This window comes from Molossus molossus, unplaced genomic scaffold (genome assembly GCF_014108415.1).
Source record: "Molossus molossus isolate mMolMol1 unplaced genomic scaffold, mMolMol1.p scaffold_m16_p_13, whole genome shotgun sequence".
Taxonomy (NCBI): Eukaryota; Metazoa; Chordata; class Mammalia; order Chiroptera; family Molossidae; genus Molossus; species Molossus molossus.
Window position 1 is genome coordinate 11,889,068 of NW_023425348.1, and position 140,952 is coordinate 12,030,019.

The 140,952-nt window shown below is 53.0% G+C and overlaps 2 protein-coding genes across 3 annotated transcripts; one reads left to right on the forward strand and one right to left on the reverse strand.

Moving 5' to 3' along the window:
* The first annotated feature begins 9,160 nt into the window (after positions 1–9,160).
* PHLDB1 (pleckstrin homology like domain family B member 1) lies at positions 9,161–50,193 on the forward strand. 2 transcript variants are annotated; one of them, XM_036260043.1, is made up of 21 exons: positions 9,161–9,220; positions 9,874–9,997; positions 11,417–11,587; positions 18,419–18,544; positions 20,409–21,736; positions 24,609–24,884; positions 25,355–25,495; positions 25,571–25,708; positions 28,531–28,686; positions 33,733–33,843; positions 33,956–34,045; positions 36,732–36,872; positions 38,148–38,288; positions 38,425–38,527; positions 39,677–39,974; positions 40,088–40,178; positions 42,439–42,579; positions 45,611–45,727; positions 45,960–46,062; positions 48,991–49,076; positions 49,925–50,193. In XM_036260043.1, the coding sequence occupies exons 1-21, from the start codon at positions 9,161–9,163 to the stop codon at positions 50,063–50,065; spliced, it is 4,083 nt and encodes a 1,360-aa protein (XP_036115936.1). In that variant the 3' UTR covers positions 50,066–50,193. The 2 variants fall into 2 exon arrangements, with proteins under 2 accessions (XP_036115936.1, XP_036115937.1); XM_036260044.1 differs by lacking the exon at positions 36,732–36,872.
* Positions 50,194–51,429: 1,236 nt separating this feature from the next.
* On the reverse strand, positions 51,430–68,494 carry TREH (trehalase). Its single transcript, XM_036258637.1, has 15 exons — positions 68,377–68,494; positions 56,429–56,529; positions 56,192–56,336; positions 56,027–56,114; positions 54,773–54,873; positions 54,570–54,662; positions 54,339–54,455; positions 54,114–54,236; positions 53,839–53,888; positions 53,547–53,741; positions 52,891–53,108; positions 52,541–52,652; positions 52,104–52,216; positions 51,845–51,898; positions 51,430–51,637 (listed from the first exon to the last, which is right to left on the reverse strand). Exons 1-15 carry the CDS (start codon positions 68,454–68,456, stop codon positions 51,497–51,499), a joined length of 1,731 nt encoding a protein of 576 aa, XP_036114530.1. The 5' UTR covers positions 68,457–68,494; the 3' UTR covers positions 51,430–51,496.
* Between the last annotated feature and the right edge of the window lie 72,458 nt (positions 68,495–140,952).

Sequence of the window (140,952 nt, forward strand, 5' to 3'; positions counted from 1 at the left end):
GCATCTTGTAGGGCTCACTGGAAGAAGGTAGGAGAAAAAGTCCCCACCCTCAAGGTTGTCACGTCCAACCAGAAGCAGTGGCTGTACCGACTTAGAAAGTCTCCTTCCCCCGGCAGACAAGTGCTAACTAACTACTGGTGCTCAGTGTGGCGTCAGTGAGGGTGAGGAACAGAGCTCACGGCTTGTAGGCTCAGGGTTCTCAACCTGTGGGTCGCGACCCCTTTGGGGGTCGAACGAGCCTTTCACGGGGGTCGCCTAAGACATAGCAGTAGCAAAGTTACAGGTAAGAAGTAGCAACGAAATTCTATGGTTGGGGGTCACCACAACATGAGCAGTATTAAAGGGTCGGGGCATCAGCAAGGTTGAGAACCACTGCTCCAGAGGAAAGCAAAAACTCAGAATTACACGTCTTTAAATGTGTCTTTTTTTAAACTGATTTTTTAGAGAGAGAGGAAGGGAGAAACAGCGATCGATGCTGCCTCCTGCACGTCCCACATGGGATCGAGCCTGCCACCCAGGCATGTGCCCTGACCTGGAATTGAACCGGGGCCTCAGTCCACGGGATGACGCTCCGTCCACGGAGCCACGGCAGCCGGGCAGCCTTGCACTTCTCACTGCAACTGTCCTCCCTCGGTGTCCTCTTGCTCGGGTGGGTCCCTCTTGCTCATCTTCGCAGCTGCAGAATTTCTTTTAACCCGGAATGTCCACAAGTCGATTGCTGTGCGTCGCTCTCACCCAAGGGCAGACGTGTCTGCAAGTGTCAATCCCGTTTTCCCTGGGGTAGTGATGTGCAGGCCTTGAGCAACGGCCACCTTTTTAAAAATTACTGTTGGTTTTGAGACACATTGATTTGTTCCACTTACCTGTGCATTCATTGGTTGATTCTGTATGTGCCCTGACCGGGGATCAAACCCGCAGCCCTGGCACATTGGACGACACTCCAACCGAGGCCCTGACCAGGGCACGGCTACCTTTCTACATGAAGCTGTCGCCCCCTCTTTTAAACATAAGAGGCACACCCTGGCCGGTTTGGCTCAGCGGGTAGAGCATCGGCCTGTGGAGCGGAGAGACCCCGGTTCGGTTCCCGCTAAGGGTGCTTATCTCGGTTGCAGTTTGTCCCCGGCCCTGGTTGGTCATCCTGGTCGTGCGGGTGGCAGCCACTCGATGTGTCCCTTTCACTCGATGTTTCTCTCTCTCTCCCTCCCACTCTATCTGAACAAAAAATGGAAAAATGCCCTCGGGTGAGGATTAAAAAAAGAAGAAAAAAATAAACATAGGAGGCAGTTTCAGAATCAGAAAGCTTTTAAAATCTTGGGTTACTGCTCACTCCCCTTGCCCCCCTGGAAAGGAGCAGTGCTTTGCCTTGCTGTTTACAAGGGGCCAAGTGGTCATGTAGGGCTCAGCCAGTTCTGGAAAGGCGCACTCTGTGATAAGGCTGATTACCAGAGGAGCTGTTTGCAAAAGGCGTCACAGATTCGGGGCAATGAGAGAGATGCGAATAGGTCTTGTTTCTCCTCCTGCCCAAGTGAATGCTTGTGAGGAAGGTCCTGAGACACAGAGGTAGACAGGACCGGTTTCCCATCCTACCCAAATTTCCCACTCAGCTTGGATGCATCTGCGCCTTGGGAGGACCTGTGGGTTGTGCAATTCCGAAGACAAGCTGAGGAGAGTTTCTGCTCCTTTGCAGCCGGTGGAAAGGTTTGACCTTGTCCCCAAGCCGAATGCAGCGTGGAGTCGCCTGGCGTCCTCACTGCCACCACACCTCCACAGGTGATGCCCAAGTCCAGGGTCCTCAGGGGCAGAAAAGAGTTCTTTGCTAGGGTCTGCATCTGCAGGAATTACCTGCCGTAATGAAGTCATCACCGTTTAGGGGCTGGAAGGAGTACGGTTTAAGAGGAGGGACAGAGGTGGGCAGTGTGCCCAGGCACAGGGGGAGGGGCGTGGAAATCCAAGGCTGACCTTCATAGCCAAGTGCCTAAACAAAACCCACTCTTCCTTCCACACCCAGCCTCTGCCTTCTCCCCCTGCTTCCACTTCGGAAAGTCTGAAGCAGGCTTGGGAAGCTGTTTTCTGGTTTTTCCCTCTTCCTCCCCCTTTCCTGAGCTCCCAGCTGCTCGACCTCTTGCATAACTGAGAGCCCCAGTTTTCTGATGCACTCCAGATGTGCAGAAGGGTGGGTGGGGGTGCACCGTGAGGGCAGCAGGTCTGCAGTCCCCCGAGTGCTCCGAGTGTGGGAACACAGGGCCTTGACACAGCACAGCCTTTAACGCGGGGTCAGCTGGGCCCTGGGCGGGGAGGACAGAAAGCTGAGTGCCTTTTCAAGGCCCCGCCTCAGCATCAGTTGCCTCTATGGCAGGCTTGATCACTCCCTGAAATTCCTCTCGACCAAGGCTGTAAAGAAGAGCTGGAAGTTGTGAGTTCAGTGGAAAGTCTCCGAGGTACCCCAGCCGGAGCCCCTCCCCTCCGATGCTGGGTCTTGGCACGTAGGGTACACACAGTGTTGGTTTTTCTCTCTCTTTTACCAGAATAGTCTGAAAATTACTGTTGTGATCTGCCTCGTGAAAGGTAGCCAGAGTCAAAACACTTAGAGGTCCAAACAGTATGAAGAGAGGAAGAATAAGCCCCCCCCCCCCCCATATCCTAGGGCTGCATTCAGCTTGGGGGGAAAGTCAAACCTTTTCATCAGTGGCAAAGGAGCAGAAGCTCGGGAATTGCACCGACTGCTGGAGCTGATCTGTTAACTACAGGTAACTGCAAAGACCCTCCTTCTCCCCCGTCCTGTCCATTGCCTGGCGCGGGTGAGCTCCGGCCTCCAGCACGCGGGGCCCCTGCTCATGCTGGTCCTGTCAGTAAGTGACCACAGATTCCTGCACTCCAGCTCCTTCTGTTCCTGGGTCAGGCAGAGAGTGCACAGACTACACTGAATCTGAACAAGATTTGTCCGTCCCAAAGAGGACAAGTTTGGGACAAGTTATCTTCTGCTCTCCACCTCGCTGGGATCGACCAGCCTTGGGGGCTTTCTGCTCCCCGCTCCTGCAGAAGCCTCAGGAGTCCCTCCAGGGCACATTAGGGAGGTTCAGTCTAGCTGAGCTCAGCTCCCCAGGGCCTCCCCAGTCGGTCTCCTGGGGCAGAGCTGGCTGTGCAAGGTAGGGATCCACTGTCAGTGTTGGATTTCCAGGTGAGGCTGAGCTGAAGAACGACTTCAACAGGCTGTTTCTAGGCTACTCTTGGGTCTTCAGTCCCCGCTTTTCCTCCTGATTAATCCCCTGCTCCCACAGAAAGCGAAACTTTTCTAGCATGGTGCGCTCAACTGTGTCTGTCGCTTGCCCCCTAACTGTGATCCGGCCGGTTGCGGTGGGGGGGCGCCCCAGGAGTCTCTTGAGTTTGACAATTTGCGCGGCTCTTGAACGCGCTTCTTATCCCCTCTTAGAAAACTCCGCGGAGCCTGGGGTGCAGGTTCGTCCACACCGTCTCCAGCTCTCCGCGGTGGGCTTGGAAGAGGGCGAGGAGACGGGGTGCGGGCCGCCCTGGGCAGCCGGCGAAGGTTCTGGAGGGGGTGTCGAAGGGCTGAGCCGAGGCTCACTGGAGCCAATGGAGATCCAGGCCTCCGAGGTGGGTGGAGGGGGGAACTGAGAGAGAGACTGTCAAAAACACCCACTCAGAGGAGCCTGGAGCTGGGCGGAGTGGTCTCGGAGTCGGGGGGAGAGGGCGAGGAGGGGTGTGCGCGGTGGAGAGCCCAGCTGCAGGGGAACAAAGCGGCCGCTGTGCAGGCGCGGGGTGGGGGTGCTGCTGTGGGAAAGGGGGGTGGGCCTTGGGCTCCAGCCCCACAAGGGCGTCTTCTCCGCTGGCCTTGCCGACCGGACGCGGGACGGGGGCCGGGGGCGGGGACTGGCCCGGAGGGGGGCGGGACCGCTCCTTCTCCACCTCCTCAGCGGGCCGGGGAAGCAACAGCGTCCTGAGCCCGAGGCCGCGGCGGCCCAGCCAGACCAGGCCGGTGCGCCCTCTCCCCGAGGTAAGCACGCTCGCGCCCCACCACTGCGGCCCGTCGGCTGCGGGCTGGGGCTGGATGGGGGGTTCCCGGGGCCTGGCGAGGGCCCTCAGATGAGCTGGGGAGCCCGGAAGGAACCGGGGGGAGGAAGGGTGCCCCAGGTGAGTGCGCGGGGGCGCAAGGGGCTTTGTGGGGAGTGGGTCCCCGCGCCCCTGGAGCCGCGTGCGTTTGCCCTCCCACGCCGCCGCCAGAGGGAGCCCTCGCGCTCCCCCCGGGGACGCCGAGCCCACCCCGCGGGGCTCCTGCGGGCACCCGGACCGACTGCCCGACGCCCCCGAGGTCCCTTCTGCCTGCGCCCCACAGCCACCCCTCTCTGGGTGATGGCAGGACTGAGCCCTACACCGGGAAGGGGGGTCCCCTGGGGCCTCTCCAGTCCCGGGCCGGGCGCCCAGATGGACCAGGAGGGGATGTGGAGTGGGGCTCCGAGGCTGGGGTACCCGGGAGCACTGGTGGGTGTATTCCGGAGCTGGGAGGCACTTCTGGGACCCCCAAAGCCGCCTCGGAGGCCCCGGGGCTTCGGCGCCCAGAGGCCGGACGGGGCGCCGGGAGAGGGAGTCCCGGCCCCTGGCCCCGCCCGCCGTCCGGATTCGAGCCCCTGCGGAGTTCCCTGGGGCGCGGCCTGAGCCAGGTCGCCGGGTTTCTCCGGGGTGGGGACGCGGGGCGGCGGGGGCGCCTGGCTGGGAGGGGGCGCTTCCGCCGGGGCCGGAGCGGGGCTCGGCCGGCCGGACCCCGGGCGCCGGGGCGGGGCTGCATTCTGGACCCGTTAGCTCAGCGGTGCCGGACGCTCCGGAGGCTGACTCACCCGCGGTCACACACAAACACAGCTTCCCACCACGTCAGACGGGTGCCCACGCGCAGACGCGCCCCGCCCGCGGCACCCACGCACACGCCGCAGGTCGGGTCGGCCCTGACACCTCGGAGCCCTCACCCACACGCACCCGCAGCCTGCGCGGAGCACCTGCAGCACCCGCCTCGGTTCCCGCTCCCACGCGCACCCGCAGCGCAGCCCCTCCCACGCGTGCCCCTCCCACGCGCAGCGCCCCTCCCACGCGCAGCGCCCCTCTCGCAGCTGCCCCGCGGGGAGCGGGCGGTGTCTGTCGGGCCGTCGTTTCTTCCGAGGCGCAAACAAGCGGCTCCTTCTCCCGGCTCCGCCAAAGAAAGGCTGCTTGTCCCGGCAGGGCGGGCGGGGCGCCGGCCAACACTGCGGCCTTGTCCCACCTGGCCGCCCGGCCCGCCGTGGGAGAGGGCGCTCCTCCCGCCCGCCTCCGCCACGGAGCAAAACTCGAACCCCAGCTGCGCCGGCGCCTCTCTCCTGGCGCGGGGACCCCCGGGCACCCCCAGTCTTCCTCTCCCTCGAGTCCCATGGCCCGCCCCGCACCCCCTCGCTGCCCTCGGTGCCTCCTGCCGCTTCCCGGGTCCTCGAGGACCCCTCGGTGCTCAGTCCCCATCTCCTCCCTCTCCCCATGTCCCACCGCTCTGCCCCCTTCCTTCCCAGCCCTCGTTTGTCCTCATCCCTCGGTGTCCCTCTTCCATCCCCCCCAGACCCCCTCTTCCCCCGCCGCCCCGGCCCTCCGCAGACCGCTCCTCCTCCCCACCCGCTCCGGCCCCGGCCCTGGGCTCCCAGCCTCAGTTTCCCTCTTTTCCTGACCCCTTCCTCTGTCGGGGCCTTTCCTGGGGGGATGTGCGCTGGGGAGGCGAAGACGGCGGCGGCCAAGAGGCCCCGCTCTCCCCGCAGGTCTGGGCCACCGCTGGGCAGAGCCCACTGGGCGGACCCGGGCCGCAGGTGAGGCTGGGCGGACCCGGGCCGCAGGTGAGGCTGGGCGGACCCCGGGCCGCAGGTGAGGCTGGGCGGACCCCGGGCCGCAGGTGAGGCTGGGCGGACCCCGGGCCGCAGGTGAGGCTGGGCCGACCCCGGGCCGCAGGTGAGGCTGGGCGGCCCGCGGTGGCCCGGGCTGGCCGTGTGCGGAGCCTGGACCTTAAGGACCTGTTGGTCCCAGCCTCTTGGTCCCTTCCCGGGCCTCCTTCAACCCTCGTTCGGTGCCGAGGCTCCCGAGCCGCGACTCTGGACGCCCCACTCGGCGGACGGCGGGGACCCGGCGGGGCTGCTGATTCCGCGGGGCAGGAAGGAGTGGCCAGGCCGGAACGGGGCCACCCGCTGGCGCCCCGGCCTCGCCCCACGCGGGTCACTTGCAGACACCCCGACCTCTGTCTTCCTGCGCGAGGAGGCGCCTGGGCACCTGCGCCCGCGGCGTGGGAGGGCTGCGGGGGGCGGGACGGGCACCTCGCTCCGCCTCAGCTGGCCCCCCAGGGGCTGTTCTTGGCTGCGGGCGGGCGGGGCAAGGCCCGCAGGCGGTCGGGGTGGGTACATACAGCCCCGGTAGGGGCAGCCCAGCCCCGCGGAGCGGCTGTGCCAGCCTGGCCGGCGGTGGGGTCCGGGGACAGGGCGCCCCCAGGTGGCGACTCCTAACCCCTTTGTCAAAGCACCGCCGGACCTCGCCTTGGTCCTGGTGTCTCCGCCTCACCAGGTTAGGTTTCCGAACCGGGCCACAGCCGGGCCACAGCCTCGCACCTCCCAATCTGCACGTCTTTTCTTGTCTTTCTTCTCGGATCCTACACCTGTCCCCCCTCTCCTTTCTCCCTGTCCCCTTCTCCTCCGCGCTAACCGCTCGTTCCCCTCAACCTCCTCTCTGTACAGTCCTCGTCTCTGGAAGCCGTTTGGTGTAGACACATGAGCACACCCACAGCTGCCTCGCAGCTGGTAGTGACACGTTTGACAGATCACGAAACTGCGGCCCACGTGGTGCAGTGCCATGTCCAAGGTCAAGTGATATCACTTGCTCAAGTGATAACTTTTACATGTGTATGTTTATAGTGCTGTGCATGGCACAATGTGTATTTAGCAGAAAACCTGAATCTCCCATCATGTTTTATGCTAACGGGTTCCTTGAAGTATCACGTGTGTACCATAAGATCCACTTAATTTAAGTGTACTTACAGAGTTGTGCCACCATCATCACAATCTAGTTTAGAACAGGCCTGTCAGTCAAACGATTTCTTGTGCCCATTTATTTGTCACTCTCCACTCCAGGCAAAAGCACTAAATCCATACAATCTTTTTTCCCCCCTTTATTGATTTTAGAGAGACAGGAAGAGAGAGGGAGAGAGAGATAGAAACATCGATGAGAGAGAACATCGATTGGCTGCCCCCTGCACGACCCCCACTGGGGATCAGGCCCACAACCTGGGCATGTGCTCTGATGGGGAATCGAACCGGTGCAGGGTCGACGCTCAGCCATGGAGCCGCACTGGCTGGGCTAAGCTCCCCATTCTCAACCCACTGTCTGCTGTCTCCCCTCCCTCAGAGAACGCTGAGGGATTTCCCTGAGTCGCAAGAAGCAGCACAGCAGTCTGTCCCTGGAAAATCTTTCCTGTCGCCAGGTCTCCTGGGCAGATACCATGCCAGCTTGGGCCTTGGCATAGTTACAATGGCCTGTGCCTACCGCTTTCCCAGCAGACTCAGCTGGGCCCCGGCACTGTTCTGGCCCGGCCCCTATTCGGCCAGCTTGGGCGCCCATGGTGAGCGAGGTGACGCAGCACAAACCTGGGAGGGTGGACGCTGGGGGAGTCGAATCGGTAACTATGGGCGGCCCTGGGCCTCACTGCCGGGCTCAGACCCTCCCTGGAATGCCAGCTCCTGCCCGGCTTCCTATCCCCATCGCCTGGTAGGTGGCTGGAAAGAAAGTGGAGGGAAATCCTGCCTTCAGCCACACTCTTGGCTTTCCCCAGTACGTTTCACCGGCACGTAAGTTCTCACCTTAGCAAGTGGCTCGAGGGATGGCCATGTAGGGACACGTCAGTATGCAGAAGTCCTTTTTCATGTTTCTCAGGTGCCAAACATGTGGGCCAGAGCGAAAGAGGGGCGAGGAGGGGTTCAGGCTCTGGGATCTATTTTACCCGTGGGTCTAAGGACCCAGGCTTCCTTCAGCACCCAGTCAAGTGTTAAGATCCCAACTGTCTTATGTTCCCAGTATTAGTCACCCTGAGGGTTTTTCTGATCGTGTGTGGGCGAGATTGCTTTCTGGAGAAGACAGGATGTAGGAGTTGAGACATAGACACGGAAGAAATGGCTGAGCTTTTCTTATGTCTCCTTTAAGGAAAGATAGAGGTCCTGGCTGGGCAGCTCAGTTGGTTAGAGCGCCGTCCTGATAGGCCAAGGTTTCGGGTTGGATCCCTGGTCAGGGCACATGCAGGGATCAACCAAAGAATGTGTAAATGAGAGAACAAATCTCTCCCTCTCTCCCTTTGTCTCTCTCTCTCTCTCTCAAATCAATAAATACAATTTTTTCCCCTTTATTGATTTTAGAGAGAGAGGAAGTGAGAGGGAGAGAGAGATAAAAACGTCGATGAGAGAGAACATCGATTGGCCGCCTCCTGCACGCCCCCCACTGGGGATCGGGCCCACAACCTGGGCACGTGCCCTGACCGGGAATCGAACCAGCGACCTCTTGGTGCAGGGTCGACGCTCAACCACTGAGCCACATCGGCTGGACTCAATAAATACAATTTAAAAAAAGAAAATATCTTACTGAGCACCTGGGAAAAGAGACCCGAGCAGGAGAAAGGGAGGGAGCTCCTGTCTCAGCCCTGCTGTCCACCTGCTCGCCCTCTGGTGACGGGTGTCTGTGTCCTTGCAGTGGGGTTTGTTGGATTCACCTTCTGTCCCTGAGGGAGATTTCCCCGCCTTGCTTACAGTTGTCTCCAGATGTCTGAGGGTCTCAGCTGCCATGTCCTGGGCGCTGGGTGTCAGGGGCAAGATGCACAGAAACCCGGGTTGGGCCCCGTAGGGCTCTCTGTGGTCACGGCGGCAAGGCCAGGACTGGGGTGCTGTGCTGCTCCTTCTGCGGCTGAAGATGTGGTCCCGCCTTCTCCAGAAAGCTCCTGAGCCACCTCAGCTTTCCCTCAGCGGAAGCAGGAAACTGGCAGGGCCGCGTGAATGATGCCCGCTGCTGCCCTGCCCTGAGCGCCCTGCCACAGAGCCCGCTCCTTCCCCTTTCCTGCCTGGCCCCTCACCTGCCTCCGGCCGTGTTCCCAGCAGCTCGAGACACCGGGACCATGGACACGCGCAGCAGGAACCTGGCAGGCCCTGGGTGCAAGCCCCACGCAGTGGTGCAGGTGAGTTGGGTTGGGTCCCTGGGGCAAGGGCGCTTCTGGTGAGGACGGGTTCGGCGCCTCGGTCACCCATGGCCCAGCCCAGGAGTAAGAGCAGTTCCTCTCTGCTCTTCCCAGGTCCCAAGCCTGTTGGCAGCCAAGTCTCTATCTGAATCGGGTTAACTGGTTTACCCAGAAAATACCCTTCGGAAATCAGGGAGGGTTTTCAGATGGCCCCTCGGGTGTATGTCTCTCCTTGATCCCGCCTCTGCCCTCTCGTGATTTAGTCCAGCAGAGACAGCACTGGGCAAGCGGACCGCTGCAGACACGGCCACGGCCACGTCTTGCTGGGCCCTCCTCTCCAGCACCCCTTCCTCTCACCCGGGGCCTCCCATCTCCCCTTACTTTCTCCTTGTTCCTGTCTTAATAGACAAAAGGGGCAGTTAAGCCAGGACCTGAGATAAATCTGGTGGGACGAGCTAGTGGCCTAGATTCGGATCTCATTACACTTCAGTGGAATAATACTCTGTGCAAGAGTCCGTGCTGAGCCTCAGGACACCCTCGGAGCCCTTCGGAGCCGGCAGGGGCTGGAGGGGTGCCGGAGTGGCTGTGACCAGGTGGGAGGTGCTGGCCTGGGGTCTGCCGTGATGCTCACCTCCCACCCTCCCTGACTGCAGCAAGGACCTCTGGACCTGATCGAGACCGGCAAAGGGCTCAAGGTGCAGACAGACAAGCCCCACCTGGTGAGCCTGGGAAGTGGGCGACTGAGCACGGCTATCACCCTTCTGCCGCTGGAGGAGGGTGAGTCAAGGGCACCCGCCTGCCACCCTCCGTCTGCAGCCATCCCCGCCCTGAGGTGCAGGCCTGTACTGGGCCCTTCTGAGATCCGCTGGCGGGTGTCCTCCCCCACGTGGGGGGCGGGGCCGCCTCACCTCACCAGTGCACTTCCCTCCTCTCTGTACAGATGGCTTTTCCTCTTTGGTTGACTCTCTGGCTCCAGGGCTAGGGTTAAAGGTCAGCTAAGAAACAAGGAGAGAGGCGCTGAAGCAGGAGAGGAGGTCGCTCTTAGCAGCAGCATGGCCGAGAAGAGGGGGTGCCGCCGAGGGTGATGCCTGGGGCGGCGAAGGGACCCTGGAGAAGGGAGAGGTGGAAGTGGCCGGCAGCCCTGCCACGTTGCTGCTTCCGCTCTCTGCTCTCCTGGCCCACTTGTTGCCTAGGCGACACTGCATTCCCCGCATTCTGCAGATACCAGGCCCGGGGCTCTGCCAGGGAGGGTCTGCGGTGCAGGGCCTGAGGGGCGCTGCTGCAGGGGGGTGAGGGGGGCCAGGGGGCGGAGGCTGCAGGTGGCAGAGAAGGAGAAAAGGGGGGAGCGTGAGGACGGAGGCAGCGGCCTTAGGGAGGGAGAATTGGAGGGACTGAGGGGAGGTGGCTCAGTGGCTGAGCGTGACCCTGCACCAAGAGGTCGCAGGTTCGATTCCCTGTCAGGGCACATGGCCAGGTTGTGGGCCCGATCCCCAGTAGGGGGCGTGCAGGAGGCGGCCAGTCGATGTTCTCTCTCATCGATGTTTCTGTCTCTCTCTTTCCCTCTCTCTCTAAAATCAATAAAGAAAAAAAAAAAGGAGGCCTGGTTGGTTTGGCTCAGTGGTTAGAGCGTCAGCCTGCGGACCAGAGAGTCCTGGGTTCGGTTCCCACTAGGGGCACGTACCAAAAAAAAAAATTTTTTTTGCCCTGGCCGGTTTGGCTCAGTGGTTAGAGCGCCCGCCTGCGGTCCGGAGAGACCCGGGTTCGGTTCCCGCTAAGGGCATGTACCTCGGTTGCAGTTTGTCCCCGGCCCTGGTTGGTCATGCGGGTGGCAGCCACTCGATGTGTCCCTTTCACATCGATGTTTCTCTCTCTCTCTCTTCCTCTCTCTCCCTCCCACTCTGTCTGTACAAAAAATGGAAAAATGTCCTCGGGTGAGGATAAAAAAAAAAAGGAAGTCCCCCTTCTCTACCCTGGACCTACAGTGCCCTCTGCCCCTTCCCACTTTGGTCAGTTTTCTCTGCCCCAGCGGACCCTCCACACCCACGATTTCCACCAGGCTCAGGGCCCAGGGTGGCCGGTGCTGGGCAGGGACCGTCGCTGGAGCAGGAGGTGGAGATGCCCTCAGGGTGCTCCTTGCCTTTTCCTGCCTCCTCCGGCGGGACAAACCCGCTGACTCAGTTTCCCTCCTGTCTTAAGGGAGGACTGTGATTGGCTCTGCGGCCAAGGACATCGCGCTGCAGGGCCCCGGCCTGGCTCCGGAGCACTGCTACATCGAGAACCTGCGGGGCACCCTCACCCTCTACCCCTGCGGCAATGCCTGCGCTGTGGACGGGCTCCCTGTCCGGCGGCCCACCCGGCTCACTCAGGGTAAGGCTGGGGCCTCGGGACAGAGGGAGCCCTGGGGAAACGCTGGAGGAGAGGTGCAGGGCCCACCAGCTGCGGTGGTTGCCAGGGTAACGGCCTCCGCGGCCACACTGGAGGCAGGGTGTGCCAGCGCATGATGTGCGTGCAGAACACGCCAACCCCCGGGCATCCAGACTGGTCTTCACCCCGCTTTTCTTCTCTGAGCACCTTCCTCTGCCTCCCGACAACACCGGGAGGACAGATCCCGGCTCTGCTGTTGAAGGGCATGGGGAGCGGTGCGGAGATAGCAGTGGGCAGCGGTCAGGACGACGGCTTGAACCTTGGCGCCAGGGGCAGCTGTGGTCTGACAAGCCGCAGAGGTGGGGAGGGGAGGACTGGGCCGGCGAAAGCTGAGGCCATGTCTACTCTTTTTTTTTTTTTTTTTTTTTAAAGTTATTTATTTATTTTTGCTTTTTTTTTTTTAAATCCTCATCCGAGGACATTTTTCCATTTTTTGTACAGAGTGGGAGGGAGAGAGAGGAAGAGAGAGGGAAACATCGATGTGAAAGGGACACATCGAGTGGCTGCCACCCGCACGACCAACCAGGGCCGGGGACAAACTGCAACCGAGGTACATGCCCTTAGCGGGAACCGAACCCGGGTCTCTCCAGACCGCAGGCGGACGCTCTAACCGCTGAGCCAAACCAGCCAGGGCGCCATGTCTACTCTTATTAAGAACCTTGCCCTGGCCAGTTTGGCTCAGCGGTCAGAGCGTCAGCCTGTGGTCCGGAGAGACCTGGGTTCGGTTCCCGCTCAGGGCACGTACCTCGGTCGCAGTTTGTCCCCGGCCCTGGTTGGGTCGTGCGGGTGGCAGCCACTCGATGTGTCCCTTTCACGTCAATGTTTCTCTCTCTCCCTCCCACTCTATCTGAACAAAAAATGTCCTCGGGTGAGGATTGAAAAAGAAAAGAAACTGTTGACAGTAGCTTTGGGGTCATGAATATGCTCAGCACCCCGTTTCCCAAAGCAATAGGAGTTCTGTCCTGTAAGGTAGCTCTGAAAACTGGGCCCCGGTTACTATGGTGACCAGGCAGGTGAGGATGGGGCTGGCCCAGGTGTGTTCACCCTGGGCATCAGAGAGAAGAGCCGATGTGGGTGGGGGTAGAGGTAGGGTTGGCTCTGAGCTGGAGGACTGGTGTCCCGGAACCATTTCTGGGGACTCCTTCCTCTGACTAGCTGGGAAACCCCATCATTTTCCTCCTCCTGCTCCCACCCCTTCGGGTCTGCTTAGATGCGCCTCCCTTCACAGCTCAGGAGGCCCAGCTCTGCCCTCCTTTCTTCGGCCCTCAGGAGTGTGCATGGGGGGCTTCGAGGTCTCTGGCTGGATGGCAGGCGGATTCTCATAGACTGGGTGGGACTTTGGCTGTGATGCCACCTGGTAGCTGGTAGCCTTCTTCCGTCTCAAAGAGAGCCCTTCCCAAGACCAGGAGAGGCCGGGCCGGGCTGAAAGGCTAGAGAAAGCCCAGCCCGGACCCCAGCCCATGTCCCGCAGTTCGTGGGAAAGGGCAGCTCCCCTGAGCTGTGAGCAGGGTGGAGGAGCTGATGCCCTCTGGCCTCTCCTCAGCAGTGTTCCCCGCGAGGGAGGGCCTGGGCCCAGATGGGATTCTTAGGCATTTCCTGTGACCCCCATGACCCCCAATTCTTCTCTAGCCAAAAGCCTACCCTGCCAATTATGTGCCCTCCCACTGTCTCCTGACCCCAGACCCCCTTCCCTTTCTCTCCCTCCCGTCCCTCGTCCCTATAGCCTTCTTGTCTAGGCGCGCCCCCTGTCCCCGGAGCTTGGCAGCCAGGCCGGGGGTAGGCAGGGGCCCAAAGGAGCGAGTGTTCTTCTCCCCGCACTCCCTCCCCTGGGCTCCAGGAGCTGAGGGGTTCCTTGTCTCATCTCTGGAGCAAGGCCGCAAGCCCAGCCCCGCCTGGCCCCACTCCGGACATTCTTGGGAGTGCGTTTCCCTGGAAACTGGGTGGCCCGTGGGTGTATGGGCTGTCTCCCTGCGACTGTGTAACTGGAGTGTGTTTATGTATCTCCGGATGTGTTTGTGACTCTGGGCGTGTGTATCTCTGTGTTTGTGTCTTTCCTTGTGTTTATAGATCAGAGAGTCCAAGTGGGGGGCAGGAGTGAACTCAGGACAGATGGCACCAACGTGTCCGTGTGTATATTGCTGTATGTATGTGAGAACTCACTGGCCACATGCCAGCCTGGGCGTATGCAAAGAGGGTCCTTTTCCCTGCCCTGCCTCCCTGATCCAGCCTTGTGGAAGGGACCTCATCTTTGAAACACAGAGGGCTCCCTTAGAAATAACAGGGAGCCCGCTCGGGCTGGGCGAGGCCTTGGCTGCGTCATCCTGGGCACGATGCCCAGCCATAGGCAACTTAGAGTGACACACAACTTGATTGGCAGAGATGGCAGTGCCAGGCTCTTCCAGCAGGAGTATGCCTGGGCTAGGGGCGGGGGGGGAGGGGCAGAAGCAGACGCCAACCTTTAGCTGGAGCTGTGGACAAGGGGAGCCTGAAGGGAGGAACCAGCTCCACTGCACGGCCATACCCAGCCGTTGGCATGTCCCACACAGGGCTGGAGTGGGCAGAGGAGGAACCTCAGGCTGGGTCTGGGCTGCCCTACCCTGGGACACAGGGCCAGGCCACATGAAAGATCTGGGAGGAGACCCAGTAGGGGGGGACCCAGAAAGCCACACACTCAGGGCCCAGGCTGTCTAGACAGTGGGTCCCCATCCACTCCCAGCCCTTGTCTCCTGTCTCCTTCACTCCCGAAGCCCCTCGTGGGTGGGCTGTGTGAGGGCCAGCACGGCAGGTTCTCCGGACATGGGGAGCCGGATTCCTGGTTATCCAGCTGCGCCCCTCTGGGACCCAGGGCACCCAGCCTTTTCCCCTCCACCCAGTTGTCAGTTCCTGCTTCCGTAGGCTGGCAGAGAAATGTCCACCTGTCCTCTAGGGACCGCTAGAGATCTGGACTCATGACCCTGGAAGGAAGAGGAGAAAAAGTAAAGGCTCCCAGCTCCCCTCTGGAGCCTGCCTGCCTCCTGTTTCCCCCGAGGGCGACCTGTCTGTCTGGGTCTGTGCCGCTGGCCACCGGTTTCCAGACCGATGACTCACTTTTCCTGAGTAGGTTTTTTTAAAAGGCTTCCCCTGTTTTGCATCTGACCCTATATGGTCCTTCCCTTTCCCTTCAGAGGGGCAGAGGACAGGTGCACGGTGGGTGTGTGGTGGCTGTGTGTGCGAGCCTGTGAGTGGTCTGACCGTGCGGGTGGGTGACCAGCAAGGGCAGGGACACGGCTGGAGGACCTCTGAGGGGGTTGCTTTGGATTTTGGGGTCTCCAGGGACTGAGTGAGTGTGTAACCAAGGGGGCTGGTGCCCTGGATCGTGGGAGACCGATGTGTGAGAGAGAGACAGGGCATGTTTGCTGGAGCGTGAGTGGTCCGTGTGCACAGCTCACAGGTGGTGTGTCACTGGGCACTTGTTGCCGTGAATCAGCCAGGAGGCGTGTGGGCTGTGTGAGCCTGAGCGTGTCAGGTGTGTCTGAGGAAAGTGTCCCTTCAGGTTCTGCTGTCCAGCGCCAGGCCCTGGACCAAGCGGAACCCTGGCCCAGGCTGGGTGGTAGGTGCTGGCCCGGGCCAACCTCAGCCGCCCCAGGGGCTGCAGCGGCCTGTTTCCCAGATGGGAAGGGTACTCCAGGGGTGCCAGGACCCCGGGTGGTTGTGGGTGGGCGGGGCTAGGGAAGTGGGCTGGCTTAGGAGGGGCAGGGCCTGGGTGTGTGGGCAGCAGGGGCCTCAGAAGGAGGGGATAGGAGCTGGGCTCAGGGCTGCTCACACTGCAGAGCACGGCCTCGCCTGAACTCCAGCCGGGAGGGAGGGGGCACCGTGCAGACGGAGGGCCGGAGGGGGCCCAGTGCGTAACGGGAGCCCCGGGAGCCCGGTCTCCGCCCCCTGACACGTGCGCCCGCGGCTCGGCGCAACCTGCTGCTGCCCGGGCCAGGCTCCCCAGCCGGTGCACAGGTCGGAGGGTGCCCGGACCAGGCAGGCAGGGCGGGGCTGGCCCCATCCAGGCGTCCGGCGCCTACCCAGAGGGCTCGCAGCGAGACCCCACTCTCGGGGCTTGCCTCCTGGCTCTCTCCCCTCGGGCCGGGCCCGGTTGGCCGCTCAGCTTTCCCAGGGTCACCCCCGACCTTGCCCTCACCCCGCTTCTGCTCCGGCCCCGGAATCCCTCCCGCATCCTCCCGCCCCGCCTCTCCATCCTGCTCCCCTCTCCTCTCCTCCATCACTTCCTCTTCCCTCCTCCGCTCCTTTGTCCCTCCCCCTGGCTCCCTGCCCCCACGCTGGTGGCCGGTCGCCCCTCCCGGCTTGGTGGCGGCTCCGCGCTGCGCCGCCCTGCGCCCCGAGCGCCCCGAGCGCGGCGGGAGGGGCCCCACGGCCGGGGCGCGGGGACCTGGAGCTTCGAGCTGGGGCCGCGTCCGGAGGTCCCGGTGCGCGGTGAGTCCAGCCCGAGCCGTGCAGCCCCGGCCGGAGAGCTCGCCCCGGGAGGGCCCGCGTGGGAGACGGGGAAGGGGCCTGGGCCTCTGGGAGCCGGCGGCTGTGAACCTCCGTTAGGCGTGAGCCTGCCGTTCCGAGTGGGAGTCTGGGCTCGGCCACTGCTGGGGGGCGACTCCAGCTCCCCAACCCGGCGCAGCGGGACAGCCGTGTGCAGTGGGAGGGTTGGGGGCAGGGGCTGCGCTGTGGCTAAGAGGGGTCTCTGATGGAGCCCCGGCCCTCCTTCCTCCCTCCCTCAGCCTCCCTCCGCCAGCCCTTCTATTTACGTGGCCAGCAGGGCAGTGCCCGTGGCAGTGGGTGTGAGAGTGTGTGCGCGTGTGGTTTCCCCTCTGCAGCTCCCGGAGAGACAGGGTCCGCCCTCTCCTTCGCCCTGTTTTATTTTCTCTCCAGATGTACAGCTCTCCCGCCCGAGCGCATGCACTGGGCCCCCAGCCCCTTGGTGGGGGCACTGACCACAACTTTGCCTGCATGAGAAGGGTTCTTGGCTTCCCCGAGTGGGCTGACCTTTGGGGGAGGTGGGGCAGGAGTGGGCAGAGAGGAGCTTTCTTCCCAGAAATAGGCTGCCCGAGCCCCCAGCGGCCTGGGACTAAAGTTGGGGCGATTCCTGGGGCCCCTGAGTGCAAATAGAAAGTTAATTTGGGCAGGGGCTGGGCTGCTCTTAGACCTACTGCCCTCCTGCCCACTCTATTAATACAGACCCAGCTCTGCCGCCTGGCATCCCTATTTATAGTCCAGCGGCTGCATGGCACACCCCCTGTGTGGAGGAGGGTGAGGGCAGAGGAGGGGGCAAGGCTGAGGGCCTCTAGGTGCCCACCTCCTCCTTGGTGGGGCCTGGCACGGGGGGGCGAGCACCCTAGGACTGAGTGGGCCTGTGTGGACCCTGGGGCCTGGCTGACGAGGAGGAAGCCTGGCAGGGCTCTTTCTGAAACAGCTGTGGTTGTAATTTGGGGAGTGGATACTTGGCTATTATTTATTCTGGTGATGATTCCTCGGGGGTCAGCTCCTCTGACTGGCAGCTTGGCAAGGAAGGCTCTCCCTCTCCTAACCGCCCATTCGCCTTCAGGGCCTTGGTGCCCGCCTGCCGAGGGGGGCCTGTGGGTGTGCCGAAGAGGGGGGTGGCTCTGTCCACTGTGGTTATCTGCTCTGCCCTTTCGGTCTGCTAGGTCTCCCCACCCCCATGGCAATGCCCTGGGTTCCAGCAACAGGCTTCTCAGTGGGGGGACGCGAAGGTACCCTTGTGGCCTGGGATGCCCCATGCCCTTGTGGCCTGCACTGTCTCAGCGTCCAGGAATGTAGATTTCCCTGCCAGTCTTAGCTCAGACTGGCATGAAGCTTGGGGTGCCAAGTGGCACCAGATTGGGTAGATAGGCAGCGGGGACCAGGGCCAGGGGCGTGAACAAATGGAAGTGTGGGTGGTAGGGAGCACCAGGTCGCTGGCTCCCCCAAACACAGCTTCTCTTGCAGGAGCGCTCTGGCACCTGTGTGGCCAGGAGGAGGAGCCCTGTCAGCCAGGCTGAGGCACCTGTGGGCACACCTACCGTGCGCACACTCCGGTGCCCCTGGCTACGTTGTCTGGCTCCCGCAGGCCCTCCCCTTTCCGTGCATCCGCACTTCCTGGGCAGGACTGGGCTTGTGTCTATTGCCTGGGAATGTGCTTGGCTGAGGCTGGGCCATTGGCCTGGGCCTGGCTCCGTTCCAGGGGAGCAGGAGGATATCAGGCCAGAGGGTGCGTTGTCGGAGAGACAGGAGGCGGCCACTCCCACTGCTGGAGTCGGGAGGCACTCTGGTCCCCCAGGGGCATCACAGTTTCACCCTGTCTCCCGGCTCAGAGTTGTTTGTGATCCTGGAAGTTGCTGCCTCTCAGACTCCCCTTCCACCCGAGGGGCATGGGTCCTCGCGGGGCCGGGGGCAAGGGCGTGTGCTCTCCCGGGGCACTCTGGCAGGCACGGTCTTATCTGCAGGGTCAGTGCTACTGCCCTTGTTTCTCTAAAGGGGAAACCGGACTCGGGGCGGGTGGTGGCCTCACCTGGAAAGAGAGTTAGGACTAGGACTTGGGTCTGGAGACTCACACCAGTGCTCTGTCCACTCGCTCTGCGCTCTTGTCCTCGGTGCCTTTCTCAGCACAGGTGGGGCAGGCGTGGGTGGTGTGGACGGTGTGAGTGCAGGTGGGGCGGCTCTGGGGCCGGGGTGAGCCTGCTGGCGGGGTGCAGTTGCTTTAGCCCTGCCCGTCGTGCCAAGCGTTTTCTCTCCCCGAAGGCTGCATGTTGTGCCTGGGTCAGTCCACCTTCCTCCGCTTTAATCACCCGGCTGAAGCCAAGTGGATGAAAAGCATGATTCCGGCAGGGGGCCGGGCCCCGGGGCCCCCCTACAGTCCGAGCCCAGGTAGGTGCCCAGTTGGGGCAGGAGGGTGGGTTGGTAGTACCCCCGGAGAGTCCTCTTCCTCGCCCACTCCTGCCACACGTGTAGTGTCCGGACAAGGCATCACCCACGGTCTGGGCCCGCTGCCCCCTGCCAGGGCATTCGGGCACTGGGAGAAGTCCAAGGAGTGCCTGGACCTGGGAGAGCGTGAGCCCGAGAGATGGAGGCTCTGCCGGCCTGCATCCCGCTGCCCTGGAAGAGGTCACCTAGTGTCTGGGACCCTGACCCTCCTTGTCACCACCGGGGAGTCTTGCTGTCGCCGGTGGCCTGAGCGGGCAGAAGGCAGCACTAGGCTGATCATGTAGGCTCTGGTGGGTCCCACCTGCTGCTGGTCCCGTCCACCCCGGGCCATGCTCTGCCAGTTGATGACTCATTGGAACAGCTGCAGTTTGTGTGAATTATTGATCCCCAGAGGACGGTGGGTGACTGTCCCGAGGAACCAGCACCGCTCCCCTCAGTCCAGCTGCCTGGGGGTTGGGGTGCAGGCCAGAAGCTGCCAGTGGGCCCGCCATCCCGACTTCACACGGGCTGTGGGATGGCAGGTGTCAGCATGGTGTGGGGACAGGGGGGACAGTACACCAGGTACACCCAGTGGGGTGACGTCAGGGGCTTAAATGGGTAGTCTGGGCATCTGAAGAAAGACGGGTGGTCACTGGGATGACCAGTGTCCATGGTGACCCCTCTGACTGTGGTCCTACACAGTCTTTATAATTTTGGACCCAAACTCTGTTTATTTTTCCTATTCCCACCTGAGGACATTTTTGCATTTATCTTCAGATAGAGCGAGAGAGAGAAACATCCATGTGAGAGAGACACATCGACTGGCTGCCACCCACACGACCCCAACCGGGGCCGGGGACAAACCGCAACTGAGGTACGTGCCTTTAGCGGGAACCAAACCCGGGTCTCTTGTCCGTGGGCCGATGCTCTAACCGCTGAGCCGAACCAGCCAGGGCCCAAATCAGCCTTGTAAAGATTTTCTGTCTCCTCCACCCCCAGACTTTTTCAGCCCCTTGGGGGCTCAGATGCCTGGGCTCCCGGTCCACTCCCTGGTTGGTTTTACCCTGCCCATCCTGGCCTTGCCAGGCCCGTCCCTCAGCTGTCTGGGGCAGTGGTTCCAGCTACTCCGGCTGGCTCACCAGGGCTGGGGCGGGCACAGGTGGGGCAGGCTCTCCCTGGAGTGGCCTGGCGGGCTCCTCGGGGCACTGAACTGCACCTGGTTGCTGGTCAGCCTGGCTTCCAGGAACAAGTGGGCAGTGCCAGGCCCCTCCCTGCCCTCTGATTGGACAACGTGGTGCAGCCCCGCCCTCCTTTAGCCTGGGAGGCTGTGTGTGTTTTCTCCTGGTCTTGGCTGCTTTGCTGGTAGCCCCTGTCCTGCTAGACTGGGGCCCCTCCTGGACCGTGCGTCAGCTCCATAGTGTGCCCCCTGCCCTTCTGCAGAATGTCCACCTGCCTTCCCGAGGAGAGATTTAGGAGGTTGGGGAAACCAAGGCAGGGAGGAGCCTAGTCTTGGGGTGAGCAGGCAACTACCAGGCCTGGAGTGCCTGGCGTTCTAGCTAACTCTGTCCTAAGTCAGAAGGTCAGAGCCAGAAGGTTCCTACCCATCCTCTTCCTTACAGAAGGGGAAACTGAGGACAAGTGACGTGGGTAAGGGTGCACAGCAGGTTAGCGGCCCTGCTGGCACTGGACCCCAGATCTCCTGGCTTCTCTGGGGTCCTTGCAACCCAGCTCTGCTGGGAAGAGGCGGGGTTCCTCTGCTCTGGCGCCCCCGAACCTCCCCAGAGTCACAGCCCAGGACCTGAGGCATCTTTGCGTCTCCCTTGAGCAGAATCAGAAAGTCTGGTGAACGGGAACCACACCCCACAGCCTGCGGCCCAGGGACCCTCGGCCTACGCCAGCCACAGTTCCCTGGTGAGCTCTATCGAGAAGGACTTGCAGGAGATCATGGACTCCCTGGTGCTAGAGGAGCCCGGTGCGGCTGTTAGGAAGCCGGCCGCCGCCTCCCCCCTGTCGCCCGTGGCTAACGGGGGTCGGTACCTGCTGTCCCCCCCCACCAGCCCCGGTGCCATGTCCGTGGGCTCCAGCTACGAGAACACCTCTCCCGCCTTCTCTCCGCTCTCCTCGCCAGCCAGCAGCGGGAGCTGTGCCAGCCACTCACCTAGCGGCCAGGAGCCGGCACCTTCTGTACCGCCCCTGGTGCCCGCTCGTTCCTCCAGTTACCATCTGGCCCTGCAGCCCCCACAGCCCCGGCCTGCTGGTGCCCGTGCCTCCGAGAGCCCCCGGCTGGGCAGGAAGTCGGGGCACGAGAGGCCGCCCAGCCCCGGCCTCCGGGGCCTGCTGACGGACAGCCCGGCACCTACGGTGCTGGCAGAGGCCGGCAGAACCGCTGACAGCCCCTGGCTGGGCGGGCAGCTGCCTGTGGTGGCCATCAGCCTGAGTGAATACCCAGCCTCCAGTGCCCACGGCCAACCCCCCAGCATTCCTGGCAGCCCCAAGTTCCAGCAGCCTCCGGTCCCCGCTCCCCGAAACAAGATCGGCACACTTCAGGACCGCCCTCCCAGCCCGTTCCGGGAGCTGACCCCCGGCCCCTCACGCCAGCTGGTGGGCCGAACATTTTCAGACGGGCCGGCCGGCCGCACGCTGCAGCCTTCGGAGAGCCCCCGCCCGAGCCGGCGGGGCCTGGACAGCATGCGGGAACTGCCTCCTCTGAGCCCGTCTCTGTCCAGACGGGCTCTGTCCCCCATGCCCTCCCGGACCACCCCGGACCCCAAGCTAACCAGGGACGTGGCAGAGAGCCCCCGGCCCCGGCGCTGGGCAGCCCACGGGGCTTCCCCAGAGGACTTCTCCTTGACCCTGGGGACTCGAGGCCGGAGGACGCGGAGCCCCTCGCCCACACTCGGGGAGTCCCTCGCACCCCGCAAGGGCAGCTTCAGCGGCAGGCTGAGTCCAGCCTACAGTCTGGGCTCTTTGACTGGGGCCCTGCCCCGACAGAGCCCCCGGGCCCAGAGGAAGCTCTCCAGCGGGGACTTGCAAGTGCCTGTCCCCCGAGAGCGGAAAAACAGCATCACGGAGATCAGCGACAACGAGGACGACCTCCTGGAGTACCACCGGCGGCAGCACCAAGAGCGGCTGCGGGAGCAGGAGATGGAGAGGCTGGTGAGCGGGGGCCGGGGGGCTGCGGACCCCTGCGGGCTCTGGCAGCATGTGGCCGGCCAGCTGGCAGATGGGGGCCCGCGGCCGGGGCCTGGGCTTCTCAGGCTCGTCCAGGAGGCTCCGTGGGGACCAGTACCTCAGGGTTCGGGTGTCTAGGCGAAGAACTGGCTCCGAAGTTTCTGAGACTTTCTTTTATTTATTTATTTATTTATTTACTTATTATTATTATTTTTTTTATTTTTATTTATTTTTTTTATCCTCACCCGAGGACATTTTTCCATTTTTTGTTCAGATAGAGCGGGAGGGAGATAGAGGAAGAGAGAGAGAGAGAGAGAAACATCGATGTGAAAGGGACACATCGAGTGGCTGCCACCCGCACGACCAACCAGGGCCGGGGACAAACTGCAACCGAGGTACGTGCCCTTAGCGGGAACCGAACCCGGGTCTCTCCGGACCGCCGCAGGCCAACACTCCAACCGCTGAGCCAAACCAGCCAGGGCTATTATTATTATTTTTTAATCCTCACCCGAGGGCATTTTTCCAATTTTTGCACAGATAGAGTGGGAGGGAGAGAGAGGGAGAGAGAGAGAGAAACATCGATGTGAAGGGACACATCGAGTGGTTGCCACCTGCACGACCAACCAGGGCCGGGGACAAACTGCAACCGAGGTACGTGCCCTTAGCGGGAACCGAACCCGGGTCTCTCCGGACCGCCGCAGGCCAACACTCCAACCGCTGAGCCAAACCGGCCAGGGCTATTATTATTATTTTTTAATCCTCACCCGAGGGCATTTTTCCAATTTTTGCACAGATAGAGTGGGAGGGAGAGAGAGGGAGAGAGAGAGAGAAACATCGATGTGAAGGGACACATCGAGTGGCTGCCACCTGCACGACCAACCAGGGCCGGGGACAAACTGCAACCGAGGTACATGCCCTTAGTGGGAACCGAACCCGGGTCTCTCCGGACCGCAGGCCGATGCTCTAACCGCTGAGCCCAACCGGCCAGGGCTCTGAGGCTTTATTTTAAATCCGCGCTAATTTTGCACGAACACAGCTTTTGTTGTAACGTCTGCACGTCCGCGTTCGTCCCTAACACACCGAGCACGAGGGAAACACACCACATCTGCGGGGAGGCCTCGCACCTCGGGCTGAGCAGGCTCCGCGAGGGCCAGGCTGAGGCCCGGAAAGCAGACGTGTTTCCTGGGTCGCGGCACGTGGCTGAGCTGGGATTGGAACTCGAGTGCCCGTCTTCCCAAGTCCCGTTCTTTAGAGAAGCCCCTGGTCCCTCTCTATCGCTTCCCTCCGGCATCTGCAGACGGGTGGAGCTGCCCCCTGGCCCAGGCGGGGTCATCGGGACTGGTGGGCAGGGAAGAGGAAGGGGGCAGGGTGGGCAGCCCGGGCCTGATCTGGGCCCGCCTGTGTGACTGACTGTGTTGGCTGCATCTGGGGTCACGTGTGCCTGGGCAGCTGTCCTGGGGAGAGCATCTCCGCTGGTGTGGGTTGGGGTTGCCCCATGGCGCAGGGAACGCGGGGGGCTCTGGCTGGTGTGTGCGTACGTATGCGAATTCCGCCTTCTCTCTTGTGAGCACGTGGGATGGGGGGTCCAGGTGGGGACAGGGCCCTGAGATCGGTTTGAGGAGAATCAGAATGGAGGAGGTTTGTCCGGAGACCCCTTCAGAAGGGGTCGGGGCAGCCTTGGGTGAGGTGAGGGTGTCCGGCAGTATGTGTGTGTCGGGTGGGGAGAGATGAGGCAGCACCCCATCTTTCCTGCCTAGATGAGAGCATAGCCCACTCTGGGGGTGCATCCTGGACAGGGGCGGGGAGTCTGGCCCAGGCAGAGGGTGGCCCGGCCTCCTCACCAGCCCTGGCCTGCCCCACCTGCCACTTTAAATGTTGGAGGCTGCCTGCCCGCCCCTCCCACCTCCGCCAGGCTGCTTATCTGGGTACAGAGGTGCTCAGGCAGTTCCTGCTTTTTTTTCCCTTTTTTTTTCTTTTGCCATGGAACTGGGCGAGCAACGGCAGGAAAGCTGGGTAAGTGTCTAGGGGGTCACGGCTCAACTGCACACGGTGACAGACGCCTGAGAGCTAAGCGTGAGAAGGGGGGCACAGACCCGAAGTGTGATTATACCTTCCTTCCTTTGGATCCGAGGCCCTGGGAGGAACTCGGTGGGCTGTGTGTGGGGAGGGGCGGATGAGGAGTCAGGGCCTTGGGCACTCCGTGGCCCGGGCGTCCACGCAGCCCGCCCTGCTGGGGAGGAGCTGGGTGGCCTGCGCGCGGCTGCGAGTGGAGGTGGACCTGAGGAGGGCGGCGTCCCGGTCCCTGGCCGCGTCCCGGTGTGAACCTTGTGCGTGCCCCCGGCCGAGCGGGGCTGTGTTTATCCGTGAGCGTGCCTCGGTGTGCACTTGTGCGAGTCGGGGCGAGGGCTTGTGTTCTCCTGCCCGTTACGGCAGGCCCAGGGCGCACGCTCTGCCTTCCTCCGTCAGCGCTGGTCCGCGGGGTGCCTGTGTCCCCCGTCGTGGATCTTTGTGTATCCGTGCCAGCGCGCACAGCTGAGTGTCTGTGCGTCTCGCGGCCCTTAGTCTGCTTGCCCGAGTGTTCCCACGCGTGTCTGGGTGAGTCCCGCCCGGGACGGAGAGAAGGGGAAGCAGGAAGGGAGACAGAGCAGCTGGCCATGTGGCCAGGTGCCGCCGCCTGGTTTCTCCTGAGCACCCTCGTTCCCTCTGCCTCTTCACACCTTAGGTCGGGGTGGGGGGCGCTCTCCTGACTTGATCTGAGCCTCAAGCCCCCAGAATCCTAGATCCTCTCCTGACAAGACACTGGCTCCGGCCCTCCCAGCGTCCTGCCTCCTCCCTCACGCTCGGTCCGCTCTCCCAGGAACGGCAGCGCCTGGAGACCATCCTGAACCTGTGTGCGGAGTACAGCCGGGCAGACGGGGGCCCGGAGGCCGGGGAGCTGCCCAGCATCGGGGAGGCCGCTGCCGCGCTGGCAGGCCGCAGGCCCTCACGAGGCCTTTCGGGCGCCATCGGGGCCCCTGGGCGGAGCAGCCAGGAGCCTGGAGGCGCCCCCCAGCGCCTGTGGGAGAGTGTGGACCGCTCGGACGAGGAGAATCTCAAGGAGGAGTGCAGCAGCACGGAGAGCACCCAGCAGGAGGTGGGCTGGAGCTGGGCCGGGGGCTGAGTGAGGGGCTGCGACGGGGGCTGGGACGATTGGGATGAGGGCTGGGACCAGGGCTGAGTGAGGGGCTGGGCCGGGCCTGCTGGGCACAGAGCAGGCAGGCATGTGTGAGGGATGCCAGGGCCCAGTGAGGGCGAAGTCACCGAAGGGTTCGGTTTGGGAAGGATCAGGGGTGAGAAGGGTAGAAATGAGGAGAGGGAGGTGCTAATGAGTTAGCCAGGCTGTAAATATGCTTTATGACCTGCCTTTCCTTGGGCCCCACCCAGGCCTGGCACTCGGGTACATTTCTGTTCCATTTAAAGGAGTCCATATGCTCCTCATGGGGGTGGGGTGCGTCCTGTCTCAGCCCGGTGGCCCCATCCCGGTGCCCTGAGGAGTGGGGATCCGTCCTCTCACTCACGTCCTGGAGGCTGTAGCGCCCCCAGCTGATGGCTCCCCGCCCCCAGCACGAAGATGCACCTGGCGCCAAGCTGCAGGGAGAGGTGCTGGCCCTGGAGGAGGAGCGGGCTCAGGTGCTGGGGCGTGTGGAGCAGCTCAAGGTGCGTGTGAAGGAGCTGGAGCAGCAGCTGCAGGAGTCAGCCCGAGAGGTGAGCCCGAGGACCGGCCCCAGGCGGAGGAGGCCCGGGGCGGGCTGGCCTTGACGCGGCCGGTGTTGCCCCCAGGCTGAGATGGAGCGGGCGCTGCTGCAGGGCGAGAGGGAGGCAGAGCAGGCCCTGCTGCAGAAGGAGCAGAAGGCAGCCGAGCAGCTGCAGGAGAAACTGGTGACCTTGGAGACGGGCATCCAAAAGGAGAGGGACAAGGTAACCCATACCTGGCCTGGCTGGTGCTGGGGACCAGTGGCCTGGGAGAGGAGGAGAAGGTCTTCTCTGGGGGCCCTCACCCCTTGCCTCACCATCTAACCTGCAGACCAGGTGGTCTCCGTGTGGCTTCAGGGGTAGGGGCCTGTCCTCTGGGGAAGGTACCAGCTCGGAGGTCACCTCGGACCGGGCTGGTGTCTGGGTCTCCTCTGTCTGGGCCTCTGTGCTATTCTGGGTGCCTGGGTGCCTGCCATTCTGGGCCCTTCTAGGAAGTACCAACACCGCTTCTTGGGCCGTGAGCGCAGCCGAGGGACTGTTGCTGGGGAGCGGTTCAGGTTTGGGCCCCTCCGTCTGGACAGTGTCTTCCTCCAAGCGGGCCTCAGATGCTCAGGAGGTGCCTTTGGGAGATAGTCCCCAGGTCTCTACGTCCCCTGAGCCTTTAGGATCTCAGCCTCCCATCCCAGATGGTCCCAGCGCCTGCCCCTGCCCCTTCCAGATATCATGCCAGCCTGCAGGGGCCTCTCCATCCCACAGGGGCCGTGCCAGCCACACCCAGGATGCCCTGCAACGTGCCCAAAGCTCTGGAGTGGAGAGGGGCCATCTATTTTTGGACTTGACAGTATTTTTCCAAGAATTAATTCTCCATTTTTTGGAGAGCATCTTCCTCCTTCCCCTCGATTTGGAAACTCTTAAAAATCATGTGACACTTCGCCCTTTTTTGAGCTTTGGCTCTGGCCCCCAAAACCACACTCCCAAATTCTGTGCCAGATTAACTCCATGCTTACCAAACAGACCTGCACTAACGCCCCCGCCCCACTGTCCCACACACTGCCCTGGGCTGTCGCATGCCCTGACCGTCAGTGCCCCCGGGCAGAATGAGCCGCTTTTGCACTAACTCCACCGGCTTTGGGCCTCTCCACTCTAATGCCGCTGCCTTCCGTCTTGTTGTGGGGCCCCAGGGTTTTGAGCAGAAAGGAGTGGGCCAGGGGCACAGCTCAGACTCCGCACTGGCAGGATGGGTACGAGGTTGGGGGAATGCTTGGAGGAGGCCCTTCTCAGCCTGAAGAGCTCCTCCCGTTTGGAAAAGTCTGGGCGCTGCTTCCACAGACTGTTGGAGGGAGAGGCCTCTTGCCCTCCAGCCATTGCCCCCTGCCTCCCGAGCAGAGGGGTAGGAGGCTTGTGGAGGGCTGGGGCAGGGACTCGCCTTCCCCTTGGGCTTTTCCAAGTTCAGACAGCGCAAGAGAGGGTGGGAATAGGCAGCCTCTTCCCATCTGCAGCCCGTCACCCAGAACACGGAGTATTAGGGTAGTGTACCCCAGGACTGAACTGGCCATGTCCTCTCCAGGGATGGGGAGGCGTGTAGGAGGGGTGGGGGCGGGGTTCAGCCTAGGTCTTCCTCCCAGGGGGCTCATTTCAGAAGGAACCTGCTAACCGAATTCCTCACGTTCCCGGTGTTGCCGGGCAGCCTGGACTTTGCCTGCTCTCTGGGCCGTCATTTGAGGCGGTGGTCTCACTCCGCTGCCCCTCCCCCCGCCCCGGGCCCAGGGCCCCGCTCTGGCTTTGGGACCAGTAGTCACCATTTCTTCTCTGCCTGTCCTTAGGGTGGGTGACTCACCAGCTCCCCCCTCCCTTTCCTGGCCTCAGAGGTGTCATCTCGCCCCAGACAGAGCCACCCACCTCCTCTCTGTACCCACTCCCGGGGCACCTGTTACCATGGCAACGCCTGGAGTAATTGCAGCCCTCATCCTTCTGAGGCTCAGCCCGCTGTGCCCGCCGCACCCCCAGCCTGGGCAGGAGGGAGGGAGGCCAAGGGGTTGGGCTGGGGTCCCCTCCGCTGCATCGCTGTGGCTTTAAGTCCTCCGCTCCTGATTCACCCTGACCCCCGGATTTAACCCTCACCATCTACCCTTTCCCCCAGGGTTAAATTTTGGTCTCTGGGCAGCGGAAGAGGGAGGTCAGGAGCTAGAGGCTCCCATTGGGCTTTGACTGGTTTGAAGGGAAAGCAGAGGGCCTCTTCTCAGGACCTGCATCAATGTTTCTGGTTTGAGGGGCTACAAGAGACCAACATTTCTGCCTGGGCTCCTCCCCTCCGCCCTGGCTCACCACCCCTGCACGTCCGGCCCTGTCCTAACCTCAGCTCCTGTCTCCCCCACTCTCCTCCTCCTCCCTCCTCACTTCCCCTTTCTGTTCTTTCCTCCTTCTTCTCTGGTTGTTCTTTTATTACTTGTCTTTTTTCTCTTCCCCCGACCCCCACTCCTGCTCCCCGTTCTCTGCCCGCCCGCCCTGCCCTCCCATCGCCCGAACTGCCGCCGGAGTTGAGGAGTGTGTGTTCTGTTTCTCCCCTGTGCCCGCCCCTCGCCCTCCCGCCGCCCAGGAGAGGGCAGAGCTGGCCGCGGGACGGAGGCGCCTGGAGGCCCGCCAGGCGCTCTACGCCAAGCTCCAGATGCGGCTCGATAACTGCCCCGAGTCAGTGCGGGAACAGTTACAGGAGCAGCTGAGAAGGGTCAGTTTCACCAGCCCCCCTTCCCCGGCCCTGAGGGCCACCTGCCCAGAAGAGAGGAGAGCGTGGGACAGGACCACCTGGGCCCTGCAGTACCTGCCAGGACACCAGGGTCGGTGCTTTGGTTTGGAGGGGACGGAACGATGGGGGGATCTCGTCTCCGTTCTGCTGCTCCAGGCAGAGGAAAGGGGGTCGGATGGGGGCAGGTCCCTTCCCCAGTCTCCCCGGGTCCAGCCCCCCAAACGCACACCTCTGTGGCCTGGCCTTCCAGGCCTAGGGTGGCACTTCGAGCACCACCCGACCCCCGTTGTCACTGTCGTTCAAGGAGGCAGAGGCCCTGGAGACAGAGACAAGGCTCTTTGAGGACCTGGAGTTCCAGCAGCTGGAGCAGCAGAGCCGCGTGGAGGAGGAGCGCGAGCTGGCCAGCCAGGGGCTGCTCCTGAGCCAGGCGGAGCTGCTCCGCAGCATCAGCAAGAGGAAGGTGTGCCCCGCCCCTCCCCGCTGCCCCGCCCCACCCTTCTGCCCCGCCCCTCCCTGCTGCGCCGCCCCACCCTTCTGCCCCGCCCCTCCCTGCTGCCCCGCCCCTCCCTGCTGCTCCTCCCCTCCCTGCTGCTCCGCCCCTCTCCTGCTGCTCCGTCCCCTCTCCTGCCCCGCCCCCTCCCCTGCTGTCCCGCCCCTCCCTGCTGCTCCGCCCCTCTCCTGCTGCTCCGTCCCCTCTCCTGCCCCGCCCCCTCTCCTGCTGCCCCGCCCCTTCCCTGCTGCCCCGCCCCCTCTCCGGCTGCTCCGCCCCTCCCTGCTGCCCCGCCCCCTCCCCTGCTGCCCCGCCCCTCCCTGCTGCCCCGCCCCTCCCTGCTGCTCCGCCCCTCCCTGCTGCTCCGCCCCTCTCCTGCTGCTCCGTCCCCTCTCCTGCCCCGCCCCCTCCCCTGCTGTCCCGCCCCTCCCTGCTGCTCCGCCCCTCCCTGCTGCCCCGCCCCTCCCTGCTGCTCCGCCCCTCCCTGCTGCTCCGCCCCTCTCCTGCTGCTCCGTCCCCTCTCCTGCCCCGCCCCCTCCCCTGCTGTCCCGCCCCTCCCTGCTGCCCCGCCCCTCCCTGCTGTCCCGCCCCTCCCTGCTGCTCCGCCCCTCTCCTGCTGCTCCGTCCCCTCTCCTGCCCCGCCCCTCCCCTGCTGTCCCGCCCCTCCCTGCTGCTCCGCCCCTCTCCTGCTGCTCCGTCCCTCTCCTGCTGTTCCGTCCCCTCTCCTGCCCCGCCCCCTCCCCTGCTGCTCCGCCCCTCCCTGCTGCCCCGCCCCCTCTCCTGCTGCCCCGCCCCTTCCCTGCTGCCCCGCCCCCTCCCCTGCTGCTCCGCCCCTCCCTGCTGCCCCGTCCCCTCTCCTGCTGCCCCGCCCCTTCCCTGCTGCCCCGCCCCCTCTCCGGCTGCCCCGCCCCCTCCCCTGCTGCCCCGCCCCTCCATGCTGCCCGCCCACACGGGGCTGGTGCGGTTGGAGGCCAGTGACCTGGGTTTGAGTCCGAGTTGACCTCACCTTCCTGAGCCTCAGTTTCCTCATCACACACAGCAGTGAGGCCATGGTGGGAATAAACCCAGATGATGTGAAGTCAGTGTGGGACATGGGCACAGGGAGCGCTGGGGAGCAGCCGCTGGTCAAGCCCTGCCTCCGAGGGCGTCTTCGAGGGGAGCGGCCGGCTGGGCGCGGAGGGCGGAGGGCGGAGGGCGAGGGGTCTGAGCCGCAGGCTTGCCCTGCGCTTGGAGGGCTCGCGGGCGGAAGCGCTGGGACACGCACAGACCTGAGGTCTGGGTGGTCGAGCCAGCCGGGGGTCCTGGACGGGGCACCACGTTGTCCCAGCCCTGGCTCCGCGGAGCCGCACAGCAAGGGGACTGGCCCTGGCACCTGGCTTGTCCCCAGCTCCTGCGATGGCTTCTGATCTCACGGAGCAGCGGGGGTGGTGGCGCAGGAGTGTGTGTGCGGAGGGAGAGGGCAGCCCTGGGGGGAGGGCTGTGGGGGGGACAGTGGGGCGCGGCTCACAGGCCTGTGCGGCTGGAGTGCGTGGGTGGGAGGTGGCGCCAGTGAGATCAGGGGTGTTGTCCTAACGCGGTGGGTTGGGGGCTTGAGAGCTAGCCTAGGTTCGGTGGTAAGTGGGGAGCCCTCGGCTCTCCCCGAGTTCAGATCCCTGTCTGCTCTGCCTTACAAATGCGCCCACTGCAGACGGAGGCGGGAAGAAGCTGGCAATTCCCAAGCACTTGGGGGTGGTCAGGAAGTTCCTTGTGTCGTCCCCCGCCCACCTTACATTAGGATGGTCTCCTAAGCCCAGCACTCTTTCCCCATTTTATTTGTTTATTCTTATTAGTATTATTTTGAATCCTCACCGGAGCATGTTTTTCCATTGCTTTTCAGACAGAGTGGGAGGGAGGGAGAGAGAGAGAAACATCCATGTGAGAGACACATGACGGGTTGCCTTCCGCTGACCCCAACCTGACTGGGATTGAACAGAAACTGAGGCACATGCCCTTGACCAGAATCGAACCTGAGACTCTGGTCCTCAGACCATCGCTCCAGCCGCTGAGCCAAACTGGCCAGGGCTCCTACCCCATTTTATATACAGTAGGTTTGCAGTTGTTAATGTGGAAAATGATACCATAATTAAGAAATAACACAAGAATAAACTGTCTCACGACTTTGTACGGGTTCTGTGAACCCACTTCCGCCCAGAAACCAGGCTTCAGAGAAGCACCAGAATTGCCCCAAACCTCCCAGCTTATAAGCTGCAGGGTCAGAACTGGAAGCCAGGCCTGCCTGGCCCCGGAGCCCCCGTTACTTCTACGCTTGACTGCCCTGGGGCTGGGGGCTGGGGGCTGGCACTTGTCTGGCATGGTTCTCTTCCGTCTGGAGGGATGCACCAGGGAGCCTTGGATCAGCCAGCCCCATCACCGCCGGGCATTTGGGAGTCGTCAGTACTGGACTCCTGGTCCCTCCTACCCACGCCCACCCAGGCCGCTAGGAAACTGGAGCTCAGCCACTGGGACCCAGGGCCATGTTCTGTTTCATGCTTCTCCTTGTGAGCCTTGTTCAGCTTCATTCTCGGCTCCCAGCGTCCTCTCTGTCCTGGTCCCCATGCTTTCCTGTCCTCTCTAGTCTGGTTCAGAGCATGGCTTCGGAGCCCAACAGACCTGGTTCTAACCCTCGCTCTACCTCTTACTCGCTAAGACACTTGACCTCCTAACTACGTCCGTGTTCTTGTCAGTGAAGCGGGCACAAAGGCACCTCCACGAGGGCTAAAGGAGGTTACAAGTGCGAAGCATTTAGCAGGGTTTGGGGCCCTGGGTCAGCCCAGGTTCTCGGACGACTGGAAACAGCAGACCTTGCTGTGCGGATTGCCACCTCCTCTGCTTTGGTCTTTTCTTGGGCTGACCCCAGATTTAGGTGTTTCTCCTTCCCATGTCTTGTTCTTCAGGGTGGTGGTTTAAGGCCCCCTCTTTCAGGAAGCCCTCCTGGGGTTACCCCAGCCCCTGTCCTTTTCTCTCATTTATTATTATTATTATTTTAAAATATTTTTTCTTGCCCTGGCCAATATGGCTTAGCGGTAAGAGTATCACCCGTGGACTAAAGAGTCCCAGGTTCGCTTCTGGCCAAGGGCACGTACCTCACTTGTGTTTTGTCCCCGGCCCTGGTTGGGGTTGTGCGGGTGCAAACAATTGATGTGCCTCTCTCACATCGATGTTTCTCTCTCTCTCTTCCTCCCTCTCTCCCTCCCGCTCTATCTAAAAATTAATGTAAAAAATATCCTTGGGTGAAGATTAAAAAACTATATATATTTTTTCTTTATTGATTTTAGAGCGAGAGGAAGGGAGAAAGAGAGAAAGAAACACTGATGAGAAAGAATGTTGATTGGCCGCCTCCTGCACGCCCCCCACTGGGGATCGGGCCCACAACCTGGGCATGTGCCCTGACCAGGAATCAAACCGGCGACCTCTTGGTGCAGGGTCAATGCTCAACCACTGAGCCATACTGGCCAGGCTCACTTGTTATCTTATTTTTTTTGCACATGATGGTCGAGCCAGGCACTGTGCTAAGCCCCACTGGGGATATGGAGAGAGAAAAGGCACCGTCCCTGCCCTTGGATCTGACAGCCTGGGTGGGGGATGGGGGTGGAAGCATCACTCACAAGTAGCAGTGATACAAGGCAAGTGGGGAACAGACTAATCTGAGCTCAGAAGGAGGAGCAAAGCTATTGGATGGCGATCGAGGAAGATGTTAGAGAAAAAGCGGCCTTTGAACTGGGCTTGGAGGGTGAGTGAGCTCTTGATGGGTGAAGAAGACAGGGATGGCTCTCCTGGGCCAAAGGAACAGTTTAAAAAAGGCCTGAGACCCTGGCTGGTTTTACTCAGCGGTTAGAGCGTCGGCCTGTGGTCCAGACAGACCCGGGTTCGGTTCCAGCTAAGGGCATGTACCTCGGTTGCAGTTTGTCCCCGGCTGGTTGGTCGTGCGGGTGGCAGCCACTCGATGTGTCCCTTTCACATCGATGTTTCTCTCTCTCTCTCTCTCTCTCTCTCTCTCTCTCTCTCTCTTCCTCTCTCTCCCTCCCGCTCTATCTGAACAAAAAATGTAAAAATGGCCTCGAGTGAGGATAAAAAATAAAAAAAATTTTAAAAAAGGTCTGAGGCCCGGCCGGTGTGACTCAGTGGTTGAGCATCGACCCCTGCACCAAGAGGTCACCAGTTCAATTCCGGGTCAGGGCACATGCCCAGGGTCTGATCCCCCGTGGGGGGCATGCAGGAGGCGGCCAATCGATGTTCTCTCTCATTGATGTTTCTGTGTGTCCTTCTCCCTTTCTCTCTCGCCCTCCCTAAAATCAATAATAATAATAAAAAAGAGAAAACGATATTAAAAAAAAAAAAGGCCTGAGAATGTACAACTTCACAGCTGAGTGTACAGCAGCCGAGCTGAGAACACGCGGGCTCAGGGTGGGAGGGGGGCTGAAAAGTGGAGACCCCGTTCCGGGGGCCCTCGAACGCCGGCTTAGGAGTTTCTGCTTCATCCCAGGAGTGCTGCGGAGTCCCGGGAGGGTTTCAGGAGAGGAGTGATCTAGCCTGGCCCTTTTAGGAAGGTATCTGAGGCAGTGTGGGACGATCGGAGAGCTGGGAGCCGGAAACAGGAGGCTGGGGACGGCCGGGCTGGGGAAGCAGGGCCTGGGTGGGGTGGTGGCAGAGGAGGTGCGTGGGGCGCGGGGCAGGTGGAACTGCTCCGTGTCTCCAGGACGCTGGACATGTTGGCTAAGGAGTGCAGGGAAGGGAGTTTTGAGAGCGGGTTCTGGCTGGTGTACCTGGTGGCACAGGGGTCACTGGTCAAGGGAGTGGGAGGGCTGGGAAGGAGCTACCTGTAGAAGCCTGTTTTCCTGGGGTGAGTTGGGGCCAAGAGAAGAGCTGGTTGATCCCCTTCACTCAAGCGCAGGGTCTCTGGGCAGGAGAGACAGCTAAGCCTCACCTTGGGCTCAGCCCTGCCTCCCCCGGGACTGAAGGACACCCCATCTCTTCCAGGAGCGCCTGGTGGTCCTGGACAGTCAGGCGGGGCAGATTCGGGCCCAGGCCGTGCAGGAGTCAGAGCGCCTGGCCCGAGACAAGAACTCCTCCCTGCAGCTGCTGCAGAAGGTAGCTCTCTGGGCGTGGGGGTGCTGGGTGGGGGTGCAGGATCCCCCCATCACGCCTCCTCTCTTGCTGTCCCCCCACTTTTTTCTGAGCCTCTGCCACTTTGGGTTTGCAGGAGAAGGAGAAACTGACTGTGCTGGAGAGAAGATACCACTCACTCACGGGGGGCAGGCCGTTCCCAAAGACCACGTCGACTCTCAAAGAGGTAACGTGGGCGGTCAGTCCGGCCTCAGGCCCGCGGTCTCCCTGGGAGGTTCTGGAGCAACGTGTGGTGTGGTTCCTCCACCCCATGGCTGTGACTCAGCATGGGGCATTTCTCAAACCACAGAGATGTGATTTACACTGCTCCTGAGGTCTGGGATTTGACCCTCAGTGGCTCCCAGCTGCTGCTTTGTAGTTACCTTGCTGGCTCCCAGGAGCCCACTGATCTTACCATTTTGGGGGGCGGAATACATCGTGAGGAGGACGGGCTATTCCGAGGTTTGGAAAAGGTCGGGGCTGAGCAGACTCACCTTCGGGGGAGCCCAGGATCCAGGGTCCTGATCTCGGAGCCCCTGGGCTCTGGACGAGAACTAGGCTCTTGGTCCGGATGTGGGCATCGAGACCCCCGAAGCCAGTCTTTCCTGAGTCTGCGAGCCTGGTGTGAGGTCTAGCGAGGACCTGTCCCGTTTCCTGAGCTCCTTCCTCACTGCGAGTGCAGTTTAGAGCGGGGCCGGGGGCTGGGCTGAGTGCCCGGGAGGCCCCTCACCACCCACCCTCTCTGGAGGCTGAGCTGCCCACCTTGGAGGAGCTGGGGACTGCGGCTCTGGGCCCGGTCCCAGGGTCATCTCGGGCTGGCGCCTGCTCTGTCCCCTTCTGCTTTCCCTCAGCTCTGCCCCAAAGCGCAAGAGGTGATCACAGCTCACTTCCTGCTCAGCCCAGGCCAGGGCCTGCCTGCTGAGCCCCCCCCCCCCCCCCCCCCCCCCCCCCCCCGCAGCTTCTCCCCGAGGGTGTGGCCATAGTTCTTTGTCCAGAGTTTGCGAGTTTGACTGAGCACCTGGCTGCCGGAGGTGCCTGGGCAGCCCGTAAAAGACCAGAGCATCAGTTCGCATATTAATGTGCATGTATTCTGCATGCCATTTGTCAGTTCTCACAGACGCTGGTCCCTCCTGTGCATTTTCGTCTTCTGTGACCCCTGGAGGACAGTCAGCCCCTGGAGCTGGGCTGGAATGGGCTCCCCTGGATAGAGCAGGCTCGGGGTCCTGGGCTTTGATCCCCATGCAGTGCGGATGCCTGCTGTGCCCCAACACCTAGATAAGCTCAGGGCTCTAAGGACATGCTCAGGGAAGGACAGCGCCAGCCCTCCCAACCCACGAGCTAAGGTGTGAGCATCTTTCCGAGTCCCGGCCCTTGGGCACTGGGTCCGTTTTGTGTTCAGCTGCTTCCTGCCAAGGAGTCTCTTGCTCAGGCCCTAGAGGTGTCTTCACCCCCACTTCCAGCCCTAACAGAGGGGGTGCAAAGGGACCCTTGAGAGTGGTGTGACTGACGTTCGATGCTGCCTGTGTGTGCCCCTGCCGGAGGTGCCCAAGTTGCTGGAGACAGAAGAGTTCTCTGGGCGCTGGGTCCTGGTCCTTGGCGGGTTCTCGGAAGGTCACCCCTAGGCTTCTTCATCTGTCCCGGACCAGGGAAAACCCAGGGATGGCCCTCAGTGTCTGCTCGGGGCAAGGCCTGGATGCCAAGGCCAGCAGCATCAGAAGCGGAGGGCAGGAGGAGCCTGGTCCGCCTGCCCCTTTCTGCGCCCGCTCCCCCCACAGCCATCTGTGGTTACAGTGGGCGTCGAGCCCCCCACCCTGCTCGAGATTTTGTGTGGAATGGAGTGAGGCTCTAAGGCATGACGTATGGGTGTTTGGTACCTGGTTGACACCTGCTAGCCTCTTCTCTGCCCCCTCTTCCCCTCCCACTGGCACCCTAGGAGCCTGAGCTGGGCAGAGGTTCTCTAGCTGTGCTGCCTCCCCCAGCGTGCTCACCCAGGCCCTGCCTGTCGGTGAGGGCCAGCCACTGAGTGAGCCCACCTGTCCCCGAGGACGTCTGGTGGATGCCCCGATTGTCCCTCGGGCCGGGGTTGGGGAACAGTAGGGTTTGTCTGCCACGGCGGAGGAGAAGGGCAACTGGCATAGGGAGTCGGGAGTGGTTTCCTCTCCCCCCAGGGCTCCGGAGCCCTCTGACAGCCCGAGGCTTCTGCCCTGGCACAGGGGCACTGTGCCCAGGGGACTGGCGTCCGGCTGTGCAAGCCTCCTGCAGTGCTTCCTGCACCCGCACACGGGCAGGCCCATCTCCTGGTCCCAGTCCCATTAACCTCTCGTGTTCCTGCTATGTCCTGGCCTTTCCCCACGCCCGTGATGCTGGAGCCGCTAAGGCAGTGTGGGGCACCTTGCCCATGCCCACAGCCCCTGTGCCAGGCCCGCCGCTCTGGGCCGCTGCCTCCTAGGACCTGGCACCCGCCACCTGCCTCCTCTGCTGCCCTCCCCCCTCACTTCTATCGCACCTTCACCCGAGGTGGGTGGTCCGTGTTCCTCCACCCTGCCCACTACCCACCGGTGTGGCTCTGTCTCCACGTGATTCCCTCTGGGGCCCTGGCTGGCTGGCGTCGTGTTGGCATAGCACACGTTGATGTTCTGGGAGTTGTGCCCTGCCTGTTGCTCTCTGCTCTCGGCACATTCATGACGACTGTTTTCTCTTCCTTCTCTTCGTGCTCTGTCTCACCTTCTTCCTGCCTGCTTCCCTCACCTTCCTGTCTCTGAGAATGGGCCTTGAACCTTCCCTTTCTCCCCCCACCCCCCTCCGCTCCTTCCCCTCGTCTCCCCTCCCTCCTCGCCCTCTTGTGCCCTGTCCCCGCCCCACGCTCTCTCCAGATGGAGAAGCTGCTGTCCCCCGCAGCAGACTTAGAGCAGTGGTACCAGGAGCTGATGGCCGGGCTGGGGACGGGCCCCACTGCAGCCTCCCCTCGCTCCTCCCCCCCGCCTCTGCCCACCAAAGCTTTTCGTCAGCTGCAGGTAACCCCCTTCTTCACTGCCCGTCCCTCTGCATCCCTGCTCCTCTGCTCTGGGCACCTCCTGCCACACAGGCCGCCCAGATGGTGGGGTGGGGTCAGGGCAGCTTGGGGCCTCCGGACCCTGAGGTGGCAGTGAGGGTTTCCTCGTGGGCAACATCCTGGCATTTTGTACATCACGCGAGCCCAAAGGTGACAGGATTGACTGTCACGGAAGGGGGTTTGGGAGCAGTGGTCAGGCGGGGGTCCGCTTGGTGCCCGGAGGCTTTGCTCTGTCCCCGGCAGCCCACAGCTTCTCCCTCCATCGGGGCTGGTGGCCAGCAGACCTGGGTGCCCTGGGGAGCTGCCAGCACTGACTCCTGGTTTTCCCAGGGGCGACCTTTGGAGGCAGGACAGAGGGTGACACAGATTTGAAGTGATAACCCTGAGGATGTGCCCGAGTGTCCTCAGAGTGTCCGTGGAGGGCCCGGGTTCACCGTGCCGGTGCGGAGTCTTTGGGTGTCCTCGCCCCTGGTTCTCATGGACCAGCATGACGCCTGAGACCACACGGTTCGGATTCAGTCCGGAGGGAAGTCACCGCCCCTCTAGGACTGACCTGAGCTCGAATTCCACGTCTCCTTGGGAGGAGCTGGCTCATGCCACCGGGGCACCCTCCTCTGTGCCCAGCTGGCTAGAGATTTTTACGTGTTTTGATTCATTTAGTCCCCACAGGCCTTTGGGGTAGATACTGTTAATATTTAACAGATCAAACACTGGGGCTCAGAGAAGATAAGTAATCTCCCCAAAGTCGCACCCCTAGGAAGTAGCAGCGCCTATGCTGGGGGTCAGGGTTTTGACTCCAATGACCCCATTCACCAAGCGTTAAGGCCGTGAGTGAGCTCGGCCGTTGCTTAGCCTCGCCATCCCCACTCCTTTCGTAGGTAAAGCATCCGAGGCCCAGGGTGGGCAGTGCATAGCCCAGGATCACACAGCACGGTAGTGGCAGAGCGGGGACCAGAGGGAAACCAACCACCAGCTGGTCCTCCGCACAGCTCTGCCCGCCAGTGTTAACTCCTCGAGTGAATCCATCCACACGGTTCTTTCTGAGATGCAGGGTTGGACCAGGGTGGGTCCACAGAACAGCCTGAGGCTCGGCCGCTGCCGTAACTTCTGCCCGCTGGGCTGGCCCCGGCGGCTGACGGCTGTTGTCAGCGAGGGCCCTGGACCACAGCCAGCCTAGGCGCATGGGCGTGGGAACAGCGGGAGCTGGAGGTCACCAGGCCGCTTCTCTTCCCTGCAGGTGTACCGCTCCAAGATGGATGGGGAAGCCACCAGCCCTCTTCCCCGCACCTGCAGCGGCCCCCTTCCCTCTTCCTCGGGCTCCTCCTCCTCCTCCTCCCAGCTCAGTGTGGCTACCTTGGGCCGTAGCCCTTCCCCGAAGGTGTGAGGACAGGGGTGGCTGTGTGCCTGGCAGGGGGTGGGTGGTCCGGTGATGAGACGCCGATACATATGGGGAGAAGCCAACGCCACCTGTGGGGGGTCTTCTGAGCCTAAGGTCTCAATGTTCTGCCCTCCAGAGCGCCCTGCTCGCCCAGAACGGCACCAGCAGCCTCCCTCGCAACCTGGCAGCCACGCTGCAGGACATCGAGAGCAAACGCCAGCTGGCCCTGCAGCAGAAGGGTGAGTGGGACGCCCCGCCCACCTGCCCTGGCCCCGCCCCTGACTGTCCGGGCCCGCCCACCTGATGTCCTGGCCCCGCCCACCTGATGTCCTGGCCCCGCCCACCTGTCCTGGCCCCGCCCACCCGCTGTCCTGGGCCAGATGTCTGCCCCCCATCCCTGCCCCTCTCCCAGGATGGTTTCTGTAGGCAACAACACAAAGGTTTGGATTAGATGCCTAAGGGGAGCTTCCTGGACATTTATCAAAGGGCAGGGACTGTAGGATAGGGGCGGGGGCTCTTTCCTGGAGAGCCCAGAACATAAGGGAAGTGGTTTCCAACCTGAGTAGGGCTCTGCATTGCCTGGGCTGGAGGCAGGGCATGGACCTGACCTGCAGACATGGCTCCCTAAGGTATTGGCTCTGGGGACCCAGAAGTCCTTGTCGCTTGAGTGCATTTTGGTTGTTTAGAAAGCCCATGTCTGTGCCTCTCTCTCCTCTCGCCCCTCTGTGTCTCTCTGCCCTACCCTCCGCTCGGGGTCCCCCACAGCAGGCGAGTCGCTTCCTGCCGAGCCCCTCCCAACCGACGACCCAGCAGGTAGAGCGCAGGTCATGGAGGACGTTCCTTTGGCCGGCAGCCTCTGCCCAGGCATCTGCATGATGTACTCTGTCCAGGCCCCCACTGCCCGTAGGCAGGCCCCCAGGCTGAGCTGGGTTGGGGTGTTCGGCTGCCTCGCTCCTCGAACTGAGCTGTCTCCTGCCTCAGTGCTCTGCCTGGTGTCCCCTCCCTGCTCTTGCCTGTGCATTGCACCTGGGTGCTCACGGGCTCCCTCTGTCTCCTCCTCCTCCCTTCCCGAGCAGCAGGGTGGGTGCATGTGTCCCCACCTGAGACCTGGGTTGTGAGGCGTCATGCACCTGGGCAGGCTTAGTGCCCTGTGTGGGCTCAGGGTGCAGCAGGAGCGCCCAAGCCAGACTGCAGCTGTGGCCGGACGGTGACAGACGCTTCGGCAGGGCCGCTGGGCCTGCAGCTGCGGGGGCTTCAGAGGCGCTCATGGGGCCGATGTGGGCGCCCTATGCTAACCTCTCCCTGCTCGCTCCCTCCCTCCGTGATGCTGCAGCGCCCCCCACGGCCTCGGGTGGGTGGCCCCTGTAACTCCCCCTGTCCCCCCGCAGGGCAGCAGGTGATTGAGGAGCAGCGGCGGAGACTGGCCGAGCTGAAGCAGAAAGCAGCCGCCGAGGCTCAGTGCCAGTGGGACGCCCTGCACTGGGCCTCGCCCTTCCTGGCAGGCCCCGCGGGCTTCCCCCTGCTGGTGCACCACTCCATCCTGCACCACCTGCCGGCGGGGGCGGGGCGGGAGCGCGGGGACGAGGCGGAGCACGCCTACGACACCCTGAGCCTGGAGAGCTCCGACAGCATGGAGACCAGCATCTCCGCCGGGGGGCACTCGGCCTGCTCCCCCGACATGTCCAGGTGCCTGCCCCCGCCCCGCTGGTGCCGTGTCTGTGCCCCTCGGGCTGTGCCCGGCGCCCCCGCCGCGTGCCCTCCGCTCCCTGGTGCACCCACTCCGCCCCTTCCGTCCCCAGCGCCGGCGGCCTGGACGTGGGGAAGATCGAGGAGATGGAGAAGATGCTGAAGGAGGCCCACGCGGAGAAGAGCCGGCTGATGGAGTCGAGGGTGAGGCGGGTCTGACCACAGAGCCCGAGGCGGTCGCCCCCGGCGGTGCCCTCTGCCTGTCCCCCGTCTCCCGCATTATCCTTGCACATCCCTTGGGGAGAGGGTGTAGGGAGGCCCGGTGACATCCATGCTCCACAGCTGGTGGGGAAAGAGGAGCAACATAGTAGCCATTGTCCAGCCATGGACGTCCTGTATGGGAACGTCTAGTCTTTTTTTTTAATCCTCACCCGAAGACATTTTTGCGTTAATCTTCAGATAGAACGAGAGGGAGAGAGGGAGGAAGAGAGAGAGAGAAACACCGATGTGAGAGGGACACATCAAGTGGTCGCCACCCACACGACCTCAACCAGGGCCGGGGACAAACGGCAACCGAAGTACGTGCCCTTAGTGGGAACCGAACCCGGGACTCTCTGGTCTGTGGGCTGACGCTCTAACCACTGAGCCAAACTGGCCAGGGCTACAGTCATTATTTTTATTCCTCACCTGAGGATACTTTTCTATTTATCATCAGATAGAGTGGGAGGGAGGGGGAGAGAGAGAGAGAAACATCGATGTGACAGAGCCACATTGACTGGTTGCCTCCCGCACGACCCGACCAGAGCTGGGGACGAACTGTAACCGAGGTACGTGCCCTTGGCTGAAATCAAACCCAAGACTCATTGGTCTGCAGGCCGACGCTCTAACCACTGAGCAAAACCGGCCAGGGCAGAACTTCTAGTCTGTGTGTGTTTACGTCTAGTCTGTGTGTGTTTATTTCTGCAGATGTTTTGGCCATCGTGGGAATTTTGATCCTTGTCTACACGAGTGGCCGGTCGTTCCTCTTGGGGGGGATGGTTGGGAAAAGCAGCAACTGAGGGTGTAGGAATAGGGACAGGAGAGAAGGCAGGTGGCCAAGCCAGAGAAAAGGTGTTGGCTGGGGGACCTTGGGGAGCAGCGGGGGCAGAGAGAAGTCACGTCTCCTTCAAGTTGGCTTGGCGCCGGGACACACCAAAGAGGGACCAGTGGTTTATCCTGAACACAGAAACCCAGGCCTGGGAAGGAGGTTAGGTACAGGCTTGGTTAAAGCTGCCCTGTCCCCACCGTCGGGGCACTCTGCGTGTCCTGAGGTGGCAGTGGACCCCGGGGACAGGAGGCAGCAGCTGGACCAGCCAGAAGAGACAGCCTTTCAGCCTTATGTTGGAGGAGGGCACATTCACAAGCGTCTCTAGGCAAATGGAGAGAAAGGAAGTTTTGCTAAGTTTTAAGCTGGGAAGAAATGGCAGGTGGGTTCATGGAACACAGGTCATTTTCATGCCCTGGCCGTGGCTCAGTGGTCAGAGTGCTGGCCCGTGGACCGAAGGGTTGCAGCTTCAATTCCCACTCAAGGGCATGTACCTGGGTTGCAGGTTCGATCCCTGGCCCCAGTCAGGGTGCCTGCAGGAGGCACCATGGAGGTTTCTCTCCCTCCCTCACTCCCTCCCTCCCTCCGTTCTACTCTCTCTAAAAAAAAAAAAAAAAAATCAATGGAAAAAATATCCTCAGGTGAGGATTAACAACAACAAAAAGGGCAATGCTCTGTATTTAATGATTTGTTTTAATGACTTTTAAAATCTTTTAATAATGGCTTTCATAAGTTCATTTCCCCCCCGTAAAATCTGAAGTTTCAGTACAGCTGTTTCTGAAACTGAAATTAGGTTGGGTAGGGAAATGTACCCACGTCTCTGGTGCCAGGTCTGAACCCCTGTGAGAGCCCTAGGGACACACACCCAGACACAACACGCTAATTTGGAGTTTCAAAGGGCCTTCGTGATTAGGGGAGGGCCACCGACTATATTTGCAGTCAAAAGTGTTGCTCAGGGAACCCATGTTTTAGGACTTCAGGTAAAAGCAACAAGAGCGCCGCTGACTGAGGGCTTCCTTCCTGCTGGAGTCAGTGATGGGCACTCACATGAAGATGGCGTTAACTTTTACTGGGACCGCAGGAGTAGGCACTCTGGGCCCCATTTTACAGACGAGGCAACTGAGGCTTAGGGAGTTTCACTGATGTCGTCAGAGTCCCACAGTCCACACTGGTGGCCAAGCAGGCTGGGAAGCCAGGGCACCCTCCCCTGAAACGTGTACCCCTACCAGCGGGGCCTCTGGAGGGGTGGTGTGGAGGAGGGGGCCTCCTCAGGCAGGCTGCAATCCGAGGGGTGCTCCCCGCGGCTCTGCCCTGTCTGGGAGGGGGAGCCGGGTCGGAGGGGGCAGCGGAGACACTGACCCTGGCTCTGGTCGGGAGCAGGAGGTCGAGCTCCGGCGCCAAGCCCTGGAGGAGGAGCGGCGCAGGCGGGAGCAGGTGGAGCGGAGGCTGCAGAGCGAGAGCGCCAGGAGGCAGCAGCTGGTGGAGAAGGAGGTCAAGATGCGGGAGAAGCAGTTCTCCCAGGTGCGTGGCTGGGGGGGCGGTGACTGGGAGAGGGTGGCTGTGGAGGGGTAGGGACGGTCCGTCCGGCACCTCTGCCGGGCTGTGCGAGCTGTTCTCCTGCAGAAGATTGTCACTGACGCAGCACGAGCAGAGATCAGCCTGGGACTCCTTCAGCCCCAAGGAGCAGACCCACTGGGGCTTGTTCCAGCCTCTGTGTGTGTGTGTGTGTGTGTGTGTGTGTGCATGTGTGTATATGTGTATGAGCTTGTATGTGAGTGTATGTTTATGTGTATTTGTGCACGTGCGTGTTGTGTGTCAGTGTGCCATGCGTGTGAGCTTGTATGTGCATGAATGTGTGCATGCATGTGTATGGGTATATATCGTGTGTATGAGCTTCTGTACATGTGTGCATGTATGTGTTGCATGTCAGCATATGTCGTGTGTATGTTTGCATGCACACACATGCAGTGTGCATGTGTATATGTGCATGCATGTATGCACGTGTATGAGTGTGTATGTATGCAAGTGTTGTGTGTATATGTATGTGTATGTGAGTCTGCATGTGTATATGTGAGTGTATATGTGTGCATGTGTGGACTGTGTATGTGTGTATGCATATTGTGCATGTGTGTATACATGTGAGTGTGTGCATGAGAGAGCATGTGTATGTATGTGTGTATGTGTGTGTTGTGTGTATGTGTATGCCTGTACATGTGTGTGTATATGTGGGTGTATGAGTTTTTATGTGTGTAGTGTGTGTGTGTGTGTGTGCAGATGGGCACGTAGCTGTGTGTGTGTTGTATGTGTGTGAGTATACATGTGTATATGTATGTGTATGCATGTGTGTATGTGAGTGTGTGTGTTGTGTGTATGTGTGAGTCTGTATATGTGAGTGTGCATATGTGTGTACATGTGTGTGTTGTGTCTGTGTGTGTGATGAGAGTGGGTGGGTTGTTGGGACATGACAGGCACCCTGCTGATCTCTGCGGTCAGAGAAGATGGTCTGCAGCGGACTCAGAGACGGGAGCTGAGAGTCAAGCACCAGAGCGGCTCCCTTGGCCTCTCCCAGGGGTCTGTGCTGCGCCCCCGCCCCGCTTCCCCAGTGACCTCCTGTCCCTGGTGCCCCGTGGCTGTGGTGGCCCTCACTCCACCTGGCCTCTGGGTCCAGGCCCCCCCCCAGCAGGTGACCTGGCTATGACTGTTGGTTCACACGTCCAGGAGAGCTTTGCACTACTTTCTCCCTGGTCCAGGACTTCACCCTTGCACACAAACCAACCCTGGGTTTCCCCTTACTCAGGACACTTGCACAGAACATTTAAAGGTAGAAGGAGCCCTGGCCGGTTTGGCTCAGCAGTAGCGCATTGGCCTGCGGTCCAGAGAGACCCAGGTTCGGTTCCCGCTAAGGGCATGTACCTCAGTTTCAGTTTGTCCCCGGCCCTGGTTGGTCGTGAGGGTGGCAGCCGCTCGATGTGTCCCTTTCACGTCGATGTTTCTCTCTCTCTCTCTTCCTCTCTCTCCCTCCCGCTCTATCTGAACAAAACATGGAAAAATGTCCTCGGGTGAGGATAAAGAAATGCCTCAGCTTAAAAACTTTTGCCCTGGCCAGTTTGGCTCAGCAGTTAGAGCGTCCGCCTGCGGTCCCGAGAGACCCGGGTTTGGTTCCCGCTAAGGGCATGTACCTCGGTTGCAGTTTGTCCCCGGCCCTGGTTGGTCGTGCGGGTGGCAGCCACTCGATGTGTCCCTTTCACATCGATGTTTCCCTCTCTCTCTCTCTCTTCCTCTCTCTCCCTCCCACTCTGTACAAAAAAAAAAACAAAACAGAGTGGGAGGGAGGGAGAGAGAAAGAAACATCCAAGTGAAAGGGACACATCAAGTGGCTGCCACCTGCACGACCAACCAGGGCCGGGGACAAACTGCAACCAAGGTACGTGCCCTTAGTGGGAACCGAACCCGGGCCTCTCAGGACCGCAGGCCGATGCTCTAACCGCTGCCAGGGCTGCATTTTGATTTAAAAAAAAAAAAAAAATCTGTGTGCCCTGGTGGGTTTGGCTCAGTGGTTGGAGTGTCGGCCTGAGGATAGAAGAGTCATGGGTTCGATTCCCAGTCAAGGGCACGTACCTGGGTTTCAGGTGTGATTCCTGACCCCGGTCAGGGTCACGTGGGAGGCAACCAATCGATGTGTCTCTCTCACATTGATGTTCCTCTCCCTTTCTTTCTCTCCCTCCTACCACTCTCTCTCACAATCAATGGGAACATATCCTTGGGTGAGGAATAGTAATAATAATAACAACAACAACAACAACAACAACTTGTGATGTTTTCTTTTCATTCTCATGTTCTTCCCAGAAAGGAAGAGTAGGAAAAACTGCAGCTGACTGAGGATCTTAGTTAGTACTAGCGTTGTGCGGTGGAGTGGACCTTAGTGACCACACAGTTCAAAGCCCTGTTGTACAGATGAGGACACTGAGACCCAGGGAGGGGAAGTCAGAGGCCAGGTTTCTTTCTCTTTCTGTTTTTATCCTCACCCGAGGACATTTTTCCACTTTTGTTCAGATAGAGTGGGAGGGAGAGAGAGGAAGAGAGAGAGAAACATCGACGTGAAAGGGACACATCGAGTGGCCACTTCCCGCACGACCCAACCAGGGCCGGGGACAAACTGCAACCGAAGTCCGTGCCCTTGGCTGGAATCGAACCCGCAACTCATTGGTCTGCGGGCCGACGCTCTAACTGCTGAGCCACACGGGCCAGGGCGAGGCCAGATTTCTCACTGGACTTTTCTTCCCGGAGCCTGTTCACATCTGGCCGCCTGCTTCATTCCGTTCAGCCCGGGAGGGACAGGAGGGGCAAGGTCACAAAGTGTGGCTGTGCTTGGCCATAGGTGGGGTCACTCAGCAGCGTGCCCAGCTCTACACGCGCCCCGTGAACCTGGGGTGACAGCCTTGGGGCGGGGAGGGAGTGAGGGCCGCCGGTTGGGTTCAGGACTTAAGCCAAGGGGCAGGGACAGAGAAGGGTGGGGAAGAGCGGAGACTGCAGACCCATCCTCTGCTCCCAGGCACGACCCTTGACCCGATACCTGCCCATCCGGAAGGAGGACTTCGACCTGAAGACACACATCGAGTCATCGGGCCACGGGGTCGACACCTGCCTCCACGTGGTGCTCAGCAGCAAGGTAGAGCGTGCGTGGCCTGGGCGCCGGGGCCGTGGCTAGAGGCCCCTCCGTGGCCTCAGTTCCTGCCCTAACGCCAGCGGTCTCTCTCAGGACTGGTCTGGCTTAGAGAGATGTCGGGGCCAGCTCCCCACGAACATAGACACAAGTGATGGCCCGGGGGCTGGGGCTCAGGGGGAGGGGAGAAGCGTTTCAGGCTGTGCTTCTGGGTCCTTTCTTACTCCTGCTCCCCCAGGTCTGCCGCGGCTACTTGGTCAAGATGGGCGGCAAGATTAAGTCTTGGAGGAAGCGCTGGTTCGTCTTCGACCGGCTCAAGCGCACCCTTTCCTATTACGTGGGTGAGTTCCCACAACTCCGCTGGCCCGAGCCCTGCGCTCTGTCCGGACGGCCGGCTACCTGGACGGGGCGAGCTTCCCAGTGGGGCGGGGCTCGGCCGGAAGATGTGCGGCACGTACCTGGCGCGCCTCCACGCCTGTGTCCATCCATTTATGTATCAGCAACTGCTCAGCATCCGAGACGGTGCAGCACCGTTCTGGGTGCCAGTGGTGAGCAAGGCGGCCGCGGCGCTGTCCCTTGGAGCTTGTCAGGGAGGTGGACACAGAGCAGAGCCCTAAAGCATGACGGGTGTGCCACAGGGGCACCCAGATACGGTGGCTGCGCGGAGTCCGTGGACCCCCCTTTGGGCAGGTTCCCTCCAGGACCCCAAGACAAGCAGTGCCAGGGGCTCAGGATGACCGTGGGGCCAGACCCACCGGCCCCCTTGCCCCCTGGGCTCACCCCAGCCCGTGTCCAGCTTAGTTTTCCTGGAAGGTCCTCGGACCCGGCACCTGGGGTGCTGCCTCGTGCCCCAGCGGAGGCGCGGGCGGGGAACACACCGCCCTGAGACCCCTGCAGCTCCGGCCTCCACTTTCCCACCTCCCGCCGCCGGCTGTGGGCTCTGCTTCCGAGCGAGCCTTCGGGAACGTGTCGCCGCATGGCAGTGGGCATCGACGTCAGACGCCTCAGCTGGGCTTGTCCACAGGCTCGCAGTGCGCTGTCCGCCCGTCTCCCCCCCCCACCCAGAGCTGGGGGCCGGCAGTCCTGTGTGGGGCCCGGGAGGAAAGGCCTGGAGTCTGACGCCGGAGACACCCAGTGGGGCGCCCTGCCTCCCCTTCAACCTGTCCCTCGTCAAGCGCCCGCCCCCGCCTCTAGGAAGTTCCCCCGACCACACACAGGGGCAGGAGAGGCAGAGGCGGGGGAGGGGCCGTGTTTTACCTGGGCTGGGTCGAGGGGACAGGCCTGGGAGAAGAGCTCCCTGCTGGGCAGGCTGAGGTTGAAGTGCCCCGGGGACAGGGACGGGTTAGGATGGGCGGACCCGCGGCAGATGCTGAGAGTGGGCGCTGCCTCTGTTGGAGTGACGGTGATAACGGCACCCACAGGGCAGGTCGCGCCTGTTGAACACTGACCGGACGCTGTGCGGAGCACTCTGCGCGGGTCCATCTCATTTCCTCTCCGTGATCGTCTTTGAGGGAAGCACTGTGTTCGTTTCTAAGATTTTTTTTCTTTTTCTTTTTCTTTTTTTTTTTTATCCTCACCCGAGGACATTTTCCCATTTTTTTGTTCAGATAGAGCGGGAGGGAGAGATAGGAAGAGAGAGAGAGAGGGAAACGTCGACGCTCAACCACTGAGCCACACTGGCTGGGCCAGAACACAGGTTAAGGGAACAGGAGCAGCTCAGCCTGGCCACACAGAACGTGGGGCTGGTGCAGGGAGGGTGGGACCAGGCAGGGACGTGGCGGCACCAGCCTGTGAACAGCCCGGGCCAAGCCAAGGAGGCTGCGGGTTCCCTGGGGCGCCAGCAGAGGCTGCTGAGCGGAGGTGGCAGGATCAGATGGCTTTAGGGGGCTCACCGGGCTCAGGCAGTGAGTCTAAGGGGCAGAGAGTGGGGCGGGCACCTTAGGAGGCTGGAGCAGTGGCCCAGGGTCGGTGACTTGGAATGACACAGAAGCAGGGGACGTACTGCCAGCGTCCCCATCTGAGCGCAGTGGCTGGTTGTCTCTGTCCTTCCTTCATGTCGCGGGCTCGCTGTCCAGGGTGTCAGCTGGAGGGCCTGGGCAGTGTGGGCTCCAGCGAGGGGGCCCTGCTGTCCCGACAGGGCCGGCTTGTCCCGCCTCCCCTCCCTGCTGTCCGCCTGCTCGGGGCCTCCCTGCTCCAGGTGCCGACACTCTTTTTTTTTTTAATCCTCACCTGAGGACATTTCTCCGTTTTTGTTCAGAAAGATTAGGAGGGAGAGAGAGGAAGAGAGAGAGAAAGAGAAACATCAAGGTGAAAGGGACACATCGAGTGGCTGCCTCCCGCACGACCCAACCAGAGCCAGGGACGAATGGCAACTGAGGTCCGTGCCCTTGACCAGAATTGAACCCGTGACTCATTGGTCCGCAGGCTGATGCTCTAACCGCTGAGCCAAACCGGCCAGGGCAGACACTCCCATTTTTAATGTCCGAGTTGAACGGGTGAATGCATTCATATAGCTCAAAGTCAAAACACATAAAAGGTTCAAACGGGGTGTGCGCCCGCCCACTATGGGTGACCGCTTTCACTGAGCTCCGTGTGTCCTGGTGTCCGTTAGGGGAGGAGAAACCAGCGCCACCGTGTTCCCACCCTTGTCTCACCCAGAGGGCAACGCTTCCCTCCTCCTCTTGAAAATGCATCTTGGAGATCTCTCCACATCGCACATGTCCGCGTACACATGTATATCGGGATCGATGTCACCGATGTATTTCTGAACCTGTATGTCAGGTGTTTCTACACTGTTCTGTGTGCCAGCCGTCCAGTCCCCACCTGGTGCCCGAGGAAATCGTCTGGTCTCCACTGGAGGCCACGGTTGTGTCCAGTCTTGTGGTTCCGAGCACTGCCGCCGCGCGTGGGATCTGCCTTTCTGCACGCGGACACGGCACATTTCCCCGAGTGTCCTCGTTGGCTCAAGGGCCACGCCGCTGTCCGGTTTAGGTAGATACGGCCGAGTCTACCCCAAAGCCGGCTGCACCGCCACTGGCCTCCGTCCGATTCTGCACAGACTTGGCCAGCCGTCCTGTGTGTTTGCATCTTTGTGACGCCCTGACAGGGAGAAGGGGTGTCTCCGCGGAGTTCTGACTTGTGTTCTCGGATTTGCAGTGAGCCTGGGCACCGATGCCCGGCTCTGTCCTGGGGTCCCGGGAATCCTCCCATTGCCCAGATGGGGGCGCTCCATGTCGGCCTCCTCAGCCGGTCCCTCCTTTCCCTTGCAGACAAGCACGAGACGAAGTTGAAGGGGGTGATCTACTTCCAGGCCATCGAGGAGGTGTACTACGACCACCTGCGCAGTGCGGCCAAGGTGAGTGTGGGGGTGGAGGGGGTGAGGTGGGGGGGTGGGGGGGGGCTGGGCTCTGGAGCGAAGGTCTCCAGCTTCTTGTCTCAGCCCCACCCCCTTGCTCCCCTTGTAAACTCTCTCCGCTCTCTCTCCCCTTCCCGGAAGTTTATCAGCTTCACCATGGTGACCAAGGCACCCTCCCTATACAGTCACCAGTACTATTGCGTAGTACTGTACCCCACTGGCCTCTGACCTTTGCTCTCCCTGAGCCCCTCTCTCCTCAGGCCTGGGGAAGAGGACGGGGGTGGCTGGGAGCAGGAAGCCCCATGTCTCCCTCTCCTGAGACGCCAGCAGGGTGTCTCCCTGTGCAATGCAGAAGGGGTGGCGGAAGGGGAGTGGGGGCCCTTGGAGACAGAGTCGGCAGAGGACTGGTGCACAGGAGATGTTTGAGGCTGGTCCTCAGCCTCCCTCTGCTATCCTCCCTCCCTGACCTCTGCTCCTGCTGGTCCTGGGGCCCAGCACCCCCTTGTAGCTCTCTCCGTCCACCCCTCTTTGGCAGAGAGAACTCGTCTTCACAGCAACAACCCCTTGTGTCTGATTTCTTTGGATATTCTTTTGTGCCCGGGGGTGCCCAGGGCAGTGCCCCCACCTGGCAGAATATGACCCTGCCAGGGTCCAGGGCCTGCCAGGTGTGAGGAGAACGTCCCAGCCTGTGGCCCAGACTGGTGGGAACGAGGTTCCGGCCATTTAGGACAGCCCTGAGCTGCAGGTCATCTTGGAGGCAGGGAGGGGAAGGGCAGACGGGCGCAGGGCGGTCAGGAGACCGCTTCTGCCCCTCGGGGTCGCGCCTCTTAGCCTCGTTGTCCCTGCAGAGCCCGAACCCGGCGCTCACCTTCTGCGTGAAGACCCATGACCGGCTGTACTACATGGTGGCCCCGTCTGCGGAGGCCATGCGTATCTGGATGGACGTCATCGTCACCGGCGCTGAGGGCTACACGCAGTTCATGAACTGACCGCCGCGGGCCTCCCGGACCCTCAGGCTGGCCCCGGCACCCATGCCTGGCCACCTGCTGCTCTGCTCACCGGAGAGGGGCCCACCCTGGGCCCCAGGCCTCCCCGGGGGGCTTTTGTATAAGGACTTTGCAGTGTTGTGTGAGGAGCTCAATCTGGGAGGAGCTCGGGTCTCCTCAAGAACCAGCCAGGAGATCATAGGTGGGGAGGGGGCTTTGCAGCCTCCTGGGAGCCCAGAACTTGCAATAACCCTTCAGGGTCCAGTGACGGTACCAGAATCTGCCAAAGATCCCCTCTCGCCTCAGCCCCTTGCCGGGGCCGCGGGGGCTGAGCAGAGCCGCACCCCGAGGGGCGACGGCTCAGGCAGTGGCTGAAACCCTGCCCTGGCCCGTTGTCTCCTGCCTTTATGTTTTATTACTTCGCTCAAGGGCCAGAGGCCTCCCATTTGGTCCTGGGGGTCTCAGTCCCATCCCCTTTTCGCAGACCCGACACCACGGTCACCATAGTAACTGCTTCATCGCATCCATTACATACTAATTGCCGTGGCTCCGTGGCTCGGCCGCCGCGAAAGCCATGGTCCATCTGAAGGCACATGCCACCATCTCTCCAGTCCGAGCCCTCGGGCATCTCATGGGAAAAGGGACCGGACACCTCCCTGCCCCCAGCCTGTCTCCAGGCCCTGATGCAGCCTGCTGGCCCCCGGCCGGCCGGCTCCCTTCCACTTGTGCCCGGGGGTGCGCAGGGCAGTGCCCCCACCTGGCAGAACATGACCCTTCCACTTGTGCCTTGCCTAGAGCCAGAAGGGACGAAGCCAGGGTACCACCCAGAGGGGCAGCGCGGATGATCGCAAAGCCAGGGGGGCCTTCCTCGGGCTTCTGTACGGGCTGAGCTGCTGACAGAGGGCTGCTCCCCGAGAACACCCGGCGTCCCGCGGCCCGCCAGCCGCCGACGGTGATGGAGATGAGAGGGGAGGACCGGCCTCGGCAGTCTGGCCACAGTCCTCCTCGCCTTAACACTAAGCCCGCCTCCCCGCCCCCTCCCAGCCTGGGCCGTGGGTGCTGGGCCCAGGCCGGGCGGTTTGCAGTATTTGTAAGCATCTCAGCAGAACAATAAAGCCTTTGGAGTGTGTTTCCGGGAGACCGACTTGTGTGGGGCACTGGGCTGAGGCACATGACACAGGAGGGCTGGTCTTCCCCACAGCGTAGGATTTCCACCTTCTGGAATGTTCCGGGAGGGACCCAGGGCCCAGCCCAGGACCTCCAGGTCCCTACCCTGCCCCCGCCACTGTGGCTGAGGACAGGCAGGAGGCCTGAGGGCATGGGGTCTCCAGGGACAGAGACAAGAGGCAGGGGCAGGAGGACTCGCGCGCGCAGGTTTAATGAGGCGGGAGCTGGAGCCAGAGGAGGGACGGAGGCCAGAGGGCAGCGAGGCCGTCACTGCGGCAGGAGGCTAAGCAGGAGGGCAGCTGCCAGGCACTGGAACTCCAGGACAGCTGTCGGGGCTCCCGAGCGCAGCCGGTCGCCGTAGCGGTCCAGGAGCATCAGGACCACGCCGTTGGTCCAGCCAAACCCCTCCTGGAGAGAGACATGGCCAGTGGGCAAGACCTCTGGGGGAGGCCCCAAGTCTTTGTAGCATGTGTGGGGTCTCTACCCAGAGGCCACCGCCCTGCCCGGCTCCTCCCCGTGGACACACACACCAGGGAGAGCTGAGGCCTAGAGGGGAGGGTCATGGTCAGCTGTGGGGACAGAACCCACACTCCCTGAGGGAGTTGGCCCACTCACCTGGACTTCATACTCCCCTCCACCACCTGGCTGTCCGCCGTTGCTGATGTCATACTGGGGGCAGAGGACAAGCTCTCAGGTCAGCACTAGACCCAGCCCCCTGACCAGCCCTCTGGGGGGGCAGGCAGTGGGAGCCCCTTAGGGAGAAGCCGCTCCAGTCGGTCTCAGCCCTGCAGTGCCGGGGACAGCCACTGGGTGCCGCCACTGCCCTGGGCCTGTCGGGCGGGGCAGGCCTGGGCCGGGCTCAGGGCCGGCTCACCTTCTCGTACATGGCCGACTCTCGGGAGTAGACAGCAAAGGTGGTCTGGATCCAGTTCTGCGCCAGCTGGAAAGCCACTTCCTGGGCCCTTGGTGCCGGGGACTTGGCGAGGCCTAGACCCCGCCCCGAGGCAGGACCCTGAGTCTCCAGCGCCCCCATCCCCGGAGGAGCAGAGGCCTGAGCCTGACTTGTCCAGGAGGGAAGGAGGCCCGGCCCTGTGACCTCCTTCCTGGAACCACAGGGGCCTGCTGTGATCCAGGGCCTGCCTGGGTTTGGGGGCCGGGGGCCGGCGCCCTGACAGGTGGCGGAGGTGAATGTGTGCTCAGTGGGGGCTGAGAAAGGCCCCCATCCTTTGTTCACAGCCCCCCAGCACTAGGGAGGCCCACCCTCTGCATCCTCGGGGGAGGCCCTGGGATGTGCCCACCCCTGCCTCCTACCTCTGATGACCAGGTCCTGTAGGGGGGCCCAGGCGTTGGGGAGGTCCCACTGCTGGCCCGTCTTCCGGAGGGAGGTGGGGATCCCGTATTGGTAGGTCAGGATCTGGCTGTCCTGGAATGTTCCAGAATCACTGTGAGTGCGGGTGGGGGCTGGGCGGGGAGCCAGGAGGCTGGACCCTCCTAAAGCCACAAGTCCCTTCCTGGGCTCACAGCTGCCCCCTGGTGGCTGCAGGGGAGCCGCAGGCTGAGGCACCAGAGTGGCTGCCAGCCCCTTGCAGAGAACACTGCTCAGTGTGGGGGAGCAGTGGGGCTCCCCGGATAACAGGGTACCAGCGGCTCTGCTGCCCTACCTCCAGGTAGCTCAGAGCCTTGTCCACGACGCTGGGGTCGGAGAAGCAGCCGGCCCAGAGAGGAGCGAGGTTGGACGGGTAAAACTCCAGGTTCTTCTTTCCGTTTTCAAGGTCGTAGTCAAACCAGGCACCTTTCTCCTCATCCCAAAGGACGGCCGTCAGGGCAGCCAAGCGCTGGTCCCGCAAACGTCTGTACTTTCTGGCTTGGGAGTCGTTCCCTGGGGTGACACTGCCTTTAGGCTGAGCACCAGGGCCCCTGCCCTTGGGCCCCATGCAGGCCAGAGCGACCTGGAGCCCATCACGGGGGCCTCTGGGACCTGGACTTCCCTGAGCAAATGGCCTGTACTGTCCTCGTTCCCTGGGCTCATCCTTGGGAGGGCCCTGCCGAGTGGATTCCTGAGCTCTGAGGCCCCAAGGAGGAGGGAGGGGAGTCTGGATGTGGGGACTGGGGTCTTTCACAGGCCCCAGACAGCCTCCCAGGAAGAAAGGAGGGGTGGAGAGGAGAGTGGGCTCTGTCTGAACCCCTGCCCTGGCTGCCTAGGGCGAGGGAAGGAGCTGAGCCTGGGCCTTCCCCCGAGGTCCACCTCCAGCTCCACGGCCGAGGCCGAGGCAGGGACCCCACCTGGACAGGCACACCCTCCTCCCCTCCAGCTCACCCAGCCTGGCATAGAAGTTGCTCAGCAGCTCTTCTGCCTGGCACAGGAAAGCATTGAGGTCGACAGGCACAAGTTTGCTGGTCCGGATGCTGCTGAGCAGGTCAGGGTCTGGGCCTCCAACGAGCCAGCGTGATGAGAAGTCCCAGCCAGACTCGGCCCCTGCCTTGAGCTCAGCCCACAAGGCCTCCGGGTCCCCTGTGAGGAGGCGCCAGGCAGACAGAGGACCAGGGCCTGACCCGGCTGCAGGCCCCCAGCCCCCCCGCCCCCCCCCCCCCCCCGGGCTGCTCCTCACCTTCTGGCAGGGAGCCCGCCAGCTCGGCATCTTTGCTGTAGGACTCTGGTCTGGCAGGAGGAGAGTGGGCAGCCTGGCACTAGCGCTCTGAGCCTCTGTGCCAAGCTGGAGGTGCAGCCAGGCTGACCAGCAAACCCTGAGCCCCGCTACCCTGGCTTGCCCATGGGTACAGTCTCCCCCCTGAGAGGAGGGCTTCATCCACTGGCCCTCCCGCCCAGGGCCTGGGGACCCTCAAACAAGAGTGAAGAGGTGAGAGGTTCCCCCCACGCCCTCACCTGGGTCCCCCGTAAGGGACATGATAGCGATTCAGGACGTAGCTCCTTTCCCCCAGGAGCACAGAGATGCTTCTGTTCTCGGCCCAGAAGTCCAGTTCCGAGGCCAGGACCCCCACGCTGTCCCTGGGGCAGAGCCAGGCACCGCCTCAGCCAGGACCCTCCCACGCCCACCCTGGGAGGTCCGAGGTGTGGGCAGCCTGCAGGCAGCACGGGAGGGGTGCCCACCGGAGGAAGGCGGTGTCGTTGGTGTAAGCCACATAGCGGTCCATCATGAGGGTCAGGAGCGGGGGCTGGCTGCGCTGCAGGTAGTACACGCGGGCCCCGTTGGGGACGTGCCCATAGCTGCCAAGAGGGAGGCCCGCTGATGTGCCCGGCCCCACCGCCAGGGCCAGGCAGACCCAGCTCCTGCCCGGGGCCCTGCTGGGCTGCACCCGCCTTCAGGGCCCGGCTCCTTACACTCGCACCAGGTCCAGGAAGTTCTGCAGCATGCCCTTCACCGTCTGGGGCATCTCCGACAGGAGCAGGCCCTCCATCACCCAGTAGGAGTCCCTGGGGGAGGGCGGCTCAGTGGTCCCAGCCAGGCATCCCCCACCCGCCCCTGCCCTGCCCCCACGCTCCGGGCCCCCGCCCCTCCCGTCCTGCGGCCCCTGGCGGCCCACCAGTAGTAGAACTCGAGAAAGCGCCCGCCGGGCACCACGAAGGGGTGTTGTGAGTAGATCAGGGAGGACCGTTCAGGGTGCTGGAGGAACTCTGGCTTCACCTGGGGCCAGAAGAAAGGGCACAGGAGGCTGGATCCCAGCCCCGTTCCCACACTCTGGTCCTGGGAGGGGCTGGGAGGGGCCGGGAGGGGTATGAGAGGGGTAGGGAGGGGCTGTGAGGGGCGGGAGGAGCGGGAGGGTCCGGGAGGGGCAGACCCTGGCAGCTGTGGGCTCTGGAGCCAGGCAGCTGGGCTGGGGTCCTGCTCTGCTGCTCAGCCCTGCGCCTCAGTCAAGGGCGGGCTGCTGGGGCCTCGCCTGCTGCCCCGGGGCGGCCTCTGGAGCCTGCTGTGCGGGGGGTGGAGGAGCCGCCACTCAGCCCCGGGCCGCAGGTGCTCACCGAGCAGTGCAGTGTTAGCGCCCAGGTGGGGGACCCTTCCCCACGCCCCGGGCACCCCGAATCTGCTACCCCCACCCAGCCAGGCGCAGAGACTGGGGCCCCTGGCCCAGGCCCTTCCCGGGGGTGGATGTGGGTGACCGTGGCCGGGGAGAGCAAGGCAGAACGTGGGGGGTCCCGCTGTGTGTCCGGGTCAGGTGTTTTCTCGGCTCCTTCCCTGCTGGTTCGGGGAGTGAGTGTGGTTCCGTGGCACAGAGGTTTGAGGGGAGCAGTGGATGAAGCGGGGTTCCCGGGGGCCGCTGAGGAAGCAGGGCACAGCAGCAAGGGAGCCCGAGCACCCCTCAGCCGTGGGGACAGGGCCTGGGGCTGGGCGGGTGGACAGGTGCCTCGGGCAGACCAGCCTCAGACAGAGGAGCCAGGGCCCTGAGCCTGGCTGGGCCGGTCGCGGCTGGGCCAAGTCAGCAGCAGCCTGGTCACTCCTGAGCAGAGGCCGGGCCTGAGGAGCGGGGGGGAGTCCAGCGGGAGGGTGACCAGTCACCACGCAGTGTGAGGGACAGGGCTGGGCCGCCTGGAGGTGGCCGGACAGGCCTGGCTTGCCTGGGGGAGGCTGGGAGGGCTTCAGGGAGGAGGTGAGGAGTCAGGAGATGTTCCCCGGCTCCCTCTCAGACCCTGTTTCTAGAGAGCCTCTGTGCAAAGACCCGGGGACTGGAGGCCGTGTTCTCGGGAAATGCATCCCAATCGGTGCCCAAGGGGGAGGGCGAACGCCCGGCTGGCACATTCCTCTCAGCTCCGTCGCCTGGGCCCAACCTGAGCACCTTTACCTTCTTTCCCAGCTTCTTCCAGAGCTGGTGCAGCTGCTCTGCCCACACACGCAGCTTGGGGTCCGAGATCTTCTGCAGAAACCGGGGGCTGGAAAGACACGGGTCTCACGGGGCTCAGGCGGCTGCCCTGTCTCAGAGCCCTCCCCCGTCCGTCCAGGGCTGCACCTGTCTTTCCAGTCCTCGGGCGTCCAGGGCTGCAGCTCCTGCCCCACGGCCCGGAAGTGTTCCTGGAGGAACGCCTGCAGCTGCCGCCGGGGGATGCTGTGGTTGTGGGTGCTGGCCAGCTCGTGGAAGTGCTGCAGCACCTGACCTGAGGGCCAGGCCGCGGGAGGGATCCCCATGAGCCCCGCGAGCCCCTCCCTGGTCAGAGGCAGGAGAAGGTGGGGACCCCCGGTGCCTCACCTGGAGCTGAGGTCAGCGACATGTCCACGAACTGCTTGTCGTCCGGGTAGAGCTTGGCCATTTGAACTTGGTGCAGAAGCTCCCCGTGGCAGTAAATCTGGCTGCAGAGAGGATTGGGGATGAGCAGGTCAGGCCACACCATTAGGGAAGAAGAAAGACTAGCCAGAGTCTGGGGCCTGTTCCCTGGACTGGACAAGCGTCGTGTGTGGGTGCGCATGTGTGGTGGTGGTTTATGGGTGGTGGTGACGCGCAGGGCTGAGAGAAGTAGGTGGGTCTTAGTGCAGTAAAGACCAAAGCAATTTCCTTATTCCTTGTTGATCTGAAACAGTGTAGCATACTCGGTGGACAAAATGAGATTATCCCTTTAGTCAGTGACACATTAGAATAGGATGGACCAATTGTGTGTACGGTTGCAGGGTGCTTGGGTGATGTCGAAGAATCCCGCTGGGAAAGTGGCAGTGCCCCAGGGGTTCCTTCTTACTTCGAAACGCTTCCCACGGGAACGTGCGACTTGGGGGATGCAAGGAGGCATAAAGAACAGACCGCCCCGTTTCCTGCAGGGCTGAGACTTTGGACGAATCTGAGAAGCCACCAGGAGGTGCCCAGTGAACAGCTCTCCACGGACCAACAAAAAGCTACTCAGTTTGCCAATGGCACTTCCAAAGTGGACAGACAGCACCTTGCTTCAAGGCTACTTCATTCTGACCGAGGGAAGCTTTGGCGAACGTAAGAGTAAGTCAGCTCAGTGGGCGGAATGACGTGCTATTTCCTTTGCAGTGATGGAAGAATTGAATGATGAAAGCCCCTATGTCTGGGTTTTTGTTTTTATTTATTATTATTTTTTTCTTTATTGATTTTAGAGAGAAAGGAAGGGAGAGAGAGAGATAGAAACATCGATCAGCTGCCTCCTGCACGCCCCCCACTGGGGATGTGGCTGACGTCCTGGGCATGTGGCCTGACCAGGAATTGAACTGGGACCTCTCAGTCCACGGGACACTGCTCAATCCACTGAGCCACAGCAGCTGGGCTAGGTTCCTGATTTTTTTTTTTTTATCCTCACCCGAGGGCATTTTTCCATTTTTTGTTCAGATAGAGTGGGAGGGAGAGAGAGGAACAGAGAGAGAGAGAAGCATCGACGTGAAAGGAACACATCGAGTGGCTGCCACCTGCACGACCGACCAGGGCCGGGGACAAACTGCAACCGAGGTATGTGCCCTTAGCGGGAACCGAACCCGGGTCTTTCAGGACCGTAGGCCGACGCTCTAACCGCTGAGCCAAACCGGCCAGGGCTAGGTTCCTGATTTTAATAGTCAAAAGACAGCAGTGGCGTGGTCTATGTACATGTATGTACTTGTGTGTACAAATGCACACGCCCCTGTTCTTGTGGACAGAAAGCTGTTAAACAGAACAGAAAAACAAGTTCATTATAGGATTAAGGTGGGAATCGTCCTATGGAACACCCGAATCTCCTGGGCACAACCGTGTCCCGAGATGAGGAAGGCGATGAAAGGCCTTATGGCATCTTCCAAATAAATTGCATCGAGGTGTAACTACCTCTTACCTAACCCCAGAGGGGACCTACCACTTCTGGATATAAGACGTGAAACCTAACTGCACACAGGCCTCGGTCCACAGGGGCACGTGTGTTGGGTGGGACAACATTGCTCATGAGACAGAACAAACCGAATTTGCTTTTAATGGAGGAGGCCTTCAGAGGACGTCTGGTTAGTAACCAGAATAAGCAGACTGGAAGGAGCTGTCTTCCAGGAGAAAAGCAAAAGATGGGAGTCAGCCTGCGCCAGGCCAAGGCCCAATTAATGACGGATGATGCTAGGGCCAGCGCTGGGGGAGGTCCGCACCCTCACCAAAGGGCCTCTTGACATCTCAGTGCCGACTGAGGCCAGAGTAGCGGTGGGCAGTGGCCTTCCATCCCGGCTGCTGAGGCTCCAAGAGCTGCTCCCGCGGGAATATTATGGGCCATGAACCTACGTCAGTCCTCCTGGCACTTGAGTTGTACGTGGAGGACGCCCCTGCTCTGAGAACCGGTCCGAAGAAGACGTGCCACCACGTGCAATGAGCAGGGACAGGGACGATCCTGATCACCACCTGTGCCCTCCCGCAGGAAGGAGGTGGGCCCAGCTGTGCCAGAGCACACAGTGGAAATCAGTCCTCAGCACCAGCTGCCAAGTACCAGCGGTTTGACTTCCAGCTGGCTTGGAACCCAGAAGTGACAACTACAAACCACGGCCTCTTTTTTTTTTATCCTCACCCGAGGACATTTTTCCATTTTTTGCACAGATAGAGTGGGAGGGAGAGAGAGGAAGAGAAAGAGAGAGAGAGAGAAACATCGACGCGAAAGAGGCACATCGAGTGGCCGCCATCTGCACGACCGACCAGGGCCGGGGACAAACTGCAACCGAGGTACATGCCCTTAGCGGGAACTGAACCCGGGTCTCTCTGGACCGCAGGCCAATGCTCTAACTGCTGAGCCAAACCGGCCAGGGCAACCACGGCCTCTTGAACGGGGCCTGTCCATAAGGATAATGGTGTATGGGTGTGGGTAACCCCTTGGTCTTTGGCTATGGCTCCCTTAAATGAAACCAATCATACCTGTTTGAGCATCGACATTTGGTTGGTGTAGTCTTTATAGAACAAAGCAAGAGTTGCTTTATCAACATGAATATACCTAACCTTCAGAGCTGGTGTAGGGCGGGAACCGGAGCCTTTTAACGCAAATTCCCGATACATTTGATCATCAGTATTAATATTATAATCGTGCCCTGGCCTGTTTGGCTCAGTGGTTGGAGCGTTGGCCTGCGGACCAGAGAGTCCCGAGTTCGGTTCCCGCTAAGGGCATGTACCTCGGTTGCAGTTTGTCCCCGTCCCTGGTTGGGTCGTGTGGGTGGCAACCACTCGATGTGTCCCTTTCACGTAGATGTTTCTCTCTCTCTCTCTCTCCCTTCCACTCTATCTGAACAAAAACCAAAAAAATGTTCTCGGGTGAGGATAAAAAATAAATCAAAAAAAAAAAAATATGTATGTTATAATCACCCTGGTCAAGATAGCAACAGTGTTAAATGTGGTACTCAAATCCTCCCACAACCACATCAAAACTACAACAAAACTGCAGAACAACCATCATTCAGAACTGCCTCAAATCTGGCTGACCAGAAGGCCTACAACTAAGGATATGTAGAAGAAGACACATCGAGACTGATAGGAGGAATAGAGAAGCAGAACAGGCTGGTCCCACACCAGACTCCCCCAGCCCAGGAGGGACATCTCAGCTGTGGGGACCCCTGAGGAGCAAGGTGTCCCAGCCCCACACCAGACTCCCCCAGCCCAGGAGGGACATCTCAGCTGTGGGGACCCCTGAGGAGCAAGGTGTCCCGGCCCCACACCAGACTCCCCCAGCCCAGGAGGGACATCTCAGCTGTGGGAACCCCTGTGGAGCAAGGTGTCCTGGCCCCACACCAGACTCCCCCAGCCCAGGATTTCATTGCAGGAAGAGAAGTCCCCATAACTCCTGGCTGTGAAAACCAGCTCAGGTTGTGGCTGGGTGAGATGGAGGCTTCTGGAGACCCAAGCAGTTCTTAAAGGGCCCACACACGACTCACTCGGACTCATTCATTCTGAGTTTCAGCACTGGGACACCAGAGACATGCAGGAGAAGATGAGTTGTCTGGCATCAAGGCAAGAGCCGGAGGGACAGGTTTCTCCCAGACAGCAGTGCTGACAGAGGCCATTGATCCTTTGCTGAGCCTCCCCCCCCAGAGCAGGCGAGCACCATAAGTGAAGCTTCATCCACCCGGCTCACACTGTCCGCCTCGCCCTGGTGATTCCCTGAGACCCCTCACCACCCAACTTTGGGGCCCACCAACACACATCATAGTTACAATGCCAAAGGTTAAATACAAAGAGAGAATCATAAAAGCGGCAAGAGAAAAGCAGTTAGTTACTTACAAGGGAGCTCCCATAAGACTGTCAGTTGATTTCTCAACAAAAACTTTGCAGCCAGAAGGGAGTGGTGAGAAATATTCAAAGTGATGAAAAGCAAGGACCTGCAACCAAGATTACTGTACCCAGCAAAGCTATCATTTAGAATTGGACGGATAAAGAGCTTCTCAGACAAGAAAAAGCTAAAGGAGTTCATCACCACCAAACCAGTATTATGTGGAATGTTGAAGGGTCTTCTTTAAGAAGAAGAATAGAGATAAAAATGTGAATAATAAAATGGCAATAAGTACATATCTATCAACAAATTACTTTAAATGCAAATAGATTAAATGTGCCAATCAAAAGACACATGATGGCTGAATGGATAAGAAAACAAGACCCATATATATTCCCGCCTACAAGAGACTAATTTCAGTTGGAAAGACACACACAGACTGAAAATAAAGGGATGGAAAGAGACACTTTATGAAAATGGAAACAAACAAACAAAATCTGGGTAGCAATACCTACAGCAGAAAAAGCAGACTTAAAAAACGAAATACAATGAACAAGCCGAACAGAAACAGACTCATGGACACAGAGAACTCTTTGACAGTTGCCAGATGGAAGGGAGGGTAAAGGCTTGGGTGAAAAGGGTGAAGGATTAAGAAACACAAACTGGTAGTAACAGAATAGTCACAGGGATGTTAAAATACAGCACAAGGCGTATAGTCAGTAATATTGTAATAGCTATGTACAGTGTCAGATGGGTACCAGATTGATCAAGATGATCACTTAGTAAGTTACATAATGTCTAATCACTGGGCTGTATACCTGAAACTAATATACTATTGCATGTGAACTGTAATTGAAAAATTAAAAATTAAAAATAACAACGTAGCCCTGGCCAGTTTGGCTCAGCGGTTAGAGCGTCGGCCTGCGGTCCGGAGAGACCCGGGTTCGGTTCCCGCTAAGGGCATGTGCCTCAGTTGCAGTTTGTCCCCGGCCCTGGTTGGTCGTGCGGGTGGCAGCCACTCGATGTGTTCCTTTCACATCGATGTTTCTCTCTCTCTCTCTCCCTCCTGCTCTATCTGAACAAAGAATGAAAAAGTGTCCTCGGGTGAGGATAAAAAATAAAAATAAAAAAAATAACAACGTAACCAACCATGTTGGTCAGTGTCTACCATACTGCACTAAGGTAGACGTAATTTGGAAAAGGAGTCAGGAGATGTTGGCATCACTAGAGTTCATACAGTCATTAGGAAAAATATCAGGTAGGAGAAATAAAGTTGAAGTGATGTGAGAAGAAGAAAAAAGTATAGTTATACCATCATCTTCCTCCCATGGGAAAAACCTGTCTGGTTATACCGACATCCTCTCCACCCTGTTTCCTGGGTTCTCTCAGAAAAGCAGAGGGGTCTATCTAGTAGGGACCCTCCCTTGACCCCCTCATGAATGTGAACACACAATTGCGAAGGTGGTAGGCCAGCCCTTTCTACCTATGTTTCCCCGTTTTAGACAATCGGTGTTTTTAAAATATGTTTTTATTGGTTTTAGAGAGAGTAGAAGGGAAAGGGAGAGAGAGAAACATTGATGAGAGAGAAACATCGATGAGATAGAAACATTGATCAGATAGAAACATCGATCGGCTGCCTCCTGCACGCCCCCTACTGGGGATTGAGCCTGCAACCCAGGCATGTGCCCTGACCTGGAACCAAACCAGCATCCTCTCCGTGTGTGGGACAACGCTCAACCAACTGAGACACACCGGTCAGGGTGCCAACCAATGATTTCATTGTTCATTCCAGTTTTCTATCAAATCATTATTCTGAGGATGAAAGTGTGCTCCTTGGTCTGAAGAAATGTAACTGGGCGGTCCAAATTGTTGCAGTATCTTCTGTTCTGGTCCTTTTACAATATCTTGAGCATTTGTATCTACCGCTGGGTAGGCAAAGCCCAGTGCAGAGGAGGTGTCTGTTCCCGTGAGGACCCATTTGTAGCCTTCTGAGCCTTCCAGCATCAGTCCGACCTGCCAGCCACACGCACGTCCTTTCCCCAGGAGTCTGCCCGACAGCCGCCTGCAGCCTGCCTTTCTTGTTGGAGATGGGACCGTTCTTATTAGCATTTCGTGCCTCAGAGGGTGCAAGTGGAACAGAACTAGATCCAGCCCCTCTGCACCCTCCCAACACCCATTTAGTTTAGGAGCCCACGTGGCCGCCTCCCATGAGCACACTGGCATACCCACTCGCGGATCCAGGAAGGGGATTCTTCTGATGGGCATCAAGGTCTTCCGCTTCAGTGCGCCCCGCAGAGTCCCATAATGATTTCCACGGGGCTGTGCCACATCAGGGCATTGTTTCCATGGGCCAGTTTCCAGTGCCCTTCTGCCTGACCCTGGGCCCGGCCACAGGCCACAGCTAAGAGGAGGTAAAACCCAAACACGGGAGCCACCAGGATGTCATTCAGCTCACCGAGCAGGTGTGGTTTCCTCATCTTTAGCAGAGTGGCAGCCATGCACACAGAAGGCTGTTTGCTCACCTTGGCCCTGCAGTCATGAACCCAGCGGCTCTTGTTAGGCGACTGAGAGCTGTTCACAGGGCACCGTCCACGGGGGACAGAGCCCGCGGCACCTCGGGTGGATCGCAGTCAGCGCCGGGGAGAGGCACCTGCTGTCGCACACGCCCAGGGGCATTTCCCTGGCATGCCCGGCGGAAACCAGGTGCTTTGGAGTGTGGAGCTCGTCTGGGCGCTGCCCGACCTCTCAGAGCGTTTCTCCAGCATCGTCCAAAACATGACGGGTGTTTCAAGTCTCAAGGTGACCCCACGTCCTTCGGTCCTGGGCAGTTTCAGTGAATGCCCGAGAGCACGCTAGTGATGGCCTCTCAGATGGCAACTCCCGAGTCCAGACCCTCAGCCGTCACGCTGGGAGGTGCCCAGAGTTTCTGCCGCGTGCGCCTGTCTGTGCTCCTCCGAAGGCTGTGATCTGTGGACTCGGGCGACATTACTGGTTATCATTGCAGTGCCCGATGGGCGCTGCCCGATGGGCGCACTGGTAAGCCTTTGTGTCAGACTGCTAGGTGGTGCAAACGTCCCGCCGCCAGACCCAAAATCCGTCCTGTGAAACACGCGGTGAAGGAGAAGCAGCCACTGGGCATAAAGCCTGTTTGAGCATCCAGTGTTCACCTGCCCTTCCCCTCCCCCACCCACCTATTGCACTCCGTCGTCCACTCAGTCTGATTGTAGCCCTCTCCATGTGTCACCACAGTGCATGGGGTCCTGGTGTCACAGAATCCAGGAAACATCTACCCTCTAACCATTTTGCCCACTTGGATGCATAAGGCTTTGAGTGCCCAGCAGGGGGCAGATCTGAGGGACCTGATTACATTTCAGGACCTTTGCCCCAGCAGACAGCAGGTCAGGTGTCAGGTGTCTCATTTTGTCTCTGCCTCGTCGTTTTCCAAATTCCACCAACATGGAGAGAATCAAGCAGGTCCGTGCGGGGCCCTTCCATATGGGGGCTCCCAGGGGGTCACTTACCCTCTGGGGTGCTGCTGCAGGAAGAGTTTGCTTTGACCCTCTCAGCGCCCTCTTTATTCATCCCACTTCTTAGGAACTGCTTAAAGATTGCCCCCTACTGGGGTGCCCCCCCCCCCCCCCCCGCTCTGCTTCCTTCTCCCCCTTTGCTTTGTCATCAAAGTTTGCCTTATTCACTTCCTTTGTTAGCAGTCATTTAAAGAGGTCTCTCTCCTGCCTTGGCTGGTGTGGCTCATTTGGTTGTGCATGTCCCACATACCAGGAGGTCATGGGTTCAATCCCCGGTTGGGGAACAGGCCTGGGTTGCAGGCTCAGTCCCCTTGGGGGGCATGCAGGAGGCAGCCGATCAATGTTTCTTCCTTTATCACTAAAGTCAATAAAAACACATTTAAAAAACAAACAGAGAAAGAGGTCTCCCTGCTGGGATGAGTCCATTGGCTGTCTCCTTGGTCTATCCTAGTGATTTTCAAGAGTATACCTCGAGAATTTTTTTTTTTATCCTCACCCGAGGACATTTTTGCATTTATTCTCAGATAGAGCGGGAGGGGGAAGGGAAGAGAGAGAGAAACATCAATGTGCCACCCACACGACCCCAACGGGGGCCAGGGACAAACCACAACTGAGGTACGTATGTGCCTTTAGCAGGAACCGAACCCGGGACTCTCTGGTCTGCAGGCCGATGCTCTAACTGCTGAGCCAAACCGGCCAGGCCATCAAGAATTTTTAAAACATGAAATACCTGACTATTTAGTCAGCGGCACTAACCTGTCATCCTTTAGACTGTCAAATAAAAAAAAAGACAGCAGTCAACTCAAAAAATAGATGTTCAGTATGAATGAATCAGATATATATAAAATTTCAGATATATATAAATTTTTTTTTTCAGATATATATAAATTTTTTTTGGTAGGCTGCAGAGTTGTAGTAATTGGGTTATGTGTGCCATGAGATGAAAAAGGTTAAAAATTGCTGGTCTATCCCATTCTCTGGGGCCTCTTCTTGGTTACGAGTTGTTTCAGAATAATTTCCTTCCTTAAGAAGGCGACCTGAGGCTGGTGGCGGTGTCTCTCGCAGCAGAACCAGGCTCTTCCCCAGCGCGTTCCTTGGGCCCTGACGTGAAGCTGTGCTGGGCACTGGCCAGGACCTAAGCTTGGCTCATCTCTCACTTTCACATTTGTTATTAAAGGTAACAATAACCAAGGGATAATAGTTTAAATTTTTTCTTATTATTTTGCATTTGCTTATTAAAAAAGTTTTTTTTTCTTTATTGATTTTAGAGCGAGAGGAAGAGAGAGAGAGAAACATCAATGAGCAAGAGCATCGATTGGCTGCCTCCTGCATACCCCCCACTGGGGATCTGGCCCATGAGTCCTGGGCATGAGTCCTGACCAGGAATCGAACCAGTGACCTCCTGGTGCATGGGTCAGCACTCAACCACTGAGCCACACCGGCCGGGTTTATTTTATTTCTTATTTTTTACTGTTGACTCTATTACAGATGTCCCCCATCCCCCACCTTTGCCTCCTTCCACCCTGCCCCCACGCCCCCAGGCCTTCACCACATTATTGGCTGTGTCCATGGGTTATGCATAGAGGCATATATATTCTTTGGTTAATCTCTTCCTGTCCTCCCCACCGCCCTCCCCTCTGAGATCTGTCGGTCTGTTCCATATATCTATGCCTCTGGTTCTATTTTATTCATCAGTTTATTTTGTTCATTAGATTACATCTATTAGTGAGATCATGTGATATTTGTCTTCCTCTGACTGGCTTATTTCACTTAGCATAATACCCTCTAGGTCCTTCATGCCGTTTCAAGGGGTAAGATTTCCCACCTTTTTACAGCTGCATAGTATTCCATTGTGTACATGTACCACAGCTTTTTTATCCACTCATCTCCTGATGGACACCTGGGCTGTTTCCAGATCTTAGCTATTGTAAATAGTGCTGCTATGAACATAGGGGTGCATATATTCTTTCTGATTGGTGTTTCGGGATTCTTAGAATATCAGAAGTGGGATCGCTGGGTTTTCAAAAGGCGGTTCCATTTCTTATTTTTTGAGGAAACACCATACATATATTTTCTGCCATGGCTGCACCAGTCTGCATTCCCACCAACAGGGCATTCGGGTTCCCATTTTATTTAGCATTTTCTTATGTATTCAGTGAGCTGATTCCCCAGGGGTTGGATCCATTGTCTTTAAATTCCACTGGTAGCTGTCACTGCTTCAAACCCTGGGGACCGGTGGCCATCAGGAATGAAAGGGTCTTCATTCTCTGCCTTTCGTCCTGCTGTCCCTGGGCCGTGTTTCAGTGAGCCGAGGTCATCCTAGTAAATCACACACTTTCTGACACCAACTGCAATACTGCAATATCATTCCGGCACTGACCGGTTAGTTCAGACACGGCCGCCAGGTCAAGGGCGCAGCTCCCAGTGTGACTGCCCGGGCGCCACTTGCAAGTCCAGGGGTCCCCATGCTATCCCCACCTCTGACCAACTGACTCCCAATTCCCGAGTCCGCACCAAACCCTCAGGTTCGATATTTTGCTCCGTCAGATAAGTCTGTTTGCCTGGGGCCTTGGGCACGCCAGATACTTTATGTTATTAATGTGATTTATGATGAGGGTCAAGGTCCACCCATTAATACTTTGACCTTCAGAGACTTGGAGCCTGAGTCGCTGAGGTCAGCCATGTGGGTGCTCCCTCCCTCTATAGCTGATCCCCAGGGGAAACCCTGCAGGCAAGGCTCAGGCGAGGTCCCAGGGAGCCACCCCGGGTGCTGTCCCAGCCCTGCTGCTGGAACGTGAGGTGCTGTCCACATAGACCCACTGGAAGAGGACAGCGGAGCTGTGCTCCCCTCCCGCCCTTTCCTGCCTAACCTTCACCTGTGACCTTGCTCTGTGACAAGCTGTAACTGTGGACGTGACCGCCGGGTGAGCACTGGGAAACCAACCTACAGCTTGACACACATAGATCGCACAGCCTTCCTGCGACCCTGTTACAACCGCTCGGGACAAAGTCTGTGAAATCTCCCAGACACCACGAGCCCTGGCGGTCCGAGCATCGGCCCGCGGACCGGAGAGGCCCGGGTTCGGTGCCCGCTAAGGGCACGCACCTCGGTTGCTGTTTGTCCCCGGCCCTGGTTGGGTCGTGCGGGTGGCAGCCACTCGATGTGTCTCTCTCACATCGATGTTTCTCTCTCTCTTTCTCCCTCTCTCCCTCCCGCTCTATCTGAAGATAAATGCAAAAAACAAGTCCTCGGATGAGGATAAAAAAAATGCATATATAAATATATTCCACGATGAATCATCAGCAAGTCTGACCAGCTCAACCTTCAAAATATATCCCGTATTGAATCACTTCTCACCTTTCTGGTCCTACCACTAAAGGGCAAGGCCCGGCCCCTTCTTCCCTGAGGCCCCCTCTCTGCTGCGGCCTATTCCCACCCTGTCCCCACCACGCAGGCCGTCGTCCTGTCCCTGAGCAGTGACCTCAGGGCCTTGCAGGGTCCAGGCCTGGACCGTCTTCTCCGGGGTCTGCACTGTGATGGCCCCTCCCACCTTCTGCTCTCATGTCAGCTCCTCAGAGACACCGTCCCTCCCCTTCCTGTCTGACCCTGTTCACCCCCAGGAGTGGCCATCTGCCTTCACTGCACTTTTCTCTCTTTTTATCCTCACTCGAGGACATTCTTGCGTTTATCTTCAGATAGAGGGGGAGGGGGAGAGAGAGAGAAACATCGACGTGACAGAGACACATCGACTGGCTGCCACCCACACGACCCCAACCCAGGCGATGGACAAACTGTAACCAAGGTACGTGCCCTTAGCGGGAACCGAACCCGGGACTCTCCGGTCCGCGGGCTAATGCTCTAACCGCTGAGCCAAACCGGCCAGGGCTCATTTTACTTTTACTTGTGCGTCTATCACTATTTAGCTTCTGTCACTACTTTTTTGCATATTATGCAAGGCGACGACCTCATTTTTCCTGTTCACTGCCCACGGGCATACCGAGAGCTCCCTAAATCCTCGAAGACTGGATAGCGCCCTGTGCGGGGTCGATACCTCTGTTATTTGGGTCTGGAAAGTGGTCTGACTTGTCCTTTGTCACAGAGGTCAGAGGTTGAACCCAGGAGGCCTTTCAGACCCTTACGCCCCCTCCCACAGCGAAGTGAGGGAGATTAGGCAGAACATTTTCTAGAACAATCCTGAGGACGGCCCTGTGCAGTCACAGGAGCAGCTTGGGGGGAGGGGAGGGTGCAGGGCTTGGCAGAAGGCCCCTTGACCGTGCCCAGGCTGTCCTCAGGCGGCAGCTGTCCCTGCACCCGAGGTCGTGCCCGGCACAGTGGCACTACACAAGGGAACCGAATTTCCTTCCCTCCCTCCCTCTGAAGGCCTGACCCACAGTGGTTGAGATGTCATCTCAACCCTGGAAACGGGGCCGCCCCGGCCCACCCCCGCTGCGTCTGTCTGCACTCCTACCTCTCACAGGGTGGGGGCAGGCCCCGGACCCCCAGCGCAAGCAGAAGCAGCAGGCACAGGTCCCAGGCCCTCTCGCGCATGGTGGCTGCAGCTGATGAGGAAGCTCAGGCACCTCCTGCCTGCTGGGGCACAGCTTGGCTCACATGCCCAGCAGGGCAGCCAAAGTCCACGTTCGAGGCGTGGTCAACCTGAGGGGTATGTGGCCTGCTTGCAGGGACCACACCCCCCAACTTTGTACTTTCTTCTTCTGCTTCTCATTTCATGGGTAGCACCTGCTCAGGCCCCTCCCCCAGAGTCACTTGGCTGGGGAGTGGGGGTGGGGGCATGGGCACCGGAGCCAACGGACATCATTCGGCCACACATCCATGACCCGGATGGATGCCAGGATGCCAGCGGCTTTGCCTTCGGACACTCGGACACTGGAACCAAGGTCCGCCTCCGTTTCCGCCCCGGTTCCCACCTCGGAAGGTTACGATCCTTTAACATTTCAAACAGAGAAACTCAAGAGGCTGTTCCACGTGGAGAGTGGACCTCAGTTTCCTACAAGAGAGGCCACGGGAGAGAGAACACGACCACCCCTCCCGAGGAAGATCAGGGAAGCCCCGACCTGCTGGTGACATCTGCAGTGGGTCTCAGGTCACTTCGGAGTGAGCCGAGGGGCCGGCCGGAGACCGTTCCAGTGAGCGCAGATCACACGTTAAGGGAACAGGAGCAGCTCAGCGGGGCCACACAGAACGCGGGGCTGGTGCAGGGAGGGTGGGACCAGGCAGGGACGTGGCGGCACCAGCCTGTGAACAGCCCGGGCCAAGCCAAGGAGGCAGCGGGTTCCCGGGGGCGCCAGCAGAGGCTGCTGAGCGGAGGTGGCAGGATTAGGTGGCTTTAGGGAGCTCGCCGGGCTCAGGCAGTGAGTCGAAGGGGCAGAGGGTGGGGCGGGCACCTTAGGAGGCTGGAGCAGTGGCCCAGGGTCGGTGACTTGGAATGACACAGAAGCAGGAGACGTACTGCCCGTGTCCCCATCTGTGCGCAGTGGCTGGTTGTCTCTGTCCTTCCTTCATGTCGCGGGCTCGCTGTCCAGGGTGTCAGCTGGAGGGCCTGGGCAGTGTGGGCTCCAGCGAGGGGGCCCTGCTGTCCCGACAGGGCCGGCTCGTCCCGCCTCCCCTCCCTGCTGTCCGCCTGCGGCGCCTCCCTGCTCCAGGAGCCCACACTCCCTTCTTTCTCTGCATTTTTATTGCGGGTAAGGACATGGAGCACTAAACTTGCCATCTCAACCATTTCTAAATGCACAATTCAACTGACATCACACCCACAACGTTGTGCAATGATCACCAGCCTCTACCTCCAGAACTTTTGTATAATCCCCAACAACCTCTCTAACAGCTCAGCAACACCCCGCAGACCCCGGAACCATTCCTCTGGTTCTGTGTGGGCGCATTTGCTGATTCCAGGCATTTCAAGTGGAATCCTGCAATATTGGCTGACTTCATGTAGCATAATCTTTTCAAGGGTCATCCATGTATCAGAATTTCCTTCTTTCTCAAGCTGACCAGTAGGTCATATTCCGTTGCCTGTACGGACCACATTCTGTTTATGCCTCACCTGTCATCGGACGCCTGGGTTGCCTGCCCCTTTCAGCTGCTATGCGGATGGTGTGTAGTACCTTAGGGACCCGCTTGCAGTGCTCTGAGCGGGTGCCTAGAAGTAGCTGGATCACATGGCAATTGGACGTTTAGTTTTTGAGGGACCGCTGGACTGCTTTCCACAGCGCCGTACCCTTTTCCCTTCTACCAGTGTCGCAATGGGTCCAGGTTCTCCATGCTCCCCAATACTTGTTATTTTCTGCCTTTAAAAAATAATGACCAGCCCTGGCCAGTTTGGCTCAGCGGTTAGAGCGTCGGCCTGCGGTCCGGAGAGACCCGGGTTCGGTTCCCGCTAAGGGCACGTACTTCGGTTGCAGTCTGTCCCCGGCCCTGGTTGGTCGTGCGGGTGGCAACCACTCGATGTGTCCCTTTCACGTCGATGTTTCCCTCTCTCTCTTTCTCTCTTCCTCTCTCTCCCTCCCACTCTATCTGTATAAGAAATGGAAAAATGTCCTTGGGTGAGGATTAAAAAAACAAAAACAAAAAAAAGCCTTTTAGCCCTGGCCGGTTTGGCTCAGCGGTTAGAGCGTCGGCCTGCGGTCCGGAGAGACCTGTGTTCGGTTCCCGCTAAGGGCACGTACCTCGGTTGCAGTTTGTCCCTGGCCCTGGTTGGTCGTGAGGGTGGCAGCCACTCGATGTGTCCCTTTCACATCGATGCTTCCCTCTCTCTCCCTCCTACTCTGTCTGTACAAAAAATGGAAAAATGTCCTCGGATGAGGATTAAAAAAAAAAAATTTTTTTTAAATAATGACCATCCTGTCTGGCTGGTGGGGCTCAGTGGATTGAGTGTCGTCTTATGGATTGAGAGGTCCCAGTTCGGATTCCCAGTCAGGGCACATGCCCGGGTTGCAGGCTTGATCCCCAGTAGGGGGCGTGCAGGAGGCAGCCAATCGATGTTTCTCTCTCACATCGATGTTTCTATCTCTCTCTCTCTCTAAAAAAAATCAATAAAAACATATTTTAGAAAAATAATAGCTGTCCTAATGGGGACAAAGCGATGTCTCATTGTGGTTTTGATTTGCATTTCTCTGAATGGTTAGTGATGTCCAGCATCTTAAAAAAATTTTTTTCTTTATTAGTTTCAGAGAGGAAGGGAGAGGGAGAGAGAGGTAGAAACATCGATGAGCGAGAACATCAATTGGCCGCCTCCTGCATGCCCCCCACTGGGAATGTGTCCCACAACCTGGGCATGTGCCCTGACCGGGAATTGAACTGGTGACCTCTTGGTGCAGGGTCAACATTCAACCACTGAGCCACACCAGCCAGGCATAATGTTGAACGTCTTTTATATGCTTATTGCCTATTTATATATTTAGAGAATTTTTTATTTCTTTATTGATTTTTTAAAATTAATTAATTTATTTGTGTTACAGATGTTTCTCCTCCCCCCACCCCAGACACCCTCCTCCCTATTTGGAGAAATGTTTACACAAGTTTTATCCATTTAAAATTTGTAGGAAGTTTTGAAATTGGGCAGTGTGAGTTCTCTGACTTTGTTCTTACTTAAAAAAAAAATATTGATTTTAGAGAGAGAGGATGGGAGAGGGGAGAGGGAGAGAGAGGGAGAGAGAGAGAAACATGGATGTGAGGGAGAAACATTAATTGATTGCCTCTTGTATGCACCTCAACTGAGGACTGGATCTGCAACCTAAGCATGTGTCCTGACCAGGAATTGAACTGGCGACCTCCTGGTGCACAGGACGATGCTCAATCAAATCAGCCACGCTGGCCAGGACTTGCTCTTCTTTTTAAAGATGTTTTCCACTATTTAGAGTATCTCTCATTTCCATATAAATTAGGAGATCACCATCTTTATTTTTGCAAAAAAGGCTGTTGGAATTTTGATAGAGATTGTGTAGAATCTGTAGATTGCTGTAGGTATAAAGGGCGACCTCTTATTATTGTTATTATTATCTTAACAACACTACGCCTTCTTTCCCATGAACTTTAGAGGACGTCCCCATTATTTAGATCTTCTTCAACTTCTTTTAGCAATGTTTTGTAGTGTTTAGTGTACAAGTCTTTCATCTTCTTGAATAAATTTATCCTAGGTATCGTATTCTTTTAGACCCTCTTGTAAAATGGAATCGCTTTAAACATTTCCCTTTCATACTGTTCTGATTGTATAACAACTCAACTGATTTTTGTGTGTTGATCATGTACTACAGCTTTGCTAAAAGTGTTTAGATCTTGCTTTTCCTGTGGATCCTTCAGGATTTTCTTCTTTTATTTTTATTTATTTTTAGAGAGAGAGGAAGGGAGAGGGAGAGAGAGATAGAAACATTGATGAGAGGGAACATGGACTGGCAGCCTCCTGCATGGCCCCCTCTGGCGTTTGGGCATGTGCCCTGACCAGGAATCGAACCAGTGACTTCTTGGTGCATGAGGCCAGTGAGCCTGGCCCTTTAGGATTGTCTATCTATAGAATCATGTCATCTGTGAATAGATATATTCTTTCTTTCCAATTTGAGAATCTTCTATTTCTTTTTCTTGTCTTATTACTCTAACTAGAACTTCCAGTACAGCATTGAATAGCAGTGGTGAAAGTAGTCATCCTTGTCTTGTTCTTGATTTTAGGGGGAAAGCTCTGTCTTCCACTATTGAGTATGATGTTAGATATGGGTTTTTAATAAATTCCCTAGATTGTACTGAGGAAGTTCCCTTCTATTCCTACTTTCTTAAATATTTTTATTATGGAAGGGTGTTGGATTTGGTCAAATGCCTTTTCTGCATTAGTTAACAATCATGTGGGTTTTTTCTCCTTTGTTCTATTAATGCTGCTCATTACATTGATTAAATTTTTTATGTTGTACCATCCTTGCATTCTTGGGATGAATATCACTTGCATGGTGTATCATCTTTTTGAAATGCTGTTGGATTTGGTTTGCTGGTGTTTTGTTGAGGATTTTTCCATCACAGGCATAAAGGATATTAGACTGTAATTTTCTTTACTTGTGATGTTTATATCTGGCTTGGGCATTAGGTCGTGCTGGTCTCATGGAATTAGTTAGAAGGTGTTTCCTCCTTAACTTTTGGAAGGGTTTGAGAAGGATTGGTGCTAACTCTTCTTTAGATGTGTGGTAGAGTTTGCCAATGAAGCCATTGGTATTAGACTGCATTATGGTTTTTCCAGTCTCCAGAGAAACAGAAATGATAGCGTGCGTGTGTGTGTGTGTGTGTGTGTGTGTGTGTGTGTGAGAGGGGGGGGGGAGCACTGACATGGAGGAATTTTCTCACATGACTGTGGATGCTGGTGAGTCCAAAATCTGCAGGATGACCAGCCGGCTAGAAACAGCGAAGTGTTGCAGTTTAACCTGACGGCAATGTGCTGGCAGATTTCCCTGTACTTCTGAGGAAGCTGGTCTTTCTCTTTTTGTGGGAGACATTTTGCATGGCGTCAATTTTGTTATAATCTGCTCTGCCATCACGGGCCCCAAGGCAGGATATCTCTGCATTCTGCATTTCTTTATCTCTGCATTTTGCATTTCTTTAAGTAACCATTTACTCATCAGCCAGTCTCTACTGACCTTTTGTTCCTTTTGTAGTATTTCCTAGAATTGCTTCGGGCAAGCCTGGTGCTTGGCAACAGGTGCTTCTTGCCCTATATATTGTGTGAATTACCCCTGAATAAAGGAGACTTGATCAGAGCCCTGTCTTGTCTCCATTTCTCGTGTCTCTTGTCCCTCCTCATCCTCACTCCCCCTCTAGAGTCCTCGTTGCTCGACCTGCGGGACGGGTCATCTTTTAAGGCTTTTTGAATTATTAAATGGGGCCCACTCACATTATGGAGAGTAATTTACTCAAAGTCTACTGATTTAAAGGTTAATCTCACCTAAAAATACCTTCACAGACCTGACTGGTGGGGCTCAGTGGTTAGACTGCCATCCGGTGAAGGGAAAGGTCGTGGGTCAGTTCCAGGTCAGGGCGCATCATCTCTCTCATCAGTGTTTCTCTCTCGCTTCCTCGCCCTCTGTCTGCAGAACCAATAGAAAACATACCCGCAGGTGAGGATTAAAATGAAATAAAACCTTCACTGGAACATCTAGAACAATCTTTCACTAAATATCAGGGTACCTTGGCCTAGATAAGTTGGCACATAAAATTATTCATCAAATGAAGTTTTCTCTCTTGGGAGATTTATGTTGTTGGTTTTTGTGTGTGTGTGTGGATTTTATTTATTTTTCAATTTTATTTTACGATTATAATTTGCATTCTATATTATTTTGTGTTAGTTTCAGGTGTACAGAATAGTGGTTATACATTACAAAGTGTACCCCCGATATTTCCAGTACCCTTTCGACCGTGCATAATCGTTATGTTACTGACTGTATTCCCTACTCTGTACTTTACATCCCTGTGACTATTTTTAAACTACAAATTTATACTTCTTAATCTCTTCACCTTTTTCACCCAGTCCCTAAGCCCCCTCCCCTCTGGCAACTACCTGTCTGTTCTCTGTGCCTGCGAGTCTGTTTCTAGGTTGTTAGTATATTTTGTTCTTTAGATTCTACATATAAATATAATCATATGGTATTTGTCTTTTTCTGATTTATTACACTTAGCATAATGTCCTCCAGGTCCATCCATGCTGTTGCACAAGGTAAGCTTTCATTCTTTTTTTATGACTGGGTAATATTCCAGTGTATATGTACCACAGCTTTTTTATCCACTTGTATATTGATGGACACTTGGGCTGCTTCCATGTCTTGGCTATTGTAAATAATGCTGCTATGAACATATGGGTGCATATATTTTTTTCAAATTGGTGTTCTGAGTCTCTGAATATACCAGAAGTGGAACTGCCTCGTCATAAAGCAGTTTCACATTTGATTGTTTTGAGGACCCTTCGTAGTGCTTTCCAGTGGCTGCCTCAACCTGCATTCCCACCAACAGGGCACGAGGGTTTTCTTTTCTCCACATCCTCGCCAACATTTGCTGATTCATTGATAATATCCATTCTGACAGTTGTGAAGTGGTATTTCATTGTGGTTTTAGTTGGCATTTCTCTGATAATTAGTGACTCCGAGCATCTTTTCATGTGTCTCCTGTCCATCTGTATGTCCTTTGTGGAGAAGTGTCTATTCATGTTCTCTGCTCATTTTAAAATTGGATTGTTTGGCCCGGCTGGTGTGGCTCAGTGGTTGAGCGTTGACCCATGCCCCAAGAGGTCACCAGTTTGATTCCCGGTCAAGGCACATGCCCAGGTTGTGGGCCCGATCTCCAGTAAGGGGCATGCAGGAGGCGGCCAATTGATGTTCTATCTCATTGATGTTTCTATCTCTCCCTCTTTCTTCCTCTCTAACGTCAATAAAGAAAAAATAAATACAATTGGATAGTTTCTTTTTAAATATTTTTCTTTTTTTTAAATTTGATTTTACAGAGAAAGGAAGGGAGAGGGAGAGATATAAACACTGATGAAAAAGAACATCGATTGGCCGCCTCCTGCATGCCCCCCACTGGGGATTTGGCCCAGAACCTGGGCATGTGCCCTGACCGGGAATTGAACTGGTGACCCCTTGGTGCACGGGTCAACGCTCAACCACTGAGCCACACTGGTTGGACAGGATTGTTTCATTTTACAGTGTCAAGTTGAATTATGAATTATTTATAACTTTTGAATGTTAACTCTTTATCAGATGTATCATTGGCAAATATCTTTTTCCATTCAGTAGGTTTTTTCATTTTGTTGATGGTTTCTTTTGCTGTGCAAAAACTTTTTGGTTTGTTGTAGTCTCATTTGTTTATTTTTTCTGTTGTTTCCCTTGTCTAAAGAGATACATCAGAAAAAAATCTTGCTAAGAGAAATATCAGAGATTTTACTGCCTATGTTTTCTTTTAGGAGTTTTATAGTTTTGAGTCTTATACTTAAGTTTTTTAATCCATTTCCAGTTTATTCTTATATGTGGTGTAAGAAGGTAGTTTAATTTCATTTTTTTGCATTTTTCTGTTCAGTTTTAACAATAGCATTTATTGACTAGACTGTCTTTACCTTAGTGTATGTTCTTGCCTCCTTTGTCAAATATTAATCTACCATATAGGCATGGGTTCATTTCTGGGGTCTCTATTCTCTTCCATTGATATATATGTCTGTTCTAATGCTGGTACCATGCTGTTTGGATTACTGGTCTTCTTTATATCAGGTAGAGCGATACCTCCAACTTTGTCCTTCTTTCTCAAGAGAGTCTATTTGGGTCTTCTGTGGTTCCATATAAAATTTTAAATTGTTTCAGTTCTGTGAAATATGCCATGTGAATTTTCATAGGAATGTGCCGAATTTATAGATTGCTTTGAGTAGTATGAATATTTAAATTTTTTAAAAAAATATGTTTTTATTGATTTTTTTAGAGAGAGAGGAAGGGAGCTAGAAACATCGATGTGAGAGAGAAACATGTATCGGCTGCCTCCTGCATGCCCCCTACTGGGGATTGAGCCCAAAACCTAGAATTGAACTGGGACCTCTCAGTCCATGGGATGGCGCTCAATCCACTGAGCCACACCGGCTGGGCAGGACACTTTAATAATGCGAATTCTTCCTAACCATTAGCATGATCTATGCTTCTGTTTATTCGTATCTTCAATTTCTTTCCTCAGTGTGTTATAATTTCCCTCGTGCAGGTCTTTTAGCCCCTTGGGTAAATTTATTGCTAGGATTTCCTGCGGCGTCCTGTGCTGTGCCTGCCAACCTGAAGGTCCCTGTGGCTTTGGCGACCTTGTTTCTCCTTGCCGCTCTGACGTGGCCTTGTGCTGGAAACACGCACGTGAAAATAGTTTGTTCTGTGGACTGGACGGTGGTCCAAGTTGTCCCAAATACACCCAGCGGACATCTGTGTGTATGCGACGATGAATTGCACCTGGGATCGGGCTGGCCCGCGACTCGGATACAAATACATGTATATGGTTTGCATATCAGGACACCGGTTGTTTCAGAGGACACTCTCCTGCTTCTAACTGAGTTGTACTGTAATCCGAGGGGCCCCATTGCAACTGTCTCCAAACCCGTCCGGGATGTTCTGCCAGCAGGAGGCCCGCGCAGCGTACACCAGTTCCCACAGATGCGACGAAGCTGGGTCCTAGTCCCTCTACTGCTGACCCCCAGACAGCACCAGGAGTTGGGATTAGCAAGTGCTAATTCAACTGACGTCCTGCTTACGGAAACATGAAACCTTGACACTGGCATCATGAATTTTGCCGGAAAACGATGTTCTTCTTCTGTACAAAAAGTAATTGGTATAAATCTTTTCTTAGGTATTTGATCCTTAAAAAACCCTAATTCACTGAAAGTCCTGATTCAGTGAAGGTATATTTTTTTTAGATACCTTTATTCATTATGGGTATGGCTTATTAATTTAATGTAAACTATTAGGTACTTCATATTACCCATTTAAGTTAGTTTTATTAAAAAAAATTTTTCTTTATTGATGTTAGAGAGAGAGGAAGGGAGAGGGAGAGAGAGATAGGAACATCGATGAGAGAGAACATCTCCTGCATGCCCCCCACTGGGCATCGGGCCCACAACCTGGGCATGTGTCCTGAATGGGAATCAAATTGGAGACCTCTTGTTGCAGGGGTCGATGATCAACCACTGAGCCACACCGGCTGGGCTAAATTTTATTTTCTTTTCTATATAGAAAATTCAGCAATATGTCCTAAATTTGCAAAGAAAAAAAAATCATTCCTAGGTGTTTTTTGAGGCAATTGTAAATGGGATTGTTTTCTTAGTTTCCCTTTCTAATAGTTGACTGTTGGTGTATCCAAACGCAACCAATTTCTGAATATTCATTTTATTGAATTCACTTTGCTGAATTCATTTATCAGTTTTAGTATAGTTCTAAAAAAATTTTGGTAGAATCTTTAGGGTTATCTCTATATAGTATCATATCATCTGCAAATAATGACAGTTTTACTTCTTCCTTTCCAATTTGGATGCGTTTTATTTCGTATTCTTGACTGCTTGTTGTAGGTAGGACTCCCAGACTATGTTGAATAAGAGCATGAAAGTGGACATCCCCGTCTTGTTCCTGATCTTCAGGGAAACAATTTTAGCTTTTCCATATGGAATATAATGTTGGCTGTGAGTTTCTCATAAAAGGCCTTTATTATGTTAGTATTTGTTCATTCTATTTCCACTGTGCTGAGAGTTTTTATAACACATGGATACTCAATATTGTCAAATGCTTTTTCTGCATCTATTGATATGATTGTATGATTTTTATCCTTCATTTTGTTTAGGTGGTGTATTAAGTTAATCGATTTGCACACATTGTACCAATTTTGCATCCCAGGATAAAATCCCACTTGGTCATGGTGTTTGATCTTTTTAATGTATTGCTGAATTTGGTTTGCTAATATTTTGCTGAGACTTTTTGCATCTCTGTACAGGGATATTGGCCTTTCTCTGTAGTGTCTTTATCTTGTTTGGAATTAAGATAATGCTGGCCTCGTAAAATGACGTTGGGGGTTTTCACTCCCCTTGAACTTTCTGGACTAGTTTGAGATGGATAAGTGTTAGTTCTTTAAATGATCGGTAAAATCCACTTGGCCCAGGACTTTTATTTGTTGGGAGTGTTTTGGTTAGTGCTTCAATTTCATTAGTTGTAATTGTTTGGATTAAGTTTTCTTCTTGATTCAATTTTGGAGGACTGAATAGTTGTAGGAATTCATCTGTTTATTCCAGATTGTCCAATGTGTTGGCGTACAGTTGCTCATAATATTTTCTTTTGTATTTCTATGGTGTCAGGTGTTACTTCTCTTTCATTTCCCATTTTATTTATTTAGGTCCTCTTCCTTTTTTCTTGATGAGTCTGGTTAAAGGTTTGTCAATCTTTTGAAAGAATCAGCTCTTGTTCATTGATCTTTTGTATTTTTTTAGACTCTATTTTGTTCATTTCCACTCTGATGGTTACTCGATTTTCTTTCTACTCACTTGGGGCTTCATCATTCTTTCATTCAGTTCTTCCCGGTGTCATGTTACATTGTTTATTTAAGATTTTTCTTGTTCCCTGAGGTGATGCCTGGCCGCAGGGCTACCAAGGAGAACCACCTAGAGGGGAGGGTCACGGTCAGCTGTGGGGGCAGAACCCACACTCCCTGAGGGAGTTGGCCCACTCACCTGGACTTCATACTCCCCTCCACCACCTGGCTGTCCGCCGTTGCTGATGTCATACTGGGGGCAGAGGACAAGCTCTCAGGTCAGCACTAGACCCAGCCCCCTGACCAGCCCTCTGGGGGGGCAGGCAGTGGGAGCCCCTTAGGGAGAAGCCGCTCCAGTCGGTCTCAGCCCTGCAGTGCCGGGGACAGCCACTGGGTGCCGCCACTGCCCTGGGCCTTCTCGTACATGGCCGACTCTCGGGAGTAGACAGCAAAGGTGGTCTGGATCCAGTTCTGCACCAGCTGGAAAGCCACTTCCTGGGCCCTTGGTGCAGGGGACCTGGCGAGGCCTAGACCCCGCCCCGAGGCAGGACCCTGAGTCTCCAGCGCCCCCATCCCCGGAGGAGCAGAGGCCTGAGCCTGACTTGTCCAGGAGGGAAGGAGGCCCGGCCCTGTGACCTCCTTCCTGGAACCACAGGGGCCTGCTGCGATCCAGGGCCTGCCTGGGTTTGGGGGACGGGGCCGGCGCCCTGACAGGTGGCAGAGGTGAATGTGTGCTCAGTGGGGGGCTGAGAAAGCCCCCCATCCTTTGTTCACAGCCCCCCAGCACTAGGGAGGCCCACCCTCTGCATCCTCGGGGGAGGCCCTGGGATGTGCCCACCCCTGCCTCCTACCTCTGATGACCAGGTCCTGTAGGGGGGCCCAGGCGTTGGGGAGGTCCCACTGCTGGCCCGTCTTCCGGAGGGAGGTGTGGATCCCGTATTGGTAGGTCAGGATCTGGCTGTCCTGGAATGTTCCAGAATCACTGTGAGTGCGGGTGGGGGCTGGGAGGGGAGCCAGGAGGCTGGACCCTCCTAAAGCCACAAGTCCCTTCCTGGGCTCACAGCTGCCCCCTGGTGGCTGCAGGGGAGCCGCAGGCTGAGGCACCAGAGTGGCTGCCAGCCCCTTGCAGAGACCACTGCTCAGTGTGGGGGAGCAGTGGGGGCCCCCGGTACTAGCGGCCCTGCTGCCCTACCTCCAGGTAGCTCAGAGCCTCGTCCACGACGCCGGGGTCGGAGAAGCAGCCCAGAGAGGAGCGAGGTTGGACGGGTAAAACTCCAGGTTCTTTCCGTTTTCAAGGTCGTGGTCAAACCAGGCACCTTTCTCCTCTTCCCAAAGGACGGCCGTTGTTCTCTGGTTGACACAATTTAGGTGGAGTGACCAGGGCCCCTGACCCTAACCTCCGCAGAAGCACTCTGAAGCTGTAAGACTTTGCTAATGGATTTCTGAGAGGGAGCCGGGGAACATCTCCTGACTCCTCACCTCCTCCCTGAAGCCCTCCCAGCCTCCCCCAGGCAAGCCAGGCCTGTCCGGCCACCTCCAGGCGGCCCAGCCCTGTCCCTCACACTGCGTGGGGACTGGTCACCCTCCCGCTGGACTCCCCCCCGCTCCTCAGGCCCGGCCTCTGCTCAGGAGTGACCAGGCTGCTGCTGACTTGGCCCAGCCGCGACCGGCCCAGCCAGGCTCAGGGCCCTGGCTCCTCTGTCTGAGGCTGGTCTGCCCGAGGCACCTGTCCACCCACCCAGCTCCAGGGCCCTGGCCCCACGGCTGAGGGGTGCTCGGGCTCCCTTGCTGGTGTGCCCTGCTTCCTCAGCGGCCCCCGGGAACCCCGCTTCATCCACTGCTCCGCTCAAACCTCTGTGCCACGGAACCACACTCACTCCCCGAACCAGCAGGGAAGGAGCCGAGAAAACACCTGACGCGGACACACAGCGAGACCCCCCAAGTTCTGCCTTGCTCTCCCCGGCCACGGTCACCCACATCCACCCCCGGGAAGGGCCTGGGCCAGGGGCCCCAGTCTCTGCGCCTGGCTGGGTGGGGGTAGCAGATTCGGGGTGCCCGGGGAGTGGGGAAGGGTCCCCCACCTGGGCGCTAACACTGCACTGCTCGGTGAGCACCTGCGGCGCGGGGCTGAGTGGCGGCTCCTCCACCCCCCGCACAGCAGGCTCCAGAGGCCGCCCCGGGGCAGCAGGCGAGGCCCCAGCAGCCCGCCCTTGACTGAGGCGCAGGGCTGAGCAGCAGAGCAGGACCCCAGCCCAGCTGCCTGGCTCCAGAGCCCACAGCTGCCAGGGTCTGCCCCTCCCAGGCCCTCCCAGCTCCTCCCGGCCCCCTCCCGGCCCCTCCCAGCCCCTCCCAGCCCCTCCCAGCCCCCGTATGTAGGAACGGGGGTGGGGTCCAGCCTCCTGTGCCCTTTATTCTGGCCCCAGGTGAAGCCAGAGGTCCTCCAGCACCCCGAGGGGTCCTCCCTGATCTACTCACAACACCCCTTCGTGGTGCCCGGCGGGCGCTCTCTCAGTTCTACTACTGGTGGGCCGCCAGGGCCGTGGGACGGGAGGGGCGAGGGCCCGGAGCCCAGGGGGCAGGGCAGGGCGGGTGGGGGATGCCTGGCTGGGACCACTGAGCCGCCCTCCCCCAGGGACTCCTACTGGGTGATGGAGGGCCTGCTCCTGTCTGAGATGCCCAGACGGTGAAGGGGATGCTGCAGAACTTCCTGGACCTGGTGCGAGTGTAAGGAGCCGGGCCCGGGGCTGAGGCGGTGCCTGGCTCTGCCCCAGGGACAGCGTGGGGGTCCTGGCCTCGGAACTGGACTTCTGGGCTGAGAACAGAAGCATCTCTGTGCTCCTGGGGCAAAGGAGCTACGTCCTGAATCTCTGTCCTGTCCCTTACGGGGGACCCAGGTGAGGGCGTGGGGCGCCTCTCTCCTCTTCTCTTCTCTCGTGTTCGAGGGTCCCCAGTGGCTGATGCCCAGCTCTCAGAGGGGAAGACTGGGGGGGAGGGGCTCGTGCTGGAGGAAAGGAGCCCTGATCTGTGCTCTGAGGGCGGTGTGGCCTGTGCCACCGTCTCCCATGCCCATGCCGCTGGTCCAGGCCTTACCGAGACCCCCTGACGTCTGCAGCTGTGATTGCCACGGTGGGAGGGGCGGTGGCCCGTTGGGGGCGTCCCCTGAGTTGCACCCCTGTGGCCTGCGCGGGCTGTCCCTGAGTCAGGAGAGACCAGAGGACCGAGGGAGCAGGGCACGCACCCCCACGCCGGGGGCCTGCGCCTGCAGGGGCCGGAGGCTGTCCTGGCAGCGAGCGGAGCCCACGAGGGGCGGACACGGCCGGCAGACCACCCGAGGGCTTGTGTCCTGCCGCTGGGCCAGCAGCCAGGTGCCCTGCAGCCTGTCCCTGCCTCCCAGGGCACCTCACGTCCCCTCCCCCCACTCCCCTGCTCAAACCACATCCACTTGTTCATCAAAAACACCTTTCCTTTTAACTCTCAGTTGCCTGAGAGATGCGCGCGGTCGGCTCGGTCAGGGGACCACCTGCACCGCGCCGGGCTCCTGAGCTGCGCAGCTTCTCCGTTGCTGCGTCTCTGCACAGGGCAGCGGTTTTTGCAGAGAGGGTTTGAAACGTGCCCCCGTCCAACCAGCCTGCCCAACCTCTCGTTCTCACCTCAACCACCGAGACTTCCTCTGCCTGTGGGAACAGGGCGCTGGGTCAGGGGCACCTGCCACCCTCGTACCACCCGGCATCTCCCTGGAGGCCGCCCACTCATACTCCCACAGCCCAGTATCAGCAACATCAGGTCTCCCTGCGGACCCCGCAGGTCACACACTCCCTCTGGCAGGGGCCTGCCGCCAGTGGGGTTAGCGATGTCCCTAACCCTCCCTAGAGACACGGTTTAAAATAGAGCTGGGTTCCCGGAGCCCTACTGTGGGGAGGGGGTGAACTGGGCCGGCCTCCATGTGCCCCGAAGGCCTCTCCTGCGGAGGAGGTTGTCGTGGGCAACGTGGGGTCTTCCGATCTGTTAAAGTAAAATGGAAATACCTATTTTTACCTAAAATATCCCACATGGTAAGTGTCCCCATGTCCCAAATTCTGAGTGTCAGTCGGAGAAGGGTGCCTGGGTGCATGTGTGGGGTGCTGAGGAGGAGGCCGGGACTCAGTCCAGGGCCTGCCTGTCTCCCGCAGTGTTCGGGGTCCCGCCCTTGAATGAAGCCTCAGCCTGGGATGTCGCCTCTCAACTGCGTGGTGCCCTGTACCCTGAGATGCTCTGCACATATTTGTTCTTTATTGATTTGAGAGAGAGAGGAAGGGAGAGGGAGAGAGAGATGGAAACATCGATGAGAGAGAACATCCATTGGCTGCCTCCTGCACGCCCCCCACTGGGGATCGGGCCCACAACCTGGGCATGTGCCCTGACCGGGAATCAAACTGGGGACCTCCTGGTGCAGGGATGGTGCTCAACCCCTGAGCCACACCGGCTTGGCTACTCTGCACATATTGAGATCCTTAACATGTAGAAATCTCTTACAAATCCCGACGTACGGAAATACTGTCCCACTTGGAAGACACCTGCAGAAGCACATGGGTGATTGACAAACATCATGTTTGTTTTCCTCTGGCTCGGGCGGCAGCCCACACGGATGCAGCCCGGCCGCCCCAGGTGGCAGGTCCCTGACCTTCCCGGGTGTCCTCTCCCAAGTCTCAGCACTTCGCTTGTCTGCCAGGCCTTCCAACAGGAGCGTGACAGAGGCAGCGTCGGTGGGGAGCGGCAGTTTGAATTCACTCAGCTTTGATTGTGCCGGGAGGCCGCGGGCCGTGTGAGGGACCTGAGAAGGGGACCCCAGGAGACAGCTCCGCCCTTTCTGGGTTCTCAAGGTGATGTCCTCACTCAGCAGAAGCCCTGGGGCTTACTAGACCTACCTTGAAGGGTGGGCGCTGGGGTTCGTACTGCCTCACCCCAAGGTATTTCTTGGAGGTAGAATTACTAGTTTTTCCTTCTCGATTCTCAGGGTAGCAATGTGACCAGCATTAAAAAGTTTGAATCCCCAGGTTTCCCAGCATTGAGAGGTGGCCGGGCACCCACTTTTGACAAAGGAGATGTTAGTGGAAGTCACAGGAAGAGGCTCCTTCAAAGGGAAAACAGTCGGGCTGGAGGGGCTCAGCTGCCGAAAGGTCGCCAGTTCGATCCCTGGTCGGGGCAGGTGGGGAGGGCAAATCTCTCCCTCCCTCCCTCTCTCAGCATGTCCTTGGGTGAGGATTAAGATAAAGAAATGAATAACGAGACATAAATAAAAGGGAAAAGACTCAGCCGGCTTTGCTCGCTGTCTTCTGCCCTGTGCCCTCCCCGCACCTTCTTGCCTTCAGCCCAGGGGAAGCGCTTGGAACTCAGGGGCCACTTTGCACCCCGAGGCGAGGAGCCTGACATGCTCACGATGGCAGAGCAGAAGGAAGGGACAGACCGTGAGCTCCATGGCACCTGAGCCACGACAGCCCTGGGCTCTGGTTGTATGAGGAAACCCCTAAGCACTGGTTTTCAGATTCCTGTCACGTTTGACTGAACGTCAGTAACAGCTTCTTCTTCTGCGGCCATTAGTCAGGACTTTCCCTTCGTCCACATTACACGTCGAGCAATGTTCTAATGTCCCAGTAATGTGGTGGTGCTCCTGCCTGTCTGGCCTCACCTCATCCAGTCCCCAGTGTAAGGGGAGACCTATCATCCATCCATCCATCCATCTACCCACCCACACATCCATCCATAATCCATCCATCCATCCATATGTCCATCCATCCATCCATCCACACATCCATCCATCTATCCATCCGACCATCCATCCATCCATCCGTCCATCCATATGTCCATCCATCCACACATCCATCCATCCATCCATCCGTCCGTCCATCCATCCATCCATCCCTCCATATGTCCATCCATCCATCCATCCATCCACACATCCATCCATCCATCCATATGTCCATCTATCCGTCCGTCCGTCTGTCCATCCATCCACCCACCCACCCTCCTTTCTCTCTTTCTTTTCTTTCTTTCTTTCTTTCTTTCTTTCTTTCTTTCTTTCTTTCTTTCTTTCTCTTTCTTTTTTCCTTCCTTCCTTCCTTCCTTCCTTCCTTCCTTCCTTCCTTCCTTCTTTCTTTCTTCATCATCTATTTGTCTATCATCTATCTATCTATCTATCTATCTATCTATCTATCTATCTATCATCTATCATTTATCTATCTCTATCATCCATCTCTCATTTATTGCCATATATCCACATATCAGGTGATGCTGCGCAGACGCACTGACCACCATTCTCGCAGCCTTGCGTCGTGGAAATCCACGCCAGGCCCCGGACTTCTCGTCAGCGGTGCTGCGAACAGTTCCTCGAGTCTCCGAGGCCAGCGAGGCCAGCTGGTGAGTGGCAGCTGAAGGGAAGGGACGTCCCAGCTTCTGAGGCGCTGTGATGCCCTCTCTCATGGCCTGGCTACCACGTGTTTGCTTTCCGATGATCTGTTCAACTGTACCCTCTCCTGTATTGTGCTATGGTTCATCATAAAAGTTATCTGACATTTTATTTACTTATTAGTATTATTATTTTATCCTCACCAGAGGAAAGTTTTTCATTTTTTGTTCAGATAGAGTGGGAGGGAGAGAGAGGAAGAGAGAGAGAGAGAAACATCAACGTGAAAGGGACACATCGAGTGGCTGCCACCTGCACGACCCAACCAGGGCCGGGGACAAACTGCAACCGAGGTACGTGCCCTTAGCGGGAACTGAACCCGGGTCTCTCCGGACCGCGGGCCGAGGCTCTAACCGCTGAGCCACACCGGGCAGGGCAGTTACCTGACTTTAAGAAGAGTGGGCGGCCTCTCTCCTGCCGGTTCGGCTCGCGGGCAGGAGGCCCGGGTCTGCGATGGTGGGGGCGGGCCTGTGGCTGCAGCCAGGAGTCGCCGGCGTTGTAGGAGGGTGAGCTTCGCAGGGCAGGGTGGCCAGGCTCTGGCTGATCCCCAGCCCCGCCCCGAGCAGTGCGGTGCCTGCGCCTCGAATAGCTGCACACCTGCAGATGAGCAGTTTCTGTTGTGGTGAGAGGTGGGGAGCAGGGCAGGCGGGGAGCAGCTCGTGGTGAACACAGCCCTGCACTGCGGAGGGTCCTGCTGCAGGCTGCCCCTCCGGCTCCCCCAGGCAGTGCTCAGGGGGCTCAGGGCCGCAGCTGCCGGCCCAGCCATGCGGTGACCTGTGACCCCCCGCCCACCGGACCACCTGCCCTGGCCGCCGAGGCTGCGGCTGCCTCTGAGTGGGTCTCAGACACCGATTCGAGTTCTGCCCCACTCGGTCTCCGTGAGCCTCCGCGTCCTCATCTGAGAAGTGGGGTGACAATCTCTCTGCAGAGGGCTGTTGTCAGAATGAGATGATGTGTCTCAGGTGCACAGACAGTCAAGCCAAGGTAGCACCTGTCTCGTTAGTGGGCAGAGATGCCTCGGTTCACTCGGTTCCAGCAGCTGAGGAGCAGAGAGGACTGGTCCTTCCCCTCTGCCCAGCAGACCCGAATCACGCGGCCGACACTCTCTCCCAAGGGATGGACAGGTGTCTGCGAGGTGCCATCAGGACGCCCGGGGCTGCTTCTTCAGCCCCTCATGCTCTGAGCCTTGCGCACACAAATCTGTGGCCTGAGGTGGGGGCGGGGTAGCCAGTGCCTCACTTCCAAGAATAACTGGAGGGCAGAGGGGCAAAGCCCAGCCTCCAGGCAACAGAAGACGACTGTCTTGCTGCAGTCTGCATGGAGCCCAGTCTGCTGCCTGGCTCAGGCCCTTGCGTGGAAGTGAAGAGGGGCACACGGGACCACCCACAGCCCCCGAGGGTCTTCAGCTCAGCCAAGGGGATGCAGACCTTGTCAGGAGCAGGGGGACTTCATCGCAGCGAACATGGGTGTCGCAGACTCGGGTGGGAAGGGGGATCCTTGCCATTCCTCACAGGGACGGAGGGGCCAAAGCAGGTGATGCTGAGCAGAATCATCCGTCACCTTCCTCACAGCCTCGTCAGTGTGGGAATCAGTTCCAAGCCCCACACTCGGTGGGGCCAGCACGTGCGGACTCCCCCCCTGGGAAGTAAGGCTTCATCGCGCCCCACGGAGGGCAGCCGTGAGCACCACGGCCTCTGGAGGTGGCTAGGATCCCTCAGGCCTCTCCGCCCGGTGATTCCTGCAAGAGGGATGCGGTTTGGTCAGCCTGGATGGGGGGTGCCTGGAAGGATCTGCTGACGTTGCAACTGCCGGGCTTGGCTCCAGATTTGGCAAATAAGTGAAGGCTGCCCCGGCGACATGAGGGTGGGGGAGGGTGTTCTCAGCGCCGAGCCTCATGGGTATAAGCAACACCGACTGGCCTACAGCGCGCCTGCTACTCACCGGCCTGCAGAGCGTCTTGTTCCTTCGGGTTATGAAGAACTCAGAGCGCGTGAGGAAGGTTAGAACGTGATGTAAGAAGCACGCCTCCCACCCAGCTCTGTCCTGCTTTCTTCAGCTTTTGTTTTTAGAACTGAAGCATAACAGGCCCTCTGACTCACCCTTTCCCGCCTGCACCCCTGCCCCCGGGAAAGTGCCCTCCTGAGCAGCTGACCGTGGCCCCGTGCTCTCCTGTGCGTGTTCACACGCGATGCATGGAGTTGCTTTGCGTGTTGGTTTTTTTTTATCCTCCTCCGAGGACATTTTTCCATTTTTTGTACAGATAGAGTGGGAGGGAGAGAGAGGAAGAGAGAGACAGAGAAACATCGACGTGAAGGGACACATCGAGTGGTTGCCACCCGCACGACCAACCAGGGCCGGGGACAAACTGCAACCGAGGTACGTGCCCTTAGCGGGAACCGAACCCGGGTCTCTCTGGACCACAGGCCGACGCTCTAACCGCTGAGCCGAACCGGCCAGGGCTGCGTGTTGGTTTTTATCGTCGTGAACATACACCCATCAGATTTACAGTTTTCCCCATTTTTAAGAGTACGGGTCAGCGGTAGCAAATGCATTCGTATGGTGTGAGCCATCAGCACTACCCGTTTCCAGAACGTTTCCGTCCTTCCAAAAGCGAAACTCTGCCCATTAATGAATGGCCGCCCCGCCCCCACAGCCCCTGGCATCTGCCATCCTCCTTTCCCTCTCGGTGCGGTTACGGTTCTTCCTATAAGTGCAATTATGCAATATTTGTCCTTTGAGTCTGGTAATTTGGCTGAGCATAGTGTCTTCAGGGTTCATCTATGTTGGGGCCTGTCAGAATTTCCTTCCCTTTTTTTTTAATCCTCACCCAAGGACATTTTTTTACATCCATTTTCAGACAGAGCAGGAAGGAGAGGGGGAGGAAGAGAGAGAGCGAAACATCGATGTGAGAGAGACACATCGATTGGTTGCCGCCTGCACGACCCCAACCGGGGCCAGTGACAAACTGCAACCGAGGTCTGTGCCCTTAGTGGGAACTGAACCCAGGACTCTCTGGTCCGTGGGTCAACACTCTAACCGCTGAGCCAAACTGGCCAGGGCAGAATTTCCTTCCTTTTAATGCTGAATAATATTTCATTGTATGTATCTGACACCTTTTCTCCCCATTGATCTGTTGATGGACACTCAGGTGGTTTCCACATTTTGGCTACTGTGAATATGTTGCTGTGCATATGGGGGTACAGATCTCTGCTCAATTACTTGCTTTTAATTCCTGAATTGGAATTACTAGGTACTATGATAAGTCTGTGTTTAATTTTTTTTCTTTTATTGATTTATGAGAGAGAGGAAGGGAGAGGGAGAGATAGAAACATGGATGAGAGAGAACATCGACTGGCAGCCTCCTGCATGCCCCCCACTGGGGATCGGGCCCACAACCTGGGCATGTGCCCTGACTGGGAATCGAACCGGTGACCTTTTGGTGCAGGGTCGATGCTCAACCACTGAGCCACACCAGCCGGGCTTCTATGTTCAATTTTTTGAGGAACCTCTGTGCTGCTTTGCGTATTTTAAAATCTTATGTATGGGGCCCTGGTCGGTTTGGCTTAGCAGTTAGAGCATCGGCCTGCGGACCAGAGAGTCCCAGGTTCGGTTCCCACTAAGGGCATGTGCCTCGGTTGCAGTTTGTCCCCGGCCCCGGTTGGGGTCGTGTGGGTGGTGACCACTCGATGTGTCTCTCTCCTCTTCCCCCCTCTCTCCCTCCCACTCTATCTGAAGATAAATGCAAAAATGTCCTCGGGTGAGGATAAAAAAAATAAATCTTATGTATAGGGCCTTGCACAGCAGTTTGCAATTTGCTGCCCTGTTTTGGGAGCTGGTGTGTGTCTGAGATTTAGGCATGTTAAAACATGGATCCAATCTAGTCATCAGTGTCTTTTCACTTGCCAATTTAAGTATTGTTATTATCTGGATTTGTTTTTACCACCTCGTTTTGATGTTTTCTGTTTGTCTTCCTTTCCTTGTTCCCTACTCTCATCAAATTTATTGAGCCTTTTAATTATTTTTTCCCCTAGTTTTAGTCTTGGGTTCCTTATCTTGGAAATTATGGATTTGATTCCTGTTCTTCAGAGCCTGTCTCTAGATCTTTTCCTGTGCACTGTGACTCTACAGTTCATCCGAGACCCAAGTGTCCTCTGCAGGGGGAGGGGCCTTTGGGACACTCCCTCTGACCCGCCTCCCGCCTTCCTCCCGCCAACCAGCATTTCAGGTCTGTCCTGCCTCCCGCCTCCAGCTCCTCGTCCTCAGTGCTGCAGTTCCCAGTCGGGGCTTCCGTTCCTTTCCCGGCCTGCCTGCCAGCGTCTGCTTGTCGCATCTCACGCCTTCTGAGTGGAGTGCCTTCTCCTGAAGCAGCCGTCACCACGCCAACACCAGGGACGGGTCTGGGGGGCTCTGTCAGTCTTGGTCCGAACGGTTCTTTAGCTCACTGCTGCTCTTTGTGCTGGAGTCAACACAGAGGCCGCACGGTGCTGTCCACTCTGTGACGCACACGTCCCTTTTCCCACCAGAGCTGGCGTGACTCGCCTCCCTCTCCGTGTGGGCTGGCTCTGTGACGCGCTCTGAGCAGTGGCTTGTGGAAGTGACACCGCGCACCTCTTGTCTTAACTCTTTTCATAACTCTTATTATATTTTTCATTATTCTTTTTTTTTTTTTCCTTTTTTTTTTAATCCTCACCCAAGGACATTTTTCCATTTTTTGTTCAGATAGAGTGGGAGGGAGAAAGAGGAACAGAGAGAGAGAGAGAAACATCGACGTGAAAGGGACACATCGAGTGGCTGCCACCCGCACAACCAACCAGGGCCAGGGACAAACTGCAACCGAGATACGCGCCCTTAGCGGAAACCGAACCCGGGTCTCTCAGGACCGCAGGCCGACGCTCTAACCTCTGAGCCAAACCGGCCAAGGCTATTTTTCATTATTCTTTATTGATTTTAGAAAGAGGAAGGGAGAGGGAGAGAGAGGTAGAAATCTCGATGAGAGAGAACATGGATTGGCCGCCTCCTGCATGCCCCCCACTTGCATGCCCCCCACTGGGCATCGGGCCCACAACCTGGGCATGTGCCCTGACCTGGAATAGAACTGGCGACCTCTTTGTACGTGGGTCGACGCTCAACCATTTAGCCATTCCAGCCGGGCTTGGCTTAAGAGGTTTGGAAGATTCTACTTTCACACTCTTGGGCTCTAGCCCCTGAGAAAGTAAGTCCATTGCTTTCCTGGGGGCGGGGGTGTGTGGCTGGAAGATGGAAGATGCCAAAGGGAGAAGGGGCCCAGCCAGCTGCCAGTTATTCCAACACCTTCAGCTGAAGCACCACACAGAGCAGAGATGGCTGTCCCCGCTGTGTCCTGCCCAGTTACACAGCTGTGAGCAAAGAAATGGTGCTCGTTGTTTTAAGCCACGAACAGTTTTGCAGAGGTGGGTTATGTAGCAAATAGATGGTTGAAACGCTCTTGAATGAGTTACTTTTGTCAGCACTTAGAATTTAGAGTTCCGTCTTCTATGACTGCTGTTGAAAAAGCTGCTTACTAATTGTTTTCCTTTGCAAGTGACTTCTTTTCATTAGAAATAAAACAGATATAATTGACATACAACATCCTCTTAGTTCAGGTGTACAACATAACGATCAATGTTGGCATACAGTTGACTCTTGAACAACACGGAGTCAGAAGTGCCAACTCTATGCAGTAGAAAATCAGAGTATAACGTCCCCAGAAACTTCAGTTGTGCCGTGGAATCAGTTCCAGGATCCCCCGCAGACCCCAATATCCATGGCTGCTCAAGTCTCTTATATAAAATGGCACAGAATGAGGCACAGTTGGCCGGCCCTCCGCCTCCAAGGACTCCCAACCATGGAGAGAAGATACCGTTTGAATCAGTGGATGCAAAACCCGGGAATACAAGGGGCCAACTGCACATTTATTGAAAAAAATTTGCATGTAAGTAGACCTGCTCAGTTCAAACCTGTGTTATTTAGGGGTCAACTGTATATGAATGTGTCATAATTTAACAATTCTCTATCACTGAACACTTAATAAACATAAAAATTTAAGTTTATTCCTTTTTTTCCATGACAAACAACGCTGGGGAGAATGCTCTTGTATTACATTGTTATGTCCAGTAGTATGATTCCCTTAGAATAAATTCCTATACATGGAATTACAGGGCCTGCGAGTTCACAAAATGTTAGGCTTTTAAGAAAATTGATCTTAGAGAGGGAAAAAGGGGGGCGGAGAGAGAAAGAGAGAGAGAGAGAGAGAGAGAGAGAGAGACATTGTTGTGAGAGAAATACATTGATTGGCTGCCTCCTGCACACGTCCCAATCTGGGATCAAATCTGCAACCTAGGTATTGCCCTGACTGGGAATCGAACCCATGACCTTCTGATGCACCAGATCATGCTCCAACCAACTGAGCCACACTGGCTAGGACAAAATGTTAGGCTCTTGATACAAATTAGATGACATTCTCTTTATTCTTTAATCCTTACCCGAGGCAATGTTTTCAGTGATTTTTAGAGAGAGAGAAACATTGATGTAAGAGTAGCATTGATCAGTGCTTCCTGTGCACGCCCTGACTGGGGATCTCGAACCTGCAACCTTTTGGTGTATGGATGATGCTCCAACCAACTAAGTCACCCAACCAGGGCAACATTTTTTTTTTTAAATCCTCACCCAAGGATATTTTTCCATTGATATTTTTTAGATAGAATGGGAGGGAGGGAGGGAGAGAGAGAGAAACATTGATGTGAGAGAAACATATTGATTGGTTGCCTCCTGCATGACCCTGACTGGGGCCTGGGATTGAACCTGCAACCAAGATACTTGCCCTTGACCAGGAATCAAACCCATGACTCTGGTCCGTGGGCTGCTACTCTAACCACTGAGTCAAATTGGTCAGGGCATGACATTCTTTTTGAATAACAAATAATTGAGTCCTTTGCTCAGCCAGTGTGGCTCAGTGGTTGAGCATCAACCCATGCACCAAGAGGTCACTGGTTTGATTCCCAATCAGGGCACATGCCCAGGTTGTGGGCCAAATTTCCAGTGGGGGGCATGCAGGAGGTGGCCAATCAATGTTCTCTCTCATCGATGTTTCTATCTCTCTCTCTCCTTCTCCCTTCTCCTCCCTCTAAAATCAATAAAGACAAAAGAGCCCTGGCTGGTTCGGCTCAGCGGTTGGAGCGTCGGCCTGCAGACCAGGGAGTCCCGGGTTCGGTTCCCGCTAGGGGCATGCACCAAATAAATACATAAGTAAATAAGTAAGTAAGTAAATAAATAAATAAAATGTATTTAAAGGAAGAAAAAGAATTGAGTCCTTTGCCCCTGGATGGTATAGCTGAGGACAACTCTCGTGTCACAACAGGGAGGCAGCAGTGGTCGGGGTAGTGGGTGATGGTTGCTGTGATGTACTAATTCTTACTGGAAGTCAGACTCCTGCCCACGCTCTGGAAGGCGTGTGCCTGGGCTCTGCATCCTGCCCCTGCAGAAGCTGAGGGAGAGGTGTCCACAGTCTCACACGTTCACATGACTTGAATGTGGGTGGCGGAGGCAGGGAGCGGTCATGTGGCAGAGGCTGCAGCACTGCCCTTGTCGAGGAGCACAGCACACACCTCCACGGCCCCGAGTGCGTGCTCCCCTAAATGCGCATGGCCTCTGATGGTGTGAACTGGCCGACCAAAGGGCCTCGGTGGGAATCCAAGATGGCAGTGGATTAAGTGGAAGCTACACTGACCTTCTCCCAGGACCAAACTGGGATTGCAACTAAAATATAGAAAATCAGCCTGAATAGCCAACTGAAAACTAGCTGGAGAGAACCCTTATAACCAAGGACGCAAAGAGGAGAGCACACTGAGACTGGTGGGAAGTGCAGAAGCACGGACGGGCTGGCTGGGCTTGCACAGGCAGCAGCTGAAGGTCTGATGGGGCATCTCAGCTGCAGAGGTTCCCCCTGAGAAGGCTGGGGTGTATAGCCCAAGCTGGGCTCCCCAGCCTAGAGTAACAGAACTAGGAAAGGTGTCCACATAATATCTGACTATAAAAAGCATTGCGGGTTCTGTCTGGCAGGGAGAGATGGCTAGAAACAAAGGCACCCTCTTAAAGGGCCAACACACTAGATTTCATTTGCAGGAACTACCCTGGGCTCTGGCAGAGGGAGGGCAGAGTGTACTAGAGCTGAGAAAGGAGAGACTGGGGTTGGTGGCTCTGGGGAGAGAGCTGGTAAGGCAGCTGCCAGGATTCTTGTACTGAGTCATTCCCCTATGCTGCAGAAGTCATCTTTCTCAGGCAAAGTTTTCCCATCAATTCAGCTTTATCCTGTGGGGAAGCAATTGCCCTGCCCATTAAGAATTCTCTCACCCCACCCTATGGAGTATAGTCCAGCTGAGTGCTATGGCTTGAGGCTCATTAAGTGACTAATAGTCAGTCTGCAAGCAGAGACAGATCTCTGGGTGCTTTGAGTCCTTGCCTGACCTGCTCCTCTGCATGGGGCTGGTAAGGGCAGACCTTAATGTTCAGCTTGGTCCTTTCCACTAGCCCCAGAAGTGGGCACTATAAGCTGTGGATCACTGATAGCTCCAAACAGGGTACTCAGGGCCAGTCACAAACAGCGTCTGACATTGGCCTGTACCAGAGACACACCAAAGAGGCCCAAAGCCAATAAACCCAGTGGTCAGCTTCAGTCAACAACAGATCAGGACTCAATAAGCTTCACAAGCAGAGTATCCACAGGGAGGTTGTGGCAGGCTCCAAACCCTGCTGAGGTGAATTGTGCTTCCTGTGATCAGCACCTGCACAGCAGCCTGTAAACTGTGTTGGGGGCTGAGGATCACTGCCAGCAAGTCTGTGGTCCAAACCCATGCACAGGTAAGCCAATAGCAATCAAGACTGAATTACAACTGGAGGCCCCACACAATGTGCACAAGGGACATTATTAGAGCACTCAGGTCTGGTGATCAGGGAGACTGTGCCACTGGGTCTCACAAGTGACCTACTACATAAGGTCACCTTAGCAAGACTGGGAGCCACAGCATATCTACCTAATACAGAGAAACAAACCCAACAGGCAGCCTAAATGGGGAGACAAAGAAGCAAGCCCCAAATGAAAGACCAACAGAATTCCCCAGAAGAATAACTAAATGAAATGGAGATAAGCAGGTTATTAATTATAGAGTTCAGAGTAATGATTATAAGGTTGCTCAACAGCATGAAAAAAGATATGGAAACTGAAAAATAACTAGTCAGAAATGAAGAATGACAGCAGAAATAAAGAATACACTGGAAGGAATAATCAGCAGATTAGAGGAAGCCAGGATGAATCAGTGAATTAGAAGACAGGTTAGAAAAAAATCACTCAATCAGAAAACCAAAAAGAAAAAAAAAAAAAAAACAATTTAAAAACAGGGAATAGCCCTGGCCAGTTTGGCTCAGCGGTTGGAGCGTTGGCCTGTGGTCCAGAGAGACCTGGGTTCAGTTTCCGCTAAGGGCATGTACCTCAGTTGCAGTTTGTCCCTGGCCCTGGTTGGGTCGTGCGGCGGCAACCACTCAATGTGTCCCTTTCACGTCGATGTTTCTCTCTCTCTCTCTCTCTCTCTCTCTCTCTCTCTCTCTCTCTCTCTCTTTCCCACTGTATCTGAACAAAACAGGGGATAATTTAAGAAAGCTGTGGGGCAACATGAAACACAACATCCACATCATAAGAGTACCAAAAAAGGAAGAAAGTGAGCAAGGGATAGAGAACCTGTTTGAAGAAATAATGATAGAAAACTTCACTAACTTGGTAAAGAAAAAAGTCACACAAATTCAGAAAGCATAGAGAGTCCCAAGCAAGAATAACCCAATGAGACCCACGCCAAAATACATCATTATTAAAATACCAAAAATTAGCCCTGGCCGGTTTGGCTCAGCGGTTGGAGCGTCGGCCTGCGGTCCGGAGAGAACCGGGTTCGGTTCCCACTAAGGGCACGTACTTCGGTTGCAGTTTGTCCCCGGCCCTGGTTGGTCGTGCGGTGGCAGCCACTCGATGTGTCCCTTTCACGTCGATGTTTCTCTCTCTCTATCTCTTCCTCTCTCTCCCTCCCACTCTATCTGTACAAAAAATGGAAAAATGTCCTCGGGTGAGGATTAAAAAACAAAAAACAAAACAAAAAATTAAAGATGAAGAGAGAATCTTTTTTTTTTTTTTATCCTCACCCGAGGACATTTTTCCATTTTTTGTACAGATAGAATGGGAGGGAGAGAGAGGAAGAGATAGAGAGAGAGAAACATCGACGTGAAAGGGACACATCGAGTGGCTGCCACCGCACGACCAACCAGGGCCGGGGACAAACTGCAACCGAAGTACGTGCCCTTAGTGGGAACCGAACCCGGTTCTCTCCGGACCGCAGGCCGACGCTCCAACCGCTGAGCCAAACCGGCCAGGGCTGAAGAGAGAATCTTAAGTGCAGCAAGAGAAATGCAATGCGTTACCTACAAAGGAGCTCCTATAGGGCTGTCAGCTGATTTCTCAACAGAAACACTACAAGTCAGAAGGAAATGGCATGAAGTTTTCAAGGTAATGAAAAACAAGGATCTGAAACCAAGACTACTCTATCCAGCAAGCCTATCTTTAAAATAGAAGGTGAAATAAAGAGCCTCCCAGAGAGAAAAGGCTAAAGGAATTTATCAATACCAAAACAGCATTGCAAGAAATGTTAAAGGGACTGCTATAATAATAATACTAAGAATTATATATATAGAGAGAAACATAGGCATAAAGAATTAAAATGGCAATAAATAAGTACCTATCAATAATAACCTAAAATGTAAATGGATTAAATGCTCCCCCCAAAAAGCATAGGGTAGCCTGGCCTGTGTGGCTCAGTGGATTGAGTGTCGTCCCATGGACTGAGAGGTCCCAGTTTGATTCGCAGTCAGGTACATGGTTGCAAGCTTGATCCCCAGTAGGGGGCGTGCAGGAGGCAGCTGATCAATATTTCTGTCTCACATTGATGTATCTATCTTTCCCTTCCTCTCTCTCTAAAATAAAAACATATTTTAAAAAATAGGGTAGCTGAATGGATAAGAAAACATAACCCATATATATACACCATCTACAAGAGACCCACCTCAGCACAAAAGATTCACACAGGATGAAAGTGAAGGGATGGAAAAAAAATATCTCCATGCAAATGGAAACAAACAAAAAGTTGGGGTAGCAATATTCATATCTGACAAAATAGACTTCAAAATAAAGGCCATAACAACAGACAAAGAAGGTCACTACATAATACTAAATAAACTGATCCAATAAGAAGATATAAAACCCTTGTAAACATATATGCACCCAATATAGGAGCACCAAATATATTTAAAATTTTCTGAAGGACTTTAAGGTAGAGGTCAACAGCAATACAGTCATTGTAGGTAATTTTAACACCCCACTGACATCACTAGATAGATCATCTAGACAAAAATTTAATCAGGAAACAACCACCCTAAATGACATACTAGATTAGATGGATTTATTTGACATTTACAGAACATTTCACCCAAAGCTGCAGAATATACATTCTTCTCAAGTGAACATGGGACATTCTCCAAGATAGACCACATGTTAGGAAACAAACTAACATATTCAAGAAGATTGAAATAATATCAAGCATCTTCTCAGATCACAATGGCATGAAATTGGAAGTCAACTACAATAAAAACACCCCAAATCATTCATACACATGGAAGCTATACTGCATGCTATTAAACAATGAATGTGTTACCAAGGAAGAAATTTAAAAAAACAACAACAACTTCCTGGAAACAAATGAAAATAAATATATAACAGCCCCAAATCTATGGGACACCCAAAAAGCAGTCCTGAGAGGGAAGTTCATAGCACTACAGGCCTATCTCAAGAAACAAAAAAATTTCTAATAGACTATCTAATCCTACAACTTAAAGAATTAGAAAGAGAACAACAAGAAAAGCCCAGAGTGCCCTGACCAGTTTGACTTAGTGGTTAGAGGATTGGCCTATGGACTGAAGAGTCATGGGTTCAATTTCCAGTCAAGGGCACATACCTTGGTTGCAGGTTTGATCGCCAGCCCCAGTCAGGGTCATGCTGGAGGCAACCAATTGATGGGTCTCTCTCACAACAATGTTTCTCTCTCTCTCTCTCTCTCTCTCTCTCTCTCTCTCTCTCTCTCTCCCTTCCTCCCTCCCAATCTATCTGAAAAAAAATCAATGAAAAAAGTATCCTCAGGTAAGGATTAAAAAAGAAAAGAAAAGCCTAGAGTAAGTGGAAAGAAGAAAATAATAAAAATCAGAGAAGAAATAAATTACATAGAGACTAAAAAATAGAAAAGATCCATAAAAACCAAGAGAGCTGGTTCTTTAAAAAGATAAAAATGATTGATGAACCTTTAGCCAGAGTCATCAAAAAAAAAAAAGGAAAGGACTCAAATAAATAAGAAATGAAAGAAGTGAAATAATGACCGACACCACAGATATACAAAGGATTGCAAAAAAAATACTATGAACAATTATATATCAACAGGTTGGACAACCTAGGTGAAATAGACAAATTCCTAGAGTTATACAATCTTCCAAAACTCAACCAAAAATATTCTGAAAACGTGAACAGACTGATAACAACTAATGAAATTGCAGCAGTAATCAATAAACTTCTTGCAAACAAAGGCCCTAGTCCAGACAGATTCACAGGAAGCTTTTATCAAACATTCAAAGAAGAACCAACACCTATGCTACTCAAATTATTCCAAAAATTCAAGAGGAAGGAAGACTTCCAATATTTTTTTTATGAGGCCAGCATTATTCTAATTCCAAAACAAGATAAAAACACTACAAAGAAAGAAAATTACAGGCCAATATCTCTGAGGAAATAGACAGCAAAATCTTCACCAACACATCATCAGCACATCAGATCTAGCAATATATATATATTTTTTATATAAATATAAATATATAGCAATATATATATATTTTTAAAAAATCTTTTTTCTTTATTGATTTTAGAGAAAGAAGGGAGAGAGATATAGAGATAGAAACAGCAATGAGAGAGAACATCAATTGACCGCCTCTTGCATGACCCTCAGTAGGGATTGGGCCCACAACCTGGGCATGTGCCCTGACCAGGAATCAAACAGGTGACCTCTTGGTTTATGGGTCGATGCTCAACCACTGAACCACACTGGCCTGGCTATTGCTCATTTTTTTTTTTCTTTATTGATTTCAGAGAGAGAGGAAGGAAGAGAAACATCAATGAGAGAGAACTTCGATTGGTTGCTTCCTATATGTCTCCCACTGGGGATTTGGCCCACAACCTGGGCATGTGCCCTGACCAGGAATTGAACCGGTGACCTATTGGTGCATGGGTTGACGCTCAACCACTGATCCACACTGGCCGGGCTATTGTTCATACTTTTTAACTTCTTCTCTTTAAGAAGACCCTTCAACATTTCATATAATACCGGTTTGGTAGTAATAAACTCTTCTAACTTTTTCTTGTGTGGGAAACTCCTTATATGTCCATCAATTCCAAATGATAGTTTTGCAAAATAGGATAATCTTGGTTGTAGGTCCTTGCTTTTCATCACTTTGAATATTTTTGCCAATCCCTTCTGGTCTGCAAAATTTCTTTTGAGAAATCGGCTGCCAGTTTTATGGGAGCTCCCTGGTAGGTAACTAACTGCTTTTCTCTTGCTGCTTTTAAGATTCTCTCTTTGTCTTTAGCCTTTTGCATTTTTATTATCATGTGTATTGGTGTGGACCTCTTTGGGTTCATCTTGTTTGGGACTCTCTGTGCTTCCTGGACTTGTATGTCTGTTTCCTTCACCAAGTTAGGGAAGTTTTTGTCATTATTTTTTCAAATAGGTTTTCAATTTCTTGGTCTCTCTTTTCTCTTTCTGGCACCCCCATGGTGCAAATATTGGTACACTTTAAGTTGTCCCAGAAGCTCTTTATAGTATCTTTAATTTTTTTTTTTTTTTTATCCTCACCCGAGGACATTTTTCCCATCTTTTTGTTCAGGTAGAGTGGGAGGGAGAGAGAGGAACAGAGAGAGAGAGAGAAACATCGATGTGAAAGGGACACATTGAGTGGTTGCCACCCGCACGACCGACCAGGGCCGGGGACAAACTGCAACCGAGGTACATGCCCTTAGCGGGAACTGAACCCGGGTCTCTCAGGACCGCAGGCCGACGCTCTAACCGCTGAGTCAAACCGGCCAGGGCCTTAATTTTTTTTATTTTTTATTCTTTTTTCTTTTTGTTGTTCTGATTGGGTGTTTTTTTGCTTCCTTATATTCCAAATTGATGGTTTGCTTCTTGGTTTTACCTACTCTACTATTTATTCACTATGATTTATTCTTTATTTCAGTTAGTGCCTCCTTCATTTCTGACTGTGCCTCCTTCATTTCTTACTGGTCCTTTTTTTATGCTCTAGAGGTTCTCACTAATACCTTGAGTATCCTTATAACCAGTGTTTCGTACTCTGTCTCTGTTAGATTGCTTATCTCCATTTCATTTAGTTCTTTTCCTGGAGTTTTGTTGTGTTCTTTCATTTGGGACATGTTTCTTTGTCTTCTCATTTTTCCTGCCTCCTTGTGTTTGTTTCTATGTAGTAGGTAGAGTTGCTATGTCTCCTAGGCTTCATGGGGTGACCTACTGTAGTAGGTGTCCTGTGGGGTCCAGTGGTCCAGCCTCCCTGATCACTCCCTCTAGGCCCTTGAGGTGTACCCTTCATGTACCCTTCTTGTCTTTAAGCAATAAGTTCCTGGTCTTTTTCCGTGGCATAGTGCACTAAAGCAACCCAGTTCCTCCACTGCGGTTCTCCACGTTCAGAATTCGCCTCTGCTCTGCCACAGGCAGGTGAACACTGTTCAGTCACAGCACTACATCAACAGCTGCACACCAGGTGGCAGGGAATTGAAGGCGTTAGTAACATTTTAAAGGGTAAAGCTAAGAGCTTGCAAAAGGCGGAAACTGTGAAAAATGTGTTGCTTGCATGACCTCTGCTCAGCCTTCTGCTGAGCACGGATTATCGGATTATCTCCAAGACAATGGATCGCCCAGCAGGTGCAGGACCAGACACCAGCCCAGCCCCACTGCAAAGTGGACCGTGGGCCAGGCGGAGGACGTCAGCGGGAACTGCCGGAAGCTACAAGCAGAGTATATAACCCACACCCAACTGTGATTCGAGGCAGACCCCTTTCCGGCTCAGCCCGCCTGCACCCAGGCGCGTGCAATCAAACTGTTCTACACTGTCCTGGCGGTATGGATGTGACCTCCCGCCGCTCAGACCTTTTAGGAATGTGTTGATTTTCTTCAGGAAAAACCAAACACACAGAAGATGGCGGTCAGACAGACAGGACCTTTCTGGCACCCCCTCCTAGGGCCAGGTGGGAAATTAAACTAAATTGGGCAACATTCACCCGGAATTACCATCTGCGGCCCAGCTCAGGAGGAGACTCATAGCAGTGAAGGACAGACATCATCTGGAGACTGGCAGGAAGGGCAGGATTGCGGAGGGGCTGGCCCAGCTTCCACGGATGTCAGGCTGAGAGGGAGGAGGAACCTCTTGGCTGGGGGTGGTTCCTGAGAGGGTGGAGGCCCGATCCCAGGCGGTGCTCCCCAGTCCGGAGCACCAGCCCTGAAAACATCAGCCCACGGAACATCCAGCCATGAGAGGTGGCGGGGCTTCTGCCACCAAGGAGACTGGAGCCACTCGGAGATGAAGCCACAGGTTTTTTGGTTTTCTTGTTCTGTGTTCTCTTTCTTTAAAAACCCAGAGCACAGGAGTTTCATTTGCAGCTACTAACCTGAGGCTTCAGTGGAGGGAAGGGGGTGTGGACCAGAAGTGCCTGGGAGAAGCTGGGGGGGACCTGCTTCGGTCGTACCTCCCCCAAACTGAAGCGGCCATGTTCCCTGAGAGGTGCAGGCCCTCCCAGAGGCCACAGCTCAGGAAAGGGAAGATGCCCCGCCCTAGGGGATTCAGCGCACCCCACCTCGGGAACCCTGCCTGCCACGCCCTGCGTCTCAGCCCCGGCAGAGGAACCGGCAGTAGGGCTCAAACCTACATGTTTGAACAGTGTCAGGGAGCTGCGGTGACTGGCCTGGGGGCCCCACTGCCCCAGAAACCTGCCTCGTGCTTCCCCTCATGGGAGAGCTGATAGAATCTCCCGGTTTCTAGCTGGTCCCACTGGATTGCAAATGGGGATCACGGCCCAGCCGAGGGCGGGGACATATTTTGGGTCACTCTCAGAGGAGTGGCTCTGGGCAGCGAAACACCCACCACATTCCCTGAAATCTGAATGGCGCCTCCTTCTCACCGAAGACCCAGAGGTCTGACACTCCCGACTCCGCCTAAAGACCTTTCAGAAACAGACCTTTTAGTGATTGAGACTGACAGCTGGCCAGTAGGCAAAGCAGGTAGAGGCAGAGCTGGGAACCTGGGGAAGTTTGCCGATCTGTCTCTGGGCCCCAAGCACCTAACAAACCAGCCTTGGAGTGCAGCTGGGCCCCTCCCACGTGCAGACACAAACTGTGGGTAGCTTGAAGCTTCAAACAGGTTGCTAAGAGCCAAAGGAGGACAGTTTCAGACAGTAGCTGGCACCTAAGTACCGGTCAGCTTCAGTCATCATAGGAGCAGGGTCCAAAGGGAGCTCCCAGGAGGCACTAAACTATGTTAATGTCTCTTCTCCTCCTCCTCTGCCTCCTTCTCCTTCTTCTTCTTCTTTTTTTTTTTTATCCTCACCCAAGGACATTTTTCCATTTTTTTTTTGCACAGATAGAGTGGGAGGGAGAGAGAGGAAGAGAGAGAGAGAGAGAGAAACATCGACGTGAAAGGGACACATCGAGTGGCTGCCACCCGCACGACCAACCAGGCCCGGGGACAAACTGCAACCGAGGTACGCGCCCTTAGCGGGAACCGAACCCGGGTCTCTCCGGACCGCAGGCCGACGCTCTAACCACTGAGCCAAACCGGCCAGGGCCTTCTTCCTTCTTCTTCCCCTCCCCCCTCCTCCTTCTTCTTCAATTTAATATTATCTTAGTCTCTCTGTTTTCTTTCCCTTTTCTTCCTCTATTTTCTTCTTTCTTTTGCTTAATCTTTTTTCCTGTTTTTAACATTTGCTTTTCTGCTTTCTCTATTTTTCTTTTCACAATTTTTTCCTTCCTTTTTCCTTTCATACTCTTTTCCTTCCCCTATTCTTTGCTCTTATGTTCTTTCTTTCTTTCTTTCTTTCTTTCTTTCTTTTATCCTCACCCGAGGACATTTTTCCATTTTTTGTTCGGATAGAGCGGGAGGGAGAGAGAGGAAGAGAGAGAGAGAGAAACATCGACGTGAAGGGACACATGGAGTGGCTGCCACCCGCACGACCAACCAGGGCCGGGAACAAACTGCACCCGAGGTACGTGCCCTTAGCGGGAACCGAACCCGGGTCTCTCTGTACTGCAGGCTGGCGCTCCAACCTCTGAGCCAAACCGGCCAGGGCTATTTCTTTCACCTCTGCCTTTTCATATTACTTTTTCTTTTTTCTATCCTTGTATGTGTTTTACTTTTTTTCTAGTATTCTTGTTCTCTTTTCTCCGTCCTAATTCTCTCTTCTTTTGTGTTTGTTTTTGTTGCTGTTGTAGGGGTCTCTTGAATGTTTTGGTTTTCTTTCTTCTTTTGTTTTCTTGGGTTGTGTTGTGTTCTGATAGCACCTGCACAACAGCTCACATGACCTGCTCAGAGTGAGCCTCACAGTCAGCCAGCTGAGAGGGAAGCCCATCCACAAACAGGACAACATTCAAGACCCAGTTACAACAGGAGACCCCAAAAGATTCACACAAGGGTCGTTCCTGGAGCACCCCACTGAGAAGATCTAAGAGACTGCACCACTGGGTCCCACAGAACACTTACTACGTACGGCCACCCCATGAAGACTGGGAGGCACAGCAGTATGATCTAATACATAGCGACAAATACAAGAAGACTGCAAAAATGGGAGGACAAAGAAACAACCCCTAAATGAAAAAAAAGGAGGAAACTCCAGAAAAAAAAGAGCTAAACAAAATGGAGGCAAGCAATTTATCAGATATGGAGTTCAAAGTAATGGTTAAAATGATGCTCAAGGGACTTAGTGAGAATTTCAAGGAACTTATTGGGAAATGCAAAAGCATAAAACAAGAAATAGAAGCCATGTAAGAATCAGTTGGAAATGTAGAATAACATCTGACATCAAGAATACAAAGGAAGGAATAAAAAATAGATTGACAAAGGCAGGAGATTGAATTGGTGATTTGCAAGACAAAGTAGGAAAAACACCATTCAATTATACCAGCAAAAAGAAAAAAGAATAAACAAACAGGAGGATAGTTTAAGGGAACTTTGGGATAATATGAAACACAACAACATCTACATCATAGGGATACCATAAGGAGAAGAAAATGAGCAAGGCATAGAGAAACTGTTTAAAGAAACAATGACAGAAAACTTCCCCAACCTGGTGAAAGAAAAAGTCACAAAGTTCAGGAAGCACAGAAAGTTTCAAGATGACTCCAAAGAAACCTACTCCAAGACACATCATATCAAAATGATAAATATTAAAGACAAAGAAATAATCTTAAAGGCAACAAAGACAAAGAAATAATCTTAAAGGCAACAAGAAAGAGACAGAAAGTTATCTACAAGGGAAAACCCATTAGAATGTCAGCTGATGCCCTGGCCGATTTGGCTCAGCAGTTAAAGCATCAGCCCGTGGTCCAGAGAGACCCAGGTTCGGTTCCCGCTAAGGGCATGTATCTCGGTTGCAGTTTGTCCCCGATCCTGGTTGGGTTGTGCAGGTGGCAGCCACTCAATGTAACCCTTTCATGTCGATGTTTCTCTCTCTCTCTCTTCCTCTCTCTCCCTCACACTCTATCTGAACAAAAGAATGAAAAAAAAATGTCCTCGGGTAAGGATTTAAAAAAAAAAAAAAAGAATATCAGCTGATTTCTCAATAGACAGGCCAGAAGGGATTGACATAAAGTATTCAAAGTAGTGAAAAGCAAGGACCTGCACCCAAGGCTACTCTATCTAGGAAGGCTACTATTTAAAGTTGAAGGTAAAATAAAGGGCTTCTCTAAAAAAGAAAAGAAAAGAAAAGAAAAGAAAAAGGCTAAAGAAGTACATTACCACCAAATGAGCATTGCAAGACATGTTAAAGGTAGTAAGGCATTAAGAGGAATAATAGCTCGGCCGGTGGGGCTCAGTGGTTGAGCATCGATCCATGCACCAAGAGGTTGCTGGTTTGATTTCTGGTCAGGGCAGATGCCCAGGTTGTGGGCCTAGTCTCCAGTGGGAAGCACACAGGAGGTGGCCAATCAGTGTCCTCCCTCTCTGATGTTACTATCTCTCTCTTCCTCTCCCTGTTTCTTTCTTTCTCTGCTTCTCCTTCCTCTCTCTCTAAAAATCAATAAAGAAAAAAAGAAAAGAATAAGAAATTGAGAGAGAGAGAGAACATAGTTATAAAGGTAAAAAAAAAAAAAAAAAGGCAATAAATAAGTACCTACCAATAATAACCTTAAATGTAAATGGACTAAATGCTCCAACCTAAAGACACAGGGTAGCTGACTGGATAAGAAAACATGACCCATGTATATGCTGTCTACAAAAGACCCACTTAAGAACAAAAGACTCACACAGACTGAAAATGAAGAAATGGAAATAATTCCATGCAAAAGGAAGTGGGGAAAAAAATGGGGCTGGGGTAGCAATACTCATATCTGACAAAATAAACATCAAAATAAAGGCCATAACAAGAGACAAAGAAGGTCACTACATAATATTAAAGGGATCCATCCAACAAGAGGCTATAACTCAATACAGAAGCACCTAAGTGTGTGTGTGTGTGTGTGTGTAAGCTCTTGATGGACTTTAAGGGAGAGATTGATAGCAATACAGCCATAGTAGAGGACTTGAACACCCCATTGACAGCACTGGATAGATCTTTTAGACAAAAAATCAATAATGAAAAACCCTACAACTAAAAGAATTAGAAAGAGACCATCAAGAAAAGCCCAGAGTAAGTAAAAGAAAGGACATAATAAAGATCAGAGTGAAAGTAAATGACATAGAGACTAAAAAACAAAACAAAAACAAAAACAAAATATCAACAAAACCAAGAGCTGGTTCTTTGAAAAGATAAACAAAATTAGTGAGCCTTTAGCCAGAATTATTAAGGAACAAAGAGAGAGGAGCTAAATAAATAAAATCAGAAATAAAAGCGGTGAAGTAACAACCGACATCACAGATATACTAAGAATTATAAGAAAATATTTTGAACAGCTATATGCCAATAAATTGGACAACCTGGGAGAAATGGACAAATTTCTAGAAACATACAATCTGCCAAAATTCAATCCAGAATAAGCAGAAAACCTGAATAGGCTGAGAACAACGACAAAATTAAAACAGTAATAAAAAAAATTCCCAGCAAACAAAAGCTCTGGACCGGATGGCTTCAGACGGGAGTATTACCAAACATTCAAAGGAGAACTAACACCTATGCTCCTCAACCTATTCCAAAAAATTCAAGAGGAGGGAAGACTTCCAAGTTCTTTTTATGAGGTCAGCATTATTCTAATCCCAAGACCAGATAAAGACACTACAAAAATATAAAATTACAGGTCAATATCCCTGATGAACAAAAATGCTAAAATCCACAACAAAATATTAACAAATAGGATCCAGCAATGCATTAAAAAAATCATATACCATGATCAAGTGGGTTATTCTGTGAATGCAAGGATGGTTCAATATTCACAAATCAATAAATGTGACACACCAAATAAACAAAATGAAAGATAAACATCACATGATCATATCAATAGATCCGGAAAAAGCATTTGACAAAATCCAGCACCCATTTATGATTTTAAAAACCCTCAGAAAAGTGGAAATAGAGGGAATCATACCTCAACATAATAAAGGCCACATATGAAAAACCTAGGGGCAACATCATACCCAATGGGCAAAAACTAAAATCATTTCCCTTAAGATCATGAACAAGACAGAGATGTTTGCTTTCACCGCTCAACACAGTACTGGAAGTTCTAGCCACAAGAAGAAGAAATAAAAGGTATCCAAATTGGAAAGGAGGACGTAAAACTGTCATTATTCGCAGATGACATGATATTGTACATAGAAAACCCAAAAGACTCCACAAAAAATCCCTGCTAGATTTAATAAATAAATTTGGCAAAGTAGCAGGATACAAAATTAACACCCAGAAATTGATGGCATTTTTATACATCAATAATAAAACCTTAGAAAGAAAACCTTTTAAAAAAAATCCCACTTACCATTGCAACAACAAAAAATAGGATAACTGGGAATAAACTTAACCAAGGAAGTAAAAGCCCTGTACATGGAAAACTCTAGAACACTGAAAAAGGAAATGGAGGAAGACACAAAAAGTGGAAGTATATACCGTGTTCATGGATTAGAAGAATTAAAATGTCCATAATACCAAGAGCAATCTACAGATTCAATGCTATCCCTATTAAAATACCAATGGCAGCCCAGCTGGTGTGGCTCAGTGGATTAAACATCAGCCCATGGACTGAGAGGTGCCAGCTGGTTCAATTCCCAGTAAGGGCACATGCCTGGGTTGCAGGCTTGATCCTCAGTATGGGGTGTGCAGGAGGCAGTCAATCGATGTTTCTCTCTCATTGATGTTTCTCTCTCTCTCTCTCTCTAATAAATCAATAAAAAATAAAATAAAATGCCAATGGCATATTTCACAGATCTAGAACAATGACTCCAAACATTTATATGGAACCAAAAATGACCCCAAATAGCCATAGCAATCTTGAGAAAGAGGAAAAAAGTTGGAGCGATCACAATACCAGAAATCAAACTATAATACAAAGCCATTGTAATCAAAACAGCCTGGTACTGGCACAAGAACAGAGACATAGACCAATGGAACAGAACAGAAACCCCAGAAATCAACCCACACCAATATGGCCAATTAATATTTGACAAAGGAGGTAAGAGCATACAATGGAGTAAAGATAGTCTATTCAATAAATGGCGTTGGGAAAATTGGACAGATACACACAAAAATTAAACTAGAACACTGACTTACACCATACACAAGAATAAACTCAAAATGCTAAAATACTTAAATGTAACTCATGAAACCATAAAAATCCTAGAGGAATACATAGGCAGTAAATCTCAGACATCTCACATAGCAGTGTTTTCACCAATACATCACCTAGGGCAAAGGAAACTGAGAAAAAAGATGAACAAATAGGACTACATCAAACTAAAAAGCTTCTGCTCAGCAAAAGAAACCATCAACAAAAATGAAAAGGGAACCTAATTATGGGAAAACATATTCGCCAATGATATATCTGATAAGAATTTAATATCCAAAATATACAAAGAACTCATACACCTCAACACCAGGAAGATGAACAATCCAATTAAAAAATGGGCAAAGAACCTGAACTGGCATTTCTGCAAATATGACATAGAGATGGCCAATAAACATAAAAAAAATGCTGAACATCACTAATTATCAGAGAGATGCAAATTCAAATGACTGTGAGGTATCATCTCCCACCTGCCAGAATGGCCGCCATCAGTAAATCAACAAACAAGTGCTGGCGAGGGTGTGGGGAAAGGGCTCTGCTACACTGCTGGTGGGAATGCAGACTGTTACAGACACTATGGAAACGAGTATGGAGATCGCTTTAAAAATTAAGAATCGGCCCTGGCCAGTTTGGCTCAGCGGTTAGAGCATCGGCCTGCGGTCCGGAGAGACCCGGGTTCGGTTCCCGCTAAGGGCACGTACTTCGGTTGCAGTTTGTCCCCGGCCCTGGTTGGTTGTGCGGGTGGCGACCACTCGATGTGTCCCTTCACGTCGATGTTTCTGTCTGTCTCTCCCTTCCTCTCTCTCCCTCCCACTCTATCTGTACAAAAAATGGAAAAATATTCTCGGGTGAGGATAAAAAAAAAAAAAAAAAAAATTAAGAATCGATCTACCATTTGATCCTGTGATCCCACTTCTAGGAATATATCCTAAGAAGCCTGAAACACCAATCAGAAAGAATATATGCATCCCTATGTTCACAGCAGCACTATTTACAATAGCTAAGGTCTGGAAACAGCCCAAGTGCCCATCAGTAGATGAGTGGATAAAAAAGCTGTGGCACATCTACACATTGGAGTACTATGCAGCTGTAAGAAAGAAGGAGCTCTTACCCTTTGAGACCACATGGAGGGACCTGGAGACTATTATGCCAAGTGAAATAAACCAGTTAGAGAAATACACATATCACATGATCTTACTTAGTTGTGGAACCTAAAGAACAAAGTAAACTGACAAACAAAATAGGTCCCCAGGTATGGACGCAAGGAACAGAATTAAAGATCTCAGTGGAGCCCTGGCCAGTTTGGCTCAGTGGTTAGAGCACGGGCCTGCGGACCAGAGAGTCCCAGGTTTGGTACCCGCTAAGGGCATGCATATTGTTTGCAGTTTGTCCCCAGCCCTGGTTGGGGTCGTGCAGGTGGCACACACTCCATGTGTCTCTCTCACATCGATGTTTCTCTCTCTCTCTTCCTCCTTCTCTCCCTCCTTCTCTATCTGAAGATAAATGCAAAAAAATGTCCTCGGGTGAGGGAGAAAAAAAAAGATCTCAGTGGGTGTGGAGGTGAGGGGACAGGAAGAGACTAACCAGAGAACAAATAGACATATAGCATCACCCATGGACACGGACAATAGCAGGGGGAAGGTCTTGGGTGGAGTGGGGTCTGGGTGGAGGGGGGCAAAAAGGGAGAAAATGAGAAACATTTGTAGTTCTATCAACAATAAAATAAAATAAAAATCTAAATAAATGGAAAAACATTCTCTGGTGAGGATTAACAAAAGGTGACATGAATAATAGACTAAAACACAATTTCGGTCATTTCTGGCAGGACGCGGGGGCCAAGCCTGCAGAACGCGCCCACGCCCTGTCGTGACACCGCGGCGCGCTCAGGGTGACTGTCCATCCGTGGGGGGCCCTGCAGCGCAGTGGGCGGAGCGCGGAGATCGCGGGGAGACAGGGAGGCGGGCTGGGGCCTGACGCGCAAACCGCGCGGTTTCAGCAGGACAGATGCCCCTGCTCCCTCTCCGCTCCTCCCCCTGCAGGGGCCGGGCCCTCCCCCAGCCCCGGGCCCTCCTCGCCCCGGACCCCCTAGGGCCCTGCTCCTGGAATGAGGCCGCCTCCGGGAGGCCCCGCGATGACGCCCGGGCCCAGTGCCGGGTCCTCCTGCCCATCCCAGGACCGTGCCCACGGCGGGGAGTGACTGGGCCGGACAGACAGGGACAGAGGGGGGGGCCTCTGTCAGTTTCCTGTCACTTTTGTACTTCACCAGGAGGCGGGCTGCGACTCTGGGTGTTTCTGACAGCGTGACAAAGTCCTTGGGGGGGGGGGGGCAGAACAAGGAGGACCCAGGCCCTCCCCTGTCCAGGACAGAGTCCTTGGGGGGGGGGGGGAGACAGAACAAGGAGGACCCCGTCTCCCCTGTCCAGGACAGAGTCCTTGGGGGGGGGGGGGCATTACAAAAAGCAATTCTCATTTGTATTGTGAAACGTGGAAATAAAATTGTCAGCACTTTTCGTTATAAATAAATAATAAAATTGAAAAAGTTCAATTTCTGCCTCAGACGGAGCGTCCGCCGTTAGCCGTTCCCTTATTTTTTTATTTTTTTATTTATTTATTTACTGAATAAGTGTGTTTTCTTTATTTCATTGGTTGTCGGCCTCAGAAATCATCCATTTACCTAAATTCATAAAGAGAAATAAAGATACATCTTATTAGCATTATATGTAAAAGTTAACTTTGACAGTATCAGCAAATTAAGAGGAAAAAATAAAAAGACAACAGAGAGGGAAATAGCTAGCCATTTGAAGTTTATAATATACATGAAAAATTAAAAATATAATTTTCTTATATACATGGTAGTATGTCTTTTTCCCATTTTTTTTTTTTTTTTTATCCTCACCAGAGGACATTTTTGCATTTTTTTGTTCAGACAGAGCGGGAGGGAGAGAGAGGAAGAGAGAGAGAGAGAAACATCGACGTGAAAGGACATATCGAGTGGCTGCCACCCGCACGACCAACCAGGGCCGGGGACAAACTGCAACCGAGGTACGTGCCCTTAGCGGGAACCGAACCCGGGTCTCTCCGGACCGCAGGCGGGCGCTCTAACCGCTGAGCCAAACTGGCCAGGGCTTTTTTCCCAATTTTTTTAAATTTATTTTTGTTACCGATGTTTCTCCTTCCCCCCCAGACCCCCTCCTCCCGATCCGGCCCCCAGCCCTGTTGCCTGTGTCCATGGTCACGCACACACGCGTGTGAGTTCTGTGCTTCACCTCATCCGTCCCCCCCCCCCCGCCCCTCTCCTCCGAGGGTTGTCAGTCTGAACCCTACTCCTTTCTGTGTCTCTGGGTTGTTGGCCGTTACCTTTATTACAAATTATCGTCATGATAATTCTTTCTACGTAGTAGCACAGACTTTCCGTCTGGGTGAATTAGTTTTGGTCCCTCAATAAGGTTTGCAGTTTTCCGTCTAAATCCCACAGCTGCACCAGCGGGTAGGCACCACCGGATCGTGTTTACGGTGATGCTCTGTCCTCCAAGACGCCTTTGTCTGCCGCACGAACCGAATAGGTGTTGAATGGAGATCTGAACGGAGCCGCTATCGATCGATCGATCGGTCGTTCAGATCTTTGTTGGGGACACGAACCTCTGCGAGCGCTTCAGGAGCGGGTCATCGCCTGGGATTTACTATTTCAACAGAGGCAGTTCTAGTGGCTTCCGCTTAGTCGTTCCTTCCATGACTGTTGCCCGGGCCAGGGAGTGAATTCGGGCATTCTGCCACTTGCTAAGGATGTTCATTCTCACTATGCAGAGTGGACCTGGGTTTGAGGTCCCACCAGGTCAACTGTGAGATGGACTCAAGCCAAAACTCCATGGAGAGACCCAAGATCCCGGTAATATAGGAGGATGCTAACTCACCCCTCCCATGAGCAAAATCAAGTATACATTTATATAGGCAGCAACGACTTCTGCCAGAGAACCAGACACTGAATGAGCAACTCATAGCAACAAAGGAAAGAAAGACACAAGCCAGAGAAGGCGGGAAGGTGAGGGAGCCCGCCAGGAGCTGTGGGAACCCTCTGGGCCCAGGAGCTGGAGGGTGCCATTGTTCAGGTCCCCTCCACCTCGATGGGGCGGTCTACTGGGGAGCTGTGCCCTACCTGCAACATACCTCAGCGTGTCCACAGCGTCATTGCCTCCGAACAAAAGCAGCAAGAGACAACAGGGCATCGCCACAGCCACCTGGCCTCCCTACCCCCTGGCAGGCCAGTGCCCCTGCCCCCTAAACTCCTGCTCCGCCCCAGGCCGCTTCCAGACCCGCCCAGCACACAGAGGGGCTTCTACAGTGACCAGCTTCAGAACTACCGACAAGAGAGAGAAACTACGCAGAGAAGACTGAAGAGCCAGGGGAGTTCTCCCGGGCCTGGCAATTCTCGGGGATAAGAGGGACTGTGGAGCACCATTGCTATGTCCCCCTCCGCCCCGCGGGTAGCCGGGGGCTCTGTCCAGGGGCTCTGCCTGCCTGGAAGCTCACTGCAGTGCGCTGTCCCCAGACACGGCACCCCAGCCCACTCTGGCCCAAGCAAAGGGAGCAAGTGGGCTGGCCCGAGCGGCTCAGCAGGGAGAGTGTCATCCTGGGCACCGAAGGGCTGCTGATCCGATTCTCAGGGCACAAACCTGGGTTGTGGGTTCAATCTCCAGTCGGAGGGCGTAGGGAAGGCCACTGGTGTTTCTCACATTGATGTTTCTCTCTTTCTCTCCCTTCCTCTCTCGAAGCGTGTCCTCAGGTGAGGATTTTAAAAAGACACACACAGTCCGGCCAGTGTGGCTCAGTGGTTGAGCGTCGACCCTGCACCAGGAGGTCACCGGTTTGATTCCCGCTCGGGGCACAAGCCCAGGTTGCGGGCCAAATCCCCAGTGGGGGCATGCAGGAGGTTGCCAATCAATGTTCTCTCTCATCGATGTTTCTCTCTCTCTCTCCCTCTCACTTCCTCTCTGTCTAAAATCAATTCAAAATATTTAAAAAGACACACACACAACAACAATAAAAAAGGGAGCAAGTGAAGTTACTAGGGTATCACCACATGCACTGGCCCTGTCACTTGTAGTGGCTCTGGCTCTGTAGACCAGTGTCCAGGTCACTTTAAGCACCCACTTGGCTGTCACCAGCATACCAACACCACTTGGCACACAGCCTACGAAAGGCCGCTTCTACATAACGCCAATTTCCCACTGGAAGAGACATTTATTTTGTCCAATTCATATACACAAACATAGACAGTCAAACAAAATGAAAAGACAGAAAAGTCTCTCTTAAATGAGGGAACAAGACAAGTCTCCAGGAAAAAAACAACAACCCTAAGGAAACAGAAATAAGTAACTTGCCTGATTAAGAATTCAAAGAAACAGTCAGAAGAAGACTCAGCAAACTTGGGAGTGGGACAGAGCAGCTTAAGGAGAACTTCAACGAAGAGTGAGAAAGCATAAGAAAGAACGAGGCAGACCTGAATGATACAGTAACTGGAATGAAAAACACACTAGCAGAACGGATCCGCAACCCAGAGGGCAGACCAGTGGGAATCAAACAGTCAGAACAGTTGAAAGGAAAAAGAATTTTAAAAAGTGACAATAGTTTTGCCCTGGCCGGTTTGGCTCAGCGGTTAGAGCATCGGCCTGCGGTCCCGAGAGACCCGGGTTCGGTTCCCGCTAAGGGCATGTACCTCGGTTGCAGTTTGTCCCCGGCCCTGGTTGGTCGTGCGGGTGGCAGCCACTCGATGTGTCCCTTTCACATCGATGTTTCTCTCTCTCTTCCTCTCTCCCCCTCCCACTCTACCTGAACAAAAAAAATAGAAAAATGTCCTCAGGTGAGGATAAAAATAAATAAATAAATAAAAAATAAAAAAATAAAAAGTGACAATAGTTTTAAAGGACCTCTGGGACGACATCAGGAGCTCCAACATTATAGGGACCCCTGAAGGGGAAGAAAGAGAGAAAGAAACAGAAACTTGATTTAAAGAAAGAAGGGCTGCCCTGGCAGGTTTGCTCAGTGGTTAGAGCGTCGGCCCGTAGACCAGCGACTCGCAGGTTCAGTTCCAGTCAAGGGCATGCACCTCGGCTGTGGTCCGTGCCCGGCCCTGCTCAGGATTGTGTGGGAGGCAACCAGTCAATGTATCCCTCACAAATCTATGCCTCTCTCTGTCCGTCTTCCCTACTCTATCTGAAGATAAATAGAAAAAAATATATCCGCAGGTGAGGATTTAAAAAAAAAAGAACCAAAAAAAGGGGGGCGGGCTGAAAACTTTCCTAACCTGGGAAAGCAAACAGATGTTCAGGTCCAAGAAGCACAGCGTTCCAGATAAGGTGAACCCAAAGAGACGCACACCGACACGTGTTGTTAAAATGGCAAAGGTTAAAGATCACGAGACAGGCTCGAAGGAAACGAGAAAACGAGTTACCTGTAAAGAAACACCGACGAGGCTGCCGACTGATTTCTCATCAGCGACTTTCCAGGCCAGAAGCCAGCGGCAGGACATCTTTAAAGGGCTGAAAGAAAAGAACTTACAACCTGGAATAATGTACCCAGCAAGGTTCTCACACGGAACTGAAGGAGAGAGAAAGGGGGTCCCAGAGAAGCCAATCGAAAGGGCTTCATCACATCCAGCTTTACAAGAAATGTCAAAGGGTCTTTATCTAGAAGAGGAAACACCATCATTAGTAATAAACACGACTTCCGGAGGCAGAGCAGGTACACTGTACTCGCCCCTCCCACGACCACGTCAAAATTACAACTGGATTATAGAACAACCATCGCTGAGAACCACCTGCAGACTAGCTACACCGAATTTCTGTAATTGAGGATGTGGAGAAGAAACCATGTCGAGACTGCTAGGAGGGTGAGGATGCAGAATGTGTAAGTCCTGCCCATGGTCTGGCACTTAGGAATCAGGGGGTGTACCTCGGCTGCGGAGGCCCCCTGAGGAGCGAAGGTCCCAGCCCCACACCAGGTCCCCGAGCTCGAGGCATCAGTCCTGGGAGGAGTGGGTCCCACACCGTCTGGCTGTGAAACTAGTGGGCATCGTGTCCCAGAGACACAAAAACCTGCCGGAGGCAGTTTGTTTGCTTGTTTTCTACTCCTCACCTGAGGATATGTTTATTGATTTTATTTATTTATTTTTATTATTTTTTTATCCTCACCGGGATATTTTTACATTTATCTTCAGACAGAGTGGGAGGGAGGGAGAGAGGGAAACATTGATGTGCGAGAGACACATCGATGGGCTGCCACCCGCACGGCCCCAGAGGGGTCGGGGATGAACTGCAATCGAGGTACGTGCCCTTGGCTGGAATCAAACCCACGACTCCTTGATCCACAGGCCGACACTCTAACCACTGAGCCAAACTGGCCAGGGCATGTTTATTGATTTTAGAGAGAGATGAAATGAGGGAGAGAGAAAATGAGAGAGACAGAGAGGGAGAAAGAGAGAAACATTAATTTGAGAAAGAAACATCAATTGGTTGCCTCCCTTAGGCACCCTGACCAGGAATTGAACCCCCAACCTAGGTAGGTAGATGCCCTGACCAGAATCAACCATTTGATGTACAGAAAGATGCTCTAACCAACTGAGCCACCCAGCCTGGGCTGTGTTGCAGTTCTTAAAGGGCTGCATACAGATTGGCTGGCTCACAAAGTCACTCACTCTAAGCTCCAGAACAGGGGTAGCAGCTTAGAAAGGGCCAGAGGCATACGGGGAAGAACTAAATTGACCAGTTCAGTGCAAGGGCGGGAGGGGCGGGGGTCAAAGCAACTCCCTCTGGGGACAGAAGTGCTGGCAGTCTCCATTGTTCCTTTATGGAGCCCTCCCTCTTGAAACAGCTCGGCACAGGTGGGCACTATATCTGAGCTCTCCATTATTCTGGCTAACACTGTTCATCCCACCCCGCTGACCCCCTGAAACACTGTCCCACCGAACTCAGCAGCCTGGCTGGAGTTTCTTCGGGGTTCTTCTACACAAGCAGTATCCCTCAGCCCATGTTGAGAATTTCCCCCAAATCGACCAATAACCCACAAACTCCAAATAAAGTGTGCCTTCTAGCTCTTGCTAAGTGGCCCCAGGCCCAGCACAAGTGGCAATGAGTCTCAGTTGCGTTGTAACTCCCATCAGGCGGCCCCGGGCTGGGCATACGTGGCAGGTAGTCTTAAACTGGGATGTAGCTTCAACTGAAGGGTGCCAAGCCTAGCACCAATGGCATCTGGCTTCAGTTCACAGCACCTCAAAACCTAGAGAAAATGGCAACCAACAGCAGATCACTGTGAATCTCTCACCAAGAGGCCCCAAGCCCGGCACAATGGCAGCTTACCTTGGCCTGCACGAAACTGCTCCCAAGAGCCCCAGACTGGACACCACTGGTGGCCAGCTTCAGATCTCACCAGAGCAACACTCAACCAACTGTACAGTAACACACCCCAAGGTTGAACTTGGCTGACACAAGTTCCCCACTAAATCAACTCCTACTCTGTGAAGTCAGCCCCCACACACCTGCTCACCAATGTAGTCATGGCCAACCCTAGCAACTAGTCAGCCTCAGGGTCAGCCTCATACACTAATGTGCCAACAGCAATCAAGGCCTAACGGCAACTCTAGGGCACACATAATCCACTCAGTTTAGGTGCCCAGGGAGACTGCACCACTGGGTGCCACAGGACACCTACATAAAACCACTCTGTCAAGGCTGGGATATGGCCCTGGCCAGTTTGGCTCAGCGGTTAGAGCGTCGGCCTGTGGTCCAGAGAGACTCGGGTTCGGTTCCCGCTAAGGGCACGTACCTCGGTTGCAGTTTGTCCCGGGCCCTGGTTGTGCGGGTGGCAGCCACTGGATGTGTCCCTTTCACGTCGATCTTTCTCTCTCTCTCTCTTCCTCTCTCTCCCTCACACTCTATCTGAACAAAAAATGGAAAAATGTCCCCAGGTGAGGATAAAAAAAAAAAAAGACTGGGATATGTAACAAATCTACCTAATACATTGAAACAAACACAAGGTGTCAACCAAAATGAGGAGACAAAGGAACATGTCCCAAATGAAAGAGCAGGACAAAACTCCAGAAAAGAAACTGTACAAAAAGGGGACAAGCAACCTACCAGACACAAAATTCAAAACATTGGTTATAAGGATGTTCAATGAACTTATGGAAAGAATAGATAAACTCAGCGAGAACTTCAACAAAGACAGAAAACATAAAAAACATAATAAACAACCAGTTAGGAATGAAGATTACAATAACTGAAATCAATACTAGAGAGAATCAATAGCAGATTAGATGACACAGAGGATAAATTAATCAGTGATCTGAAAGACAAGGTAGTAGAAAACAGCAAAAAGAAAACAAAATGTTTAATAGGATAGTTTAAGGGACTTCTGGGACAACATCAAGTGCATCATCAGTCACATCATAGGGGTTCCAGAAGGAGAAGAGAGAGAACAAGGGATTGAAAATCTATTTGAAGAAATAATGACTAAAAACTTCCCTAGTTTGAAGAAGGAAATGGACATACAGTGCAGAGAGTCCTAAATAAGACAAACCCAAAGAAGCCTACACCAAGACACATCATAATTAAAATGGCAAAAGTTAAAGATAACAAGAGTATCTTTTTTTTTTTTTATCCTCACCCAAGGACATTTTTTCCCCCATTTTTTGTTCAGATAGAGTGGGAGGGAGAGAGAAGAAGAAGAGAGAGAGAAACATTGACGTGAAAGGGACACATGGAGTGGCTGCCACCTGTACGACCCAACCAGGGCCGGGGACAAACCGCAACCAAGATATGTGTCCTTAGCGGGAACTGAACCCCGGGTCTCTGAACCGCTGAGCAAACCGGCCAGGGCAACAGGAGTATATTAAGAGCAATAAGAAGAGCCAGCTGGTTTTGCTCAGTGGTCAGAGTGTGGGCCCATGGACTGAAAGGTTGATAATTTAATTCCCAGTCAAAGGCATGTACTTGGGTTGCAGGTTCAATCTCCAACCCCAGTTGGGGTCTGCGGGAGGGAGACAACCAATCTATGTCTTCCTCTCACACTGATATCTCTCCCTTCTTCTCTCCCTTTCCTTCCCTCCCTTCCACTCTTTCTCAAAATCAATAGAAAAATATTCTTGGGTGAGGATTAACAAAAAACAAACAAACAAACACCAGCAAGAGGAAAGAAAGGGAGCTCCCATAAGATTGTCAGTTGATTTTTCAACAGAAACTTTGCAGGCCAGAAGGGATTTGCTGGTCTGAAATGTCCAAAGTGATGAAAGGCAAAGACCTACAACCAAGATTGTTCTCTTCAGCAAGGCTATCATTTAGAATCAAATGAGAGGTAAAGAATGTCCCAGACAAGATAAAGCTAAGTGAGTTTATCACCACTAAACCAGACATGTTAAAGGAAAATTTTAAAGAAAAAAATATTATAATTAATATAATATAATATAGTATAATATAATAGTGTGTGTGTATATATATATATATATGAAAATATAGAAAAGAAAAAGTTCTCACTGACAAAAGCAAACAGTTAGTACAAGCAGTAGATCAACTACCTATAAAATTAGTACAAAGATTAAAAGATGAAAGTATGGGGATCATGTGTAATTACAACAATAAATTAAGGGATACACACAATCACACACACACACACACACACACACACACACACACACAAAAGAAGTAACAATAATGAGAAAAACACAAATGTGGAGGGGGTGAATAAAAATTGTGGTGATTAAGTTTTTTTTCTTTATTGATTTTATTTTTATTTTTTATTGTTGAAAGTATTACAGATGTCCCCCTTTTCTCCCCATGACCCCCCTTCCTTCCCACTCCCACCCCACTCCTGTCTTCCCCAGTCTAGTATCATTGTCGATTGGTTGTGCATATATGCACATAAGTTCTTTGGTTTATCTCTTCCCTCCCCTCCCACCCCCCATTCCTCTGAGGTTTGTCACTCTGTTGCCTACTTCCATGATTCTGGATCTTTTTTGGTTGACACCTTATTTTGTTCATTATGTTCCATAAATACATGAGATCATGTGGTACGTGTCTTTCTCTGACTGGCTTATTTCACTTAGTGTAATACTCTCCAGATCCCTCCACGTCATCTCAAAGGGTAAGAGATCTTTCTTTTTCTGAAGCCGCATAGTATTCCATTGTGTAAATGTACCACAGCTTTTTTATACACTCATCTAAAAATGGGCACTTGGGCTGTTTCCAGATCTAAGCTATTGTAAATAGTGCTGCTATGAACATGGGGGTGCATATATTCTTTCTGATTGGTGTTTCAGGCTTCTTAAGATATATTCCAATAAGTGGGATCACTGGGTCAAATGGCAGTTCAATTTTGATCTTTTTTTGAAGAAACACCAAAGTGTTTTCCACAGTGGCTGCACCAGTCTGCATTCCCACCAGCAGTGTGCTAGAGTCTTCTTTTCTCCACACCCTCGCCAGCACTTGTTGTTTGAGGATGTAGTGATTAGGTTTGAACTTAGTCAACCATCAACTTAAAATAGACTGCTATAAACATGGCTTAATATATATGAACCCCATGGTACCCACAAGCCAAAATCTGTAAGAGATGTACAAGAAATAGAGAGAAAGGAACCCAAACACAACGCAAGAGAAAGTCATCAATATGCAAAAGAAGAGAGAAACAGAGTGAAAAAGGAAAGAGCTACAAAAGTGTTCAGGGGCTCCGGTCAAGATGGTGGTGTGAGTAATATGGTGCTCTTGCAACCTCCCACAACCACATCAGAATTAAAACTAAACTTCAGAAAAACCATCGTTGAGAACCACCTGAAATCCAGCTGAACAGAAGTCCTATAACCAAGGTACTAAAGAAGCTGCTGTGAGACTGGTAGGAAGGACAGGTGGTCCCACACCAGCGTGTGTAGTTGCAGAACAGGTGGTCCCACACCAGCGTGTGTAGTTGCAGAACAGGTGGTCCCACACCAGCGTGTGTAGTTGCAGAACAGGTGGTCCCACACCAGCGTGTGTAGTTGCAGAACAGGTGGTCCCACACCAGCGTGTGTAGTTGCAGAACAGGTGGTCCCACACCAGCGTGTGTAGTTGCAGAACAGGTGGTCCCACACCAGCGTGTGTAGTTGCAGAACAGGTGGTCCCACACCAGCGTGTGTAGTTGCAGAACAGGTGGTCCCACACCAACGTGTGTAGTTGCAGAACAGGTGGTCCCACACCAACGTGTGTAGTTGCAGAACAGGTGGTCCCACACCAGCGTGTGTAGTTGCAGAACAGGTGGTCCCACACCAACGTGTGTAGTTGCAGAACAGGCGGTCCCACACCAACGTGTGTAGTTGCAGAACAGGTGGTCCCACACCAACGTGTGTAGTTGCAGAACAGGTGGTCCCACACCAGCGTGTGTAGTTGCAGAACAGGTGGTCCCACACCAACGTGTGTAGTTAAAAGTGGAAGGGAGTGCTGGCAGGTGTGGCTCAGTGGTTAGAGTGTTGGCTCATGTACTGAAAGGTTGTGGGTTTGATTTCCAATCAAGAAACATACCTAGCCAGGCCGGTGTAGCTCAGTAGTTGAGTGTCGATCCTGCACCAAGAGGTCATCGGTTCGATTCCCGGTCAGGGCACATGCCCAGGTTGTGGGCCAAATTCCCAGTGAGGGGCGTGCAGGAGGCGGCCAGTCGATGTTCTCTCTCATCGATGTTCTATCACTCTCTCCCTCTCCCTTCCTCTCTCTCTAAAATCAATACAGGAAAAAGAAAAAAAAGAAACATACCTGGTTTGTAGGTTCAATCTCCAGCCCTGGTTGAGACACATGCGAGAGGCAACCAATCGATGTGTCTCTCTCACATTGATTTCTCTCTCTCTCTCTCCTTCCCTCCCTCTCTTCTACTCTCTCTAAAAAGCAATTTAAAAATATCCTCAGGTGAAGATTAACAACAACAATAAATAAAATTGGGAGGGATATCTTGGTTGCAGAGTCCCCCCTGCGGAGCAAGGAGTCCCAACCCCACACCAAGCCGCCCAGCCTAGGGTTTTAGAGCCAGGAAGAGAAATCCTCACGACTTCTGGCTGTGGAAACAGCTGGGATTGTGTCTGAGTAAGAAAAAGAGTTTCTGGATCCAGACATTCTTCTTAAAGAAACTACACACAGACATGGACTCAATGGCTGTGAGCTTCAGTGCCAGGGAAGCAACTCAAAAGGTATATCAGGGCCCAGCCGGTGTGACTCAGTTGAGAGTCGACCCATGCACAATTAAAAAAAAAAAAACACAATTAAAAAAAAGGCACATCAGGAACATACAAGGAGGAACTAAATCGTTGGGTTTAGGAGTAAGGGCTGAAGGTCAAGCCTTCTCCCAGAAAGAAATGTTGGCACAAACAATTGCTTCTTTCCTGAGCCTCTCCTCTCCTCCTCCCCACAGAGCCCACAGGCAGGCCCCATACCTGAGTCTCCATCAGCCGTGTTACCTGTTCCCTCCACCTTGGTGATTCCCCGAGACCCTGTCACACCCACCTTCCAGACCCAACCAACGGTTTCCAGTTGCTTTTCCATACAATAGACAGTACTGGCTTATGCTGTGGATTCCCTAAAATCTCTCAAACAAGGACAGTCTGGCCTCGGAGTGCCCCATACCTCTTGCTAAGTGGCCCTTGGTCCAGCACTACTGGTGACCAGCCCCGGTTCACAGCGGGGCCTCTCCTGGGCACTTCCAAGCCCAGCACAAGGAGCGACCATCTGCAGATAGCTCTGTAGCTCGTGCCAGGTGGCCCCAGGTAGGTAATCTTGGCCTGTACCTCCCAGGAGACCCCAGAACCAGGGTATCCAGTGGCCCATGGTCCAGCTTAGGATCATACCAGAGCACCACCCAACCTCCACCAGCAACACACTCAAGGGGAGGACTCATTGGGCACCAGAGCCTGGTGGGTAGGCCCCTGATCAGAAGTCCTCCACTGTGGTTGCAGCCAGTCCTCAAAACTGGGGATAAACCCCTCCACTGATGTACCAACAGCAGTGAAGGCTCAACTACAACAGGAGGGTGCACACAGCCCACACTAGGTTGTACCTGGAGGGCCCAGATCGAATGACTTGGAAGCTCCGCCCCTGGGCCCTGCAGGACACCTCTACGTAAAGCCACTCTGCCAAGACAGGGAGACATGGTAGCTCTACCTCATCTATAGAGAAACCACAGGGAGGAGACAAAGAAACATGTCCCAAATGAAAGAACACCACAAAACTCGAGAAAAAAAAGAACTAAATAAAATGGAGACAATCTACCAGATCCAGAGTTCAAAACACCGATTAGAAGGATGCTCGATAATCTCAGTGAGAATTTCAACAAAGAGATAGAAAACATAAAAATGAAGATACGAAACATAGGAAAAAAATGGTCAGAAATGAAGAATACACTAACTGAGCCCTGGCCGGTTTGGCTCAGCGGTTAGAGCATCGGCCTGCGGTCCAAAGAGACCCGGGTTCGGTTCCCGCTGAGGGCATGTATCTCGGTTGCAGTTTGTCCCCGGCCCTGGTTGGTCGTGCGGGTGGCAGCCCCTCGATGTGTCCCTTTCACGTTGATGTTTCTCTGTCTCTCTCTTCTTCTCCCTCCCTCCCACTCTATCTGAACAAAAAATGGAAAAATATCCTCAGGTGAGGATAAAAAAAAAAAAAAGAATACACTAACTGAAATGAAGAGTAAGATTACATTACAGAGAATCAACACTAGAGTAAGTGAAGCAGAGGATTCAATCAGTGAATTCAAAGAGAAGGAAGCAGAAAACACCCAATCAGAACAGAAAGAGAAAAAAAATCACCAAAAAAAAAATGAGGATAGTTTAAGAACCCTCCAGAACTACCTCAATGTACCAATATTCACATCATGGGGGTGCCAAAAGGAGAAGAGAGAGCGAGATATTGAAACTCTGTTTAAAGAAATAGTGACAGCCCTAGCCGGTTTGGCTCAGCGGTTAGAGCGTCAGCAAAACTTCCCTAACATGGTAGAGGAAGTAGACACACAAGTCCAGGAAATGCAGAGAGTCATAAACAAAATGAACCCAAAGAGGTCCACACCAAGACACATCATAATTTAAATGCCAAAGGTTAAAGACAAAGAAAGAGTCTTAAAAGTAGCAAGAGAAAAGCAGTTAGTAACCTACAAGGGAACTTCCGTAGACTGTCAGCTGATTTCTCAACAGAAACTTTTCAGGCCAGAAGGGATTGGCAAGAAATGTTCAAAGTGATGAAAAGCAAGGACTTATATCCAAGATTACTCTGCCCGGCAAAGCTATCATTTAGCATCAAAGTCAGATAAACAGCTTCCCAGAAAAGAAAAAGCCAAAGGAGTTTATCACCATCAAACAGTATCACAAGAAATGTGAAAGGGTCTTCTTTAAAAAGAAGAAGAAAAATATTTTTAAAATATAAACAAATAAAAGGGCAATAAATATGTATCTATTAACAATTACTTTAAGTGCAAATACTCCAATTGCCTGGTTTGGCTCAGCAGTTAGAGCACCAGCCAATGTGAAGGGCTGTGGTCTTGATTCTGATCAAGGGCATGTACCTGGGTTGCAGGTTCAATCCCTGGCCCTAGTCTAGTTCATGCGGGAGGCAACTCATTGATGTGTCTCTCTCACATCACTATTTCTCTCTCCTTCTCCCACCCTCCCTTCCTCCCTTCCATTGTCTCTACAAATCAATGGAAAAATATTAACAACAACAAAAAGATATATAGTGGCTGAATGGATAACAAAACAAGACCCCTACATAAGCTGCTTACAAGAGACTGACTTCAGATCAAAAGACACACACAGACTGAAAGAAAAGGAAAAAGACATTTCATGAAAATCAAATAAAATAAACAAACAAAAAGGCTGTGGTAGCAATACTTATACCAGGCAAAATAAATTTTATTTTTAAAATTTATTTATTTATTTATTTCATCCTCACCTGAGGACATTTTTTTCCATTTTTTGTTCAGATAGAGTGGGAGGGGGAGAGAGAGAGAGAGAGAAACATCGACGTGAAAGGGACACATCGAGTGGTTGCCACTCGCACGACCCAACCAGGGTGGTGGACAAATTGCAACCGAGGTACGTGCCCTTAGCGGAACTGAACCCGGGTCTCTCTGGACCGCAGGCCAACACTCTAACCACTGAGCTAAACCAGCCAGGGCCAAAATAAACTTTAAAACAAACTCTATAACAAGAAACAAAGAAAGACCCAGCAGTTTTACTTCTGGGTATTTATCTAAAGAAAGCTAAAACACTAAATTGAAAAGACATATGTAGCCATATATTCATTGCAGCATTATTTACAATAGCCAAGATATGGAAGCAGCCTAAGTGTCCATCAAGAAACGATTGGGTATCCTAGCCAGTGTGGCTAAATTGGTTGAGCATCATCCATGCAACAAGAGGTCCTCAGTTTAATTTCTGGTCAGGTCACAATCCCAGGTTGCAGGCTCAATCCCCATTAGAAGGTGTGTAGGAGAAAACCAGTCAATGTTTCTCTCTCATTGATATTTCTCTCCCTATCTCTCTCTCCCTTTCTGTCTCTGAGATGAATAAAATCATGTTTTTTTTTGTTTTTGTTTTTTAAAGAAATGAATGGATAAAGAAGCGGTGCATATACATAATGGAATATGACTCAGCTATAAGAGAATGAAATCTTGCCATCTGTAACAACATGGATGTACCTAGAGGGTATTACGCTAAGTGAAATAAGTCAGACAGAGAAAGACAAATGCAGATGATTTCATTTATATGTGGAATTTATAAAACAAAATAGACAAGCAAGCATAACAGAAACAGATTCATCAATACAGAGAACATTTTGACAGTTGCCAAATGGAAAGGGGTTGGGGGTATGGGTGAAAAAGGTGAAGAGATTAAGTACAAATTGATAGTTATGGAAGAGTCACGGGGATGTAAAGTACAGGATGGAGAATATAGTCAATAATATTGTAATAACTATGTATGGTGTCAGATGGTTACTAGATTTATCAGAGTGATCTCTTCATAAGTTATATAAATGTCTAATCATTATGTTGTACACCTGAACCTAATATAATATTGTACATAAACTGTAATTGAAAAATAAAGCCATTATTAAAATAAAAAACAATTAGAAAACAATTATTAAAATGGAAAAAACTACAAAGCTATCAATAATTATTTAAATGTAAATGGATTAAATGCTCCAAATAAATGGCATAGGGTGGCTGGCTGAAATGACAACCTACTGAATGAAAGAAGATATTCCCTAATAATAACATCTGATAAATAACATACAACTAACCGAAAAGCAATCCAATTAAAAAGTAGGCAGAGATCTCAGTGTCAGAGCATCAGCCCAAGCTCCAAAACAGTCACAGGCACCAAAAGGTACAGTGGAGGGCACGTGCCTGGGTTGCAGGTTTGATCCATGCCCTCGTTGAGGCACATGGGGGAGGCAACCAATCAATGTCTCTCTCACATTGATGTTTCTCTCACTCTCTCTGTCTTCGCCTCTCTCCCTTCTCCTCTCTCCTTTTCACTCTCTCTATAAAAATCAATGGGAAAAATATTGTTGGATGAGGATTAACAACAACAACAACAACAACAACAACAAAAGGTGGGCAGAGAGCCCTGGATTGTGTGACTAAGTTGGTTGGTGCATCATCCTGTATACCAAAAGGTGGTGGCCCATATCCTAGGGTGAGGATTAACAACAACGATAAGGGAAGTAGGTTCAATTCCCAGTCAGGGAGCATGGGGGGGGGGGCAACTGATCCATGTTTCTGTCTCACATTGGTGTTTCTTTCTCTCTTTCTCTTCCTCTCTTAAAAAAAAAATCAAAAAAGAGAATCACGTGTTTAAAAAAAAATGTGGGCAGAGGACCTGAGTAGACACTTTTCCAAAGATAACATAAAGAGGCCAATAGACATATGAAAAAAGACTTAATGTCTCTAATCATCCAAGAAATGCAAATTAAAACCACAATCAGCCCTGGTCGATTTGGCTCAGCAGTTAGAGTGTCAGCCTGCGGTCCAGAGAGACCTGGGTTTGGTTCCCGCTAAGGGCATGTACCTCAGTTGCAATTTGTCCCCAGCCCTGGTTGGTCGTGCGGGTGGCAGCCACTCGATGTGTCCCTTTCACGTCGATGTTTCTCTCTCTTTCTCTCTTCCTCTCTCTCCCTCCCACTCTATCTGAACAAAAAATGGAAAAATGTCCTTGGGTGAGGATAAAAAAACCCAAAACCACAATCAGATACCACCTCATTACTTTCAGAATGACTAACTCAATAAATTAACAAACAAGGGTTGGGGAGGTTGCGAAAAAAAGGGAACTTTGGTGCACTGTTGGTAGGACTGCAGGCTGGTGCAGCCATTATGGAAAACAGTATGGAGGCTCATCAAAAAATTATGAATGGAACCAGCAATTCCACTTCTAGGTATATATCTGAAGAAACCCAAAACACAATTCAAAAGAACATGTGCACCCCTATATCCATTGCAGCACTATTTACAATAGCCAAGATCTGGAAGCAGCCCAAGTGCCCATCAGTAGAGGAGTGGATAAAAGAGCTGTGGTACATGTACACAATGAAATGCTACTAGGTTATAAAAAAGAAGGAAATCTGACAGCATGGATGCACTAGATGGTATTAAGCTAAGTGAAATAAGTCAGTCAGAGAAAGTGAAGTCAGTCAGTCAGTCAGTCAGTCAGTCAGTCAGTCAGAAATACATGATTTCACTTACATGTGTAATTTAAAGAACAAAATAAATGAACAAACAAAATAGAAACAGACATAGACACAGAGAACAGACTAATGGTTGCCAGGTGGGAGGGAGGTTGGGAGGCAGGCCGAAAAAGGTGAATGGGTTAAGAAGAACTAATTGGTAGGTACTTAATAGTCAGCATAAGAAATAGTCAATAATATTGTAAAAGCTATGTATGGTGCCAGGTAGGTACCTGAAACATCAATGGAACACATTGTAAATTATACAATTGTCTACTTCTCTGCTGTACATCTGAAACTAATAGAAAGTAATATTGAATGTAAACTGTAATTAAGAACTAATTTATTTTTTATTAATTAATTTTTGTTACAGATGTTTCTCCTTTTCCCCCCACTGGTTCCCCCCTCTCCCTCTCTCCCTGCCCTGTCCCCAGTTTGTTGTCCATGTCCACTGTTCATGCACACATGCATATAAGTTCTGTGGTTTATCTCTCCCCCACCACCCTCCTCTTCTGGGGATTGTCAGTCTGTACCCCACTTCCACATCTCTGGGACTACCCCATTCCTCAGACTGTTATGTTCATTATATTCCACAAATAAGTGAGATCATATGAAACTTGTCTTTCTCTGTTTGGCTTGTTTCACTTAGGATGATACTTTCCAGGTCCTTCCATGTAGTCTCAAAGGATAAAGAGATCTTTCTTTCTTACAGCTGCATAGCACTCCATTGTATATATGTACCACAGCTTTTTTATCCATTCATCTACTGATGGACACTTGGGCTGTTTCCAGATCTTAGCTATTGTAAATAGTACTGCTATAAACATGGGGGTGCATATATTCTTCCTGATTGGTGTTTCAGGCTTCTTAGGGTATATTCCTAGAAGTGGAATCACTGGGTCAAATGGAAGTTCAATTTTTAATTTTTTGAGGTAACACCATATTGTTTTCCATAGTGGCTGCACCAGTCTGCATTCCCACCAGCAGTGTGCTAGAGTCCCCCCCCCCCCTTTTTTTTTTTCAAATCTTTATTGTTGGATGTAAAATGTATTACATATGTTCCACATTTTCCCCCATTGACCCCCTCCTCCCCACTCCCGCCCCCTCCCACCTTTCCCCACACTATTGTCTGTGTCCATTGGTTATGCATATAAGTTCTTTGGTTTATTTCTTCCCACCCCCACCCCCAACCCCTTTCCCTTTGAGGTTTGTCAGTCTAGCAATGAATTTGTGCTTCTTAATCCCTTCACCTTTTTCACCCATTCCCCCAACCCCCTTCCCAACTGGCAACCAACAAAATGTTCTCTGTATCTATGAGAATGTTTCTGTTCTACCTGTTCATTTTGTTCTTAGATTCTATTGTTGATAGATATGTATTCATTGCCATTTTGTTTGTTCATACATTTTATCTTTTTCTTCAAAAAGACCCTTCATCATTTCATATAATAACGGTTTGGTGGTGATGAACTCCTTTAACTTTTTCTTGTCTGGGAAAGTTTTTATATGTCCATTGATTCTAAATGACAGCTTTGCAGGATAGAGTAATTTTGGTTGTAGGTTCTTGGTTTTCATCACTCTGAATATTTCTTGCCACTCCCTTCTGGCCTGCAAAGTTTCTTTTGAGAAATCAGCTGACAGCCTAATGGGAACTCCCTTGTAGGTAACTAGCTGCCTTTCTCTTGCTGCTTTTAAGATTCTCTCTTTGTCTTGAACCTTTTGCATTTTGATGATGATGTGTCTTGGTGTGGGCCTCTTGGGGTTCATCTTGTTTGGGAGTCTCTGTGCTTCCTGGACTTGTATGTCTGTTTCCTTCACCAAGTTAGGGAAGTTTTCTGCCATTATTGTTTCAAACAGGTTTTCGATTTCTTGTTCTCTCTCTTCTCCTTCTGGCACCCCCAATATGCGAATGTTGGCACGCTTGAAGTTGTCCCAGAGGCTCCTTACACTATCCTCATTTTTTTGGATTCTTTTTTTCTTTTTGCTGTTCTGATTGGGGATTTTTTGCTTCCTTATATTCCAAATCGATGGTTTGCTCCTTGGATTTACGTACTCTATTATTGAAGCTGTGTAAATTATTCTTTATTTCAGTTAATGCCTCCTTCAATTCTAACTGTGTATCCATGATTTCTAACTGGTCCTTTTTTATGCTCTTGAGGCCCTCCCTAAGTTCACTGAGGTTCTCACTAAGTTCATTGAACATCCTTATAAGCAGGATGTGTATTAGGTTGCTTATCTCCCTTTCGCTTAGTTCTTTTATTAGGGTTTTGTTCTGTTCTTTCATTTGGGACCTGTTTCTTTGTATCCTCATTTTGGCTGCCTCCCTGTGTTTGTTTCTATGTATTACTTAATGAGAGGTATGGGGCTCGCTGAGACCCGATGCTGCTCGTTTGAAAGATTTTAGGAAAAACCTGAAGCAGGATCCAAGACCGGCCAATCCTATGTTTAAGCAAGTGGCAACAGCTTGGGTGGGCTTGAAAGTTGGGTGGGGCGGGGCCTCAGGGAGTCAGCAGGGCGGGGCTACCAGTGTGAGCCAGGTTGCTGGAGTCCCAGATATGGGGGCTGTCTGCCGCCCCAGGGAAGGGCTCACCAAAGGAACAAAGGTCTCTGACAGCACGTTTGTCCCCGAGAAAGCCCCCTCTCCAGCCCTCGCTCTAGTGCCAAACAGCTCAGCTCTTCCCTGTATGTCCCTGGTGCCCCTGGAGCTGCCTCCCCTCCAAGCTTAGAGGGAGAGAGTCCGATAAGTCCGTGCGCGGGCCCTTTAAGGAGCTGCCTGGGGCTCCAGCCGCCTCAGCCTCCCTGAGCCTCAGTTCCCGCTGGTTTTCCAGCCAGAAGTGATGGGGACTCTCTTCCTGGCACTGGAACCCTGAGCGGGGCACCCCTGAGGGACTGGGACCCCTCAGTCCTCAGGAAGGACCTTCCCAGCCGCGGGAGCCTCCTGATTTTATCCGCCACCCGTGGGTGTGGGACCAGCCAGTCGCTCCACCGCCTCCGCCACCTCCCCTCCTCCCAGTCTGGATGTAGCTGCTTTTTTAAATTCCGTAGCTGTAGGACTTCCATTCAGCTTGATTTCAGGCGGTTTTAAATGATGGTTGTTCTGTAGTTTAGTTGTAACTTTGATGTGGTTGTGGGAGGACGCGATACCGCGTTACCTACCCGCCATCTTGACCGGAAGTCCTAGAGTCCCCTTTCCTCCACACCCTCGCCAGCACTTGTTGTTTGATGATTTGTTGATGGCGGCCATTCTGACAGGTGTGAGGTGATACCTCCTTGTTGTTCTAATTTGCATCTCTCTGATGATTAGTGATGTTGAGCATTTCTTCATATGTCTCTTGGCCATTTGTATGTCCTGTTTGGAGAGATGTCTATTTAGTTCCTCTGCCCTTTTTTTAATTGGATTCTTTGTCTTCCTTTTGTGGAGTTGTATGAGCACTCGATATATTGGAAATTAACCCCTTATCTGATACATCATTGGCAATGATGTTCTCCCATACAGTGGGTTGCCTTTCTGTTTTGATGATTGCATCTTTCGCTGTGCAGAAGCTTTTGAGTTTGATGTAGTCCCATGTGTTCATTTTCTCCTTTGTTTCTATTGCCTTAGGTGATGTATCAGTGAAAATTCTGCTGCGTATGATGTCTGAAATTTTGTTGCCTACAGTCTCTTCTAGGATTTTTATGGATTCATGAGTCACATTTAAGTCTTTTATCCATTTTGAGTTTATTCTCATGTAGGGTGTAAGTTGATGGTCTAGTTTCATTTTTCTGTAAGTAGCTGTCCAATTTTCCCAGCACCATTTATTAAAGAGGCTGTCCTTACTCCACTGTATGAAGAACTAATTTTTTAAATTAAAAATAAACTCAAAATATATGAAAGACTTAAATGTTAGACCTGAAATCATAAAACTCCTGGAAGAACGCATGGGGAGTAAATTCCTTGACATTTCTCTTAGCATTACTTTTCTGGATATAACTCCTTGAACAAGGGAAACAAACAAACAAACAAAAAAACATAAATGGGAGTACATCAAATTTAAAAGTTTTTTTTTGCTTGTTTTGTTTTAAATTTGCCCGACCGGTGTGGCTCAGTGGATGGAGGGTCTTCCCATGGCCTGAGAGGTCCTGTTAGATTCCTGGTCAGGGCACATGTCCAGGTTGAGGGCTTGATCCCCAGTAGGGGGCGTGCAGGAGGTGGCCGATACATGTTTCTTTCTCACATTGATGTTTCTATTGCTCTCTAAAAAAATCAATAAAAATATATTTGAAAAAATAATTTAGGGTGTCTGCGGGGGAAAAGGAGAAACATCTCTAACAAAAATAAATGTAAAAATTAAAAATAAAATAGGAAAACATAAATGAAGTTATCTTTATTGTTGAAAGTATTACATACACCCCTCCTTATTTCCCCCCATTGACACCCTACTCCTCGCTCTCACCCTCCCCTGCCTTTACTGCACTCACACCTGTCCATTGTTTATGATACATGAATATAGGTTTTTTTGGTTTATCTCTTCCTGCACCCCCACCGTTCCCTCTGAGGTTTGTCAGTCTGTTCCGTACTTCCATGTCTCTGGATCTATTTTGTTTGTCAGCGTATTTTGTTAATTATATTCCACAAATAAGTGAGATAATGTGATAGTTGTCTTTCTCTGACTGGCTTACTTCGCTTAGCGTAATACTCTCCAGTTCCCTCCGTGTCATCTCAAAAGGCAAGAGATGTTTCTTTCTTACAGCTGCATAGTACTCCATTGTGTAAATGTATCACAGATTTTTTATCCACTCATCTACTGATGGACACTTGGGCTGTTTCCAGATCTTAGCTATTGCAAATAGTGCTGCTATGAACGTGGGGGTACATATATTTTTTGTGATTGCTGTTTCAGGCTTCTTAGGACATATTCCTAGAAGTGGCGTTACTGGGTCAAATGGCAGTTCCATTTCAAATTTTTAAAAATATTTTGAGGAAACACCATAGTGTTTGCCATAGTGTTGACACCAGTTTGCATTCCCACCAGCAGTGTACTTTTCTCCACATCCTCGCCAGCACTTGTTTGATGATTTGTTGATGGCAGGTTTGAGGGGATACCCCAGAGTCATTTTAATTTACATCTTTCTGATGATTAGTGATGATGAGCATTTTTTCATATGTCTCCTGGCCATTTGTATGTCCTCTTTGGTGAAGTGTCTATTCAGGTCCTCTGTCCATTAAAAAACAAAACAAAACAAAACAAAACAAAACAACAAAAACATTGATTTCTACCTCCTGCACACCCCTCACTAGGGAATCAAGCCCACAACTGGGCATGTGCCCTGACCAGAAATCAAACTGCGACCTCTTGGTGCATGGGTTGATGCTCAACCACTAAGCCACACCAGGTAGGTAAGGTCCTCTCCCCATTTTTAATTGGATAGTTTTTCTTCCTTTTGTTGAGTTGTACGAGTACTTTATATATTTTGGAAATTAACTCCTTATCTGATGTATCATTGGCAAATATGTTCTTCCATATTGTGGGTTCCCTTTCTATTTTGATGCTGGTTTATTTTGCTGTGCAGAAGGTTTTTAGTTTCATGTAGTCCCATTTACTAATTTTTTCTTTTTCTCTCCTGTAGGCAATGTATTGGTGGAAATTCTGTTACGTATGATGTCTGAGATTTTGCTGCCTGTGGTTTCTTCTGGGATTTTTATGGTTTTATGATTTACATTTAAGTCTTTTATCCATTTTGAGTTTATTATTGTGTATGGTGTAAGCTGATGGTCTAGGTTCTTTCTTTTTTTTTTTTATCCTCACCTGAGGACATTTTTCCATTTTTTTGTTCAGGTAGAGTGAGAGGAAGATAGAGAGAGAGAAACATCGACGTGAAAGGGACACATCGAGTGGCTGCCACCCACACGACCAACCAGGGCCGGGGACAAACTGCAACCGAGGCACATGCCCTTAGTGGGAACCAAACCCGGGTCTCTCCGGACCGCAGGCCGATGCTCTAACCGCTGAGCCAAACCGGCCAGGGCTTTTTTTTTTTTTTTGCTACGTACCTGCCCAATTTTCCCAACACCATTTATTAAAGAGACTGTCTTTACTCCATTGTATTCTCTTGCCTCGCCCTGGCCAGTTTGGCTCAGCGGTTAGAGCGTCGGCCTGCGGTCTGGAGAGACCCGGGTTCGGTTCCCGCTAAGGGCACGTACTTCGGTTGCAGTTTGTCCCCGGCCCTGGTTGGTCGTGCGGGTGGCAGCCACTCGATGTGTCCCTTCACGTCGATGTTTCTCACTCTCTCTCCCTCTCACTCTGCAAAAAATGGAAAAATATCCTCAGGTGAGGATAAAAAAAAAAAAAAAAAAAAAAAAATATTCTCTTGCCTCCTTTGTCAAATATTAATTAAGCATACTGGCTTGCATTGATTTCTGGGTTCTCTGTTCTGTTCCATTGATATATACACCTGTTCTTGTGCCAGTGCCAGGCTGTTTTAATCACAGTGGCTTTGGAGCATAACCTAACATCTGGTATTGTGATCCTTCCAACTGTGATCTTCTTTTTCAAGATTGCTGTGGCTAGTCAGGGTCCATATAAATGTTTGGAACCTTTGTTCTAGTTCTGTAAAATATGCCATCGATATTTTAATAGGGATTGCATTGAATTTATAAATTGCTTTGGGTCGTATGGACATTTTAATGATGTTAATTCTTCCAATCCATGAACATGGTATGTGCTTCCACTTTTAAATGTCTTTCTCTATCTCTTTTTCCAATGTCCTGTAGTTTTCTGAGAACAGGTCTTTTACCTCCTTGGTTGGTATTCCTAGGTATCTTAATCTTTTGTTGCAATGGTAAATAAAATTTTTTTTTAGTTTCTCTTTTTGAGTGTTCATTATTGGTGTATAAAAATGCCATTGGTTTCTGGATATTATTTTTTTTCCCTGCTACTTTTCTGAATTCATTTATTAAATCTAGTAGATTTTTGGTGGAGTCTTTAGGGTTATCTATGTACACTATCATGTAATCTGCGAATAATGACAGTTTCACTTCCTCCTTTCTAATTTGGATGCTTTTATGTTTTCTTCCTGTCTGATCACTGTGGCTAAGACTTCCAGTACCATGTTGAATAAGAGTGGTGAAAGTGGACATCCCTCTCTTGTTCTTGTTCTTAAGAAAAATGCTTGTAGTTTTTGCCCATTGAGTATGATGTTGGCTGTAGTTTTGTCATATATGATTTTTATTATGTTGAGGTATGATTCCTCTATACCCACTTTGCTGACAGTTTTTATTAAAAATGAATGTTGGACTTTGTCAAATGCTTTTTTCAGCATCTATTGATATGACGATATGATTTTTATCTTTCATTTTGTTTATGTGGTGTATCACATTTATATATTTGTGAATATTGTATCAGCCTTGCATCCATGGGATAAGTTCCACTTGGTCATGGTGAATAATATTTTTTGTAAATATCAATTAAATCCATCATAACTAATGCTTCATGTAGGGATCTGTTTGCTGGTTAATTTTTTTTTTTTTTTTTTAATCTAGAAGATCTATCAAGTGATGTCAGTGGGGTAATAAAGTCCCTTACTATGATTGCATTGCTGTTGGTCTCTCCCTTAAAGTTCCCCCAAAGTGTTTTAATATATTTTGGTGTTCCTATATTGGGTGTATATATGTTTACCAGGGTTTTATCCTCCTGATGGACCAATGATTTTAATATTATGTAGTGACCTTCTTTGTCTCGTTATGGCCTTCATTTTGAAGTCTATTTTATTAGATATGAGTCTTGCTACCCCAGCTTTTTTTGTTTGTTTCCACTTGCATGGAAATTTTTTATCCATCCCTTCACTTTTTTTCGGTGTGAGCCATTTGTTCTGAAGTGGGTCTCTTGCAGGCAGTATATATGGGTCATGTTTTCTTATCCATTCAGCCACCCTATGTCTTTTGATTGGAGCATTTAAGCCATTTATATTTAAGGTTATTACTGATCGGTACTTATTTATTGCCATTTTTATTCTTTATGCTTTTGTTTCTCTCTATATATTCTTATTATTACAGCAGTCCCTTTAACATTTCTTGCAATGCTGATTTGGTGGTTATAAATTCCGTTGGCCTTATTTCATCTGGAAAGCTCTTTATTTCACCTTCTATTTTGAATGATAGTTTTGTTGGATAGAGTAGTCTTGGATTCAGATTCTTGTTTTTCATTATCTTGAATACTTTATGACATTCCCTTCTGGCCTATAGTGCTTCTGTTGAGAAATCACCTGACACCCTTATGGGAGCTCCTTTTTAGGTAACACATTGCATTTATCTTGCTGCCTTTAAGATTCCTTCTTTGTCTTTAAGTTTTGGCATTTTAATTATGATGTGTTTTGTTGTGGGCCTCTTTGCTTGAAACTCTCTGTGTGTCCTGAACTTGTGTAACTTTTTTCCTTCACCAAGTTAGGAAAGCTTTCTGCCACTATTTCTTCAAACAAGTTCTCTAACCCTTGCTCACTTTCTTCTTCTTCTGGTACTCCTATGATGTGGATATTGTTATGTTTTATATTGTCCCACGGCTCTCTTAAACTCTTTTTTTAAAATAGTGTTTTCTTTTTGATCCTCTGATTGATTTTTTTTCTTCCATTTTCTAATTTACTGATATGATCCTTGGTTTCCTCTAATTTGCTGTTCATTCCTTCCAGTGTATTCTTTATTTCTGCTATGTCATTCCTAATTTCCAATTGGTTGTTTTGTGTGTGTGTGTGTTTAATTTCCCATTGGTTTTCTTTTATTGTGTCTATATCTTCCCTCATGCTGTTGAGCATCCTTATAATCATTACTCTGAACTCTATATGTGATAAATTGTTTATCTCCATTTCATTTAGCCCTTCTTTTAGGTAGTTCTCTTGTTTTTTCATTTGGGGCTTGTTCTTTGTTTCACTATTTTGGCTGTCTGTTTGGATTTGTTTCCTATGTATTAGGTAGATCTGCTATGACTCCCAGTCTGAGTAGGGTGGCCTTATGTAGTAGGTGACCTGTGGGACCCAGTGGTACAGTTTCCCTGATCACTAGACCTGGATGCTCTAACAATGTACCTTCTGCACTTTGTCTGGGACTTCCTGTTGTAATGGAGTCTTGATTGCTATTGACCCATTTGTACATGGACTCCACCCTCTGGCCCGCTGATAGTGGTGCTCAACCGCAAAACAGCAAGCAGGTTGCTGTGCAGTTGCTTATCATGTGAAGCGCAATTCACCTCAGCAGTGTTTGGAGCCTGCCAAAATCTCTCTGTGGATATCAATGACCCACAGTTTGTGGTTCCTTCTACTGGGGCTAAATGTGCATGGAAAGGAAGGACCAAGCTGACCACCGAGGTCTGGTTTTACTCTCCTGGGGCAGAGTTGCAAGCCAGGCAAAGATTCAAAACACCTGGATTTACACCTCTGCCTAAAGGCTGACTTTTAGTCTCAGTCACTTAACGAGCCTCAGGTTGTACTCCTCAGCTAGACAAAAACTCCACCTGGGTGGGTGGGGTGAGAAAATTTCCAAAGGGTGAGGCAATTGCTTCCCCCCAGGCTAAAGCTGCTTTGATGGGAAATCTCTGCCTGAGAAAGATGGCTTCTGTAGCATGGGGGAATGACTCAGCACAGGGACCCAGGAAGTGGCCTTCACAGCTCTTTCTCCAGAGTCATGGCCAGGCAAAGACGCAAAACACCCAGAGCCCTGTCTCTGCCTGCAGGCTGGCTGTTCATCTCAGTCACTTAATGATCCTCATCTATAGTCCTCAGCTAGACATAAACTCCATCTGGCAGGTGGGGTGAAATTCCAATGGGTGGGTCAACTGCTTCTCCCCAGGATAAACCTGCATTGATGGGAAAACTCTGCCTGAGAAAGATGGCTTCTGCAGCATGGGGGAATGACTCAGCACAGGGTCCTGGCAGCTGACTTCCCAGCCCTCTCCCCAGAGCCACCAACCCCAGTCTCTCCTCTCTCAGCTCTAGTCCACTCTGCCCTCCCTCTGCCAGAGCCCAAGGTATCTCCAAATGAAATTCAGTGTGTTGGCCCTTTAAGAGGCCTGTGTTTCTAGTCATCTCTCCCTACTGGACAGAATCTCCAGTGCTTTCCAGATATTATGTGGGTACTTTTCTTGGTTCTGTTACTCTGGGGGAACCTCCCACAGCTGAGATATCCTTCTAGAACTTCAGCTGCTGCCTGTGGGAGCCCAGCCAGCCCCTTTGCACCTCTGCACTTCCTACGACTCAACATGGGCTCTTCTTTATGTCCTTGGTTATATCCTTCTCTACAGCTAGTGTGCAGTTGGTGATTCAGGATGATTTTTCTATATTTTAGTTGTAATTCCAGTTTGGTTCTGAGTGTAGCTGCCATTCAATCTGCCAACATTTTGAAATCAAACTGAAAAGTGTTTGCAGAGTGATAGAAACCATTAACAAAACAAAAAGTCAACCTACTGAATGGGAGGAGATAATCGCCAATAATACACCCAATCAGGGATTAATATCCAAAATATATAAATATATGAAATTCATACACTTTGCCACCAAAAAAAAAAAAAAAAAAAAATCTGATTTAAAAATGAACTGAGGGCCTGAAAAGACATTTTTCCAAAGAGGACATATAGATAGAAAACAGACATGTAAAAAGATGCTCAACATCACTAATGATCAGGGAAATGTAAATTAAAATCAAAGTAAAATGTCACCTCACAATAGTCAGAATGGCTATAAATAAATCAACAAACATCAAGTGGTGACAAAAATATGGAGAAAAGGGAACTCTCATGCATTGTTGGTGGGGTTGTAAATTTGTGCAGACACTATGGGAAACAGTATGGAGATGCCTCAAAAAGTTAAAAATAGAGCTGTCATGTGGTCCAGGAATTTCACTTCTGGGCATTTATCTGAAGAAATCCAGAACAGTAATTGAAAAGATTTATGCACCCCTATGTTCACTGCAGGGAATATCCCAGACATGGAAGCAACTTCGATGTCCCATGGATAGATGAATGGGTAAAGAGGTGAATACACACACACACACACACACACACACGAATATTACCCAGTACTAAGAAAGAATAAAATATTTTTTTCTATTTGCAACAGCACAGATGGACCTAAAGGGTATTATGCTAAGTAAAGTAAGTCAGACAAAGTCAAATACTGTATGATCTCACTTATATTTGGAATCTTAAAAATAAATACATAAACAAACAAACAAAATAGAAACAGACCCGTAGATATAGAGAGAGCAAGCTGATGGTTGCCAAAAGATAGGAAATGCAAGGATGAGAATTTTAAAATCTTTATAGATATATTTTTCAAAAACTTCATGGATCACTTGATCTCCATAAGCCTTTACTGTAACCTGTAGCATTTTGGGTCTTGATAATCCTCAAACATTTATTTCTTCTTGGAAGTAATGGTCAAGATGGCGGTGTAGGTAAACGCAGTACTCACCTTCTCCCACAACCGCATCAAAATTATAACTAAACATCAGAACCACCATCATTCAGAACTGCCTCAAATCTATCTGAATGGAAGTCCTACAACTAGAGGATTAAAGAAGAGGCCACATTGAGACTGGTAGTGGGGCAGAGAAGAGAAATGGGCTGGTCTCACATCCACATGTGGCAGACAATAGCTGGTAGGGATATCTCAGCTGCAGAGATACCCCCTGAAGTGTGAGGGGTCCCAGCACCAGGAAGAGAAATCTCTGTAACTTCTGCTGTAAAAACAAGTGGGGATTGAGGCTGAGAGAGGCAGAGGTTTCTGGAGTCCCAGGCAGTTCCTCTCAAAGGGCCCAAGCACACACTTACTTGGACTCCCTCTCTGAGCTCAAGGACTAGGACAGCAACTTGAAAGGCACCAGAGACATATGAGAAGGAACCAAATTCTCTGTTATCAGGGCAAGGGTCGAGGTGGGTGGGGAGTGGTGCATGCTTTCTACCAGTCAGAAGTGTTGGCAGAGTCCACTGTTCCTTTTGTGAGCCCTTCCCCCACAGAGCCTGTCTTGGTTCATGCTTCAGATTTTCCTAAAATCTCTCAAACAGGCAGCATCTAGCCTCAGAGTACCCCGTACCTCTCACTAAGTTGCCCCAGGCCCAGCACTAGCAGTGGCTGGCCTTGGTTTGCAACTTGACCTCTCCTGGGCAGCTCCAAGCCCAGCATAAGTAGCAGCCATATCTGCGTATTGCTTTGTAGCTCACACAGGGTGGCCCCAGCAGAACACAGGAAGCAGCTGACCTTGGCCTGCACCTCACAGGAGACCTCAGCGACAGCACACACAGCAGACAGCTTCAGACCACATAGAATATTGATGTGCCAACAGCAATCAAGGCTCAACTACAAGAGAAGGGTATACACAGTCTACGTGGAAGGCACACTTGGGTGCTTGGGGAGGCTGTGCCCTTGGACCCTACAAAACACCTACTACATTAGGCCATTCTACCAAACCTGGGGAATGTAGCAGCTCTACCTAATACATAAAAACAGACACAGGGATGCTTAAAAAATGAGGAGACAAAGAAACATGTCCCAAATGAAAGAACTCCAGAAAATGAGGTAAACAAACTGGAAACAAGCAATCTCTCAGATGCAGAGTTCAAAACACTTGTTATGAGGATGTTCAATGAACTTAGGGGAAGAGTAGATCAACGTAGTGAGAACTTCAACAGAGGTAGAAAACATAGAAACAGAAGTAGAAAACATAAAAAAGAACCAGACAGACATGAAGAATACACTAACTGAAATAAAGAATACAATACAGGGAATCAACAGTAGAGGAGATGAAGCAGGGGATCAAGTTAGATATTAGGAAGAGAAGTACAATACACCCAATCAGCACAGCAAGAAGAAAAAAGAATCCAAAAAAATGAGGATAGTGTAAGGAGCCTCTGGGACAACTTCAAGCATGCCAACATTCATATCATGGGGGTGCCAGAAGGAGAAGAGAGAGAGCAAAAGATCGAAACCCTATGTGAAAAAATGACAGAAAACTTCTCTAACCTGGTGAAGGAAATAGACATACAAAGTCCAGGAAGCATAGATAGTCCCAAACAAGATGAATCCAAAGGAGCCCACACCAACACACATTATTATAATTAAAATGCCAAAGTTTAAGGACAAAGAGAGAATCTTAAAAGCAGGAAGAAAGCAGTTAGTTACCTACAAGAGAGCTCCCATAAGACTGTCAGCTGATTCTTTAACAGAAACTTTGCAGACCAGAAGGGATTGGCAAGAAATGTTCGAAGTGATGAAAAGCAAAGACCTACAATCAAGATTACTCTACCCAGCAAAGCTATCATTTAAAATTGAAGGACGGATAGAGAGCTTCTCAGACAAGAAAAAGTTCATCACCATTGTAAGGACAGAAAACAGGCCTTTCTTTTATATTTTTAATCCATACCAGAGGATATTTTTTCCATTTATCTTTAGATAGAGTGGAAGAGGGAGAAGAGAAGAGAAGAGAAGAGAAGAGAAGAGAAGAGAAGAGAAGAGAAAAGAAGAGAGAGAGAGAGAGAGAGAGAGAGAGAGAGACATCAACTGGTTGCCTCCTGCACAACCCCAACCAGGGATGAATCGCAACTGAGGTACATACACTCAGCCGGAATTGAACCCGCGACTCTTTGGTCCGCGGGTCGACGCTCTAACCGCTGAGCCAAACCAGCCAGGATGGCCTTTCTTTTTACAATTTTCCACAATTTATGAGAAGCACCTGGTAATTAAACATGGAGATTGCTGGTGTCTACAACTTCAAACCACCTTCCTACCCAAACAGTAAAGTAAATAAGGGCTGGGCTCTCTCCAGCTGTTTTTAGCAACTCAAAAGTAATTCACACCAAAGAGCCACTAATGAATGAAAACTTCTCCCTTCCTCTTTCCTTCCAGCAAATCTCCCTCTTCTGAACTCTGTAATCCCTTCAGGTGAAACTCACTTTTTACACTCTCCATAACTCTTTACTCCTAAGCATATTTTACAGGCCAAAGTGATAAGAACACCCCCTGGCACATTGGCAGGACTGTTACTTGAAGAACAAAAATGCAGCTACTCAAAGCAAAGCCCTGACATCTGTTCAACTTCAATACAACTTCCTCCCTAAAGCCCCCAATGAAAGAGCAACTCACTCTTTCTTTGCTGCCCTTGTACTGCCTGTCAGTATGGGGCCTTTCTCTATGGGGGAAAAAACTTCCTTTTGGGGCAAAAAACCCGAACAATGTCCAATCACTGGAGTGTACACCTGAAAGTAATATAATAATGTATGTCAACTGTAATTGAAAAATAAAATCATTTTAAAAAGGTGTATTGGCTCTTTTCCAAATAATTCAGTCGACCTAATAAATAGTCACAAGTTCTTTTGAGGAAAGCTGGAAGGGGGACCCAACTTCCCTTTTATTTAAGAGGCGCTGTGTCAGCGAACCAGCTCAAGGCTGAAACTTCAGAGATGTTCAACAGATTGGCTCAAGTCAGAATTCTGCTCATCAGCTCCAGAGCTTTTTTTTTTGGTACGTGCCCCTAGTGGGAACTGAACCCAGGACTCTCTGGTCTGCAGGCCGATGCTCCAACCCCTGAGCCAAACCGGCCAGGACTCCAGAGCTTTTCTGTGCATACAGATCAAATAAAACAGCCCGGCCGGTGTGGCTTAGTGGACTGCGCGTTGTCCTGCGGACTAAGTGATCCTGGGTTGACTTCCGGTCAGGGCACATGCCCGGGTTGTGGCCCTGATCCCGTCAGGGGCATGCAGGAGGGACCCAATCGATGCGTCTCTCACATTGATGTTTCCCTC

Coding starts and splice junctions, on each gene's coding strand:
- PHLDB1 (XM_036260043.1), top strand. CDS start 9,161: ATGGACACGCGCAGCAGGAACCTGGCAGGCCCTGGGTGCAAGCCCCAC. Junction 18,545..20,408: donor CCCCTACAGTCCGAGCCCAG/GTAGGTGCCCAG, acceptor TCCCTTGAGCAG/AATCAGAAAGTCTGGTGAAC. Junction 45,728..45,959: donor ACGTGGTGCTCAGCAGCAAG/GTAGAGCGTGCG, acceptor CTGCTCCCCCAG/GTCTGCCGCGGCTACTTGGT.
- TREH (XM_036258637.1), bottom strand. CDS start 68,456: ATGCGCGAGAGGGCCTGGGACCTGTGCCTGCTGCTTCTGCTTGCGCTG. Junction 56,337..56,428: donor GTCGCTGACCTCAGCTCCAG/GTGAGGCACCGG, acceptor CCTGGCCCTCAG/GTCAGGTGCTGCAGCACTTC. Junction 54,874..56,026: donor GGAAGAAGCTGGGAAAGAAG/GTAAAGGTGCTC, acceptor TTCTGGCCCCAG/GTGAAGCCAGAGTTCCTCCA.